The 144179-nt window shown below is 40.2% G+C and overlaps 1 protein-coding gene across 1 annotated transcript; it reads right to left on the reverse strand.

The window, feature by feature from the left end:
• Positions 1-9473: 9473 nt before the first annotated feature.
• LOC136862933 (zinc carboxypeptidase) lies at positions 9474-115487 on the reverse strand. The gene is made up of 10 exons (XM_067139222.2): positions 115418-115487; positions 107182-107342; positions 91196-91332; positions 64824-64899; positions 59893-60037; positions 27929-28089; positions 19149-19233; positions 17397-17599; positions 11383-11467; positions 9474-9809 (listed from the first exon to the last, which is right to left on the reverse strand). Exons 2-10 carry the CDS (start codon positions 107329-107331, stop codon positions 9604-9606), a joined length of 1248 nt encoding a protein of 415 aa, XP_066995323.2. The 5' UTR covers positions 107332-107342; positions 115418-115487; the 3' UTR covers positions 9474-9603.
• Positions 115488-144179: the final 28692 nt, after the last annotated feature.

The raw sequence follows: 144179 nt of genomic DNA on the forward strand, positions 1-144179 counted from the left end.
TGGTGAAAGTCTTAATAATTTAACTCACCAGTATAGTTCACTGATAGGGATTTAAATCTGGACATCGTGTACATCAAAGTAAAATTTAAACAAGTATCACTGATCTATGAATATCGTATGTGCCGTATGTCCCAGCTCTGTGTTATTCTACACTGTACCAAGATAAAAAATGCCATGATGCCAATCAGGTAAATAAACGTCTAGGATTACCGGAATACATTGATTCACCGAAGCGTTTTAGGTGTTACGCTATATCAGGTAATTAAAATAAGGGAGACCCATGAACTTTGGTCAGAATTTCAAAAATGGAATATGATTGCCGGCCAAGACCAGAATAAATCAGTAATGCAATTTTCAAATTTTCGTTATGCTAGTCTGTGGGTATGTACACGCATCACGAGAAATCGTTTGAAAGGGCATTAATCAAGGTCGGTGGGTATTTAAGTTCGAGGGGGGAGGCACTTCAATCTGGGCTATAAGTTATTGTATTCACGCCGGCTAAAATAGTAGCTTAGGGGAAGGTCTAAAGATAATTCACAAATTTCTCCCATAACGGTCCTATCGTTAAATGTCCATAATAAAATTTGCATCTGTGCCTTAAATGAGGACACGGTCACTACCTTCCTAGTATGTTTCCTTTACTTTCCCATCGTCACCATAAGATACATCTGTGTCGGTGCGACATAAAGCATATTGTACAAAAGATACAATTTCAATATAATACTCAGTGCAAATTTATCCCACTACGAATAATAACGGATATCCGGTATTTACGATTTTTATTTGTTTATTCCTGCATCTACCGTGTTAATGTTAATCGTACCGAAGAATGCTTTGTAACAAAGAGGGGAAGCCTGCAATAACACAGATCCCTCGCTTGCTAGTAATGAAAACGACAATATCAAAATACTAGGTAAAGCATGGGGCAAGTCTCATCCCTAACAAAGCACATTAACAGTCTCTGTTTACAAAGGAAGTTCACCAGCTATCCTAAGTAGAGGAGCTATAGGTCCCTAAAGTGAGCCAATCAGAGGCCGCGGAGCGGGTCACGTGATGGTGACGTCAGCAGGGCGGGAAATTTGAATTTTGGCAGGAGATTTTAATTTAGGCGCAGATTTTGAATTTGTAAACAAAGCCACGTGCTTTTCTTGACAGCCACGTGCTTTTTGACAGCTGTCAGCTGCCATCATTAAACAACAGAGCATCGTAAACCTCAGTGCTGCCATCTTCACGGCACTAAACCTCATAGTTGCCACCTTAGCTATGTGGTGGCGGGCAATTTGAAATCCCACGTGCTTTTTCGACATCTCTCAGCGGCCATCTTTAAACCAAGCCATGTGCTGTTGTTTGTAAACAAATCCACGTGCTATTTGACAATAAACTAGAACGCATCGCTAAACTCAGTGCTGCCATCTTTACGAAACTAAACCTCACGGCTACCACTTTATAATGAAGTTTTAATTATTATACTCGACCCATGAACTGTCTAGTATCTCCGTGTAATGCAATTACGAGATTTGGGTCCATCGAGTTTACTGAGAGTTATTAAAATGTCACCTCATCCTGTGTTTGCTTGGAGAACTCATCTGTGCCATTAGTTTCGTACTTGTCTGACTGGCGGACTGTACGCTGATACCATCTTGCGGTATCCTATGAAAGTAACTTGACTGTCAACTCTTCTGAGGAAACAATGCCTCGTGTTGTGTTTCGTTTGTCGATTTAAAGCAGGAAGCTTGTCACGTTCTGCTGCGAGTGAAGATAATTATCCTGGAAATAACATACGAAGAACTGTTGTGGGGCTTCGATCCAGGTTAAGTTAATAGCCAGCTTGGCGTGAGGCCTACCAAATTGGATTATTAATTTAAATAACCTCGCCGACAACTGTAAGTTGCTTTGGCTTATAATCTGTATTTCTTCGAGACCGTAGTAACCATTTTACTCAACTAGGAAATACTATGGAAGTGCAACGGGAACTCGTCTGGCTTCATGAATGTTAAAGGGTTACTATTTATTCAAATTTGAAAGGAACTGGACTTAGAAGTATTATGATGAAGTACAGATCATTTTATTATTGTGTAATGTATTGATGGTTGTGATGGGGCTTGTATGAAATTGTAAGGTGATAATTTTATTGAATATTTACTTCAAGTTAATTTCCAAGGATTTCTGTAGTACTTCTGGCCAACGTTTAGTAGCTCCGAACAGCTATATTAAAATATATGTAATGGGTGTAACTGTTGATCTGGTGGTTCAAGTGTATTTCTCCTTAATTAATAAAATAGTTTGAAAAGGTTCTGGTTATCCCTCGACCACCTAGACCGTGCGTAATATGCTAAAGTGAAGGCATCTTCTGATTACTACTGAAGTTGTTTTATGGCTGCCATTTTGTTGGTGTGTCACGTGAGTGGTTGCCATGGTAACTTAGAGTAAACGTTTGGTGGGCATATGCCCTGTTGATTTGACATTTGAATGTCGGGTTCGTTGTTGAAGATGACATTTGAAGTTCACCGTGTGTTATCACGATTATTTCTTCTGGTGTACAGACGTGTGGTTTGATTTGGCTCATTGTATTTTAATTTTCTTACCGTTCAAGTTGTTCTGGGATTTTGTTCTTATGAGATTATTCATTATTATTTCGCGGGTTTTACCTCTACATATTTCTTTGATTTTAACTACCTCTGCATGGGTATTTTATCTCCGTTTTCCATCTGTGTCGTTGTGTCATTTTAATTTTTTTGGTTACTCTGGTAGTCGTTGAGAATTACTTTGACTTTAATTGCCTAATCATCGTTTTTATAGGCAGTCATGGTTATACTAAAGAATTAATTTCATGATATATTTTTAAAAAAGGATCCTATTTTTCATAATTACTAACTATCTTCGAAACCTAACCCTAGGTTGGTTTTGTTCATACTATTTAATTGCAACTTTTGAATAATCAGTAATTTGATTACCCTGTTTAATTTCAATTTTCATTGTTGTCGGAATTTGAGGTAATTAATTTAATTGAAGAATTCTCTTATTGGAATAAGTCTTGTTATTTCAGTCATAATAATAATAATAATAATAATAATAATAATAATAATAATAATAATAATAATAATAATAATAATAATAATAATAATAATAGGTACAAATGTACCTCTTGTTCCGCTCGACCTCTTGTGTCCAGCCTTCTACACTATGCGACGACGTTACTTGGGATCATGAGTTGGTAAAATTTTCTGAAATTTTCTGTTATTGTTTTAATGTTTACTGATCCCTGGTCGTGCGAAGTGTTCTCACTGTCTTAAATCTTGCTTTCTGGTGAGAACCTTTGGCATGTGATGGCAGGCAATTTGAAATTTCACGGGCTTTTTTGACAGCTGACACCTGTCATCTTTAATCAAAAGAGGACCGTGTTGCCATCTTTACGGCACTAAACCTTACGGCTACTATCTTAGGCACGTAGTGGCGGGCAATTTGAAATTCCACGTGCTTTTCTGACAGCTGTCAGCGACCATCTTTAAACAACAGACGATCGCATACTGCAGTGGTGACAGGGGCTAAATCCACATGCCTGCAACCTGAGCCATGTAGTGTCGAGCAATTTGAAAAATTCCACGTGTTTTTGACAGCTGTCAGACGCTATCTTCAACTACATGCACATAGCCTACTTGAGTGCTGCTATCTTGACGGAAGTAAACTTTATACCACGGAATTTAAATTGATCTTAACGGGACTTAGCCACAACGCAAGCAAGCAAGCTGCCCTTCTCAACTTACTACGATAATAGTTATAAAGCAAGCTGCCCTTCTCAACATACTTACCGAGCTACCATTCTTAAAATACTATTATCATAGAGAACTTAGTTTTAAACCAAGATGCTGTTAGAGATGCCTGCCATGGGCGATTACACAAGATGGCGGCTATACATGAGCTGTTATGAGACGGCCTAAGGGGCGATATCGCAAGATGGAGGTTATACACAGGCTCTTATGGAGAAAGCTAGCTTAGAGGCTACTGCACAAGATGGCGAATATACACAGGCTCTTATAAAGAAAGCTAGCTTAGAGGCTACTGCACAAGATGGCGGCTATACATAGGCTGTTAAGGCCTCGTCCTCCTCCTCCTTCGCTTCCTCCTCTGTCAAGGCATAACGTTATATCTCTATCGAACAAGTTTAGACATGCATTACTATAACGACGCGAAGGAAGGAGTGAGCACGGGCTAGTATTCTGTTTACAACCTGCAGCGATGACGTCATCATAGTTATGCATATTCAGACTTGATCGTTTTCTTATGCTTATATAGATAGAATGAGTAGGTGTAAGGAGGTAAAGGAATGCAATAAGTACAATATTTTTGAATGCAATAAAATATTTATTTACAATGTACTACAACAGTTTGCGTTTTGCTGCTGACAAGATTGCTATGCTTCTTAACAAAGTTTTGCGAAGAGGTAGCATGCTTGCGAAATTGTAATGCCTCCTGCAATATTCAAATTAAACAAAACATTTAGAAATATATTATACGAAGTATGTTATGCTTTACAAAGCAGATAATGCAGTTTTAACCTTGTTGTTATTCATGTTGTTTATTCCTTTTCTGAAGCATCGTCATCAGGTACTAAAAAAGTTCATTCATACACTGTGTACAGTGTTCAATCCTCGGATTTGGTCCATCCCAATCATCATCACCATTTTCCCCTTGATGCTTGTAATGACGCTGACAGGTTCTGTATAAAGCTACATCTATTGAAGTCTTACTGTGTAGGGGAAGGATGTGCCAAAGACCATGTTCGTAAGGGGTGGCGTACGTAGGTAAAAATCCTGGCATTAAGTATTGAATAAGATGTTTTGGCATCTCATATAAGGTTCTATGTTAAGAGAACATCTCAATAGCCTCACTTAGTCGTAAGAGATAAATATGATGTTGGGTATGAGCATGCAAAGAGCATGCACATTCACAGTTTTGTTGTTGTACTCTTTCTGTTCCATAGCGTACGATGTCGAAACACACGCCAATGTTGATAATAATTTCCTGTGGCTATTTCTAGCCGATTGCAGCCCTTGTAAGGCAGACCCTCCGATGAGGGTGGGCGGCATCTGCAATGTGCAGGTAACTGCGTGTTATTGTGGTGGAGGATAGTGTTATGTGTGGTGTGTGAGTTGCAGGAATGTTGGGGACAGCACAAATACCCAGCCCCGGGGCATTAGAATTAACCAATTAAGGTTAAAATCCCCGACCCGGCCGGGAATCGAACCCGAGACCCTCTGAACCGAAGGCCAGTACGCTGACCATTCAGTCAACGAGTCGGACGCTAATGTTGATGATAAAGGGGTATCCTTATTTATAGTCTAGAAACAATATTCGTTAGCGAATGGCAAGTATCAACTGGAGATTCTTTTATAGATTCTTTATGATAAGAGCAGTCTATAACTACAATCGGTGCTTTATTTTTAAATTTTTGAGGCGAAAATACCAGACGATCTTTTTTATGATAATATGATGATTGTAATTTACAAAACATGTCATAGAGTATCCCAAATTTATTTTTCTCAAAGCTAATGCCTATGTTTTCGTAGGGATACGTAATTACGTTGAGATATAGTCTAATGTGTCTTAATTTACAGTGATCAAAAAGTGAGCTATCTTTTTCGTGACTGAATTTACGATTGGTTTGAAATCCAAAAATAATATACAAGGGCTTCTCAGTAAAATGTGATGTTTTAACAGCCCAGCCATGCTTGTTTGTAGGTGGTAACACAGGATATTCATGCAGCTCCCAAGTTCGAAAACGTATAGGTAATGGCGTATCATTTTCTACAATCTTTAACAATCGAAGTTTTCACGATAGAATAAGGTTACATGTGGAATCCTCCACAGTATACGATGAAGTGTAATTTTCGAGTCTACTGGTGTTTCTGCTGCTTTAAGAGAATTGTAATCACTTCGACAACGGATCAGAATAAGCTATTGTTTTGCGTTGATTATAATACGTGTAAAGTCTTCTGTTAAGCCAAAAATATGTTTCAATGATAACATACCTGTACAAGTTCCATCGTCATTAATCATCCAGTTGTCAGTAGCTTTTGGACACCATACTACCATCCGCAAAAGATTACTTTCTTCTTCACAAAAAGAAGGGTAGAGTCCCATTGCACTTGTAATACCAACATTCTTCGCTCTATCTATTTCAACATTATTTACTTCATATCGAGCTTCAAAAAAGAGAAAAGCTAGAGCATGGTTGTTTAGTTGTGATGTGCTTGGACCACTTCCATCTGACTTATCTAGTCGTCCTTCAATATAGAGGTAGCTTTCGTATGGTAAGGTGTATACATCTTGCTGATTAATAATAAAGTGAATTTCATCATTGCTATCTAATCCAAACGTAAACGGTTGATAAGAATGAAGCTCACTTCGAACTACACCTTCACCAGTTTCTACTGTATTCATAATGTCTAGCATTATTTCTTCCATTTTGTTCTTGTAGCTTATAACCTAATTCTTGGAGTAACTGCTTATGGTTATCTGTTAACTCGATGAGTCTTCGCAAACATGTAGTATGTCTTCGGAATGTACACCGTATTTTATAGATGTTTTTCATACCGGTTTGAGATGAAGTTTGTAAGCTACGTACGCGTGCCGATCTAAATGAATAAGCTGATTATGTTTATTTACAAGCCTAAGAGTAATGTTACTAATGTGTTTTACAGACACAGGATGGTAAAGAACAACTGCTGGTTTCTCACGAATAGTAAATCCACGTTCCCCTGTAACAATAAAGTCGTGCAGGACGTGCGAAGTTTGTAGATTACTATTCAAGTCTGTAATAATGTTACAAGTTATGTTCACATGATAAACATCGAAGAGTGTTATCGGTTGATCAGACTCGTAACGTACGTTCGGTAGGAGCTCCCATCCAAGCAATGGTCCAATCGTATCAGGTTGTGATTTGAAGTCAATCTTAAATGATGATTCAATAACACATTTATGTGTAATGTTGCTTAAAATAATTGAGAACTTGTAATTATGATTACTAAAACTCTCTTCTCCAAACTGATCAATTAACGTACTTCCAATACTTTCATGAATATCGTCTACTGAATAACTGCCTGAGGATAGCGTTAGCACGTACTCATCGTAATAGAACTTGTTTACACCACCACGCACATTATAGATTTTATTGTAGCTTTCTAACGATACTAGTCCAAGACTATGTAGATGATAGCCAAGTTCGTTCGGTGGATTAAAATAGACGGGTGTTTCAGGTCCTTCTCCACGTACAGCAAACGTTCTTTCACTATTAGTCATCACGTACACACTAATGCTCTTTCTCTACTGTCTGGGTTTGTTATAAGAACATAAGACACAATCGTCCCCACATGCCTGTATTCAATTTTTGCACACAGTTTTTATTGTAAACAATGTCTGCACTGCTTCCGAAATAACGTATGAGCTCAAAGGGAGGAGGTAAGTCTCCATAGCTATCGAATTACCATACTTTAGATTTAGGTTTTACATAAGGAACGTAATGAGTTCCAGATCCGCGACTGTTGTCTGAGTTAATACGGCACTTTCACGTTCACGTGGGCACGCTGGTAGTTGATCGCACATATACACACCTCGAAAATAAATAATTCCTAGTTGTTTAGCAAACGCAAAAACGTATTCATGCGTCAGAGCTCGATGTGGCAGTGCATTCAGTAGACCTTTTTTGCAGATATGTAGATGCCAAACCCTTTTTTGTATGGTGCTAGCTTCATGTGTACACCTTTGCCTCGTAATTCTATTGCCTCCATCGTCCTGTTATGACGTTCACTCGCTTTCAACTATTGTTTCGCTTCTTCTACAGCCTTAACAGTTCTTGCTACAGCACTAGCACCACCCAGCAATGACCCTAAAGCTGCTAGTCCAGCAAACAGCGCAGGAAGAAATTCTCCTCGTTTTGGTACAGGAATAATTCGTGAATGTTTACTAAACATTCCTCTGCACATTGGAGAAATTATCGCTCTTGCTGGGCGTAGTGCCTTAGTAATAGCTACAAGCGGATTTTATTCCCCTCGAATAGCTTTTGGTGCAGCCTTTGTAACATCTTTCCATCCGACAGTTTTCTTCTTCTTCATATCGTTTGGATATCATTGTTTCACCATTCTGTACACGACTATACTCGTCAAGAGCAAATCATAAACTAACCGTTACCTCTTGCTTCGTTTAATATATATATATATATTACTATTGCCTACTTTATTATTCAGTTATCATGAAGATTATAAAGCAGCAAGACACATTACCTGTTAGTGACATTGTGCTACACCTCTTACCTAGTTCTAGTACGAATAAAAAAACGTCGTGGAACGTTGTTTCCTTTTACTGTTCGATGTATCATATCAAGCCCATCAGGATGAGGGAAAACAAATTTTTTACTTACAATTATTACCTCTTTAAATGTTATACGCTTCGAGAATATTTGCGTTTTCGCAAAGTCACTCTATCAATCGCTATATACTATTCTACAAACTGTAATGCACGATCTGGCTGAATATGGAATAAAATATTTTGAATTTAATTCACACGAGCAAGTACCATCACCGGACGATATACTTCCTAATTCTCTTATGATCTTTGACGATGTCACAACAGAACAGCAAAACGTTATTCGTGCATTCTTTAGTATGGGACGACATAAGTATGTTGATTGCATCCTGAGCCAAACACCCACCCCAAACACACTCGAAAGTCCCACGTATGCAGTCCACAGAGGCACAATAAACAAAATAAACAAAAACCGCAATTGAGAAAAGCATGTAAGAAACAGGCCTTGAACAGGAGACCGGTCCCTTAAATTAAATCTACCAAGGACTAATGCTACTTGAGAACGAAAGCTGAGAAGTACTCGAATTCACAATTTATTCAAACAAACATCAAGGAAAGAAAAGAAGGAAGGGAAAATGTTTAACATGAAATTAACCAGGTCAAAGAAGAATAATAAAGGTTTTATACATACGTGCAATATCAAATGGACACAATTGTCGCCGACAATCAAGGCAAATGGGCGACTACATTCAGTAATTGATTATGCCAGGAGGTTCACACAGGTCGCGCTGTGACCAAACGCCAGCACGCTAACCATTTAGCCATGGAACCGGACAAGGAATATAACAATACAAGCCTATCACACGTAACAGCTCAGCAGAATACTGAAGATGAAATTGGTACATCGAATCACACATGAAGAGATACCAAACGTAAGAGGTGAAGAACTTGGTCAAGTCTGACCTAAAAATATACAGACTGATAGCTTACACGTTGGAGGTAGGGGCCTCTTTCGCTTAGTTTTAAAGGAAAATGCATATCAAAAGAGCGGTATAGAGGTAATAACATGAATTTGCGAACAAGAATATAGTTCAGGAAGTACATAATAGGTTGACGCACATGGCTATATGAAACCAGACTATGGAGTGATTAACAAATTAACAACAACAATAAATATTTAAAAAATGAATTATTATTAATAATAACACTGTTCATTTATACTGCCATTTCAAATCAACATCACATGAACTGGTGCCATTTAGAGTTAATATCAAATTGTAAGATACTATTTGTTATTAAATTTTAGCCAGTCATCTTCGTTTTCTCTAAATCCTGTACATCCTCTAAGATAGATATGACCGAGTCCAGTGTTTCTTGTCCAGTGGGAATAATTTGATCTGCTGGAAGGAGCATCCCGTACTCCCCAGTGTCACGTAGCTCCCAGACGAATGTATACGGTATTTTCAAGTTCTTTTTAACCCAATCAATACTACTCCCACTTGCAGGATCTGAAATCACAATAAAACATAAACCGTTTTTATCCACTAAAACAAAAGACGTCTGCAAACGGTGAAATAACACAATACAAAAATCTTTATGTAAAGGATGTTGAAACAAAAGGTTCTATCCCAAATCTTCTTCATTCCACCTCCGATCAATGATGGGCAGGAATAGAGTCTCAATATGCCATATTAACGTAGGCCTATCATAAAAATTAGGTCACTTACCATAAAATACAAATTTGATCGAGAATCCGTAAACAGGGTAAGTTCACTGGACTGGATACTTAAAATCTCATCCAAACCCAATTGCAACCATTAGGATTGAAGAAGGCAGTTTGGATATGCCTCTGGAAATACGCGTAGGACTCAGAAAATTCATCTTGATGGAGTCTGTCATACCTACTCGGAAAGTTCTGGTTAATACTGCCAGGCTGTGGAGCAAATATGTTGAGAAGCGGTGGGTCTACAGTCAAATTTCAATACAGTGTCTCCATCGTACATTTCTTCACCATCATTTCATCCTCATCACCACGCGCAGGTTGCCTACGGTTGTCAAGTCAAAAGACCTGCACCTGGCGAGCCGAACATGTCCTCGGACACTCCCGGCACTAAAAGCCATACGCCATTTTATTTCGTCTGTCAGTCATTAATCACTGCCCTAGAGGAGTGCGACTGGCTTCGCAGTCGGCACAATTCCTATCCTCGCTGCTAGATGGGGCTTCATTCATTCCATTCCTGATCAGGTCGAATAACTGGAAACAAGCTGAGGATTTTCAAATTTTTAATAATAATAATAATAATAATAATAATAATAATAATAATAATAATAATAATAATAATAATAATAATAATAACATTCATCGTGAAAGTGAACTAATGCTCAAGTGTGAGTGGTGTCATAATGTCAACAAATACCCCTCCCCTCCTGCACAATGCTTGAACCCCCGTCTATTGACACTTTAAAAGACTTTATATTTTTTTCCTTATGAACCCGCAGAATTCGCCTTCATTAATAGCAGGCTGCCCCACTCTATTGGTAAAGAAGAGAGATTTTCGATACGTCGAGAGTTTGGACTGAATCTGTACTTCTCTGAAGCAGATTACTTTAGGCAACGCAAATTATTTTTCTGTATGTATCTGAAGCACTCTCTACAATAGAACTTTGCTTCCTTTTACAATATTTGTTTCAAGAAAAGCAGGAGCCAGATGTTTATTTCACACTGAAACTGGAACTGTGGTATATACATTTATTCAGCGGCCAGTTCCCTCTTCTCTCTGGCCAGTATTTCAAACGCTTCACTCTGTCTACACCCTCACACAACGGCTTACATACCCCCACCCCACACGGAACCTGCTTGGTGCATCCATTAACGACGGTTCTCATTAGTTGCAGGACGATCTATACTAACCTAATGTATGGGATAGTTCTGGATCAACAAACGGACGAATGAGAGGATCAAACAGTTACACTTAACTCACAAATTACACCATTAATCACATACAGCCATGACGACATACATACTCCCAATTTGATACGTAACCTACGGTGCACTGTACATTAGTTAAGCCTGAAACTTACATATAATGTCGTGAATGGTGCCAAATTTATATTGTGTTCCATATCTTCTTGCGAGAGCTTGGATGGACTTGTTTCCGAGCTTTACCTGCAAAAATAAAAATCTGCATTTATTAACATTCATCATGACAGAAAAATTAAGGAACTTAATTCTGTAATACTGTGAATATCCCATAGGGGAAATGATTTGAAGAAAATCCACAAATTTATAGTTATAATTTTAAAAAAATATAGCCTGCTTTCAAACCTTAGTTATATGGTGTAGTATATCTGAAACATGAGTTAAAGAGAAATTCGTAAACAAATTCAAATAGGCCTATTTCATATATGCTACGAGATAATTTTTGAATATTTCTTCACTTGGACTGGCTTTACTCTCGGCTTATTGCAACACTACTCTACAATAAGAGAAAGGCCTCATCATTTTTATCGCGCTGAAATTCGTAATAAGTTTTGAAATAGGTAAGGTTACATTCTGAAGAAGATGAAAGGTGAATGAAAGAAATGAAGTAAGACGTTTGCTTCAAGTGACAATCGTGTTGGTATTCATGAAGCAGCGTATACACAGTAAAAACATGTATGAACTCTTCTTGCTGTATTTAGCTTCCAATAAACTTTCTAGATAATCAAACGAAGGACATATTTAATAAATAAAAATCATGCATATCAGACTTTAGTTAATGCATGGTATCACTTTGTATTCGCGTGTGTGAATGACTTCCTGTCTGTATGCTCAATATATTTCATCGTATCCCATGATTCCTCAATTCTGATGTTACTTTTATCATGAAATAATAACGTCCGTACTCCCGATTTCTGTACTGTCAATATCGCGATCGATTCTTTTAGTACTACCTGAACAACGACTGGACTTCTTGACTAATTTCAGTCAAACTTGGTGAATGTTTAGCACTACTCATGCGTATGTATTCTTGAAACACCTGTTTAAGGCAGTGCTGACAAATGCAAAAGGAAAATGATTAAAATTTTGCATTCCAGCTTTCGTACTGCCTAAGCAGAAATACCCATTTGAACGGAGCATCATACGATGGATGTACCGTTCAGGTACCTTCAAATATTTTAAGTTACTGTTATGACTATGCTGCCACCTGAAATTGGCCAGGAATATAATATATATTTTACAATTTGTTTCAAGTCGCACAGACACAGATAGGTCTTATGGCGACGATAGGATAGGAAAGGGATAGGAGTGGGAAGGAATCGGACGTGGCCTTAATAAGGGTACATCCCCAGGACTTACCTGGAATGAAAATGGGTAAATACGGAAAACCTCTTCAGGGCTGCAGACAGTGGAGTTCGAACCCGCTATCTCCCGAATGCTAGCTCAAAATTGCACAATCCTAACCTCACACCAACTTGCTCGGTGAAGGTTTTCTAGCAACTAATATTGTCTTTGATTAAGATCTAACATATCTTAGGCCATATTTGGCGTGGTTATAGTGCAGCACACGTAGATACACTTATTTTATTCATTTTTCGTTTGTTAACCGCTAATTATACAGATTTTCGTTTCATAAATAAATATGAATTACTTTCAAACTTTCGAAATCCTTCCAACTGTTGCCCACAACCATCCAGTCTCAATAACCACGGAATGAATCATCTGGTTTCATTTAAGTTTGGTACGCCAGTAGTACGATGATTAAACAGTTATTATTGCAGCTTCCGCTTACACCAGTGCTCTCAGCTTTCAAAGATAAAAGATTTACATTTCATATTGCAATTTCTGTAGAAATACAACGGCATTATCCATTTCAATGGAATGTTATACGATGAAACGAACGTTGAACTATTGATTATGTTGATTACAAAATACAATTCCGTAAGGTTCGCTTCTGATTTGTTAAAGAAACTGTGCAGGACAAACCCGGCGTCTTTTCAAATGTTTAGCATTTCTAATGGACGTTAACCCTCTACTGCATGAATTATTTTTCTTTTCCGTTTGGTGAAGAAAATGTCAAGCTTTAATGTTCAACATACGCTTAGTGTTTTGGATATACCAGCAATTCTTAACTGGGCCTAATAGCTTAACACTCGTATGTGATGTGGATTGCCATCTTGGAATATATATATATATACGATTTTTCACGATTTTACGCTAAGCTTTTAACATTCAAAGTCCGAACATTACTGCCTACTGACCATGGGTACGTATTGCAGGGCGCAAGTATACTTGCACGACCGTAGGTCGGTAATGTCTTTGAGGTTGAGCCAGAGGTACTCCTGAAGCCTGTGGTAATATGATGGGGAGGGCCCACGTAAAATAAACGGTGGTTGGTTCGCGTGGATGTTGACGGGGTGGAAGGAGTATCTTTGGCTGTAGGGCTGTTTTGTCTTATGTTATGTATATAAAAAAATAAAAAAAGGCATCACTGGGATATATGTTTAATTGACTGTACTACCTCTGTCTAGAATATTTATCCATTTACACAGATGAAAAGTTATTTGTTGCCTAATGGCAACAGTATGCAGTAGAGGGTTAAGGAAATATCAATACTTCTACTATTATCATGCTTATATACTACTAGAAATTTTTAAGTCACAGTCTTTATTTTGCGACTTAGATGGCTGCCGTTCTATATCCTCCGTGGAAGCTGCAATGTTGGATGATATCGAAACTATACTCTTATGTTACCCACCAGATTGGTTCTAAATCATTTGTTTTCCAACTAATTCTCATTGGTACAACATCAAAGTTCAAATACATGGTACTTCCATTAATTACAATTCTATTCCAGGTCAATATAATCAATTATCACCTAAAATGTTCGCCTTCCTCTGTAAGTAGGTTCAGAACTGGGTAGGAGTATACGTCGAACCTACAAGACTGAACCATGTTCAGTTATACTGCCTTATAAAAGAGGAATTATCCGATCAACAATTAAAGAGTGTCATTACTATATGAATGTAGACATATACTGACGCCTCGGGTAGTAATTGATATATTCGCCCTATATATTTCACCTTATACGTTTAATAATTTTATTAAGTTTACACATTTATAAAGCTTCCAAATTCCTCCCTATCCGATAAACGCAGTTCAATGCCCTTTATTCGGCCTCAGCTGGCAAACTTGGATTTTCTTGCAACCTCGATAAATTTAGGATTTAACCGTTAGCTTGAGTTCCACAAATGGCCTGTCCCTTCCCTTTTCTCCTCTGGTTAATACGTAGAGTGATATTGTCTCATAGTATTTCCCCTAAATGCGATACCGACTACCACACGATCAGTGAGCTTTAACGTGTCAGTGAATAACTACTGATCTGCATTTAGGGCAGTTGCCTGGGTAGCAGATTCCCTACCCCTGTTGCTTACTTAGTCTTTCCTTAAATAATTGCAAATAATTTGGAAATTAACTAAATATCTCACTTGGCATATTATTCCAGACCCTAACTTCTCTTCCTATAAACTAATATTTGCTCCAATTTGTCCTCCTGTCTTCCAAATTTATCTTTATACTTTGATCTTTCCTACTTTTAAAAACACCACTCAGAATTATTCGTCTACTAATATCACTCCACGCCATCTCTCCACTGACAGCTCGGAACATATCACTTAGTCGAGCAGCTCGTTTCCTTTCTTCCAAGCCTTCCCAGCACAAACTTGGCAACATTTTCGTAACGCTACTATTTTGTCGGAAAACAAGCAGAAAAATGAGCTGCATTTCTTTGGATTTTCACCAGTTTTCGAATCAAGTAATCAAGTAATTCCCATACATTGCAACCATACTCTAGATGGGATCTTAACAGAGACTTTATATGCCCTCTCCTTTACAGCCTTATTGAAATCCTACAGCCTGTTTTCCAGACATTGACCGGGTCAGGGATGTAATGAATGAATCATACATAGGCTATTAGTACGATGGGGTCGCCACTCTCAACGTGATTTATTAATGACTGATAGATGCTATGAAATGAGAATGGAGAGTGTTGCTGGAATGAAAGATGACAGGGAAAAACGGAGTACCCAGAGAAAAACCTGTCCCGCCTCCGCTTTGTCCAGCACAAATCTCACATGGAGTGACCGGGATTTGAACCACGGTATCCAGCGATGAGAGGCCGCTGCACTGCCGTCTGAGCCACGGAGGCATTTACAGCCTTACTACAATCCCTAAATACGCTCATAACCATGTGTAGAGATCTGTACCCTTTATTTACATTCCCGTTTATATGATTATCCCAATGAAGATCTTTTTTCTTATATTGACACCCAGGTACTTACAGTGATAACCCTAACGAACTTCCACCCCATCGGCGCAGTACTTAAACCTCAGAGGACTTGTCCTATTAGTGAAAATCACGACCTGTCTTTTAACCCCGTTTATTATCAAACCAGTGCCTACTGCCCATCTCACAACATTATCGATGTCCTGTCCGGCTCCATAGCTAAGTAGTTAGCGTGCTAGCCTTTGGTTACAGGGACCCCGGGTTCGATTCCCGGCAGGGTAAAGAATTTTAACCAAACTTGGTTTAATTTCTCCGGTACAGGGGCTGGGTGCATATGTGATCTTCATCATCATTTCATCCTCATCACGAAGCGCAGATCGCCTACGGGAGTCAAATCGAAAAACCTGAACCTGGCGAGCCAAACATGTCTTCGGACACTCCCGGCACTAAAAGCCATATGCCATTTCATTATCGATGTCCTTTTGCAGTTGTTCACAAACATGTAACTTATTTGCCACTCTGTACAGTATGACATCATTCTCAAATCGCCTTATATCTGTTTCCAGTTCTTTACTCATATAATATCTATATAAGAAAACATAAAAATCCAACAATACTGCCTTCATGAATTCTCATCTTAATGATTACAGGATGAGATAATGCTTCACTTACTCTAATTCTCTGAGTTATATTTTCAAGAAATATAGCCACCAATTCAGTCACTCTTTTGTGTAGTCTAATAGCACTAATTTTGCCGAGTAGTCTCCCACAATCTACCCAATCAAATACCTTAGATAGGTCAATCGCAATACAGTCCATTTGACCTCTCGAGTCTAAGATATCTGCTATATATTGCTGGAATCCTACAAGTTGAGATTCAGGGGAATAATATTCCCTTATTAACAAGACTCAGCGAGAAGAGGCTAACAGGGGATTCCAGAGCTTTGCGTTTGGCCATGTGGGCTAAAAAAGCTGAGTGCACGCAGTTCTCTCGGTCTTTCGTCTTCTGTCGAACCAGTTCTTAATTTCGCAAACATATCTTACATAATCAGAAATAATGCATTATCAATGCTTACATGTAACACATGTCAAACTGACTGGCCTGTAATTTTCGGCTTTTTGCTTATCACCAACCTTTCCTTTATACACAGGAGCTACACTACTTGTAAAGACACTGGATTCGGGCCATATGATTTGCTATCCAATGGTTCGGTAAAATTCTATATTAACAAGACTACGAGAAGAGGCTAATAGGGGATTCCAGAGCTTTGAGTGTGGCCATTGAGGGCTAAAAAAGCTGAGTGCACGCGGGGCTCTCAGTCTTTCGTCGGGAACCACCGTATCAGTTGCTAGAGGAATCCTCTGCCCGCCTGAGGAGAGGTTGATTATTATTATTATTATTATTATTATTATTATTATTATTATTATTATTATTATTATTATTATTATTATTATTATTATTACAAGACTTGATACTTAGAAGAAGCCAGTACAGAGTTTAATAGACTTCCTATTTGGCTACAACCATCTTCATCGTACACAGTTTTATATAGCATCAGTCAAATATTTGGAGGGAAGCTACAGGACCTCTTCTTCTTCCACACATAGTTTGATCTTCCTCAGCTACACGTTTCTCAACTGCTCTTGAAACCAGACAACCTTGCATAGTCATGAGTTCCTGTCCCTGTCACGACACTCTAAATGATTAGAAACGGAAAACAGTATCGAAATTTCCCTTATTGGAAATTTTATAAAATTTAATGTATAAATCTGTAGGAATAAGAATGTTCAGTATCTTAAGTACTAGTACATGGCAGATGTCTAACTTACCAAGGCGTCGTAATTGTCAGCAACTTCATGTGTTAAGCCGTAAGGAATCATGAGTAGCTGGCTGTAGCTATGGAAACACAGATACACCTGGAGCTTGCTTACAAGACTGGTGAGATATTCAGAGAGCGATCGAGTTTCCACTTCAGAAAATGCGCTGCTACCGGCGTAACTCTCACTGCATTGATCGCTGCTGGCACCTTCGTCTAAAATCAAGAGGACCTCACACTTAATTTGAAACATATTAGTACCAATTGAGAATCAACTACTCTATCTGGATTTTTTATTTTATTCTTTATTTTATTTTATTTATTCAGGATCAGCAACAGCATAACACCGAATTACAAAGATCCGAGCTAAGTACAATAGGTATGAATCTAAAATGAAAGATATATAAATATTTACAAAGGACACAAATATACACAATAAAAACTGTACAAGCATATATAATACATATTTACATAAACAACGATATTAAAGAAGAAAAATACATTTACAGTAAATACAGGAGCAGAACGGGAAAGAACAAGAAGGAATGTTAGAAATATCATGACACAAGGAAGGAAACTTTACGAAGATGTCTAAGTTCTTGTTGATAGATAATGTATTAAACATTGCTGGAATACGTACAGAAAGGGACCTTTGGGTAAGAGAAAGCCGGGAGTAAGGAATATAGAATAGGGTCTTCATTCTACTACTATGGGATGGGACGTGGAGGGGGAATAAGGAATCTAAATCTGGAGACCTAAACAGACCATTAGCTGCTTTGTATAGCAGCTTTAGGTCGGCTACTTTCCTCCGAGCAGAAAGAGTCTTGAGGTTCAGTTTCCCAAGCACAACCGTCAATACAACCGTCTACTTAAAATAACTTTTTCTAGCACAATATGATGCTTAAACCTTGCATTTGAAGGCTAAAGGCACCCAAATTCATCCGAAAGGTGCTCATTGAGATACAATATAGTGTTATATACTGATGAAGGAATTTGTGGATCTTTACTGTCCACAGAATCATACCCGCATATAGTTTGCCTTACATACAGGGAATAGCCATGTTCATACAAACATCAGCTAACTGGCCTTTACCGTAGACAACATAAAACTGGTCGAAATTTTAATCTATACTTCCAAGTATAGATCTGCGAGCTGTTCCAAAATACAAGCGTATTCTGTAAACAAAGAAACCCTTGTAACGCTTTTCGTCCAAAATTCACTGTTGAAACGCTTCCATTGAACTACCATATATTACAGTGTTTCTCATTTCTCCAAATCACACCTTCCTAGATGTGCTCTGTCCAGTGCCGTCACATTAGCTGGGGTTCAGTGTTTCAAAGGTGAAATGTTCACTTTGCAGCTCATCAACTGCAGCGGCCACTGCACTGTACTGCTGCATTGTAAGTCATTACATTACCTCCTGCCAAAACCAAGGTCCGCCCAAGGGCGGTTTATGGTCATTAAGGTTGTGAAAATGAACTGAACAACCAAAAATAATGACCTGAATCTCTTAGAATACCTTTGGATAAATTAGAATGCTGATTCATTCCAAAAACCCAACAACCAACATCAGGAACTCTTCTGGCTACTGATAAGCTTGCGCACCTGGTAAAATGTCTCCTCGTCAGTGTTAAAGCATGACTGATGTCCACTACTAGGAAGTTTTTCACAGGGACAATATTATTAAAGTTCGAGGAGGTCTGCACACACTTCTGATCAGATTATGAATAGTACTTTTCTACTAGGATCATATGAAATACTTACCCAACCAGTAGTAGTCCCAATTACGGTTTGGGTCGGTGCCTGTGCAGATCGTTCCAGGTCTTCGATTCTTGCGCCAGTTACGGTCCTGAAACAGCCCATTAACGAGCTGAATGTAACAGAGTTATCATTTTGAAATACTCTTCAGTTATTTTTATGAGGCTGTTTAGATCAGTGGCCCCCAACCTGGGGGCGATCGAACACAAGTAGGCGATTTGGGTTATCAGGGGGGCAATAAATAAGTGTGGGGCGATGAGTATTCAAAGAGGGAAAAATTAAAATAGTACTGTACAGTAAAAGTTGCCGCATAGGACTAGTCACTAGCTATTCTCAGCCGGCAGGGTCACTGCACTCACCCTTATCCACAGTCCCCACCTGTTGTTGCTCAGCGCCGCCGACTGGTGACTCAACTCCCTCCTCCTCCTGCCTTCACAACACACTTGCCATTGACCCACATTCGTCTTCAGTCTTAACTAGCCTTTGAGTGCCTCACCGTCAGTTTTTGTGCGTGTCTTTTCTGCCTTTGTGCGTTTGTTTTGAAGTGTAGAAATTCATGTGCAATGGATTCAAAAACGAAGACGTGTCGTCAATACCTAGCTGAGTATTTAAAATTGGTTTTATCGCTTTTCCACATTGTCTTTTGTGCTCTACAACATTTATGAGTAATGAAGCCATGAAGCCTTCGTGAATGAAATATCATTTATCAAGAGTACATGGTCATAAAGTGAGTAAAGAACTTAGTTATTTTCAACACCTCAAAGCTAAAGCTGATAAACGGGCTAATGTGAGTGAATTATTTAGAAAAACGAGCAACCGATCTTGACAAAGGTCTTCTCGCTTCTTACGAGATGTCTTTATTGATCGCTATATGTGATAAACCTCACACAATTGGCGAAACTCTTGTCTTACCGGCTACCAAAAAATTGTTGAAATCAAGCAAGGTGAGGGCCCTAGTAATAAGTCAATCGGTTTCTTTAAGCAACAATACTGTTTTCAGGCGAATTGACGAAATGGCCACCGACGTTGAATCCTAACTCACCAATTTGTTTAAAAAAAGTGAATTTGCTTTGAAGATTGATGAATCAACTATGACTAATAACAAAGCAATTTCATTAGCTTACGTGAGGTTCATCAATGAGCAAAAGGAAATTACCAAGGAAATGTTGTTTGCTAGGAACTTTGATCACTAATACGAAGGGATCGTCGATTTTAAAGTGGTGCAAGATTATTTTGTGGAAAAAGAGATTCCCTAACAAACTTGAGCGCTTGCGCATCAGACGGTGTTCCTGCCATGTCAGGTCATCATGCTGGGTTTCTAGCCCACCTTAAGAAAGAAGTGCCACAGATCATCACTATTCGCCGGGTTGAGCGGCTCAGACGGTTGAGGCACTGGCCTTCTGAACCCAGCTTGGCAGGTTTGATCCTGGCTCAGTCCGGTGGTATTTGAAGGTGCTCAAATACGTCAGCCTCGTGTCGGTAGATTTGCTGAAACGTAAAATAACTCCTGTGGGATTAAATTCCGGCACCTCGGCGTCTCCGAAAACAGTAAAATTAGTTAGTGGGACGTAAAGCAAATAACATTATTATCATCACTATTCGCTGTGTCAATCATCGTCATTGTTAGCTGCGAAAAAATTGAGTGGTATCCTGCATGAAACCCTACAACTAGTTATTACGGTGTGAACAATATAAAAGCTGATTCCCTCAATGACCGTCTGTTCCGACAACTTTGCCTTGAAAATTATGAGGAATTCGACAACTTGCTTTTACATACGGCCGTGAGGTGGCTTTCCGATGGAAACTGTTAGCGGCGTTTATTCTAATTATTTGATAGGGTTACTGAGTTTTCCGACACGTCTGATCCGCTTTTAAAGGGAGAATTTGAAGCAACGCAAGTTGGAACTTGCGTACCTTTCTGATACACTGACTGACAGAGCAAATGCAAAACAAGAAGGAGTGGTCAGAACTTTATGCCAATTGCAGGGTAGACTGACGTCACTGAGGTATGCTCATGATGTGAAATGCGCCGCTGTGCTGCGCACGTAGCGAACGATAAATGGGACACGGCGTTGGCGAATGGCCCACTTCGTACCGTGATTTCTCAGCCGACAGTCATTGTAGAACGTGTTGTCGTGTGCCACAGGACACGTGTGTAGCTAAGAATGCCAGGCCGCCGTCAACGGAGGCATTTCCAGCAGACAGACGACTTTACGAGGGGTATGGTGATCGGGCTGAGAAGGGCAGGTTGGTCGCTTCGTCAAATCGCAGCCGATACCCATAGGGATGTGTCCACGGTGCAGCGCCTGTGGCGAAGATGGTTGGCGCAGGGACATGTGGCACGTGCGAGGGGTCCAGGCGCAGCCCGAGTGACGTCAGCACGCGAGGATCGGCGCATCCGCCGCCAAGCGGTGGCAGCCCCGCACGCCACGTCAACCGCCATTCTTCAGCATGTGCAAGACACCCTGGCTGTTCCAATATCGACCAGAACAATTTCCCGTCGATTGGTTGAAGGAGGCCTGCACTCCCGGCGTCCGCTCAGAAGACTACCATTGACTCCACAGCATAGACGTGCACGCCTGGCATGGTGCCGGGCTAGAGCGACTTGGATGAGGGAATGGCGGAACGTCGTGTTCTCCGATGAGTCACGCTTCTGTTCTGTCAGTGATAGTCACCGCAGACGAGTGTGGCGTCGGCGTGGAGAAAGGTCAAATCCGGCAGTAACTGTGGAGCGCCCTACCGCTAGACAACGCGGCATCATGGTTTGGGGCGCTATTGCGTATGATTCCACGTCACCTCTAGTGCGTATTCAAGGCACGTTAAATGCCCACCGCTACGTGCAGCATGTGCTGCGGCCGGTGGCACTCCCGTACCTTCAGGGGCTGCCCAATGCTCTGTTTCAGCAGGATAATGCCCGCCCACACACACTGCTCGCATCTCCCAACAGGCTCTACGAGGTGTACAGATGCTTCCGTGGCCAGCGTACTCTCCGGATCTCTCACCAATCGAACACGTGTGAGATCTCATTGGACGCCGTTTGCAAACTCTGCCCCAGCCTCGTACGGACGACCAACTGTGGCAAGTGGTTGACAGAGAATGGAGAACCATCCCTCAGGACACCATCCGCACTCTTATTGACTCTGTACCTCGACGTGTTTCTGCGTGCATCGCCGCTCGCGGTGGTCCTACATCCTACTGAGTCGATTCCGTGCGCATTGTGTAACCTGCATATCGGTTTGAAATAAACATCAATTATTCGTCCGTGCCGTCTCTGTTTTTTCCCCAACTTTCATCCCTTTCGAACCACTCCTTCTTGGTGTTGCATTTGCTCTGTCAGTCAGTGTATTTTTGAAAAATGAACGAAGTCAGTATAAGGTTTCAAGGAAACAAGATAAACCTCATCAAGGCCAAAGGAATTATTTCATCATTTATCGCCAAATTTGATATTCACAAGGTACATATTGGCCGTAAAGAGCTGATTCAGTTTCCGACCCTTAAAAAGTGTTCAGTGTCAGATAACGAGACTCCTGAACTCCCTAAAGAAAAAAATCTTAATTTTTACTGATCACCTTGACCAGTTAAAATCTGACATGGAATCATGATTTGAAGACTTGACCAAGTTAAAAATTCCGGATTGGATCCTAGATCCATTCTCGTTTGAAGCTGTGGATAAGTTTGAAAACTTTTTGCAGACGGAGTTTCTAGATTAGTAGTATGACTGTGAGGCGAAAATCATTTTCAAGTAGAGCGGTTACGAGTTAGCCTGGATGAAGCTTATTGATACTTATGCACAACTGTGGGGAAAAAATGAACCACTTCTTAACTCGTTCCCGTCAACATATTTAGTTGAAAAAGGATTTAGTTTCGTTGTCCATCTCCTCACAAAACAAAGAAATAACTTGGAAATTTGCCTCAGAGGAGACTTGCGCCTGAACTCGATGAACAGAATGCCGGATATTCAAGCTTTAACTGAAATCCACCAAGCACAAGGCAGCCGTTGAAAAAGTAACATAAAACAATAACAAAGCTTTCAAACTTTAATTTAGTTTTTCAAATTGGAACTGTCAACTTTCTCAATTTTTCCAGATTCCAATTAAAAAATGAAAACATGCACTGCTGATTTTTAAATGTACGTCAATAATCTTAGTTAATTACTTCACTTCTTTGTTCTTAAAAAATCTGTAAAAATCTACATTTTAATTTTTTCTATTTTACTTAAGAGTGACCAGATAAAACTGCTTTAGTTGTTCTTACATATGTAATAAAATTGTGTAAAATAATAAAACTGCTTTATTATTTACACTTTACTTTAAATTAAAATTAGGCGTACAATGAAAACGAAAAGGGAGTGATAGGTGTTAGTCAACCTCCAGAAAGGGGAGGTAAGCCACACAAGTTTGGGAACCACTGGTTTAGATTATTTAGGAAGTATTTGCTAATTCCGTGTGTATAGCAGCGTATGTAATATCTGGGTACGAAATGAATTTCACAGGACTTCGTGGATATCACCGCAAAGACATTCGCCTAGAATGAGAAAATGGAATCGGTTGTGACTTTTCTTCAAGACATTCGAATGTGGCGTTTTCTATCCTCATAGTTCTCTTAAACTTAGAAGTCATACTTTTTTCAGACCTTTGACCCGGTTTCGTAACCTGTCTTTTTTCCTCCTCTTCCTTCTATTCTGTCTGACCATCATTCACAGTGTCACCTTCCCATCAGTAAAGAAAAACGTATACTGCCGTACAGGGGCTGTGGAAAAGTAAGGTCTGGTCACTAGATACAGGATCGGCACAGTAAGTTTGCTCTACGGTCGAGCTTCATGAGTTGAGAGTGAAAGTGTGTATATAAGGGAATCAGTCTGCATGGTTATTTACATTTGTGTCTTGACTGATGCTTTCACGGCCCGTATTAATAGAAATGATTTTTCATTAATATTCCTCCCGCCCCATTCCTCGACTCAGCAGTCTTTAATAGTCGAATAGTCTAATGGCCTTGTATTGTCTATTCTGCAACTCGCGAACGAGTAAACGTGAAATATCTGACTTGGAGCAAATATGGCCAAATCAATTCGTGCTCGAAATAGAATAGCATACGGTCAACCATCTGATGGTGAACTAGAAAATTATTTAATTAATAGAGCAACGGTCAAATTATTTCAAACTTCAAAGGTATCGGGAATGTTAGAAGAGTTGTGACGTACCCACTCGGCCCACAGATGTTTGACAAAATTATAACGTGGCGGGTCACTTTAATATTAATATAAATAAATAATATTTCATTGTTTCTCCATAAACAATATCCCATGGGCGCCAGCCTTCAAGCTTATGGCTTGAAAATAAAAGTTGGTAATTAATAATAATAATAAAAATACGTAATGAGACTCAAAAAACTCCCAAGGGTGGGGTGATGGACACAAATCATTAAGTACTCTAACTTGGAATTTAAGGATCATTAATAATAATTTCAGAACATACAAATTAAAACAGCTATTTATTAGGATGAAAAACGTGACGTAACGGCGTATTAACGAAATCTGAACTTATGGAAGCAAAAGAAAAATTGAATGTAATTAACTCTAAGAAAATGAACTGTTGCGCGAAGACTTGCAGTAACTTATGCCATAAGCTCACCATATGTAGACTCTGTTGTCTTGAAGCCGATGATTGATTGATCTCTCGTACCGGCTGCCTCATCTGTTGTTGGATTCCAGTCCTACTTATGCTTTTCCTGCCTTTAACACATCCTACTTTACTCCTTACATAAAGTCATAATTAGTCCTAATTTTAAGTGCAAAACCACCATGGGTTATGTTCATGGAGAGAATACACTTGTATTCTTCCGTATTACGGAACAGTAGTTTAGCTAAATTCATAATAGAGTTGTAAGCAACGTTTCTCTTCCGAGGATACGGAGTAAAGTCCTCGTGAAACGTGGAGAATCATTTCTAAACTTGTGTTATTTCTTTGTTCCTATGACTCAAAAGTTACTTCCTTTGGCCAAAATAAATTATAGTTTCCGTTCGACTGTTCCCTTATGAATATGAGTTCCATTACTCCCGATTTCTACATCGTGATTCCCTTATGAATTCACATACTGTATTTGAACACACACATGTAAGCGCATAACCACACACCACTCTGAATTTTGACCAATCCCTAATAGTGAAATACCAGGATACAGACTAGTTGAGTGTATTTTTAGTTGATACGGGAAATAACATTTCAATTGCAGGGAAGTGGGTGTAAAGTATTGTGTGGTGAATGTTAAGCGATTAAGTGAATGAAGATGGGTTTTGGATGTTGATAAAGGTTGTGTTTCAGTTTATACGACTAAATACATGGTTCTTTATAGATCTAGATCCTCTATACTTACCCTGGAAAATGTTATATTTCTGACTGGGTAGAGCCAAGTCCTTGTGTGTCATTGGTGATTTTCTGCATGGTAATTTCCATAAATTCTGTTTTCCGGATTTGTATTTTAAGGCGAAACTCCTAGCTTACTTCGATGATACTGTTCAATATCAATTGTAGGTCTTCTAAATTGTCAGCAAATATCACGGTGTCATCCGAAAAACGGATGGGTTCATTCGCTTCCTGTTGATCTTAATGCCGTTATCAAATTCATCAAGGGCGTTTATAAAATTAGTTTCGGGGTATAAGTTAAAAGGATAAGAGCAGAATATAACCTTGTCCCATGCCTTTTTTGTATCTAGATCTCTTCAGTAACGTTGTCACCAACTTGTGAGCTATCAGGTTCTAAAACAGCTTCATGATTATTTTAGTATTATTGCCGTCAAGCCCAATATGTTTCAGCTCATGTGTAAGGAAATCACGTTTAACACTCTCAAAATATTCATCACGTTCCGTGAAGCAAGCATAGATAATTCGTTTTTAGTCAAGATGTTTTTGAACTAAACCTAGTTAGACGCCACAGAGTCCCTAATAACAAACCCGTTTCTAAAATGAAACTGAGTATCACTGATGTTTCCTTCCATTTTTCTCAGTTATGGATTGTATGCGTTTATAATTTGATTTATTTGTCAAGTGCCGGGCTGAGTGGCTCAGACGGTTGAGGCGCTGGCATTCTGACCCTAACTTGGCAGGTTTGATCCTAACTCACTCTCCGGTCGTATTTCAAGGTGTTCAATTACGTCAACCTCGTGTCGGTACATTTACTGGCACGTAAAAGAACTCCTGAGGAACTAAACTCCAGCACCTTGGTGTCTCCGAAACCCGTAAAAGTAGTTAGTGTGACGTAAAGCCAATAACATTATTATTTACTTTGGTCAAGTTGATGAAGGTGGATCTCAAACTATAGATAGTCCAAAGAGATGCTTCCATTGTTGTAGATGTGACTGAACAGATTGAAATAAGTCATAACTATTGACAACAGACAGTTCAAGCAGTTCCACCTTTATGTGTTCTAGTCCGGTTGCCTTGCCAGAATTTACTTGGCATAAGGCTTTCTCCATCTCATTCGTCAAATTCTCTGAACCGTCCAGTTCCTCCTCGCCATCATCAGATTCTGAGCAATGCTCTCTGGAATGACTAGTAGCCCTTCCATGCTTCCACTTGCTTCTCCTTTTGCACAGCCAGGCCAACGGGCCAAGGTTCTCTAATGAGGTCTTACTACTGTATCCCTCTTCGTGGTCCTATCATGTATATTACTGGTGTTATATTTCAATGTAATATACTTTTACAATACAAAAATGAAAGTTTACTGTTTATTATGAAAGTAAATTGTTTGCTGAGTATACGATGATTCACGGATGAATTATGAAATTCGATGAAACGAATCGAAAAAATAATTAAACAAAATAAGTGTGCAAGGAGAGAGATGATAAAGTAAATTATGAAAAGAAAACCGACGACGCTGATAAAGATTTGACTGAAAGACGAGAGACTTTCTGGCGGGACTAGTGATCAGGTCATGTTGCCAGCAAGCCTTCGATAAAGAACGGTGCATAGATATAAGACATAAATTTCTAGCACATCTGATGAGGGGAACATTAACTAACCCTAGGGCTATACGACTTACCGTCAGAAAAAGAAGCACTCACGATCAATTGTTCATCTTAGGGCAAACGTAATAACAACATAACGTGATTGGAAATAATACACAGGACAAGATATAGAATACTTCCTCTGAATGGGTGGATTTTCATGTTAATCCAAGTACAATCTTTAAGTCACTCCAAAATAAACCGGGAAGCACTACAGACCTAATCCATCACTACTACCTGACCGCACTTCACTTCACAAAGCTGTTAGTTGTTAGCATATGCAGAACTGGGTTAGGTGAGATACTCGACATTGTACAGGGAGAGGGTGTGAAGTGCTCATCTGCTCGGGGGAGATATGAACTTGTCACTCATGTTGTTGTAAGTATGCGTAAATGCAAAGGAATCTTGACGCTGGAGAGGGTGGGTTCATTAGACAATTCATTACAAGGTAAAATCACCGTTTCTGTATGTGCTACATCTTTTGCACCGAGATACCTCAGCCCACTCCAAAGCATGGACGTGCATAGTTTGACTTGTGCCGTCGAAGGATTATCTAGAGGATGGAATAGCGCGCCGTTGTCCAGCTAAACCGCTAGTCACCCTCCATATACTCCCTCCAGTGAATTGTGTAGGAAGCAGAGTAACTCTTCGGTGATGATTAATTTTGGTAAATCACTGAAAATAATAAGCTTATCAATATCATTCAGCCCTCTAACTCTCACTTAGTTAACGAGCTTCACTGAAAGTGGAAAAGTTAACGTACAATGTGTATATTGGTGCTCACCTTGGTATGCGTGTACTCGTAGCCATCAGGATTTACACTTGGGAAGATGTACCAGTCGAAGTTCTCAGCGATGTTCCTGATGTGGGTGTCATTACTGGTGAGTAGTTCATTTAGTATGAAAGTGACGGTAGCAACATTGATCCATTCGTTAGCGTGTATACCTGTAAAATTTCAATAGATACAACGATAAAACTATGTAGATCATGCGCACTTGGTGTGTTGAAAGTGTACAAAAACTAAAACGCAAACAAAAACCTTTCACATTTTTAGAAAGAAGTGTTTATCAAATATTTACCAGGGTATTAATAACGACAAATACAGTTGTAATAAACCAACTTTGTGATTCTGTCATTTAGTAGTGACTGCACGAGAGCACGTGAAAGCAAACCATCGCCTAAGCAACTAGACGACCTCTTGCTCCACATTACCCTCCTGCCCTTCTGCCCAGAGTTCTCAGCCAGCTACGCTAAACGAACCTCCATGCATCTGTATGAACCATAGTTAGTTTAACTTTACTGTAGTGGGCATTTTGAGATAAAATCACTTGGTACTTTATTAGGGAAATATGCAAGACGGGCTACACCTCATATGGTTAGAATCATACTTCCTCTGGAATAAAACATTCGTTTTTTCTGAATCAATTACTGAAACACTGAGTCCTTATCAAATTTCTCCAACCAGACGTTCACATTTTGAGCTATCAGGTTGCCACTGTATAAACTCTTATTTTGATCTTACTCATGCACCTCTCTAGCGTATTGAACTCCACTTTATGTCTATTGTTGTTGCAGATAACTATGTGATATTACTGACACTCGCCGCAGGCTTCTCTCCTCCGAGCCTCATCCACTTTTGTCGTGTCCAGATCTGCCCTAATTGACGAGCTTGCCATCTTCAACTCCACTCCAACATATCCATAATATGTGCAGTGGCCTCATTAGTTTGAGATACCAGTAATTTGTACGCTAATTAGTATATCTCCATCAAGAACGTGGAGCGCAGCTAGTACACAATAAGGTACACCATGCAGTAGCAAATAAGCAAGTGGAGAGAAAATCCAACAGAGACTATTCAGTAGTAAATAAGCAAGCGGGTAGAATATCCATCAGAAGCTGTGTCAGTCGTTCAACTAACAAATAGCTAGATATAACTTTCAAGCAAATCAGTGAACTTTTCCTCGAGTATCTCCATGGTAACAGTTTAGAGCAATATGTGTATTTAGTGAAGAACTACACAGCCTGCATATTCCCTATGTATGAAATATTTTCTCAACCGGTCCACAAACTGAGACGCGCAATGTGGCAAAGAAATCACATTTGAACATGGCATGGCTCAAGCTTACCTTTAATAGGCTCCTCTCTTCCATTTATATATTTAACCTTCCTTTATCTCTTGATCTGCGACTTAGGGTTTCATCATTGAGTCGATAATTTTTATATCATTCATGGTCATACCTTTCCAATAGCTGATACCGTCATTCATTTAGTGAATGGAATTTTGCCTTTTTCTACTCCGATGCATGCCAAAATAGGCTATTAATCCCATACAGTTTTGCTCGTGAGATAACAATCAGTACACAAAGAAACCATTGTAGACAATCTTTTCGAGTTCTATTCCACATCCTGAAAAGAACGGATGATTGCTCTAAATCCACTACAGTCCAGACAATGCGTGTTGCTGTGACGGACAGACAACGAGTTCCTCAGTCTCCCAAAAGATAACCTAAATCAAATAGTGGTGGACATTTTTGAAGGTGTAAAGCACTGAGGTGTTGGTAATCGTTATTTTGTGGAGAGAGTCGGTAAGGTTATCAGCCAGACTACTGAAAAGGAAGCAAGAAATAGGCTGTACAGTTTACTTTACTAACCAAACATACAGTATTAGACTTTCACATCAATAATATAACTTGCGTACCTTGAAAAAAAATAATAATAATAATAATAATAATAATACCCTCTTATTCACAAAGCAAAGGGCACGATTCAATATTCTTGCCATGAGCAATAGTGAAATCTAGTTCTTCAGGTAGATAAACATGCTTTAGCACACATTGACAGTAATTTAGCCACTGTTAGCTTAGGTGATTTCAGTGGTTTCCGTTGCTTTAAGGGACAAGCGAAGTTATTTTGCATCACCTCTTAGGCATCAGTCGAAGTAAGATGAAATACGACCACTTGAATAGTGAAAGTTAGGATGTAAAAGATAATCACAGATGGTAACTTTGAATATTAAGTAATCCAGTCAACACTAACAACGCCGATATCTGAAGGGAATGTGAGTTGAACTAAGAAATATGATTATAGAAGGTAAAATATAACCATATGACATAAGAAAGCTTAGATTTTATTTACATTTGAGAGATTGTGAGATCCTGAGGATTTTAAGGGATGTGGAAAAGACGCTCTAATGCGTTTTAACGTACAGGAGAGAGAGAGAGAGAGAGAGAGAGAGAGAGAGAGAGAGTATTTTAAATAGAATCAGGATATTACATTAACTATGATATGTACTATAGGAACAAACATTTATAAACCCACAAGATGTAGTTCAGATGGTCAACTACTTATTATTGTATACTGTATCTGACCCAGGTTTCGACAGAGTACCAAGTATAAAATCCTGCTTCAGAAATATATCATCGGATGGAAATCTTATGGATGGAGAACTTCGAAAAATCTAACAGTGCATCGAAGTCCCATCCTCCCTATTTTCATTCACCTCAACGGCTACTCTCGACTGCATACGGGTCAATGGTCTGTTTGTTAAAATAAAGTGGGCGTGTAATCTATATACAGTATATTGAAAGTAGGGCGCTATAGTAAGAGGAATACGCTAATCTACTAAATGATAAGAATGGATTTTCTCAAATTCAAAAGCACAGTTTTAGTCACTGAGAGGCATAATTTGTTAAAATTTTACACACACGAGAAATGCCACATAATTGGCCGCGTAGCTATTTTTAAAATATAATACACTTGATTTGATTTGATTTGATTTGATTTGATTTGATTTGATTTGATTTGATTTGATTTGATTTGATTTGATTTGATTTGATTTGATTTGATTTGATTTGATTTGATTTGATTTGATTTGATTTGATTTGATTTGATTTGATTTGATTTGATTTGATTTGATTTGATTTGATTTGATTTGATTTGATTTGATTTGATTTGATTTGATTTGATTTGATTTGATTTGATTTGATTTGATTTGATTTGATTTGATTTGATTTGATTTGATTTGATTTGATTTGATTTGATTTGATTTGATTTGATTTGATTTGATTTGATTTGATTTGATTTGATTTGATTTGATTTGATTTGATTTGATTTGATTTGATTTGATTTGATTTGATTTGATTTGATTTGATTTGATTTGATTTGATTTGATTTGATTTGATTTGATTTGATTTGATTTGATTTGATTTGATTTGATTTGATTTGATTTGATTTGATTTGATTTGATTTGTTTATTTATCATCAACAGAGTTACTAATTCTCCAATTACAGATGATATAATACATTCAAATAGCAAAAATATTAACAGCACTTACTACTAAAGCAATATATAATATATACGTATTTACAAAACACATACGGAAGAAAATAAACCATGAAAACAGAAAAGTGTTTAACATTTGAAATGACCGAAGGAAGGAAGTATAACTTTCAGTAACCAAATGCACAGAACATGTTACAAGGAACAACACTGTCTATGAAGCGTCCATAAGGTGTCCATGAATTTCACTAGCTGACAAATGAAATATATCCACCATCCCGCTAATTTCATTCAGGGATCTTAGGGCCTGTATCAACCAAGAGTTCCTGTGTGATTCCGATCTGCACCTGGGTAAGTGAAAGGTGACAGCCTGTCGGGTGTTGCGGGAAGGAATATGAATTGGGAGTAACTAGAGTAAATTGCGACAGTCAAGGAAATTGCCGACATATTTGTGTATGAAACGTGCGTTGATATACCTGCGCCTAGTTCTAAGAGACGCAATACACATATTGGTACAAAACAAATTATAATCTATCGATGACAGATTGATACACAAACACTTTTTACTGATCAATTTTGAGAATGTGATCTGTACTCGCTCTAAGGCATTAACTAATTATTGCTGTGAGGGAATCCACACTAGAGACTATATCGTATAAGCTAGAAATACAGGCTTTTCAAAGGGACAACAGATTTAAAAATTTTGCAATTTCCTTTGAGGAAGCCTAACGTTTTAAATGCCTTGTTAATGATATTTAACACATGCTCATTGAAAGGTAGATCACTTTGATTACTAAAAATAACAGCAAGGTCGTTAACTTTATCAACACGCTTCACTTCTTGATCCTTTATATGATAATTGAATTCACTGCCTTGCGATTTTCTTGTGAACGATACTGCACTGCACTTTGAAATGTTTAGGTTTAAATGCCACTTTTTGCACCAATCACTAATATTATTTATATCAGACTGTAACAATTCACAGTCACTCATCATTTCAATTACTCTGTAGAGTTTAAGGTCATCAGTATAGAACAGGTAGTTGCTCGAATGGATTTGTGATGGCAGATCATTAACAAATAGAAGGAAACACAAAGGTCCCAGTAGTGAACCTTGTGAAACGCCAGACATAGGCTGATAGGTACGAGAAATGATACCCTCCTACTTTACTGAATATCTCCTGTCGCGAAGACAGCATTTAAACCATTGAAGCAATCTTCCATGAATGTCATATGCTGACAACTTAGTCAGAAGAGCATTATGCTGCACAGAGTCGAAAGCCTTGGAAAGTCCGTGTACACGGCATCAACCTGCTTGCAATTGTCCAGAGCGCTACATATGAAGTGGGAGTACACAGCAGGATTGCTGGTAGTTGAGTTTTTCTGGACAAAACCTTGCTGGTTAATGTTAATTAAACCACTGACTGCACTGTACAGGGCTTTGCGCACGACTCTTTCCGCTACTTTGGAAATAAGTGAAAGAAGAACTACTGGTCTGTAATTGACAAATAAAGATCTGTCACCTTTCTTAAAGACTGGAATAACATATCCTTTCTTCCATTCGGACGGGAAATTGCCCGTACGAAGAGACCACTTGATTATCGTGGCTAGTGGGGTTGCCAGCTCCTCAGCACACTCACATAACACAATTCCTGGAATGTAATCTGGACCACATGACATCTTCGTATCCATCGACTTCAAGATGTCGCAGACTTCCAATGCCGAAGTTACCACTGATGATAAGTTAATTTCCCCGAATTGTTCGGTGTGAGAATTACAGGGAACACTGGGTGGATGGAATTATTTGAAAGTGTCCGCAAAATTATCCAGAATTTCTTTCAGTGAGCTAATTTCCTTTACGTCATTAATCATCACAGAGGATAGTCGCCTATATTTTCATTTGTAATTAATAAATTTCCAAAATCTTCGCGGATGTCTGATAATATCTTCCTCAACAGACCCGACTCCGCTGCATTTGTTTGTATTCCTTTCTTAGCGTCGCGAATTCGACGTAATCTGAGGGAAGTGAAGACCTTCCAGCTCGCGTCCTTGCTCTTTCCTTTTCCCGCATTTTGTCTTTAAGTTCGGAGACATACCGAGAGGGAAGATGCCTAGTCTTCATTATGCGGTTTGAGGCGCGGGGCTGTGAGCTTGCATCCGGGAGATAGTAGGTTCGAATCCCACTATCGGCAGCCCTGAAGATGGTTTTCCGTGGTTTCCCATTTTCACACCAGGCAAATGCTGGGGCTGTACCTTAATTAAGGCCCCGGCCGCTTCCTTCCAACTCCTAGGCCTTTCCTATCCCATCGTCGCCATAAGACCTACCTGTGTCGGTGCGACGTAAAGCCACTAGCATTATGCGGGAAGGTACGGCTGTGCAAAAAGTCATAAAACAAGTCAACCGCGGCATCAAGGGCTGGACAGGATTCGAGCAAGTTCCACGGACAGCGGGATAAGATATTTCGTAGATGAAGAAAGTCTGCTTTTCTCCATACGAATATTGATTTTATAGTCTGTGGCAAACGAGGAACACGGGAAATATGAAGTCTGAGCTCAAGGGCAGAATGATCTGATTGTACTAACTGTTCTGTTGCTTCACACAGGGTATTATTAGTGACTTTTTCAGACACGAAAGCAAGGCCCAGAAAGTTATTTCCTCGTGTTGGAAAACCGCAGACTTGGCGCAGCTTAAATTCATGGGTTATCTCTAAAAGAAAACAGACTTCCTCGTTGACGTGCGTGAGGATAAGATTAATTGATCCCGAATCGTCTGAGGCCCAGGCTAATTGGCTTATATTGAAATCACCGCACACGGTAATAGTGTCATTTGTTTTGCTAGGCGATTGGTTTGAGCCAGGGTTCCTCGGAAGTCTGTGAGCCGTACTTTCACCTCGTCGGGGGGCAGGTAACAGCAGACTATGTATAGCGATCGGCCAGGGGAAGGGATGGCTTTCACAACAACACATTCCCAGTTTCCCACTAAGTCGGGTCGTTGCACTGCACCGTAAGCAGAGTTCACTGCTATTAAAACCCCATGTCCCTTGTTCTTACTAGTATTGTTATTTTGCCTATCTTGGCTGAAAATAACATAATAGTCGTGCAGTATTTCACTATTGTCGATTGAAGAGTTGAGCCATGACTCCCTTAAACACACGCAGTCGTAATGCATGTCACTCAGAGCGACGTTAAAGTCCACGAGTGATTTCTTAAGACTACAGACATTCTGTTAGTAGATGGTAAGGCTGGTATTTACCTCCGGTCCTGGGTTCAGCTGGACATCGCCGTCAACTGCTAGTTGTAGAATACTCAGGGTCATGATGGAGGTAGATGTATCACTGACCGAAGGCTTGTGCTTTACACGCTGACTCGACGCCATTCGCTGCTGCTTGCCGCTATTACAAAACACGTGGGCGCTTATTTTCAGCTTATTATTGGAGAATATATCTTCCCAACAAGTTATACCGCACTTAACATCGAAGTATACGCTAGTCGGTTCAATTTCATTCACGCGTAACAGCGATAAAAGCACTTGGACCACAAGAAACACGATTATTATCAGGAACACACAACACGCCTGTAACAGTCTACCATCTTTCCTTCATCGTACGGGTAATGAAGTTAAATGACTGTCAGTTCGTTGTCCACTCCTGTGCCTCATGCTGGCATTCTCAAACAAAAATCATTCAACACTGCATGTATACACTTCACTACATATTAGTAAGGATCTGTTCCTTCTACCTCGATATTGATATCATGTGAATATCCACTATATTATAACATAACAACACAAATCAAATGAAGACTGTGGCCTTCTCGTGAGAATATTTTTTTTACATCATCATGTTATTGAGAATATTCGACTCGTACATTCCCTTTCTTCTACCTAATTATCTAGACATGCAAATCACGTCGGCGCCTGTCCCTAATAGTGTCTACATTATCACATGAAATATTATTGCAATATCGAATGTACGTGCTTCTCCGGGGTAACAAGCCTATGACTAATACTTACAAGGCGGACAGTCCGACGTTGGTTAGGTTGTAATTCCACAGAAATCGAAACTTACAAAATACGCAAATAATAAACACATAATAAGGTGCAGCATTTTCCCTGTAAATAGACAATAAACATACTTTAATGCTCTTCAGAAATGTGTGACACCTTTCAGGTTTCCTGGTATCGATCCAAGCACTTATATATCAGTCGGGTATCGAACCACGCCATCCTGACTTCGAGGTGCTATCTGAAAATCCCTACTAAGGTCTTATTATTTATATATCGTAATTGGAGGAGTATCGGCTTAATGAAACACACAGCCTTGTGATGGCAAAACTAATTATCAGAAAGTAATTATTTCAATACAAAGTGAAATGGGCAACACTCTCTGCAGGTTACATTGTGGAGGCTACAAACATATCTCTAACGGGACAAATAGCTGAAGGTCTAGAATTCATTTTCCCTTATACTCCATTCTAAGGCCATAAATCAATTACTTCGAAGACAGCCGATATCAGCACAGCTGATCTGACACATACAATTTTATCCGGAACAAACGAGTAATTTTTAATTCAATTATCTAAACGAGTAATTCTTAATTCAATTATCGTGTGCTCTCCGGGAATATTGCCCTCCATGGGCACTCTTAATTTTTCATCATTTTATCTCAATATCGCAGCCAGTTTCAATATTGGTTATCTCATTATTATTATTATTCATTACTGTCTTGCACGTTCTCATATATCTTTTTGGCCCCCAATTTCACACATGTGTACATAATATCCACATTATTCAAACACACTGAGATTATCCAATCGACAGGATTTTAACATAAAACATATCACTCACTCGCGTATCTATCTAGGTCATTGGTTCACACCTCGAGTCAGCTTTCCTTTCTCCACTCGTCAGCATCCTTAAACTAAGGGGAAATGACTATATTTATGCATTAATGTTGTGAAGCACCTGAACAATTAATATTCTGAACTTGAGAGGACACTAACAGCTAATTTAAATTGTAAAATATTGTGAAGTCAGCCGAATTATCTAAATCCAGCCCATCTACAAATGCTTCACTAAACACACGTAACAAGCTGTAGGGCCTTATACACTAGCTCATGCAAATTCTCAGAAATAACTTTGTGATTGCCCAATAATCACATAGAAAACAAGAAAACTCACCTAATAAAAGAAAACTTTACCCCGTTGAAACTCGCATATTTCGTTACCTACCAGTTATATATGAAATCAGAATGCATGCTACTGAATTTTATCTACGAATTTAAATGCACACCTTAAAAAGAAAAATAAACTATTAAAAGAAAACTTTACCCCGTTGAAACTCGCATATTTCGTTACCTGCCCGTTATATATGAAATCAAAATGCATGGTACTGAATTGTATCTACAAACTTAAATGTACATCTTAATGCAACATGGATTGATTTTTACGTTAAGATATCGCGGGAATGTACTTATCACTTTGGTGTGTAACCTGCTAACATCTGGCGGCACCCATATGGATTTAGTTACCAATGACTGCCATCTCACTAATAGAAGGTCCTGGGATCATCTCGTTCCACGTTGACTTCATAATGTCCTGGAAATGCTACCTCCAGCCGATGAACGTTCCCCGTTGTTTTCACACAGGGATCCCGCTGGCACATAAGCGCGATCTCGATGCTGTAAATCCTGGTTTCGAGGAGCACTCACATACATGCGAACAGTATTAGAAGTTGGGTTACTTGAAGCAATGTATATATGACCTCAAATAATGCGGCACTGGTAGGTCTACTCATAAGCTTGAGATGGTCTACCACAAGTAGCGATTACTGTCCCTGAAGATCCCTACTCGAACCCCGTTCGTTATAGGTAAAGATATTCACTGATCTGTTTATTCCTAATTGAGCGTCACTCTTCACTGATGGTACACTTCCCTGGGCAATCTGCCAACGTTTACTTTATTACGTTAATTGCCTCTGATAACTGCACATGCGTTAATTATGGTGCAATAATCACAGGTTCTCTATACTCACTAACGCACTAAGTCAAGATTATTGCAGACAGCCCAACCCGCTCTTTAAATGAAATATATTAATTTAGCTTGAAATAATGTTACATGTCTGTACTCCCTCACTGAGTACTGATATTGGTATTTCAAACATCCGCACACACACACAACGGCTGTAAATTCACGCAAGGAAACTATAGCCGCACTATGAAAGAGACTGCGTATCGGACTAACATAGAGTAGGCCTCTGGCTGGAATAATACTGAGTATCGATGGTCCTTATAGGGTTCCTTTTATGGATGACTAGGGTGATACGCTATGGAGAGGGCACTAATCTCGCATTGAAACGATCGCTGTGCTAATAATCGTCTTTCAGAGTCGAATGGGTATTCAATTGATAGATCCTGACAACTTCCATTTACTGTTTTATTTACGTTTAAATCTCGTCATAGGTTTACTAGTAATTTCTAAAGAATTTTCTCACATTTTGGCGCACGAGGGAGGGGATATGGGGATTCCTCTTTATGCGTTGAGATAAGTACTAGAAACATCTGGCACCCATCTCTGCACGGCTATCTTTAGTGCGTCATTAAGAATGTACTCGATAAGTAATTCATCTCCTTATATTACAAATACCACAAATTATGCCGAGTTTACTGATTCCTTACTGGGCCGATGACCTAGATGCTAGGCCCCTCTAAAAACATCATCATCATTATTGATTCCATACTTATAATATCCTTGGGCATGTGACGAATTTTCTGTTTTATTATTTTATTATTACTTATCTCGCGGATTTTTTTTGGTGGGTATACAAGAAATAGACAGGGTAACTGTGGTTATATCCAGTACTTAAGTTAAAACCATGTAAGATTAACCACGCCTTCTGAGACACGCAGCAGTTGAACATAGCGTCTTCTCTCGTTCTCCCTTCCACGATAGAGAGCGCAATACCAAGGCCACGCTGTACTTACAGCTTATCCCTCCTTGTATACGTAACTAGAGCTCCTGCATCCGAACTCGTGAAGCGTCGTTCGTATCCCGGACCGAGCATAAAATGCTGTTGCGACCAACTACTTCCTAGATTGATGCGGAAAACGGCACATATGTCTTACTGGGCTTCATGACATGTGTATTAACGTGGTTATTAACTCTTTCAATACATTGTACCTGAAGTACAGAAACTTTATATCTTAATATACTCATGACAAAATTCATTCGTCCTATGTTTTATCTAGTATATATATTTCTTGGTAATACATTCGCAGTCTTCAGCAAAGTACCATTATTTGTTTCGAAGTTTGGCCTCTAGACACTTCCCTCCCCTTTATAGTAACTATTCTTTCAGTTCAAAACCAGCATCGAGAATTGTACTGGAGTTAACTGGGCTGTTTCGAACATCAGCCTGTGTCTATTATTGTAAGTAGGAAAATATAGAGGAGTCAACTTCACGAGAGAGGAGCAGTCATGTCTGTTCGTTAGGAATGTATATACCAGACTGATACTTAGAAGCTTACGACGTCAATATAAAGCCAACCTTAGCATATAATGTTACAGAATGCCTTATAACCTACAGAAGAGAGATGAGTATTCAAGTACCTGCACTTCGTGAACTTCACTTGCACATACCCCAAATTATTTATTGAGTATTGCTGCAAGAACAATCAAACCCGCTCTTATATTCAAATAACGATCTTGTTATAGAACAGTGCGGAATTTTGTCATCACAATGAATGCAAATTTTGAACAATTAATTTCGATAATACAAAGTGCTTCTCGGTGAATTATATCATAAACAAAGAAAACAGAAGCTACAAACAAAATTCATTTCGTTCCTTCAAATCACTCACCATTAACCACAATACACTTTTGGTAACGTGTATACAGCGGCTGAAAACTGGTTGTGAAGGCGTCCTTTGGAATCGATCAAAGGACTGATGTCACCCGTCTCTGAGTATCCTGTACGTCAACACCATATGTGCCTTTCAGGATTCCCTTGAGGCGCGAAAACAAAAATATGTCTGCAGGTCTCAGAACCCGTTAGTAAGGTACATATTCGAGAACAGTTACGCGCCGCTTAACCAAGAAGTTGCGCACATGGTTTACAGTGTGCAGCGGGCGTTGTAGAAGAGGAGACTCCACTTTCCAGTCTTGTACAACTACAGCGGAACACGTCGGATTTGTAGCAGCAACCACTTAAAATATTTTTATAGAATGCGGTGTTGACAATTTGATCCGGTGCGAATTACTGGCGGGTCACGCCATTGCTCTCGAAAACGGTGATCAACGGTGTCTTAATTCTGGACGTTTGGAGGCGACTCTTTTTTGGTTGTGGGGAATCCGGTAAACACCATGGTATTGTTTGTTGCTTGGTCCCCAGATCGAACTGGTAGCACCAGCTCTCATCGGCCGTGATGATGATTTTCAAAATAAGATGGTTCTCGGTCACACGCGTCAACGAAATCTCCAGCAATTTCCATCCGTGTTACCTTCAGCTCGTCAGTCAATGTGTGCAGTGCAATTGCAGAACAGATCTTCCCCTTACACAAATTGTTGCGCATGATGGTGTTCGCACTGTCCTTGTTGATCCCTAATTTCTCTGATATCCTCCGCTGAGACATTAACCGAGTTTGTGCCAGTCTCTGTCGCAATTGCTGGATGTTTTCTGCACTTATGCTTGTTGACGGTCGTTTCCGTACGTGGCGCTTCATCGAGATTTTCCTGTGAATCCTAGAACGTTTGAAGTTTGAACCAGTCGTAAACACACCTTCTGCTTACGGCTTCTGTTCCGTACACTTGTACAAACATCGCGCACAATACATTTCACTAGCCGCAGCAGATTAACCTAATTCAGCTCCCTATTTTTAACGCTAAGTGGCGCTTCTCGAGATGTCTTTCTATTCACATGCGCATGCACGCAGTGTTATAACACGTTGCCATTGCTCTATAGGTTAATTCACCATACTTTTTAGACACAACTGGTATAATACCGTAGCCTGAATGCTTATCATATCACTTTGCCAACATGCTTGTCAAATGAAGATATATAACTTGTTTTAATATTCAGTCTAAGATCCTTCATTTTACCTCACAGACATTTATTAACATTCGTGAGCAAGCAGCAAGTCACGACGAATGTTCACTTTGACACGCCACGTAATCAATATGTAGCCTTGATCTTAATGGCTCAATCCTTATACCTGTACAAATGTGTCCGTTGCTACGGCTAGCTCCCTTCGACTTGCACATTTTTTTCAGAAACGATTGCACCACGAATTAAACAATGCAATTTACTTGGCTTACTTGACTTCTTTCCTCTTTAATGCCTAGACGCAGCACACTGCCCCGTAGAAATTTCCCCAGCTTGTTCTATGTTCCGCCAATGCTTTCTCCTCTCTCCATGTCTTGCTGACTCCAGCTCAGTGCCTGTCTTGTGACAGCTTCTTGCAGTCTTCTCAGGGTGTGAACTATCCACCTCCATTCTCATCTCATTATCTGCTGCAATACGGAAGTTCTACTTGTAGCCTCCCAGACGTCTTTCTTTGAGACCGTATTTGGCCATCATACTCTCATAATGCACCTCAAGCAACGATTTATAAACTGGGCAAATGCTCCACTGGCTTTATTTATACGACTAACTACATATCTAAAAGTACCTCCATCCTAGCATACCATGCTCTTCAAATAGCAAAATTCCTCTACACTTCATATATATCCATCCCATCTGGGGTCAAGCCAGAATGGTTACTGTGGTTAATGTGCATTTTCTTGTCTATTTGTTATTTGTCTTTAATCCTACATCTTTATCTTCTGAATGAAAACGTACAACCTTTTTTCCAGCCAATGACCGGGTCAGGGATGGGATGAATGAAGCCTCGATCTTGCAGCGAAGATAGGAATTGTGCTGGCTGCCAAAGCCTGTCTCACGTCTCCGGGGCAATTATTAATGACTGACAGGTGAAATGTTAGTGGAGAGTGTTGCTGGAATGAATGATGACAGGGAAAACCGGAGTACCCGGAGAAAAACCTGTCCCGCCTCCGCTTTGTCCATCATAAATCTCACATGGACTGACCGGGATTTGAAACATGGAACCCATCGGTGAGTGGCCGACGCGCTGCCGTCTGAGCCACGGAGGCTCAATCTTTAGCTTCTATTTGTAAGTAATTAAGTAAGATTTCCATGTTCCGAAAACATTCTGAAAGAAAACAGAGACCATCGCATAATCCAGTCCTTCCAATCTGTTATTTAATCCCCACTGAATGCCCCGCTTTCTATTCGTTGCCTCTCTGGACGTACAGTCCATTGTCATGATAATCAAAAATCAAAATGTAACTCTCACTATATATTGCAGACATAAACTGACGCTCCGCGTACTGTGATCCATCTTCGGATGTCCGAAATATCGTCATTGTTCTTCAGAAGCTTTCGCTGATTATGTACTGGTATTTAAAGCACAGTAACTTCAAAATAGCAGCAGTACACTGCAAGAAAATGCATGGTTTGTAGGGACAGTGATCATTCCTCCATTCACACGGGTTGTCATTTGACTGGGATAAACGATTTGGTCCAGAGGAATAACTCGACGTTTTACGATATAGGGAATTCACCGTCATCCGGAAGAGAAAGCCAATACTGTAAAAAGAAAAAGAAAATAAATGGTAATACGGAAAACGTTTCACTGCCGGTCAATAACAGGAGTGTGCGTTATAGTTATGTGACCTTCCCATGGTGGGGAGGCTTGTGCGTCCCCGTGAAATAGCCGTTCCTCAGGTGCAACCGTATCTGATGGATATCTGTCGAGAAACCAGACTAACGAATGGTTCATCGAAAGGCGGAAGCAGACTTTCGAAACATTTGCAAGGGTGACAGTCTAGATGACTGACTGATGGCTTTGTAACTATACTTAACATGACTTAGACGTGTTGATACTGTTACATAACTGAAAACAAAGGGAAACTACAGCCGTAACTAACTGCCGTGGTCAAGCAGTTCTCTGTATGAATTGTGATTCCCTTTCCAAATTTCTCTTTGATTTCCTTTACTGCCTGTTCTATGTAAACGTTGAAAAGGAGGGAGAACAAACTGCAGCCTTGCCTCACTCCTTTCTGGATTGTTGCTCCTTTTTCAAAGCCCTCGATTCTTATCACTGCAGAATGATTTTTATACAGATTGTAGATAATTCTTCGTTCTCGGTATCTGATCCCAATCATCTTCAGAATCTTAAATAGCTTGATCCATACAGTATTATCGAATGCTTTTTCTAAATCTACGAATGCCATGTACGTGGGCTTGTCCTTCTTGATTCGATCCTCTAAGATCAGACGTAAAGTCAGGATTGCTTCACGTGTTCCTACATTTCTTCTGAAGCCAAATTGATCTTCTCCCAACTCAGCTTCAACTTGTTTTTCAATTCTTCTGTAAATAATACGTGTTAAAATTTTGCAGGCATGAGATACTAAACTAATGGTGCGGTCGTTTTCACACTTGTCAATGCCGGCTTACTTGGGAATAGGTATAACAATATTCTGCCAAAAGTCGGATGGGACTTCTTCTGTCTCATACATCTTGCACACTAAATGGAATGACCTTGCCATGCTGGTTTCTCCTAAGGCAGTCAGTAATTCAGAGGGAATGTCATCAATTTCAGATGCCTTGTTCCTATTTAGGTCAATCACAGCCCTGTCAAACTCTGGCCTCAAGATTGGGTCTCCCATTTCATCAGCATCAACAGCCTCTTCATGTTCCAGAACCAAATTATCTACACCTTTACCTCGATACAACTGTTGGATATGCTCCTTCCATCTTTCTGCTTTGTCTTCTTTCCCTAGAAGTGGCTTTCCATCTGAGCGCTTAATATTCTTACACCTAGATTTCTTTTCTCCAAAGGTTTCCTTGATTTTCCTGTACGCAGCATCTACCTTTCCCAGGACCATACAACCTTCGACATCCTTGCACTTCTCCTTCAGCCATTCTTCCTTAACTACCTTGCACTTTCTATCCACTTGATTCTTTAATCGACTGTATTCTTTTCTGCCCTCTTCATTTCTAGCATTCTTGTATTTTCGTCGGTCATCAATAAGGTCTAGTATCTCCTAAGTTATCCACTCATTCTTTGTTGATCTTTTCTTCCTTCCTAACATTTCTTCAGCAGCCCTACTGACTTCATTTTTCATGATTATCCACTATTACTCTACTGTGTTTCCTTCACCCTTTTCATTTAGTCCTTGTGCAACATGTTCCTTGAAACAATCCCTCACACTCTTTCCTTTCAACTTGTCTAGATCCCATCTTTTTGCATTCTTTCCTTTCTTCAATTTCTTCAACTTCAGATGGCATTTCATGACCAACAAGTTGTGGTCAGAGTCCACGTCTGCTCCTGGAAGGTTTTGCAATCCAACACCTGGTTTCTAAATCTCTGCCTAATCATAATTAAGTCTATTTGATACCTTCCAGGTCTCCAGGTCTCATCCATGTATACAGCCGTCGTTTGTGGTGTTTGAACCAAGTATTGGCAAGGACTAAATTATGATCAGTGCAGAATTCAACCAGCCGACTTCCTCTATCGTTCCTTTGTCCCAATCCAAATTCTCCTACTATGTTACCTTCTCTTCCTTGGCCTACCACTGCATTCCAGTCTCCCATCACAATTAGATTCTCGTCACCTTTTACATATTGTATTAAATCTTCTATCTCCTCATATATTCTTTCGATTTCTTCATCATCCGATGAACTAGTAGGCATATAGACCTGCACTATTGTGGTGGGCATTGGTTTGTTGTCTATCTCGACGACAATATTTCTTTCACTATGCTGGTCGTAGTAGCTTAACCGCTGCCCTATTTTCTTATTCATTATTATTTTTTTTGCTAGGGGCTTTACGTCGCACCGACGCAGATAGGTCTTATGGTGACGATGGGATAGGAAAGGCCTAGGAGTTGGAAGGAAGCGGCCGTGGCCTTAATTAAGGTACAGCCCCAGCATTTTCCTGGTGTGAAAATGGGAAACCACGGAAAACCATCGTCAGGGCTGCCGATAGTGGGATTCGAACCTACTATCTCCCGGATGCAAGCTCACAGCCACGCGCCTCTACGCGCACGGCCAACTCGCCCGGTTTATTCATTATTAAACTGACTCCTGCATTTCCTCTGTTTCATTTTGTGTTGATAATTCGGTAGTCGCCTGACCAAAGATCCTGTTCTTCCTGCCAACTTACTTCACCTTTACCAACTACATCTAACTTTAGTCTATCCATCTCCCTTTTCAGATTCTCTAACCTACCACAACGATTCAAACTTCTAATATTCCATGCTCCGACTCGCAGAATGTCAGTATCCATCTTCCTGATGATCGCCCCCTCTCGCGTAGTCCCCACCCGGAGATCCGAATGGGGGACTAGTTTACCTCCGGAATATATTACCCGGGAGGAAGCCATAATCAGTTCATCATTCATACAGAGAGAGCTGCATGTCCTCGGGAGTTAGTTACGGCTGTAGTTTCCCGTTGCTTTCAGCCGTGTAGCAGTATCAACACAGCTAAGCCATGTTGAGTATACAAGGTCGTACCAGTCAATCATCTAGATTGCCGCCCTTGCAACGACTGAAAGGCTGCTACCGCCCTTTCGATGAACCATTCCTTAGTCTGGTCTCTCAACAGATATCCATCCGATATGGTTACACCTGCGGCTTGGCTATCTGCTTCATTGGGACACGCAGCCACCCCACCGCGGCAAGGTCACATGGTTCGCAGAGGAGGGGTGCGAATTAAAGCAAGTTGTAAAAAAACAAAAATCGTACTACCTCATTCCCGACCATGTATCAAACATACAGGGCTGAGGGGTAGATATACAGTCTTCAACAAAATAACACAACAGAATGAAGCTTTTTTTTCTACATTTAGGATGTTACCTGGCATTTCTTTCATTTCACCAACTTTGTGATATCAGAGAAAATTGTTCGAGCAGAATGAATGCGCAACGCTGCTTCCAACGCTAGGTCATTGCTGATGAGACGTGGGATTTATCATCTATGTTTCAACTAGTAGTTGTTTTACGGTATGTACTGACGAATAGCAAACCTGCAGAAAGATTTTGGACGTTTAAAAATCCCCCTGGGGCATGACGCTGCATCAATGTCATTATGTGTCTTACCTATTTTAGGCGAAGTTATCGGGGAATATAAAAAGTAATGTGGTTTCTCAAAGCTATGATGGTGCCAGGGCAATGAGTGGAAGACACTTTGGTGTTCAGGCAATCGTAAGAGCGACATATCCTTATGCACATTTCGTCCATTGTTATGCGCACCAGTTAGATTTGATAACCTTCCAAGCCACAGGTAAAAACAAAGAAACCCAGAAAGAGGCTGCGTGGTTTGGGTCATGTTGCTATCAGAATGCATTCCGGAAATTGTGGGTTTGAGCCAAACTGTCGGTAGCTCTCAAGATGTTCTTCCGTGATTTCCCGTTTCCACACCGAGCAAGTTCAGGGGATGTACCTTAATTAAGGCCACGGTCGCTTCCATTACTTTCCTATCCAATCGTTGCAGTAAGACCTAACTATCTGTGCAAGTGCCACGTAAAGCAAATTGTACCGGGCGAGTTGGCCGTGCGGTTAAAGGTGCATGGCTGTGAGCTTGTAACCGGGAGATAGTGGACTCGAATCCCAATGTCGGCAGCCCTGGAGATGGTTTTCCGTCGTTTCCCATTTTCACACCAGGCACGGCCATGGCCGCTTCCTCCCAACTCCTAGGCCTTTCCTAGCCCATCGTCGCCATATTGCCTATCTGTGTCGGTGCGACATAAAGCCACTAGCAAAAAGAGCAAATTGTAAGAATAAAAGGAAAAGCCAGTCAGAATTCTCTTTGGAAATTTTTCAGTCCTCGGACCTAACGGAGTAACGGAGTCCCACTCTTTTGGAAGGCGAGGGACTCCTTAGAAACAACTTGATGAACGAAATGGAATTCGATTGGCAGCTATCAATATTAATGGGGCTTATGGAAGAAGGAATGTAGAACTGGCTGAGTCAGCAAAGAGGATGCAACTGGATGTACTAGGAGTAAGTGATATTCGTGTAAGGGGAGATAACAAGGAAGAGATAGGAGATTGTAAAGTGTACTTGACGGGTGTTAAAAAGGGAAGGGCACAGTATGGGGTAGGACTGTTTATCAAGAATACTATAACACGCAACATAGATTCTGGAAGGCACCTAAATGAGCGATTGATGTGAGTAGATTTGGCAGTTGGAGGAATAAGGACGAGAATTGTAACGGTGTATTCACCATGTGAGTGTGCAGATGAGGATGAAGTTGACAAGTTTTATGAAGCATTGAGTGACATCATAGTCAGGTTGACAGCAAGGATAGGATGGTGCTAATGGGCGATTTCAATGCGAGAGTTGGGAATAGAATTGAAGGATACGAAAGGGTGATTGGTAAATGTGGGGAAGATATGGAAGCTAATGGGAAGGAGACGCGTTTGTTGGAATACTGTTATAGTATGGGTTTAGAAGTTACGAATACATTCTTCAAGCATAAGGCTATTCACCGCTAAACATGAGAGGCTAGGGGTACCAGATCCATAAAAGACTATATCTTAACGGACTTCGAATTCAGGAAATCTGTTAGGAATGTACAGGTTTTTTGGGGATTTTCCGATGATACAGGCCAGTACCTGATCTGTAGTGAACTAAGAATCTGTAGGTTCAGGGTAGAGAACGTGAAATCTGTCTGCAAACGAATAAGGGTAGGAAATGTCCAGGACGGGGAAATTTGACAGAAATACATGGATATGATTAGTGAGAAATTTCGAACAGTTGACAGTAAGCAGATTCAGGATATAGGAAGAGAATGGGTGGCATACAGGGATGCTGTAGAAGATACAGCAAGGGATACCTAGGAACAACTGTGTGTAAAGACGGGAAAAAGCGAACATGTTTTAGTATGACGAAGTGAGAGCAGCTTGCAAACGTAAAAAGAAGGCTTATCAGAAATGGCTCCAAACAAGAGCCGATGCAGACAGGGAATTTTACTTAGATGAAAGAAACAGAGCGAAACAAATAGTTGTTGAATCCAAAAACAAGTCGTGGGAAGATTTGGTAATAACCTGGAAAGGCTAGATCAAGCAGCAGGGAAACCTTTCTGGACAGTAATAAAGAATCATAGGATGGGAGACGAATAGGAAACGAACAGTGTTTGAGTAATGCAGGTGAACTCATAATAGATCCCAAGGAATCACTGGACTGGTGGAGGGAATATTTTGAAAGTTTTATCAACGTTAAGGGAATTCTTCCCGGTGGTCTCCCGAACAACCAAGCTCATGGGGTGGAAGAAAATGATGTTGGTGAAATTACGCTTGAGGAAGTGGAACGGGTGGTAAATGAACCCCATTCTCATAAAGCAGCAGGAATAGATTAAATTAGACCTGAAATGGTGAAGTATAGTGTGAAGGCAGGGATGAAATGGCTTCATAGAGTAGTAAGATTAGCATGGAGTATTGGTAAGGTACCTTCTGATTGGACAAAAGCAGTAATTGCACCTGTCTATAAGCAAGGGAACAGGAAGGATTGCAACAATTGTCGATGTATCTCATTGATTAGTATACCAGGGGAAGTATTCACTGGCATCTTGGAAGAGAGTGGTTGAGAGGAAGTTGGATGAAAACCAGTGTGGTTTCAGATCACAGAGGGGATGTCAGGATCAGATTTTCAGTATGCGCCAGGTAACTGAAAATTTTTTTTTTTTTTGCTAGGGGCTTTACGTCGCACCGACACAGACAGGTCTTATGGCGACGATGGGATAGGAAAGGCCTAGGAGTTGGAAGGAAGCGGCCGTGGCCTTAATTAAGGTTCAGCCCCAGCATTTGCCTGGTGTGAAAATGGGAAACCACCGAAAACCATTTTCAGGGCTGCCGATAGTGGGATTCGAACCTACTATCTCCCGGATGCAAGCTCACAGCCGCGTACCTCTACACGCACGGCCAACTCGCCCGGTCTGAAAAATATTACGAGAGGAATAGACAGTTGTGTTTATGTTTCGTAGATCTGGAGAAAGCATATGACAGGGTACCGAGGGAAAAGATGTTCGCCATACTGGGGGAGTATGGAATTAAGGGTAGATTATTAAAATCAATCAAAGGCATTTATGTTGACAATTGGGCTTCAGTGAGAATTGATGGTAGAATGAGTTCTTGGTTCTGGGTACTTACAGGGGTTAGACAAGGCTGTAATCTTTCACCTTTGCTGTTCGTAGTTTACATGGATCATCTGCTGAAAGGTGTAAAGTGGCAGGGAGGGATTCAGTTAGGTGGAAATGTAGCAAGCAGTCTGGCCTATGCTGACGACTTGGTCTTAATGGCAGATTGTGCCGAAAGTCTGCAGTGTAATATCTTGGAACTTGAAAATAGGTGGAATGAGTATGGTATGAAAATTAGCTCTCGAAGACTAAATTGATGTCAGTAGGTAAGAAATTCAACAGAATTGAATGTCAGATTGGTTTATACAAAGCTGGAACAGGTAGAAAATTTTAAGTGTTTAGGTTGTATGTTCTCCCAGGATGGTAATATTGTGAGATTGAATCAAGGTGTAGTAATTCAGTGAGCTTGCAATTGCGATCAACAGTGTTCTGTAAGAAGGAAGTCAGCTCCCGGACAAAACTATCTTTACATCGGTCTGTTTTCAGGCCAACTTTGCTTTACAGGAGCGAAAGCTGGATGGACTCAGGATATCTTATTCATAAGTTGGAATTAACAGACATGAAAGCAGCGAGAATGATTTCTGGTACAAACAGGTGGGAACAATGGCAGGAGGATACTCGAAATTAGGAGATAAAGGCTAAGTTAGGAATGAACTCGATGGATGAAGCTGTACGCATAAACTGGCTTCGGTGGTCACGTGAGACGAATGGAGGAGGATAGGTTACCCAGGAGAATAATGGACTCTGCTATGGAGGGTAAGAGGAGTAGAGGGAGAACAAGACGACAATGGTTAGACCCAGTTTCTTATGATTTAAAGATATGAGGTAGAGGACACTATGAGGTCACAGCACCAGTTGCTAATAGAGGACTGTGGCGACGTTTAGTATGTTCACAGAGGCTTGCAAACTGAAAGCTGAAAGGCATAACGGTCTATATTGATAATGTATGTACTGTGTGTATTCACACGTTCTTCTTGATGATGTTGTTGGTAGGGTAATTCAGGAACTAGGCGTAACTTCAACTCAAGCATTGTTCTGACCGTGTAAGAAAACAAGCATGCGATTGTGAAATGCCTCGAAAGAATTAGGATTATAAGCCATCATTACTGTAGATTCAGTCCAGAACACTGTATGTTCATTTGTAAATGAAATCAGGAATATTAGGGACAATATTGACAATGTATCTGACGAAGTCGACACATTAGAGCATAGTGTCCTAACTCTTATCTATCGAGAAAAATTCTGTCGAAAGATTTCTGCGATATAATACTTAACCAGGCATCAGATAAGTTTCAGTTTACCAGTCATTTGGCATATTCTACTGCGGTGGACTATTATAACTTCTTCAGTTTCCATAAAAGTCTAGAAAATGTCTTAGACGAAACAGTTACAGTAAATTTTACCCGTTTATTGACATTAAGAAACTTAAAGCTGAACTGCAAAAACGATTTCAGGACTTTGAGTAATGTGAGTGATTTACTGGGATTCACCGTCGACAACAAGCTGTATGACTATCTCGACGAAGTAACTAAAATTCTGCAGCTGATTATCACAATTCCGATGTCAACAGCCGAAGCAGAAATGCTTGTCTACATTGAAGGGAACTAAGACATTTTTAAGAAGCACAATGGATTAAGATAGACTAAGCGCTCTTTCAATATTATCCACCGAAAATTATATGTTCAGTAACCTTGTGAACTTCATTGGTAAGCTGACAGATAGGTTTGTAGCCCAGAAACAAAGAAGATTTGACTTCACGTAGGAACATTCCACCCCAGCATCATTAGGTTGTTCATCTCACACACAAGATTAACTTAAGGTAAGATAGTCTCCTTCATGACTCTACTTCTTGTTTCCTCTTTATTAGAAATATTTTGTTGCCTTTGAATGAACCCCTACTCTCAAAACTCACGAGCCGCCACTGACCTGTGGGTCTAGACGAACCCATCTAAAATCTTTCTTGTTGAATTTATTTCTTTAAAAATTCCTTTTATGAAGGGGTACAAGATCTGGAAATCAGAAAAAATACCAATAGTATTAGACCCGCCCTACGTGTTCGGGTTAGCAAGTTTTACCACTGCCTGACACAAAAGAATGATAAAAGGAAGATATTTTAAATGGCTCGTAACCGATTCCTTGCGGAGGGATTACCAGATAATGACAACATATTATACTGTTGACAATTTTTAACATAATTGGATAAATTTATATGAAAAAGATTCAGGCATCTGATAAGACATTGAATAACCTCATTCACAACGCGAACACAGTGACCTCACGGATTACTTTGCTATGGACACACAACTCTAACACACAATGAATTTTATCAATATTTGTGAACTTCATATTAATCTGGGACCTTTAGCCTCGTTCAACTTTGGAAATTCTGTCGACTGAACAGACGCAGCGAACGTTTGAGCAAATATTTCACAATTATCATTACATCACATACAATTTTCACCTCGGCTCTGCATTTCATTTGAATTTAAAATCACATTCAAAATGTTCGTCTGTTCAGCGATCGGAAACTGAAGTAAGAAATATGACGATGCCTCATACTATGTGAATATTGCCTTTACTTGGCTCATAAACTAGTGGTCTTCCTGCTAACCAGCCTAACATTATGCAAAACAAATCATCGCGGGTCAGTTATCTACAGGATTCACAACGTTGTCTTTCTCCAACGACGAGACTTAAATCACACACTAATAAAACCTACTGTACATAAATCAAACAAGGAAAAGTCTTACAATAAAGACATGCAAAACTGAACCCACGATGCTCTGGAATAAAAACACTTGAAAACACACTAATTAGGCTATTTACTAATAAAGGAGGTTTCGCGTATTTGATTATTACATGATGTAGCTTCGGAATGACTACTCTGATTATTGGTTGATCTTATTACTCGTGCGGGAAGATGGCATGCACACGGTCACTGCTTTCAATATACTACATAGGCCGTCGGCCTCAGTGACTACAAGAATTATTTCACTGGGACGGCCATTGACCACGTCTCACAATTATTTATCATGGTCAGATGATTGAACGCAAAAAAAAACTCTTCCATTACTTTCCTTCACGCATGAAGGGAAATCTCCTTGCATATATCTACATTCTGGAGTCAAGCATCAAATGCCACGTTCAATTAGAACTGAATTCCTCTACTTAAAACGTAGGGAAAACTTGGCAAATGTGATATTATGATATACATAAAATATATTTTGTATATGTTCTTTCTTTCTTTCTTTCTTTCTTTCTTTCTTTCTTTCTTTCTTTCTTTCCCTCTTAATGCGCTTACCCTCCAGGGTTGGTATTCCCTCGGTCTCAGCGAGGGACCCCACACTGCCGCCGTAGGTGCATTTTCACAACTATATTTTCTTTTAGAGCTGCAAGAACTATTTTGACACCATTTTTAATAATACGAAATAAACTATGCCGCTCTTTTCAGTAAACAGAGGAACACGTTTTTATTGACTACATTTTTTGGAAATAAGTTGTTCAAGGTTCAGTGTTTTGTTTTGAGCTGAATGTATTCTCAGAATATGTTTAAGGTTCAGATCTCATAGTCAATTTCTGTTTTCGGACGTGCTTATTTTCATCGCTGACAAGAGCTGTTTATATAAGTACGTCGATCCAAGCATACTCAACATCTTTCCAGTGTGACATTGAAGACGTGGAAATTTTTTACGAGGGAAATAGAGATGGAAGTCTGATAACTTTGTAATGAATTTGCCTTTTAATTCCATATCACACAGCAGTTCTATCAGTTCTAATTGAAATTCTGAAGGCATGTCATCAACATTTGACGAAAATGGTATGACAGATAGTTTGATTTCGATATCGAGAGCTGCAAGATCCTGAAATCTTGTGTCAAACCGTTCATGAAGAAAGTCCGTAATATTGGCATATTCTTCATAATGCGATTCCTGCACCAAATGATAAACACTGGTTAATTTATGGAAATGCGTGATGTTCTTTACTCTTAGCTGACGTCCTTATAATTGCAGTTTCAATTTGAAAGCCATTATTTTATCAAAGAGCCGAGACACTATTTGATCTTTTCCCTGTAAAGACGTGTTCATTTCATTCAGAAAGACAGTGATAACGGCCGTGAAAGCCACAGCACATAGCCACTTATTATTTGACAGCTGGGGCATCGCTTTGTCTTTCATTTCGTTGAAGAGCACTATTTCTTCGCGAATTTCCCTCTGTTGAGCCACCGTACTTCATTGTAATACGATAACTCACTGCACCTGCTAATCACTATCAAGGTCATCAATCAATATCTTAAACTGGCGGTGATTGAGCCCAAAAAATCTTAAAAGTCACACCGACACAGATAGGTTTTATGGCGACGATTGTATAGGAAGGGCTAGGAGTGGGAAGGATGCTGCCGTGACCTTAATTAAGGTACAGCCCCAACATTTGCCTAGTGTGAAAATGCCCAATAGATCTAATAAAATCCACTGTTGTCACCGCAACACTCATAACGTTCGTTAGTATTTCACTTTTCGCACACAGATTCTCTTGATGTAGAATACAGTGAATAAAAACACAGCTGTCATTTAGATTAAGCATTTTCACTTTGTTATTAAGAAGTCCAACAAGCCCATTCTTTCTATCAACCATCGTGTGTGCTCCATCTGTAATAACGCTAATAAGCAATTCGCATGGGAGGCAGACACTCTCCTCACGCTCTTCAATAGAGGTGAGAATATATGCGCCTGTTGTACATTTCGTTGATAAAAGATCCAACAATTCTTCTGTAATCTGAAGATTCGCATCCACGCCGCGAATGAACACGGCTAGTTTTACAGTTTCAGATGCATCGATATCTTTATCTACGGTCAGTGATTAAAAAGTAAAATTTCTACTTAGTTGTACAAGTTGGTTTGTAAGTCCTCGCTAAGGTCTTGGAATTCGACGATTCACAGTCCATCTTGATAGGTTTACTGATTCATATGGCTATATCAGATTTTGTTCTAAATTCTCTCCCCTCCATTTTTTATTGCTAGGGGCTTTACGTCGCACAGACACAGATAGGTCTTATGGCAACGATGGGATAGGAAAGGCCTAGGAGTTGGAAGGAAGCGGCCGTGGCCTTAATTAAGGTACAGCACCAGCATTTGCCTGGTGTGAAAATGGGAAACCACGGAAAACCATTTTTAGGGCTGCCGATAGTGAGATTCGAACGTACTATCTCCCGCATGCAAGCTCACAGTCGCGCGCCTCTACGCGGACGGTTGGCTCATTGCTTATATTTACAATTGCATTGTCCTGAAAGTAGAGTGATGTAAACTTGACCTACCCTTGCTTCAAACAATTTTTATATATGGAAATTTTAGGTTTTAGTTTGTTTTTATAATCATATTTACAAACCATCTAGCAATGTGCTAATACTACGTTACAGAATGATATCGTTATAGTTAGTCCGTATTCAGTTTTGAATCATATTTAGGCTAATATGATTAGGCACAAGTTAATCACAAACTCTGAAATATGTGAATATAAAACCTACCTCTTGGTTGATTATTTCATCGTTCAGTCGCTTTATTAGTACTAGACGATCTTCATCTTTATATTGATCGTAATCCTTATTATGATACACGAAATAACTTCGTTTTAGATGGAATTTCTTCAATTGGTTCAAGTTTTTATGACGAATTAAACATTTAGCCAATACTTGAGCGTCCATAAATAAATATAATACTCTCCATTCATGTGGAAACTACAACGAAGTGGAGAGCCTCCGCTTTCAGACTTCCGCAGTAAGCTCCATAATGTTAACTGAGACTAACTACGAAAGCGACCTACAGCCGTACAATGCGGGACAGCGCAGTGGACTGTCATACCCCTGTACCATTGCAATCTGCCCTCTGGCCGTGTAGCAGCTCGCTTCCAGTTTCCCGGCATCTGAACATCGCTGGATTAAATAATGCTTTAGGAGAGATTCATTTCATAAGAAAATTTACAAAGATAAGTCATTCTTTTGTACTAGTGAAGTGGTTTTCCTCAATGAACCTTGTATTATGAAGCTTGAGAAGTGTAGGTGGAACATCAGTAATATAACGAATCCGTACCGAACTTTGCCAAGATAAAAAAACAATTAAACTTATAATTAATGATGATAAGAAGCTAACAAAGAAAGAACTGCTAAACTGCAAAGGGCTTACAAAATCACATGGAACAGATACAACAAAAGATGTATATCAAAAAATGCAAAATTACGACACTACAATACAGTCATCAAACCAGAGGCACTTTATGCATCTGAAACACTGATCATTGGCGGCAGGTCACAAATGAAAAGCATTGAGAAACAAGAGAGGAAAATTCTCAGAAAAATCCTAGGACCAAAGTTCGAAAATGGAATTTGGATGAAAAAGAAACCACACGAAATTTTTCAATTCACAGAAAAAATCACAGATACCATCAGAAAGAGACGACTAAAATTCTACGGACACCTACACAGAATGGATAACAACAGGCTGACAAAGAAAATTCTAAATCTAGCTCTAACCCTGAAAATCCGCAACAATTGGTTAGCAGAAATACATGAAGATCTACAAGAAATGGGTATCGAGGACGAAACCATTCAAGATAGAATGAAATTTAGAAGCTTAGTAAACAAACATAAATTTGCAGAGAAACCAACAAGAAAAAATACAGGCTGGACAGAAACACGCAGAAAGGAACACAGTGAAAAAATGAAGAGATATTGGGAAGAAAAGAAGAAGAAACATTGTGCAAAATAAGTTCAAACGCGCTCCACAGCTGGGCACAACGAATCAAAAAAAAAAAATTAATGATGATAAAATCTCACAATGATTAATTTGAATTAAGGAGAACAATTCAACAAATGCGATAAAAACTCATTAGCTTCTTACGTAGATCATCTATTTAATCATATTTAATAATAATCCTAGGCATCACGAATCCAGTAAACTCTATCATTATTATATTAGTAAAAAATGCCTCAGATTGCTTCTCAGTATTGAAGGGGTTAAATATTCCAAGATGTGTGTAATTTGAACACTGAAAAATATGATAATTTATGGTGAATATATTGATGATGATGATGATGATGATGATGATGATGATGATGCTTGTTGTATAAAGGGTCCTAACATCTAGGTCAATGGCCCCTAAGGGAAGTGTATTATTATTATTATTATTATTATTATTATTATTATTATTATTATTATTGACGCTGATAACGCACTGAGCTTGCCGTACCTTCAACGAATTCGTGATACGAATTGAAGGCTAGCTATTGATAAATTTCACTCTAGGTGTTTCCGACTCCCCTGTAACCAACCAATAGTTTCCAGGTTTTTAAATATACACTCATTGTGACACATTTTGAAAGTAATGTAACAAGTTTGGATGAAATTGATTCTATCGCTGAGAGACGGGTTAGGGTTGTGTAGAAAATAACTAATCATTCATTAGGTTATGTACAATTAGCATCACTGACAATATCGAAAAGAAAAAATGTGAATTTTCACCAATAATTCCTCAATCGTTCAAACTTTTGCTTAAAATGAAACGGTAATTTAATAGCTACATATACTGGATCCTGAAAATTGAATCCATACCAACGACGGTAAACGAACTCGTGTTCTCGTCCCGAGGTCGTGTTGTTCTTTAGAGGCACTCCCTCATCGAAGGAGAGTTACATGGACCATTTTAACCACACACCATCATCCTGCCATTCTTAAATATCTGGCAGTACCAGGAAATGAACAGAGGCAGACGGTCTTTAGTAGCATCGACATGAAGGAAGAAATATGCTTAGCCTTCTTTTTGATAAGAAAATATTACTGACCGGGCGAGTTAGCCGTGCGCGTAGAGGCGCGCGGCTGTGAGCTTGCATCCGGGAGATAGTAGGTTCGAATCCCACTATCGGCAGCCCTGAAAATGGTTTTCCGTGGTTTCCTATTTTCACACCAGGCAAATGCTGGGGCTGTACCTTAATTAAGGCCACGGCCGCTTCCTTCCAACTCCTAGGCCTTTCGTATCCCATCGTCGCCATAAGACCTATCTGTGTCGGTGCGACGTACAGCCCCTAGCAAAAAAAAATTACTGAAAAACTCCAGCTCTCTTTTATTTGCAATGAGTAACACTGACACGGACCACAATGACAGAATTAGCACACAAACACACACATGCAGTGATCAGAAAATTCTTCTATCATTCCTTTTTGGAAGGTAAACCTCTTCCGACGTGGTTATTTAGATGAGTAAGTTACATTGGCTCTAAACTCAATCCACCTATCGAAGCGAATACGCGGAACGTTTACTTTTCACTTTTGCAATTTGCTTTACGTCGCACCGACACAAGTATGTCTTACGGTGACAACTGGAGAAGAACGTGCTAGGAGCGGGAAGGAAGTGACCTTGGCCTTAATTAAGATTCAGCCCCAGCAGTTGCCTGGTGTGAAAATGGGAAACCAGGCAAAATCATAATCAGCCAAATATTTCCCGAATGCAAGCTGAGAGTTTCCTGACTCAAACCACGTTGCCACTCGCTCAGTGGAACACTTTCGCCCTAGTAACTATAATATTATATCTCACACAACAGTACAGTGAATTTTTATTTAAGCATATGAAGATGAGCGTATTGTGCTCAGTTCAGGATCGCCATTGAATTTCGATTTTCTCGCCAGGATGTAAATTAATTAAAACCACAGTCGGTGCATCCCTAGTCCTAGCGTTTTCCTACCCCATCGTCATAATGAAAAATAACCGTCGGAATTCGTGCCACGTTAAAAAACCAGCAATAAGAAGTCATTTAAGGACAATAATGAAGAGTAGAAGGAATCATATCCATGTCAAAAATTTCGAAAATGTGCCGATGACCTAGATGTTAGGCCCCTTTAAACAACAAATATCCTCATCAAACACAATTCGAAAATTATCATAACGAAAAATCCAACGTGAAAGAACGCGATAAAATTGTAAAGTCGAGGCAAGGACAGAACATACAAAATGTAATGACCAGTAAACAAAACTTACCGGATATTGCGAAAGGAAAAGTAGGTACTGTACCCTGGCGGATGTAATAATCGAAGTACACAGAGGCAGACATGGAATTCACGTTAAATTTATCGTATGCAGTGGGAAACCCTAAGAAGCCTAGGCGATTACAATGATGTCTTTAACTTATACATTATCATAACTACGATCTAAATGGATTAAGGAGTAGCTGAATTTATTTCTTATTGACCTTATTATCAAGTAGCATTCCCTCTGAAGGGTATTATATAGTGATCAGTGACGTAAGAGCGTATGCGCTTTTGTGACAGATCTACACGCAGCTTTTCTAATTATCACTACATTCATTAGGGCACTGATTTTATGACTGTCCGTTGCTCCTCATACTGATGTACTCATTTATTCATTTCATTGCCAAGGAGCTTATGTTCTCCTAAATAAACTGGGAGAAAATAAAGTCCCAACACCAAGAAGGAGTTGCGCTAGATAAACGAAATTCGATAGACGTGTTTGCACATCTGAAAGGTGACGCCTATTCAAATATGAGCGCTGCTCGGCAAGGAGTAGTGCTAGTAGCGCCAATATGACCTTGCAAAGCAAGCTTACTTTAAATACGCGCTGTGCTCTTCGTGAGAATTAGTCATCGTCCGGTTTTGACGTTGTGACGTAGGTGTGAGTCAAATATGCCTTTAAGGAGTCGAAGAAGGCAGTATCGCCCGCTTACGCTGTTTGATCTAGGCCGTGTGATACGGCTACGAGAAGGTGGATGTTATTTCCACTATATTCCAGAAAGACTTGGCAGGGATGTACCCACAGTGCATTGGTGTTGACAACAATGGTCACAGTAAGGCATTCTCTCAAGGAGACCGGGGTCTGGATACACACGGACCACTATGGAGAGAGAAGACCGCCGTATTCGCCGCATGGCTGTGGTGGATCGTACTGCATGTGCGGCAGCCATTAGACACAGCGAATTGCAAAAGAACGATTAATTGAGGGAAAGCACCAAGCCAGACGTCCTGTAGCGTTCATGCCTCTAACTCCGAATCACTGCCATATGCAACTGCAGTGGTGTCAAGCTAGAGCTCATTGGAGGGTCGAGTGGAAACCTGTTGTATTCTCGCATGAGAGCCGTTCTTGTCTTGGTACCAGTGATGGCAGTAGTTCGGTAAGAAGGAGGCCACGTAACCGCTTAGAATCAAGCTCTCTGTGGCGTCAACACACTGGGTCTACACCAGGAGTTATGGTCTGGGGAGCGATTTCCTTTGACAGCAGGAGCACCCTGGTCGTTATCCCAAGAACGTTCACAGCGGATTTGTTCATCAGACCAGTGACTGAACCGGTTGTGCTGACATTCATTCGCAGTATTCAAGGGGGTGTTTTCCAACATGATAACTCTCGTCCTCATACTGCTGCTGTCACCTAACGTGCTCCACAGTGTGTCAATAAGCTGCCTTGGCCTGCGATGTCACCAGACCTTTCGTCCATTGAGCACTTGGGACGATAAGTGAAGGGTATTGGGAAAGACAATGGTACCCTCAAATTTGAATATTTCAAACTCAGTAATACAATGTTAACCCTGATCTACGCTAGTTGATTTTGTGCTTCGTTCTATGAGCAGAAAAACCAGCTGTATTAAATAACTTAAATAATTCGATCATAAAATAATTAAGTAATTAAATAATTAGTAATTAAATTATGAATAATTAAATAACTTTAAATAACTTTTTTAATCTTTAAAAACTGAATGTATCCATTATAGCCAATGCGGGTACTATTATTTTTCCCCACACCCTTCAAATACACCGTCACGTAATACTAGCATTAACCGTTGCTGATTTGACTGACCAAGTTCACCACAAAACGACGTACGACACATATAAAACACATTGAATGCATGTCTGCATGATTGCATTCAAAATCGTGGTGACTACGGCGGTTATTAATGTAGCACCGTCCCACATACGTTTTTGACATACTTAGACCTGTGACCTGAAAACTTTAATCTATTAAATACGTTACATAGACAACTACTTAGCCTAAATTTCATTCCTCTAAACTAATGTCTTCTTGGTGTTGGGATTTCGTTTTCCACCACTGTTTGTGAACTGATCTAATACTTCAGATTCGATGGAACTGAGTTTTGTTTCACATTCTAAACTCGTCGAATTGTAACTTATCTCAAGGTTACTTAAGGTTTGTACTTAATATTGTTCTATGTAATTATAAAAGAATACATAACTAGTTTTATTTATTTTCTGAAATAAACTTTCCACTTACCAGATTCGATAAAAACTCCAGGATTACCAGCCTTATAAGACACTTTCACTCCTCGGATCTGTCTTCCTTCGAACGATGAGCCACCGATTATTGACGAGACAATAGATGGGTACTTCTCCACCAATGAATCAAGCCAAGCATTTACCTGCATAAGAAATAAACATCTCCTAACTTTGTCTGACAAACATTGGTAAGATGATTAGGTGTTTTAAGCACGGTTTTGAATATGATTCCTTAATTAGACGTCTTATATTTTGTACCTAAGTTTAAGAGCTCTAATTCAAGTACTCTGTTAGGGAAATCGGTGACTGAGATATTACAATTACACTGGGCAAAAGAATGTGCCCCAGAAGGTTTGACGTAACCCTTTAAAAATAGGAATAATGTTATTTGTTACTTCCAATCAATAATTTTGAATGGTTTAGTCCTGATAATTATTATGTATTTTTTAGTTAATTCTAATGAATGTTCAATATCGTTAGGTATACGCATAATGTAGCATCTTCCGTTACATCTTCTCCCGTACGCTGAACACTATAATGTGTACGGCGGGATGTCCAGGGAGCAGAAGTTGAGTTGTTCTTGTGCCTTGCCACTGTGACTTCAGTTTTAAAACTACATTTTTCTCATTTGTGTGAATGAATATAAATCATATTTTGAGATTTGATTTCAGAAATAAGGGTATCGTTCCTTTAAACAAAAGCCAACCTTGTTTCAGACTCCTATAGGCCTCTTCTTTATATGTAATATATCATGGAGTAGAGAGCTTATTGTCTGCTTTCAATTGGTTTTCCAGGCGATACTCATAAAAATACTTCTCCGGGTCATTTATTACTCTTAGACCCGTCGACGATGATTACCGTTCACTGCTGTATGAGCCATGCCTCGAGGCCTTTGGCCCTTTTTCTCTTTAAGCGATTTTTACTATTCTATTCAGGTGCGTACGACCTTAAGACGCGATGCGTGCGCCGCACGCTTTAAAATATGGGAGGGGATGCATCGTTTAAGGTAAAATAATCGAAACCGACTTTCAACCTATTAGGTCGTGTTACGTACATTTAGTACGTATTGAAGAGATGGTAAGTACAGAACAAAAATGGCCAACCAGACACCAGTGGGATCCGAACCCACAACCTCCCGATTTCGCGTCGGTTGCTCTACCAATTGAGCTATGATGGCCTACGCCAGCTTTGTTCTGTTGGAAAGAATCTGAGCTACAGGTCTGGTACTACTACCATCACACTGTAGAGTGCGTTTAAGTTGCCCGTTGAGGGCCAAGTCAATGAATATTGAATTCTCACGACCGCATTGTAATCGAAACCGACTTTCAACCTATTAAGTCGTGTTACGTACATTTAGTACGTGTTGAAGAGATGTTAAGTACAGAACAAAAATGGCCAACCAGACACCAGTGGGAACCGAACCCACAACCTCCCGACCCGACCTTACATTCTTCCTCTATTTTACGTCTTTCATTTTTTCATTTCAAGCTGCTTCAATATGAATACAAGCTTTCAAAATATGCACATGAATCGATCCATGAAACTCCATACCTAAGTTTAATCTCAGACCTGAAAATATCTCTGTAAAAACGTTATGTTCAGTGAGATTCAGGATATTTAATGCAAAAGATCTGGTGCATTTTTCTCACCGTCCGGCTCCTTAGCTAAATGGTTAGCATGCTGGCCTTTGGTCACAGGGGTCCCGGGTTCGATTTCCGGCAGGGTCGGGAATTTTAAGCGTGATTGGTTAATTTCGCTGGCACAGGGGCTGGGTGTATGTGTCGTCTTCGTCATCATTTCATCCTCATCACGACGCGCAGGTCGCCTACGGGAGTCACATCAAAAGACCTACACATGGCGAGCCGAACATGTCCTCGGACACTCCCGGCACTAAAAGCCATACACCATTTCATATCATCTTTCTCACAGTCATTTCTGTATCCAAACGCACGTTTTCACTTTCGCTCCTGGAGTAAAGGTTCTCTTGTTTTGGCAATAACGCAATGTGATTTTCCACGAGAACATTCATTTCATCAGGAGTCCTATTGATATAGCTGCCATGTCTGCCAAGCTTGTCATCAAGAGGCTTGAAGAACTTCACCTTTTATATTAATACTTGCAAATGTCTTGGCGTTATTGTGAATATATTGCACAGAGTTTTCTGGCAGACTCACATGCGATGCCCTTTACGGGTAAGTAATACTCTACAGTGCAATGTCTTCGAGAAGTAGCATCGCCTGTTTTTCTTTGTTTGATATCAATATCTTTGACAGATGGGTTAGCCAAGAACCTAGTCCGGTCAGCATAATTCAATGTATAAACATATTTAAATATCTTTTGCTTATCTTCCCATTTCAAGACGCAGACACGTTCCTGGAATGAAATAAGACTTAGGCAAAGGCTTATATTAGTACATTGTAAAATATTAAGTAGGCCTATATGGATGACGAAATGATGACTGATTCAAGACCAGGTAAACGACGAATGCTTACTTATAGCCTATACCTAATTCATTATTATAGACACAAGCTGCATTACTTTAAAAGAGCACTATTTCAGAATAGTATAAAACATACTATCATACATCTTCATAAATTATTTACAAGCATTTATAGGATATATGAATATATTATTAACTGTAGGTTATATTAGTTACAACGTTTCCACACTTACTTCTTTTAGAGGTAACTTTCCTGGCACTGGCTCCTTTCGGATCGAAATAGGTGGCAATACTGCACCTCCGTTGTATTTTCTCTTAATTCTCTTCTTGTCCTTCAAGTTTATATTCTTTCTTTTACCGTTGTTTAAACGAGATTTAACCCCTTGAAACATAACAAGAGGCGTACTGTCCTCCATATTTGTTTCACTTACAACGTTGTTGCACTCACTTCACATTTTAGGAATCACAAAATTCTGCCAACATACCTTTTTGCAAGGAACACACATTTGCAATAAGAATAGGCTGTCGGATATTTTTTTTTTGCTAGGGGCTTTACGTCGCACCGACACAGATAGGTCTTGTGGCGACGATGGGATAAGAAAGGCCTGGGAGTTGGAAGGAAGTGGCCGTGGCCTTAATTAAGGTACAGCCCCAGCATTTGCCTGGTGTGAAAATGGGAAACCACGGAAAACCATCTTCAGGGCTGCCGATAGTGGGATTCGAACCTACTGTCTCCCGGATGCAAGCTCACAGCCGCGAGCCTCTACGCGCACGGCCAACTCGCCCGGTGACTGTCGGATAAAACATTGTTCCACCCATATTAGACTTTTCAAAGAAATGTTGATTACAGCGTTGTAGATGGGAACCATTCAATTTATTTTAATCCTGCATGAATATTTGTTCCGTCCCAGAACGTCGATTAAACAACAGTATTTTATTTACTTAAATCTATGGTAGTCGTTGCTGACGTATTGTGTTACAGAGATTAAGATATATTTTGTCACCAAATTACCTTATCGGGTGAGATCAAGGTGCTTTCTTTCAGGAATTCAAAACTGTTAGCACCAATCTCTCTCTAATGTTCATACAGATCTGAATGAATGATATGAGTCAGTACGAGAATGTAAGTCCGCCTCTGTGGTGTAGTGGTTAGCGTGATTAGCTACCCCCGGAGGTCCGGGTTCGATTCCCGGCTCTGCCACGAAATTTGAAAAGTGGTACGAGGGCTGGAACGGGGTCCACTCAGCCTCGGGAGGTCAACTGAGTAGAGGTGGGTTCGATTCCCACCTCAGCCATCCTGGAAGTGGTTTTCCGTGGTTTCCCACTTCTCCTCCAGGCGAATGCCGGGATGGCACCTAACTTAAGGCCACGGCCGCTTCCTTGCCTATCCCTTCCAATCTTCCCATCCCTCCACAAGGCCCCTGTTCAGCATAGCAGGTGAGGCCGCCTGGGCGAGGTACTGGTCATACTCCCCAGTTGTATCCCCCGACCAAGAGTCTGAAGCTCCAGGACACTGCCCCTGAGGCGGTAGAGGTGGGATCCCTCGCTAAGTCCGAGGGAAAAACCGAACCTGGAGGGTAAACAGATGATGATGATGATGATGATGATGACGAGAATGTAAGCCAACGTCATCCTACCAGAGCAAGTTCACGGAAATAAGAAATCTAAACCACCTTATTATTTTCAAATATGTTTATAATTTTCGGAATTTAAAAAAGGAATAGCATGCACGTACAACTAACAGTCATAGAAGTTAGAACACGAGAAAGGTAACTAAAGGTATCTACAATCTTGAATGTATTCATTAGACCTACTACTGGTAGCAAAAGCAATAGCTGTAAGGTATAAAAGATTATATACTGCATTATCATTCCTTTATTTACAATTTTTTTGATTGGGCGGAGCTGTATCACAATTTATTTTAAATTAGCCTCTAAACTACAGTTTCACTTTATACTAATCAAATAACTCATGGTCTAAGTTACAATACCTCTTTCGCTCAATTCAAATATTGTGTTTAATAAAATAACATTCAGCCAATTTCGCCTAATTTAATAAACAAAGAGACAAAATGCTACTGAACCTGTTTTTTTTTATTTTTCTCTGCCTAATTCACTATCAACAAAATATGAGGTAATGTTTCAAAGCTTATATGCAGTGAAACCAACTGCATATGATGTACAGTATAGTTTTGGTGAAAGTTTTAACAGACTGATATATTCCGTTATGGTTAAATATTACAGTTATTTGAACACACAATGCAAACTCGAAGTAAATAATTTGTTATAATTATAGTTATAACCTGATTAATGGACATGGTATTGGGAAGTGGCACAAAGTCTTCTTCACAGTCTGACTTGTTTCACAAAGGATAAAACGTAGGAACATCACTTCTGTTATCCTGAGCAGTAAATGTATCAACCAAATCTTATTAGCTTCAGAAGTATTCTAAGTGTCCTTAATCCATGGCTAAATATTCAAAATCTCACCTTATCCAAGGGGTAGTAGTCTGTCCAGCCAAAATCATCTCTTGGAGTCCCGCTACGTCGTTCACTGTCCATTAGGCTGCAACATGATGAAAATAGTAGTATATTAGTTGGAGTATCTTCATGCATTTGTGAGGAACAGAATATTATATAACCTGTGTTATGATGGGGTCTAAGAGAGTGTAATTTTATAAGCTTACAAATTAGAGGCAGTTTACAATCTAAATATTTCCCTAAAAATTCAGGGATCAGAATTCCAACTTTGTACCTACAAAATTGTCCCCTCCCTATTCTCTGTCATGGACGTGGTGTATTCTCTGCGCTACATAGGTGGGTAGAACCTAAGAAACAATAGAGTTCCATGGAAATCACCAAGTCTACGATATGAGAAAAAATCTTATGAAAGTAACAAAAGCTTCAAAAGGGTGGGGTGGGGGGAATTAATTCAGTTAAACGTTTGAAAACAGACATGCAAATGCTAGAGGAATTGGTAGTTTTCAACTTCAGAGATAAACAGTTACAGTATCTAAAATCGGCCAATAGTATGAACATTCGAATCGGTGATAGAAATTTACCTTCTTTTCATGGAAGAATGAAAGAAAGAAACCAGCCAAACCCGATTAATGAGCATCCTATTGGGAAGCGATACAAAGTCTTCGCAACAGTTTGTCTCGTTTCACAAGGGATAAAACAAAGGTTCATCACTTCTATTATTCTGTGCATAAATGTATCAATCAAACCTGATTAGCTTCAAATGTATTCGAAGTGTCCTTAATCCATGGCTTAATATTCCCTAACACGACATAGCAAAAGAGTCCTGCATATGTTTCAACAATTCTTCAGATACGGCAGTCTGAAATCACTCAATACCATTTCTTCCAAATGGTTTATCATCTCCTTGTTGACTGATTAATGCAGGTAATTCCACAAATAAAGTTAAAAAGCTGAAATTGCCCAGTCGTGCTAAGCAGAACACAGGCCGAACTCGTCCAGTCCATATTTCTTCAAACTACGCATAACTCCGCTTCTTGGTGTTGAACTTTATGTCGCTGCAATCACTTTACTTGGCGTTTATCAAGAGGAATATCGATCAAAATTACAGGAAGTTCATCTTGGGCATACGGTACATTCCACCTGCCATGTAAGAATGTTCAGTCTACTTATTCTAACACTGAATTTACTGATACTTGATGACTGCGTTCATGTGTTACATGCGAGTAGTGGTGTGACGCCGGTTCTGATCCACTTTGGGGTGGGGGTGGGGTAGGGGGTGGGCGGGGGGCGTGGTCTGTGCTCTGATTGGTTGGGGGTGGGGGTGGGGGAGTGGCCTGTGCTCTGATTGGTGGGTGGGTGGGGGGCGGGGCTTTGCTCTGATTGGTGGGTGGGGGCGGGGCTTTGCTCTGATTGGTGGGGTTGGGTAGTGCTGGGGGGGAGGGTGGGTGTGTTGGTCTGTCTCTGTGGGGGAGGTGAGCGTGCGTGCGCGCGCGCGCGTGCAGGGTGGTGGGGGCGGGGTGTGGCCTCCACCCCCTTGGCGGAGGGGGGGGTTACGTTTCCCCCTTTGTGCAGCTGTGTGTGGCAGGTGCGCGCTCCCCTCCCGCTGAGTCAGCCTCGTTCCCCTCCCCTCGCTCCCCCAGCTGAGTCAGCCTCGTTCCCCCCGCTTCCTTTGTTCTTTTGTGCAGCTGTGTGTGGCAGGTGCGCTCTCCCACTGAGTTGGTTTGCACGTGCGCTCTCCCGCTGAGCCAGCCTCCTTTGTCTCCTATTTTTAAACATGCATGCACGTGCGCCCTCCCGCTGAGTTGGTTTGCACGTGCGCTCTCCTGCTGCGATGAGTTTAGTATATATATAGCCAACATTCGTTTGTGGAAACGTATTCGCTGGTTCTGCGACCTTGCTTGTGTACATCAGTGATCTATTACATATATCCTTGATTGCTGCTCGCGCTGTTCGGGATTGACCAGACATTTGATTCACACCTAATCTTTTGGTAAGTTTTTTCTCTCTGTTTCTTTGTAACGCAATGTAGTAAGTTATAACTTGATGGAATAGAGAGGATAATATTAGGATTTCTTCTTTTTTTGGTTTCAGAGTGTGATTTAACTGTTTGTCATCAAGTAATGGACTTGTTGAAGAAACTTTCTACTTTATCCAAATCAAGAGGAAGCGAGTATAGACCGCTAGATCAATTAGCGGTCAATGAAGTTTACAATGTACTCTCGTACCGAGCTGTTAAAACTCGGTACGGGAGGCGAATTGTTGCAGATATTTTAGAAAAATCTGGTGACGAAGAGGTGGCAACATCAGTATTTTTACCAGCTCAGTACCAAGAACTAACCGATAACGACGTGGAGGAATTAAATCAAAGGGGATTGAAGCTTATATATAAAGGCAAAATAAATTCACGTAACGAGGTAGATTTTGTTAAATAGAAACTTTAAAATGTTTGCTTTAATATTCTAACATTGTTCATGTGTGTATAGGGGGAAGGGTAGTCTGCTGAGGAGGAGAAGGCGCTAGAATCTTCCCTACCTATGTTTTATCTACCATAGTTTTTTAGCTGTGTTTATATGTGTGCCTAAGCTGTTTTTTGTTTATATGTGTGTCTAAAATATGAAATATAAGCATATAAGTGTAAGACAGAGAGAAGGAATCGAACAGTTAGTTATAGTTTCTTCATGTCTTGAGGGTTGTAAGGCAGAAGAAGAAGAAGACTGTTGGTTAAACAATATTACACCCTTAACGTTTACTGTATACACATCAGATTCTTCGAAAGAATACTATCAAGAGCACAGGAAAAATGTTGATGAGTGTGTGTTACGTGTGATATTACAGACTCCAAGGTTGGATAAAAATGCTCATTTTTTAATAATTTCTGGTTATAACTACAAAACTCTAAGGTTTGAATCGAATGTGATAGTGTTTACTGATATGTACAGTAAGATATATCAACAGCATTTGTTATGCAGTCTTCAAGATGAGTGTGATTCCGAACTAATTCACTGTTCTTGTGACGTTATACATTCCCCGTATTCGTGGATTCAAAAACAGTTATTGAACTACAATACGGATGTACATACTGTGTACAGCAACTGTCATTACTGTCTATTTAAAGTAAAGAAATTATGTCAAATGTATTAATGTTTATTGATATGTACAGTAAGGTATATCATTAGCATTTGTTATGAAGTCTTGAGAACAAGTGTGATTTGAAACTAATTCCTTGTTCTAGTAGCATTATACATTCCTTCCACAATGGTGGATTCATGCGGAAGTACATAACTGTTATTGCTGTTTTTTTTATTAAAAATAGAGAAATTAGGTAAACAATGATGGAACCAAAACGTTTGAGGTTGTCAGAAGAACTTTCCTTTTCTTTGGATAATGTAACAAACAATCATAAATTTGAAGAATTTTTAAGTGACACATACACCTCCGTAGAGAGTATGTTAGAACAATGTGGTTTGGACAGAGGGTTGAATGTGTCTGTAGACGTTATTCCATCAACTCATCTTTCAATCTATGAACCCACGTTAATTGAAAATACAAATGAATTGAATACATATTGGGTAAATCTAGTTGACAGTCTAAAGAATTGTATACAAAACAATTGTTTAAGCAAAGTAACTGTAAGAGTAGAAAAATGTTGTATGGCTTGGACATTACTAGAAACTAGTTACAGGACGCGTATGTTTACAGGGTCAATTAGAAATAGTTGTGAGTTGAAGGATCCTAAATTGTTTTTGGAAAGGTGTTACATATGGTTTAAAAAGTATGTGCAAAAAGCGTTAGAAAGTAGTGCGCTTAAAGTAAACACATCATTGATATCTGAACACATATTGCCTAGTTCGGATCAGACAACTAAACTTCACACCAACACCAAAAATCATATTATTACTATTGCAACAGATTTACGAGACTGGTATGAAGAAAATGTTGTGCAAGAGACCTTAACCAAATTGAGTCGCTATCCAGAGAGAGATTCTGGGTGGGCTCTTAAGTCGCTGTTAGAACTGCGAATAAACATAAATTCATATGTAGGATTTCATGCGGGTCACCATTTGAAATTACCTAAAGCCATACGGGATAAGAAAGCTGTTGTTAATGTACAATGCAACGATGATGACTGTTTTGCATGGTCAATTGTAGCTGCTCTTAACCCAGCAAGAACGCATACCGAGCGTCGATCATCATATCCACACTATAGAAGTGTTTTAAACTTAGAAGGAATTTCATTTCCTATGGAAATGCAAAAGTTGTCTAAATTTGAAAACCAAAACGATATATCAGTGAATGTGTATGGAGTAATGTATGAAAATGGAAAGTGGATGTATGCAGGACAAGATAGCAATCAACCGTTTACAATTGTACCTATTTACATTACAAAGAAATTAGAGGGTTCTGCAAGGAAGCATGTAAACCTATTGCTGCTCCAAACGGAACAAGATAACGTTGTATACCATTTTTCGTGGATCAAATCTCTATCTCGGTTGGTGTCTTCAACAGTTAACAAACATAATCATAAGATCTATGTGTGTGAACGCTGTTTATCATACTTTGGTACACAACCCAGACTAGATAACCACATGGTTACATGCAGTCAATTTAATCCTGTAAAGTTGGAAATGCCGAAAGAGCATGAAAAAATAATCAAGTTCATTCATTATAAACATAAAGAAATAGTTCCTTTTACTATTTATGCTGACATCGAATGCGTTTTGAACCCGATTGACACGGCTATGCCAAACAATGAAACTTCCTATACAGCTCCCTTGAATTATCACAGAGCGCACAGTATCGCTTACTATTTGCATTGTTCTTACAATGAAACATACAGTAGATTTAATTTATATCGCGGAGACGATTGTTGCGAATGGTTTGTTAGAGAATTATCTAGTATTGTTCAAGATATAGCACATTATTATGCTCAAGTAGTTCCGATAGAGGAACTTAATAGAGATCAGGAAGAAGAATATTTAGGAGCAACTACTTGTCATATTTGCGAAAAAGAGTTTGTCGCAACAGATGTTAAAGTTAAAGATCATGACCACTTAACTGGAAAATTTCGTGGTGCTAGTCACCAGTGTTGTAATCTACAGTACACCTTACCGAATTACATACCAGTCTTTTTTCATAATTTGAGTGGATACGATAGTCATTTTATTATCAAACAATTGTGTGAGAAGATTGTAGAGGTAGAGGAGAATGATGATAATGCGAGTGAGGTATTTAATCCAGGAAGGGTAACATTAATACCTACTAATACAGAACGCTATAAGTCGTTTACTAAAGTTGTTCCTGTTGTTGATAGTAAAGCTTTCAGGTCGCTGCAATTACGATTTCTTGATTCATTCAACTTCTTAGGCAGTTCATTAGAGAAATGTGCTTTGTACATGAACAATGATGCTAAACATATCATGCGGAAATATTTTCCAGATGCTGTTCATTTCGAATTGATGTGTCAAAAAGGTGTTTTTCCTTACGAATATGTAAAGGAAATAAGCGTATTAGATGAAAGACGTTTACCACCAAAAGATATGTTTGGTGGTTTGCTTACTGGTAGTTCTATTTCTGAGATAGAATATGAACGAGCACAACGTGTATGGAAAACTTTTAATTGTGTTACTTTGGGTGACTATTCAGATTTGTATTTGAAAACTGATGTGCTACTTTTAGCAGATATTTTTGAAAACTTTAGAAAGGTGTGCAGAGAGACTTATGGGTTGGATCCTGCTCATTATTTTACTGCTCCTGGTTTAGCTTGGAGTTCGCTTCTAAAGACAACAAAAGTTCACATAGAACTCATCACCGATGTGGATATGATGCAATTTGTAGAAAGAGGTATTCGAGGAGGAGTAGTATATTGTGCTCATAGGTATGTTGAAGCTAACAATAAATACATGAGCGATTACAACCCAGAAATACCCGACTCTTATTTACTGTACTTGGATGTAAATAACCTATATGGGTGGGCTATGATGCAGTATCTCCCAGTAGGCAATTTTTCTTGGGTAGAAAATGTAGATGAATTTGATGTGCTAAATGTAGATGATGAATCTGAAATAGGTTATATTTTAGAAGTGGATTTATTATATCCTAGAGAAATACATGATTGGCATAACGATTTTCCACTTTGTCCTGAAATGAGGAAATCTCCTGCACAAAAGGCTCTTCCTAAACTTATGACAACACTACATAATAAACATCGGTATGTGTTGCATTATCGAAACTTGAAACAATGTTTAAAGTATGGTTTGCAATGTTTAAAAATTTACAGAATACTACAATTTAATCAAGCTCCTTGGATGAAACCTTACATTGAATTGAATACAGAAAAACGTAAGCAAAGCACAAACGATCTTGATAAAAACTTTTTCAAGTTAATGAATAATTCCGTTTTTGGTCGCACACTAATGAATATGAGAAAGTTTAGGGATGTTAAATTGACAACACGTTGGGATGGACCTTTTGGTGCTGGGCGTTTAATAGCGCAACCTACCTTTAAGAAACGAGTCATTTTTGATGAATCGTGTGCAGCTATTGAAATGGAAAGGGTGATAGTCAAGAGCGATAAACCAATGTTTGTAGGAATGACGATATTAGACTTATCTAAAACAAAGGTAGTTGATTTTCATTATGCGTACATGAAGCAAAAGTATCCAAAGGAGGGAGACCTTACATTAGTGTATACTGATACAGATAGCCTTATTTATCATATAAAAACTAAGGATGTTTACGCAGATATAAAGGAAGATATTGCTGAATGGTTTGATACAGGAGACTATTCAGAGGATAATCCTTACAGAATTCCTAGAATGAATAGACGTGAAATAGGCTACATGAAGGATGAATTGTCAGGTGTGTTGTTTTGTAAATTTATTGGACTTAGAGCAAAAATGTATGCTATAAAAACAGAAAAGAAAACTGTAACAAAAGCCAAAGGTGTAAAATCTACAGCGAATTTGACAATAGATGATTATGAGGAGTGTTTCAGAGAAAATAAGCATATGATGAAAAATCAGTATTCTATACAATCAAATCTTCATCATGTGTTTACTGTGTGTCAAAACAAAGTAGTTTTAACACCAGATGATGATAAACGATACATACAATCAGATGGTATTTCAACTTTAGCGTGGGGTCATTACCGCATTGATGGTGATAGTAAAGAAGTATAAGAAGTATGATGTTTCATGTACTAATTAAAATGTATGTACAGGAACTAATAAATTATTTGTGTACCTATTTGATTGTTATTAAAGTATAAATGAAGTGATTATATATGTAATTAAATGTAAAAGAGCTAGTTTGTAAAAATAAAAATAATAAATTTATATATATTGCTTGTTTTTATTTTAACAATAAGGAAGGTGGTGAAATAAATAATACACAAAAGAGGTTATATGATATTTATTTAATCAAGACACATATACAAAAAATGTGTATATAAACATAATTACACCATCTTTTTTATTATTTATTCCTTTGGACAGCAAGGACTATTATAATACATCTCCTTCACCTTTTTTTGTTTACACATACGACAGTCCTTCTTCATACTGGGAGTACCATCTATTTGAGTAGTAGCGTTTGGATCGTTGTTGAAGTAATGTTCATAACAATATTCATATTCAGGATGTTTTTCCTTGAATTCATCTGGCAGTATGTTCCAAAGAAAAGGAAGTTGATGATCAGCAAGCGAAATCAGAATCTCATCAGGCATATAACACCAGTCCAGAGTGTTGAATGATTTAAGTCCACTATGACGATATTTGTTTATAGAAGCACTCACCATACGCATAACATTACTCTCTTTAGAGAGCCAATCATGCATGTGTTTATTATGCCATAACGCACATTTCTGTTTTTCTTCTTGATGTAGTTCACACGGAAAGTATTCATCATCACTGGTTTCTTCTGCTGTCAAGGCTGCTTTCGAACATCCGTACATTGACAAATCAGCAACAGGTTTAGAAAAAACAGTTTTAAACTCTTCACCCAATCCGTTCACCACAACGAAACATTTGTTTTGTAAGTCTTTTAAAATTTTTTTTAACTTATCTTGTTTGTCGAATTTAATTAAAGCTGCACAACTAAAGTCAGCATCCTTGGTGTATTCACAGAAAGCACATTCAACTCGCCCATTATCCAAAGGTTTCAGATCGATGAGAACTAGTGGAGACTGTTCCATGATGAAAGAGAAGTACACGCACATGGAGTGAAGGTTTCCTCTTAGCCCACATCTCTTTTATAGTAACTCCATCAATAAACACTTTATAGATGGCGACACGAGCGCGGTGAAGGAAGCATTGATTTATGACGACACCACGCTATTGTTCAGTCATACCTATTTTTAAGTTCTAGTATAGTATGTTCCATAATAACAGAGAAGTATGCAAGCATGGTGAGTGTTTCTTCTCAAGTCTACATCTGTTTTATAGTAACTTCTCCGCTAAGTGGTTTATAAGCCACAATTCGGTCATGAAGAAGAAGTGCGTAAAGAGATGTATTCGCAGGAATGTCGGTGTTGGTTTCAAATTCTACACGAATGTCGACTGGAGATGAGCGAATAGAGTCATTTTGGTGAGAACAATCGATAATAATCAAAGGCGCCAATGTTTTAAACTCTAGTCTACCAAGCATAGGTCCAACGATTTCATTTTCCTCTAATGAGTAATAAGCAGCTTGAAATTTTGTATACATATCATACAGTTCGGAAAAGTCTCCAGAACTTATTTTAACACGTATGTCTTCATTTGGATAATATTCCTCATTGAGAAAGACTTTTAGTTTAGAAATATTACAATGATCAAACACACAAGCGTTAGTGTTTTTTCTTTCTGTCAGTTTGAAATCCAAAGATAATAAAACGTGGTTTTTCTAGTTGTGAAGATGCTTTTATTGTCCAATTCATTCGTTTGGTTGCAGGCAGAGAAGGAAGTTCATACAATTCCCACGATCGAAATGCGATTTGCAAGTTCTCATTTCTTTCTACAATGTTAAGCATGCGTGCTTGTTCTTGGTGGGAGAGAGAGAGTGAAGGCACCTTCCTGTAAATATCCTCAATAATTATATTAGAGTTATCATTATCTTCTGTAGATTTGAGGGTGCAATTATCGTTGCTACTTCTAATTAATACTAGTTCGTGGGAGCAACCTGTGATACACTTTTGATAATCTTCAGCAAAACCTAAAATATTAGAAAGAGGTATAACGATGTGAAAGTAACCTGTTGTAGGGTCAGCTAGGGCATAACCTGGACTGACAGGGAACCAACCAGTATTTTGGAGATTGGTTGTAGATTTCGTTGATGCAAAAGTCTTCATAGTACTTGCTATTCCCAAATTCCTTGTTCGAACGATTTCTGTACCATTAAGTTCATATCGACATTCGCTGAAGAGAAAAACACCGAAATTGCTATCTAGGGTAGAAGTAGTGGATATAGCTCCTGCTCCGTTTGTAACTTTACCTATAACGTGAAGAGAACTTTTTGAAGGCAACAGATGGTATTCTTGCTTGCGTGCTGGGATTCGTATTTCATCATTGTAGCCGAATGTTGTACCTGCGTAAGGGCGATAGGTTCGCTCCTTAACAGCAGTAATAGAACGATTGAAAACAGGTTTTTCTTCTATGTTTAGCGTACGAAACATGGTGGAGGTGTTGTTTACCATACAAAAGTTTAGCTCACTATGAGTAAAACACGGAGTGTGTTTTACCTTTATAAGGGCTGATAGCACTTAAACTTAAAACTTTCGTTTGTAACTGTTGTACATATTGGGTGTACGTGTATCCGTTTATAAAAACTTTATGATTCCGCCTGTAACTGTACTTATAACGTGAGGATTACAAGAAATAGAATCCTTGCTTGCGTAATAGGGGATTCGTATTTCATCATTGTATCCTGCAGTACCCGAAGTAGAATGATTGAAAAACGGTTTTTCTTCTTTTGGCGCTTGAGACATGGTGAATAGGTTGTTTACTCTATAAAGGCTTAGCTGGCTGTAGGTGAGAACGAGGTGTGTCTGTTTAGTTTTATATCTTTATAAGGGTAAAGAACTTTGTATCCTAAAGATTCCAGATATCGTTTGTTGCTTAATGTCAATGGTTTTAGATAGATGTGGTTCGAAGCTTTACGTTCTCCACTACCACTTCTATCGCTTGTATTTCTGTAGACGATTCCCATGTGTTCATTCGATAGGTCGTATGTGAAGCGTAACCGAAAGGTTTTCGTCAAGCAAATCAACCTTCTTTTCAGTTTGATCTTTGAGAGTCACAGTGATGTTGTTTACACTTTGTAAGGCAATAGGATAATAAATGATAGGTAAGGGTTGCTCAACTATTTTATACCCTGGAGCAACGTTAGGATAAAAATCGTAAATGGAACGTGTACGTTTTCCGTTTAAAAATGCACCGCTTGCAATATTGCACTCTACACGGATAACGTTAATGTTCGAAATGCAGATAGGGGAAGGTGAGATATTAGTTGTGTTTGGTTTCAAAATAGTTCGCCCGAAACCAAGAATAGGTGCCAAAGAATCGTCAACGGTGAAATCGATTGTATACTTGCTGTAAAGTTTTGATTTTAAAGTATGTTTGTCAAAGCTTAAAGTAAAATTACTGTTGGGTCTGTTTGTACCATTCTTTTCGTATTCATGTGTTTGATCAGGAGTATCTCCTATTCGTGCAAACTTTCTATTTAAAACATCTATAAGATCCTGAATTTCATACATTCCTGGTGGTATCTTTATATCATGATTGATATCTTTATGTTTACCTACATACCTAATTCTCAGAAGATTATTATTTTTAGTTATGTTAGGAATCGTTTATGAGGTATACAAACTCTTCATGCCTACTTCGTACGAATAGTCATCTAAAACAAGCGCTGGAGATAGTTCCATGCTCAATTCCGACCCATTTCCAGTCAACGTGTACACCGACTCCTTTCTACTCTTCATGATGAATGATGTGTTGTCAACACTTATCAGCAGTATTTATAGTTAGTAGAAACTGTAGACATAAATGTCCACAAATAACGCTATCAAAAGATTGGTAACGTTCGTAGTTATATAGAATACGGTTACAACCACGCAAATAGCGTGATACTTCACAAGGTGGTCTCAAATCACCAAAACTGTCAAAATAGTGTGCATGCTTCCCTCTTTTATATATTGCTACCCAGTGTGAACCTGAAAGGGAAGAGGGTTCTAGATTTACAATACAACTCTCGTTTTTGTGTGCGTACTTAGGCAACGTGTCTCTCATGTAAACACCACGAAAATAAGGAATTCCTAACTGTAAGGCATACTGATGTAATTCAATGTTAGAGAGCGGTTTGTATGGTAGTTTCAGAGGTATAGACCCAATCCTTTTTTGTAAGGAGCTAAATAGAGGCCTTTTCCGCCCCGTAAAGCTACTGCTTCCATGACATGGTTGTGACGTTGCATCTCGGACAGTTGCTCTCTTGCTTTTTTGGCTTTGTTTATAGCGTTCACTACACCTGCCGCTCCTCCCGCTAGGCTTCCTAAGGCTGATAGGCCTGCGAATAGTGGAATAAGTGGAATAATCCCCCCCAACTTTTTTTGTGGTAATGGGATAACTCTTCTTCTTTTTCCTACACTGTTGTTGTTCTTGTTGTTGTTTCCTACAGCTTTGCGTGCAGCTCTGAGTGCTGCGGAAGCTGCCTGCTTGATGCCGACACCTGGTCCTAGACGTGCGAGCGCAGAGCGAGCTTTCTGAATAGCTAACAATAAATGGTTTTTTCTTTTTTGTCTTCTTTGTTTTCCAGCTCCTAGCTTTACCTTGCCTTTCATAATTCCAGCTACGGCTAACGCCGCAAGCCTTTCCCGTACGCTTCCGTCCCGTGACTTGACTCGAGCCCAAGCCTTAGAAGCTAATACTCGATCGGCTTCACGTCGATGATTTGCATCAGTTTCTTGGTACGCAATATCGTGCTCTTTGCACGCTTTATCTAGAGGATTGATGCCTGGATCACCACGTTTCAATCGTTTTTCGAGTCGGGTGCCTGGTCCACAATACTGGTAACCTGGAATGTGTGCTTCAAATGGGAGGTGGTCAATACCTTTGTTTATAATTTTATTCAATAACCCACGTCCACAACAAGTCTTCTTCTTCTTCTTATTTTTCTTCGTCTTCTTTGTTGTACTAGTAACGTTGTTGTTACTCGTTCGAGTGACAAACATCGTGTGAAAGCTTTCACCTCAAGGTAAGCATATATATATAAGCATGCAGGTGATGCGTATCATTCAGTCCGCTATGGTTAAAACGGTAAAACAAACCATCTCTCTACCTGTTCGTGTAATAGAAGACGGTGATGGAGGAGGAGAACAAAATGCTGTGCGACGCCACAGTGTTCTCCTTCCAAACTCTTTGCGTTGTATCATATGTGGTCCATCGAATTGTGGAAAAACTAATCTTATGATTAATCTGTTGGAACACCCAAATGGTTTGCGTTTCGCCAACGTCTACGTCTATTCGAAATCGTTACAGCAAAGTAAATATGCTCGCTTAGAAAAGGTGCTGGCTTCCATTCCAAGTATCTCCTATTACAGCTATTCTGAAAACGAAGATGTTATACGTCCTGAAGAAACAAAACCTCACTCTGTGATTATTTTCGATGATGTAGCGTGCGATAAACAAAGTATTATGAAAACATATTTTAGTATGGCTAGACATTTTGGTGTTGATGTGTTTTATCTATGTCAAACTTACACCTGTCTACCCAAACATTTACTTCGAGATAACGCAAATTTTATTATATTATTTAGACAAGATGTTGGAAACCTAAAGCATGTGTACGATGATCATGTTAATACGGATATGAGCTTCGATGAGTTTAAGGAACTCTGCGCTCAGTGTTGGAATGAAAATCGATATAGTTTCCTTGTTATCGATAAAGATAGTGAATTACATAACGGACGGTATCGTAATGGATTCGATAAGTATTTCGATACACGGAAGGTATAAATACTGCGAATATAATATGGATCATGTTCATTTGATCTACTGAGTAGTGAGTGTAAACATCATGGAGGTATGTGGAAATGTTAAGGTTGCTGTATCTTACCCAGTACTGGAAGATGATATACCAACTAAGGCTTATGTGGATGGTATTTTGTTTGAAGCTGTAGCCAATAATTTATACCGCACTGAAGATGGAGATTATTCATTAAATAATAAGCGACTACGTTGTGTAGCCGACCCTCTACTTGAAAATGATGCATGTAATAAAAAATTTGTTGTAGATTCTCTTAACGAATTCAAGAAAACAATTGTTAACAATTCTGGAGTGGGAAGTTTGGAATTAGGATCCACTACAGTTACCGGAATAGTAAATCAAAACGCAGCTTCTAATGCAGTGACCTTGGAACATCTTCATAATTATACACATTCTAAAGAGTATTTAGACGAATCAGTTGTAAAAGAACTTAATGAATTGAAACGTAAGATTGACACTTACGCTGATATTTTTGATATTGAAACAGAGAGTGATATAGATGTTAAGAAAAGAAGACTAACCGGTTTAGAAGATCCGAGAAAACCTCTTGATGCGGTAAATAAACAATATTTGGAACTGTATGCATCTAGTCAGGAAGATGTTAATGCTGTTGTAGAAAGCATAAACCAAGCTGTAAACGAACTCAAATCAAACTTAAATAAGCAAAATAACATTATAGAAGTAAACACTGATAACCTCAATATACACAATAAACGCATATCTAAAGCTTCTAATCCAATTGATTCTCAAGATGTTGTTACGTTGCATCATCTTGAGAATTATGCATATAACAAACAATACACAGACTGTGTGATAGCCAACCATCAAAATGATATTAATGAACTTAAACAGAACGTTGCTCACTTTGATATAAAAGAAGAAACCATTAACATAAAAGGTAAACGTCTATCTGATGTTTCAGACCCTGAAAATGATCAAGATGCTATTACTCTACACCACTTAAAAAATTATGCATACAACAAACAGCATACCGATAGCATAGAGGCTAACTATAAGCAAGACATCACTGATCTCACTCATATAACTGATGTAGTAACCAATGATATCAATAAACTTAACAATAACGTTACCAATCATGTTGCTCACTTTGATATAAAAGAAGATACTATCAATATAAAAGGCAAACGTCTATCCGGGGTTTCAAACCCCAAAGAAGCTCAAGATGTGGTGACTTTGCAGCATCTAGAAAGTTATGCATGCAGCAAACAACATACTGATAACATAGAAATTGCCTATAAGCAAGATATTGCTGATCTTAAAACCCGTATATCAGATGTGGTGGTCAAAGATATCAATGAACTCAAAAATAACGTTTGCAATCATGTTGCTCAGTTTGATATAAACGAAGAAACCATTAACATAAAAGACAAACGACTATCTGGGGTATCAAACCCTAAAGAAGCTCAAGATGTTGTCACTTTGCAGCACCTAGAAGATTATGTGTACAACAAACAGCACACCGATAATATAGAAACTAATTATAAGCAAGACATCGCTAATCTTCAAACTCACATAACTGATGTAGTAGTCAATAATCTTGATGAACTTAAAAATAACGTTACCAATCACGTTGAGCACTTTGATATAAACGAAGATACTATCAACATAAAAGGCAAACGTTTATCTGATGTTTCAAACCCCAAAGAAGCTCAAGATGTCGTCACTTTACAGCATCTAGAAAATTATGCATGCGGCAAACAAGATATTGATAAAATAAAGGTCTACCATAAGCAAGACATAGCTAATCTTAAAAATTTCATAACTGATGTAGTAATCTATGATATCAACGAACTTAAAAATAACGTTAGCAATCACTTTGCTCATTTTCATATTAACGAAGAGACTATTGATATAAATGACAAACGACTATCTGGTGTTTCAAACCCCAAAGAAGCTCAAGATGTTGTCACTCTGCACCACCTGGAAGATTATGCGTACAACAAACAGCACAGCGATAACATAGAGGTTACCTATAAGCAAGACATCGCTACACTCAAAGCTAGCATGACTGAAACGCTTAATTTGTTAAACGAAAAGAACATAGAATGGATCCAAAAATCCATCGTTGAAACAAAAGATAATATATTAAACATTGTAAATGAACGCGTTCTATCTATAGTACAGGCTTTAAAAAATAAGCTGCTTGTTCATTTCCTTCTACAAATAACAAGCATACCATCAATGTACGATAGTCCCTTTTATCGTCTCAATAATGGGCATCTTACATACACGTTACCACACTCGGGAACACTTGAAGTATTGTCTATTGTTCCTGCAGCTAACAAGATTCAGTGTAAACATAATGAAAATGTTATAACAATCGGAGAAGGAACTATAATTACTGTTCACGCAAAAGACAAACTGCAATTTAAATTGGTTGGAGACGATGGTAAGCATTCAACGACTACTTTACCTTTACATATTGTGTTTGACTACACAACAAACCTGGATTTCTCTATGATAGAATAAAAAGCGTTGAAAAACCTATTACAATACCATTATGGGTTTGTCTGCTCATAGATACAGAACAAAAGCTAAAGATCTACAGAACTTCTTTGAAAAAACACTCGTTTGAAAAACAGGAGCCCTTCCAAGAACTCCCGTTTGAAAAACAGCACCCGTTCGACAAACACCCGTTTGAAAAACAGCACCCGTTCGACGAACACCCGTTCGAAAAACAGCACCCGTTCAGCGAACACCCGTTTGAAAAGCAGCATCCGTTCGAGAAACCAAGTACAATCTGACATAAAGAAAGACATATATGACAATCAATATCTTGCGCAAGCTATTAAAAATGTAAAATATAAATATGATGCGCTTAAATCAGGAGAGCTTTTACAAGAAAATCAACTTGAAAAAACATTTAGTCCTATATCCAAACCCTTAAAATCTCTACTGGCTACCGTCTCAGAAAAATCTAATTCATTCAACTCTCCTACAGCACCTCCTATCAAACAAGAAGAAACAGAAGAAGCAGAAGAAACAAAAGAAAACGAAGAAAGAACTCTTCTAGAACAACCCAATGCAGAAGTTCCATTCATTTTTAAAGCACAGAAGCCAATAATAGGGAATATTGCTTCTTCTTACTTGGATTTATTTACACAACCACACAGTGTACGCAAAGTATTAGATCGAGTTTATGGGGTACGAAAAGAAGACGCTAGATGGTTTCTTGGTGATTCAGAAATACGTTTCCACGGTAACGACATAGTCATAAATAACAAAAGCTATAAAGGCACGCGAGGTCTTTATGAATTAATTTTTAAATCCTTCCCCAATAATAGTATATACACAAAGAGAGATCTTTCAAATTATGTAAAAATATTAGAATCTACAAACGCGCACAGAGTTCAGCATCGATCGGATAAACAGTTAATGTCTAATCGAGGGTATAAATATACAAACATTATTAAACCACTCTTCTCTACAGAAAGTTCGCCATGTAGAAAAAGAAAGCGAACAGGCATGGGTTTGAAGTGGAAATATAATCACCAACAACCTATTGTTGACTATGTACACTGGGATGATCCTAATGAGCTTGTACAACGTCTACAGCTGTTAATGGCTTCTAAATATGCAGGTCATACTGCACACGAAAACGAAATTTTATCTATTATTGAAGAACTTCGAGAAGCTCGAATTATTGCATAAATAACCAGTCTTCGTTTTACACCACATCAGAATGAGTGTTGACATCAGAGCTAATATTGCTAGAGAGTTACACCGCCCCGCTCGCAGATGTTACATGCGGCGGAGGGTTATTACTAAAGGATTAGATGATCTACACCAAATGGATTTAGTAGAAATGATACCCTATTCTCGAGAAAATAATGGTTTTAAGTATATGCTAACCATTATAGATGTTTATTCTAAATATGCTTGGGCACAACCTTTAAAAAGTAAGAGTGGAAAAGAAGTTGCTGCAGTGCTGCGTAAGATATACAATAAGAGCAAACGATTTCCTAAACATATTCAAACAGAGGAAAAGAGTTCTACAATGCTGAGTTCAAACGATGGACCACATCACACAACATTAATCATTACTCAACGTACAGCAATATGAAAGCTTGTGTTGTAGAACGTTTCAACCGAACACTTCGTGAACGTATGTGGAGAATGTTTACTAAACAAGGAACTCATTCATGGATACATAGGTTACAAAAGCTTATCCATGATTATAATCACACCTATCACCGTACTATTAAAATGAAACCTTGTGATGTAAAAGACAATCGACTGCTTGCAACAGTGTATAACGCAATTAAAACAGTAGATACTAGAAAGAGAAAATTTCAAGTAGGTGATATTGTTCGCATCAGCAAGCAAAAACATCAATTTGAAAAAGGGTATACACCTAACTGGACTACTGAGCTCTTCACTATTTATAAGGTGCAACCTACTAACCCTGTGACATACCTCTTAAAAGACTGTCAACAACATCTAATAGCTGGTGCTTTCTACACAGAAGAATTGCAAAAGACTAAACATCCAGACATCTACCTAGTAGAACGCATACTTCGAAGGAAAGGAAATAAAGTGCTTGTAAAATGGTTAGGGTATGATGATTCTCATAATTCTTGGATTAAAAAAACTAATGTATTGTAAGGAATAGATTGTAATAAAGAAAATAAAATATGTTGTGCTTTTTTTTTGTTTCCCTTTTCCTTCCTTCTGCTCTTAGTAATAATGAAAGGATACAGATAAAGGTTTAAGAAATAAAAAAAGATATAAAAATAATTATATATTTAAAAAACTAGTGCACAAAATACAATACAAAACAATATTTAAAAAATATTTATGCATTTACAATTTTTACAAGTATAAAATTCTCCGTTGTTACTTCTTTCCAAATTGGGTGCTTTGCAACACCCTTGCTCCTCAAGCCCCCTTTGAGCAACTGAATCAAAACTGAAAAATTTTTCATCTCTTTGATGAATGTCTTTTCATCATCATCATCATCATCATCATCACTATCTTCTTCATCATATAGGTCTTCTTCTTCTTCCTCTTCCTCCTCCTTAAAGAGGAAAAGATTTTTTTTCTGCCGTTCCTCTTCTTCCTCTTCTTTTCTTATTAGTACCACCACTTCCTCAATCCATTTTACAATGGAACTATTGTGCAGCTCCTCCTCCTCCTCCTCCTGCTGTAAACTGCAGTCCATCTCCTCCTCTTCCTTCTCCTGATGCTGCTGCTGCTGCTGAAGTTGAACTCTACTACGAAGTGGTAGTGTGGTCTGCAACTCCTGCTGTCGCAGGCTGTCGTTACAGCTCAAGTCCAACAGCATCTCCGCCTCCTGGTAATGTTGCTGCCGCTGCTGAAGGCAACCACAGCTCAAGCCCAGTAGTGTTTGGACTTGAGGAAAGCACTGCATCTGTGGTGGTGTAGGCAGCATCTCCTTCTCCTCCTCCCACTGCTGTTGTTGATGCTGCTGCTGCTGCTGAGGTTGAACTCTACTACGAAATGGTGGTGTGGTCTGCAACTCCTGCTGTCGCGGGCTACCGTTACAGCTCAAGTCCAACGACATCTCCTCCTCCTGGTAATGTTGCTGTCGCTGCTGAAGGCTACCACAGCTCAAGTCCACCAGTGTTTGGACTTGAGGAAAGCTCTGCATCGGTGGTGGTGTAGGCAACATCTCCTTCTTCTCCTCCTGCTGGTGATGCTGTTGCTGCTGCTGCTGCTGCTGCTGAAGGCTAAACCTCAAGTCCATAGGTTTATAGCATCGTGGCAACGTCTGCTTCACTCGTACCATTTTTCTGTTGAAAAGTATTCCCTTCAATAACTGAGACGAATCTCTGATACAGTCTACAAAACCCTCCAGCATATATACTCAATCTCTTACCCCTACTCTTAGGCACTACACGCTTATTTACTAGCAGGGGAGCGCACGTGATGAAACTGTAGGTGGTTAGGCTAGGGGGGAGAGCGCTCCCCCTGAAAGCGTACGTGCAAGCCAACAACGCTCCTAATTTTATAACACCCACTTTTTTCTTAAGCACTCCTGCTGCACCCGCATGCATTTAAAAATAAGAGATAACGATGTTGACTCAGCAGGAGAGCACACGTGCACACATTTTCTTTAAAAATAACAAAGAGAAAAATGCTGACACGGCAAGAGGGTGCACCTGCGAAGGGAACAATGCTGACTCAGCGGGAGAGCGCACCTGCATGCATGTTTAAAATAAGAGATAAGGGAGGCTGACTTAGCGGGAGAGCGCACCTGCCACACACAAAAGAACAGAGGAAGGGGGGAAACGAGCCTGACACAGCGGGCGAGCGAGGGGGGAACGATGCTGGCTCAGCGGGAGGGGAGCACATCTGCACGCCATGCTGACTCAGCGGGAAGAGAGCGCACCTGCCACACACAGCTGCACAAAAGAACAAAGGAAGCGGGGGGAACGAGGCTGGCTCAGCTGGGGGAGCGAGGGGAGGGGAACGAGGCTGACTCAGCGGGAGGGGAGCGCGCACCTGCCACGCACAGCTGCACAAAGGGGGAAACGTAACCCCCCCTCCGCCAAGGGGGTGGAGGCCACACCCCGCCCCCACCACCCTGCACGCGCGCGCGCGCACGCACGCTCACCTCCCCCACAGAGACAGACCAACACACCCACCCTCCCCCCCAGCACTACCCAACCCCACCAATCAGAGCAAAGCCCCGCCCCCACCCACCAATCAGAGCAAAGCCCCGCCCCCACCCACCCACCAATCAGATCACAGGCCACGCCCCCACCCCACCCCCCAACCAATCAGAGCACAGACCACGCCCCCGCCCACCCCCACCCCACCCCCCACCCCAAAGTGGATCAGAACCGGCGTCACACCACTACTCATGCGGATTCCCACAGGTCCATAGCTGTTGAACTCAACATCAACAGTAAACAGCGGTTTGTTCTTTAATTAAATCTACGAAGAAGTCCATGGCATTCCTATTCCCGTGTAGTATCTATTGACGGAACTCTACACGACTAGAATGACCAGCAGGCATCCTGTACGGAGAACGTCGACAGAATAAAATCCTTGAATTTAATGGTTGATTCCGACCTGCCTGATCACCGCATATACAGTATACCTAGGTACCGAGTCGTGGATTCTATGAAAATAACCGAGCGAGCGAATGCGCGGCTTGCGTCACGTAGCGGTCAGCTTGCGCTCGGAAGATGGTACGTTCGAACCGCACAGTCAGCAGCCCTGAAGATGGTTTTTTTTTAATTTTCACACCAATCAATTGCTGGGGATGTACCTTAATTAAGGCAATAGCCATTTCCTCCCCACTGCTAGCCGTTTCCTATCCCATCGTCACCATAAGGCTTATCTGTGTCGGTAGGACGTAAAGGAAATTATTTAAAAATGTGAGAATAGTCGGAACGTTCTCTCTTCTGAACGCGGGGTTTTCCGAATCGTGTTTGGATTCATTCCATCAACGTGGTTATTTCAACGTACACCGTCTATGCTCTACATTTTCAAGTCATTGAAAGAAATTTGCCTCTGTGAGGACGTCCAGGACAAGCGGCTCGTAACCCTTTATTAGGATCAATTGACAATGGTAAGTTGTGAATTGTTTACTCCAAGAATTAAGTGCTCATCTGAACATGTTCCTTTTCGTCTCTATTAAATCAGGATAGGTTTCACAGTTCACCTAAACAGCTCATCAGTCCAATATTATGATAATAATGTTCTCCTGGGATGTACAAAATGTCGCAGGCACTATGACAGAAATTTAGAAAGGAATTCTGAATTGATAGCTGGAAATGGAAATTTTGTTTTTCCGGAGGAAATATGCAACTTCGAGGCTACACCAAATACAGTAGAGACAATACGCGACACTCAGCGAGATATCGCGGGGCAGGTATTAAAGCTCTCTCTAGCGGGTAGACCTGAGAACTACTGATTCTGTCATAAGAGCACGTGTATTTGTGTGTGAAGTTTTTGGTGTTATTTATGCGTCTTCATTGAGTTGACATAATTAAATAGTAGCGTGTGTCATTCCTTGATATCTCCTCTCAACATGAGGGGAAAGGTATGTGCTGTGTTTGGCTGCTGTAACTATGAAGTAGAGAAGAATGCGCGGTCTTTCTTTCGCTACCCTCGTGACAAGAAAATGTAAGTAATCTTGTGTTTACATATATATTCTTCCAGTGACAAAGAGATTTTCATAGTACTTCATAATCTTCTGACCTACTCGACCCATATTTTAACCGGCTTAAAATATAATACGCATATTTTATTGTATAGTGCAGCAGTTAACCTTCAATACCGAGGTGTTGTTGTAGGTGTGATCTGTGGGTTTTGAAATGTCACAGAAGTGATTTGGATAACGTGTACAAGAAAGAAGGGACGTTACGCTTATATAAGAATTACAAGATCTGTTCAGATCATTTCCAGGCCAGTGACTTTAAAAATCCTCTACTATACAGCCAAGGGTATGTTACATTTTTACTCTAATTGTACGTAAATATTCCTCAAAGCATCACTATCGACAACATTTTCATATTTATCTTTCTTTTATCCCTCTTCTCAGATTAAAGCCGGGATTTTATATATTTTCTTTCTGTTAGTAGGCTTCATGTTAAGAGAAAAATTGTCCAGCTTTTAAATGTTAATTCATTGCATCATGTGTGTAAGGAATGTGCCGATATTTTTATAGACAAGTGTCTTAATGTGATGATACAATGTTTTTAAACGAGAAAAAAGACAAATCTACCCGTAAAAGTTCAGGCAGGAATGCTAAAGCAAAAAAAGTAATGCATAAATGAAAGATCAACCCATTTCACAGCAGCCCATTTCACATCTTGTTTATATGTCTAATTTCAGTCTTTAAATAATAATCTTTTAAATAATTCTTCATTCATTTATCCAGAATTGCTTTAGCAAATTCGAAGTTAATATTCAATAATACTTTCTTTCTAGATGAAATTTATCTATCGATTTTCGTATATGCATTTCCATTGGTATTTGAATTTTGCGTGATTTTTCAGGTCAAGTCACTAGGAGCGCCACCGTCGAATTGTCTCCCATTTTAACAAGGCTAAATCCGTAAGTGTCGCGTATTTTCTCTACTGTATTCGGCTACACATTCAAGGATAGATGCCCTTGGGCCAAATGTGGATAGAATGGGACTTCCTAGCTAATTATTTAGTGACATCAGTGGTGAAAGTAATAGAAGGTAAGTAGAATCATCGCTACAAAACACCAATGTGGATGAAATTTCTTTCGCTGCAGGAAAGAGAGTTGTTGTAGGAATTTTTAAAGAGCCTTCATCAGCATTTTTACATAGAACAATAGAATTAATAAATTGACGGAATTGAGATCTTCATCAAATTCTCTCCAGTATAGATATGAAGAGACACTAGCACTCTTACTCAATGCCAGTTTGACTGTACATCAGATAAACTTGTTCAGTCTCAGTCCAAAATTTAAACTGCATTATCCACCTTATTACAAAATTCAAAACTCAAAATTATTGTGTTACACGTCGACAGAAGCAATTACAGTACAAAGAATTTTGCTTTGCATCCACAGAAGAAAATCTCGTCTGTTCACGAGCAAGACTTCTCTAATAATGAAGGACTGAATTTAAGAACGCTTTACCGTTTGTGTATTGTAAGTGGTACGCTTGTTCGTCACTAGATGCGCTAGCCTTCCGAGTGGGAGGTGAATTCATCTTAGCTTCAATGAAGATGATTTTAGTTCCATTGTATGTGCGTGGCGGAATAAACAGCAAGGTCATCAGACTAATCAGGGACGAACGTGGTAGAAGAAATAAAGTAAAATGAAAAGATATCTGCGAACGTAAAGTATTTCATCTTGTTTTCTGACACGGGAGAAACCCAAAAGCTTATGATCATGTCTACTTTCTTCCAGACTCACACATATTACAGTTACAGGTAAATAGACACTCTTCACCATAAGCAAGTGGGACGTATTAACACTTTGCTCCTGGCCTATTAATAAGGTCAACTACAACATCTTAAGCAACGTTATCCGTTTAAATAAATTATCGGAAATACATTAGCTTATAGGCCTATATGAGGAGAGTATCCAACATTTTTTCGAGAACTCACTAGTTACGTGTATTTGTTACCTATATTGATTGAATGAATGAATGAAAACCTACAACCTGTTTTCCAGTCTTTGACCGGGTCAGGGATGTAATGAATGGAACATATATAGGCTATTAGTACAATGGAGTCGCCACTTCCAAAGCGATCTATAAATGACTGATAAATCCTGTGAAATGATAATGGGGAGTGTTGCTGAAATGAAATATGACAGGGAAAACTGGAGTACTCGGAAAAAAACCTATCCCGCCTCCGCTTTGTCCAGCACAAATCTCACATGGAGTGACCGCGATTTGAACCACGGTATCCAGCGATGAGAGGCCGACGCGCTACTGTCTGAGCCACGGAGGCTCTTCTTACTTCAATTATGGCATCCAATCAATTACGCCGTCATGACAAAGTTTGTGGCTATGTAATTTTAATTCCATATTAGCTCATTTCTGAAAAGTAATGATCAACGTTGCAAAATAATATTATCTCCCTGTAATGAATACTTGAAAAGTATCATATATAAAATATGCATATGAATACATAATTCATTTCTATCATTTTCTCTATCAGAAATCCGTTCAACAGTGTGTGAACTTTTAATATTATTATTATACTTATTATTATTATTACTTATTTTCCGAAACTTCTTGCTACAATGTGTGGATGGCCGATGGAAAAAGAGCAAGCCGCACATTAACAGAAGTGTTCCCATCTCCGTTCATTAAATGTAAGTTATTGTACACAGCAAAATCTGCGTATGTTACATATCGTCAATGTGCCTCGAAATACCATCATGTGACAATGTTGACGGAAAAGTATTGGCCCGCAGCACATACATGACTTAGGACGAATATTCATTGATATAGTTCATGCAGTACTGAACCGTAGATGACAGAACCATTCCCGTCAAAGTTCTAAGCTGAAATATGTATATCACATAGCGTTTTTTCTTGGCGCAACGAAGATTTATACAACTTTACATCTCAGCAATGCTCTATACGAAAATATACACTTAACTCCTGTAAATGATCCCACTGACACATAGCTTATACATAAATGGGCTAATAACTCGCTCACTCACTCACTCATAACACACAAACACACAGAGTTACTTCTCATATACCCTCTCAATTTACACGATTAGAACCTTCACTTTCCGGCAAAATTATTGTAGATGGAGTTCTTTATAGCACGAGGAAGGTTATTCCAGAGTCGAGCAGAGCGATTGTAAACCCCGGATTGGTATGCTGTTGTTGTTGGGGAAATAGAAAGATACATTCTGCTGTTTGGACTGAGCGATATGATAGTTGGAGGCGGTGAAAGGGGGTGGAGAGTTTAACTCCGCCAGCCAGAGACATTTTTGAAGAAGTATTAGGTCTAATTGGTTGCACATGACGTTAATAGATGTAAATGGTTTAGTTTTAACTTTATTACCTTGTCTGTAAATGAGCCACTCTGCTCGATGTTGGAATGCGCTTCAACTTCATTATGTTTCCCTCACTGGTGAGGTGCTGGTCAGAAAGGCGGTGTAGTAGAGCGGGTCGTATCTAACACCGCTCATAATGCACAAGTTCTAGACCTTTGAAGAATACAACGGACGAATCGTAGTGTAATGAAGGTTTTGCACCTACGTGTACATTCCACGTCAAATTTCTGCAAATGTGTATTCTCAGCATTCTCAGTAAATTGTACACAAGAAGAATTTTTTCACACAGTGAAATACTATGTGTAGAAAGCCGTTCGTCCCTACTTATCTGATACTTTTACATTTGTTCACATTCAGTCAGTTTATTCACATCACACCATACTGCCACACAATCCAGATCTGCCTGAAGTGATTAAACGTCTTATCATTTCTTATCACTGTGTAAATTATGGACTCGTCTGAATACTGGACGTCACACAGCCTGGAAAATCGAGAGTGAAAGCCATATACAAAGGCCCAATCACCGACCCGTGTGATAATCTCAAGTTTACCAGTGTGTTGGATGACCTAGCCCCGACGAAAACGACACGCTGCGTTCGACCACCCAGGAAGGACTTCACCACGTCATCAGTATTTTCTACTATCAATAATCCTTTCAACAATGTGAAAACTTCCAGTATTATAGTCAGTGTAAAAGTACGTACATTTTTTCAGAGAGTGGAAAGTTTGTATAATATGCAATTGAAGTCCTTCCCTGAATACGGATGTAACCAACAAATCAGTAATTTTTGAGGAGAGAGGAACATTATTTTTGGGGTTTATTTCATGGTATACACTAATTGAACTAACTGCATATGCAAGTGTACAGATGTGTTCATCTATTAAAAACAATATGTTATTGTCCTAATTTAAGGTTTTAAAAATAATGTAGTAACGAAGTTATAGAATGAAAAATAATCTGCAAGTATGCTATACGTTTGCATATAACAGAAGAGAAATCCTGTACATGCACTTGGAACAAAAACGATAGCAAATAATATTAGTATAATAATGTCAAGAAAATATATTAGAACATACATGTTATTTGGTCCATTGCCTTTATTTAAATGATATATTATACCTGATGATGAACTAATACAATCACTACCCAACATCTTCACCGATGTTCCATCCCTACACCACGGAGGACAAAGTTCAGCTGGCAGTAAACCAACTTGAAATCCAAATGAAAGAGATAGGATGAAACCACAACACAGAGGCATTTTCCACTGAAATATAATTTTTCAAAACTTTGTTGGTTACATCGATATTCCAGGGTGGTCTTCAAAAATTGCCTATGGTGATCAGTGTTTGTGAGAATGAATACGCGTATAGTAAATGTACAAATACTCACTTCTCAGTAACAATCAAGTAGTGCATATTATATGCGCACTTTTTAGTGATAGATTTACACCCTAGTGCTGAAGCGGTCGACTTTGGTTATCTTCGAGATTCGTACTGGCAACCTTTGAAACACAAACTAAGAATCGCTTATCATCGCATTGCGCCATCTGGCGTACACTTTAAGTACTCGTGCTGTTGTTGTTTACACAGCAAAGCCAAACTATAGAATTCATGCTAGGAACACGTTTCGCAACGGGAAATGTTATATAGTATTAAATATTGTGTGTGTGACACAGTTGTTTGCTTAAAATAATAAAGGTTTATAAAATTCATATCGATCGATCATATTATCGATTCAATTCAGATTTCATTTCCATTCAGTTGGCAGTATTAACGGTACCCTTCTTACTTCTCCAACGAGTACAAAAATCTATCACTAAAAAGTGCGCGGATAATAGTAATAACATGTTTCAGGTTCGTCATCGTACCTTTGTACATTTCTTATGATGAGATTGTAATTTACTTGTAGACTCTCCATAATCTCCTCAAATTCAGGCAGCTTATGTGGAGGCACCATAATGTCGATGGGATTATTCACATGACGTACATTGTTCCAGAAATTAAACTGAAAACAAAAGAAACAAATATGTATTAACAGCTAGCTCTAAATATAATTTAAGGACAATCGTCGACGACGTTATGAAACAAGCTTGAGAAGTAAATGTAATGTGTCCATCAATAACAGTACTGTGTAAGTCTTCTTTCCTTACATGAGGCAGGCGATTCTATTACTTACGTGTTCAGACTAAGCCTACTTAAGTGTGCAGTTAGTTCAAATAACATCAAAAAAGAACATGTTTGAAATCACCTTATCAAAGTGAAGCACTGCCCCTGGAAGAGTACTGAGCTCAGATAACAGGGGCGGAGAGAAGAGCCTCACAGTTCTAAAATGTCTGCACTTTGCAAGGGACGTCCTGGTATGTTACTTTATTTGTAGTTCTGTTTTTCAAATTTATCCTCAAATTTAACAAAGTTAAAACCGTACGTGGTTTGAGCGGCTAACATTAGTGCAATAATTTCTATATAGAGATGAAATGTATGTATTAGCAAATACTACTGTTTATGTACAACTGGCTGGTACTTAGCAAATATTACTGTTTTTGTATATCTGACTGGTACTTAGCAAATACTACTGTTATGTATATCTGGCTGATACCGGTACTTAGCAAATACTACTTTTTATGTATATCTGACTGGTACACAGCAAATACTAGTGTTTATGTATATCTGGCTGGTACTTAGCAAATACTACTGTTTATGTATATCTGACTGGTACACAGCAGATACTACGGTTTAGGTATATCTGACTGGCACTTTACGAAAGTTTCCTGTAAGGAGGAAATAAGCTGAAAGGTGATCTTCGTCAGTTACCAATCAGAGAGCTCTTCAAAAGAATCTGTTAGCTGTTTCTGCAATAATCACCCCGTACTTTAAATTACTTTTCAGCCATTCCATGTTAAACAGATTTCTGTCGACCAGGAATCAATCTGCAAACTTTGTGAATCATGTCAGCACCACATAATTAGTTTGAAAATTTGACTCTTCTAAAACTGCTTAACATCCCTTTCCTGTGCTTCAGAAAGAATATCCAGAAGAGAACTCCTGCCGACTATTACTCTAAAATAACATCGTTTTATATTTTTAAATAGCGAGCGGAGTGCTCACGTATTAACGTGCCATGGGAATGGGGCCAAAGCTCGGCATTTGGGAGAGCCATGGTTTCGAATTCACCGTCGGCTGTCCTGAGAATGTTTTTCTGTAGTTCCCTTTTTCACTTCTAGGCAAATGCCGGGACAGTTGCTATCCACAGGCCACAGACGATTCCTTCCACCTCCTTACCCAATTTAATTTAACATCATTCATTTCATCTTTATTAGCTCCTCAACTAGGGTTTGCGGCAGAAGGAGCCTCCGGCCGTAAAATCATGCCATAATCTGAACACCATGCGAATGGGTACAAGGAACGATGCCACTGGACAGTGGTCAACTAGAAACTTGTCACTTGGGAGTGGCGACTCGGGATGTACCACTAGGGAATCCCACTGGTGACTTTGAACTGCAGTCAATGACTGAAGAACTGGACACGGGTCATTATTAATATCACATAACACGTAAATACTGAAGTGTACAATATATTTTAAACTATTTAGCGTACTGTATATATTTGAAGACTATTTAGATGATTAGTATTGTTTCTATCAGCAAAACAATGCGGCTTGCTCTGAAACAAGATCTAAACTTGAGCGGTTTGTGAGCAGTAAGTTTTCTGTTAATAACTGGCCAGCCACAAACCGTATTTCAAATTCCGTACAACATCCTTCAGATAAATTAGAACATCCACTTCACTGTACGCTTCGAGATATGGTAGAATATCTCTCCCGTAGCGTTAGAGCTGATATACTGGAAATAAGGTGGCCTAGCGCATATCAGTGCCCTCAATTGGGAAATATTTCATAGAAAAAGTCTGATAACAGTTTCGAGTATGTGTCCAGGCATACGTTTTCAGACAGAGCATCTTCCCCCTGATCAGATTCCTGCACCGCGAGTCATGTCCCCATTACGTTTTATCTAGGTTTTGGTCAATGTACATACATGTATTAGAAATGATTATGAACGCGGTGAGAAGTTATGCAAAGTGACTCGTTGTGTCGTTCTCTTACCTGAAGGTCCAGAGTTCAAGTCCCTTACCATTCGACTCCTTTATTCTGGACTGAGGGGTTGAACGGGCTTTACTCAGCCAGGTTAGATCAAGTGAGGAGCTGCCTAATGTGAGACTCTGCAGGCTATTTTTCTTGACAGTAGTTGTCTTGACACGAAGGCTGGATATCACACAGGGATTTTTCGTTCTTTTGTAAAAAAAAAAAAGAATCGGTCAGCATTCACCTTTCATATGTACGGACAATATGTGTGTATACATTTTCCCCCGAGGTAGCCAGTGGATCCCAGGTGTGTTCGATCCACGGCGTAAAACTAACGCCGAGATAAACTATACCTTGGCTCTAAGTGACGAGGAACATATATAAAATAATGGAAAAATAAAGGGCATCTTATATTATAAATAATGGATAGACTACAAGATTAATGAAGTTTTATTAACCTAAAACATGTATTAAAACGATTAGATCAAATCAAAACGACACACAAATTGACATTTAATATCTTAGCTTTGCACAGTGTTCATATTGAAGCAAGATTTATGCTCCGGCACACGAATTTTATCATAAATAGGGCTTGTATTAGTAACAAAAACTTCATTACAGCTGAACATTGTTTACTATATTTTAGAACTTAGAATGAATATTCCATCTTCCATATCTGCGTATAAAACCGCAGTGGAATCCGCAGCACATACATTATGAAGAGCGAGAATGCCTTGACAATATTCATACAATATTGCACCTTAGATGACAGAACCTTACCAGCCAAAGTTCTAAGCAAAAAATATTTCACATAGGAGGTTTTGTCCCGGCAGCGACGATATTTTCCTTTTCAATTTACTTGTGTGACATTTATGATTTTGTGCTTTGCTTGTGTTTGAACCCGCAAGTTAGCTGTGTGATATGTTAGTTTATATAAGAGGTGATGTGATCACATAATGTTCAGCGACCTACTCCGTTAATGTAAATATTAATTAAATTAGGTATTTCCTAGGTGAAAGCTCAAGCACAGATCAGGATTTCAACATGTTGCGTCATGGTATGATATTGAAAATTTTCTTATCCAAATTTAAGTGAAAATAAAACCAAACCAAACCAAACCCCATGGCACTACAGCCTTTGAAGGGCCTTGGCCTACCAAGCGACCGCTGCTCAGCCCGAAGGCCTGCAGATTACGAGGTGTCGTGTGGTCAGCACGACGAATCCTCTCGGCCGTTATTCTTGGTTTTCTAGACCGGGGCCGCCATCTCACCGTCAGATAGCTCCTGAATTCTAATCACGTAGGCTGAGTGGACCTCGAACCAGCCCTCAGGTCCAGGTAAAAATCCCTAAACTGGCCGGGAATCGAACCGGGGGCCTCCGGGTAAGAGGCAGGCACGCTACCCCTACACCACGGGGCCGGCTTAAGTGAAAATAGCAATACAATTTGCTTTACGTCGCACTGATAGGTTTTATGGCGACGATGGGAGAAGAAATGGATAGGAGTGGAAAGAAAGCGATCATGGTCTTAAAGAAGGTACTGCCCCAGCATTTGCTGGTGTGGAAATGGGAAACTACGGAAAACCATCTTCAGGGCTTCCGATATTGGGGTTACAGCTGCGCGCTCCTAACTGAACGGCCAACTCGCCCGGTAGTGAAATTTACGATCATGTGGCCAGCCATCAAAGTCCTCAAAACGCTTGTGAAATTTGATTGAAACTCAAATGTGGTGCCTTAGTGTAATAAATTTGTGTTTTATCATTTTATAGCAATCACGTTTTTTTCCTTGTAGCTGTTGTTTCACCACGACGTCGGGTTTTCCCTTGTCCGAAAAGATGCCCCACTTATTATGATCCTGCCAGTAAATTTAAGTTAATTTAAGAATCGGGCACGCCTGGGTTCAGAGTCTCATGTCACATCTGGTCCACCTTATAACGTGACAATAACGGGGACAATATATTATTATTATTATTATTATTATTATTATTATTATTATTATTATTATTGTTATTATTATTATTATTATTATTATTATTATTATCAACAAATACACTGAAATTGGGAGATATCCTAGTGGCAATGCTTACTTATAGTAGTATGACAACAAAATAAAATAAAAACATAAATTACATAAAAACAACAACTCCAGAAGTCGTCAGTGAAAATGTTACAGCAGAGCTGAATAAAAGTGTCTGGAATATACGTACTATAAGTGGGGGATTCGAACGCCACCTACCCTCAGGCACTCGGCAGAGTCCTCCACCTCATTGACCTCCGGCAATGTCATGTTTGAAAACAAAGCTACGTGCTTTTTTTACAGCGGCCATCTTTAATCAACAAAGCATTGTGCTGCCCACTTTACGGCATTAAACCTCACCGTGGTGGCGGTAATTTAAAATCCACGTGCTTCTTGACAGTTGCCATCCACTATCCTTCATCGCCAACCTCAATGCTGCCCTTTCTACGGTACTAAACCTCATCGTGGTAGCGGGTAATTTGAAAGCCACGTGCTCTTTTGACAGCTGCTATCTTTAATCAACAGAACATCGTTCAATTTTTTTTACATGATCTGGTCTTGCTATGGTACAGATTATAACGTGCCGTGATAGCAACAACGGTTCAATTAATTAAATTTGGGGCTTAAATGTAAAATGTTAAATATCCCGAAAACGGTGCATTGTAGAACAAAACGGACAATAATTTTCTGCCGTACACTTAGATACGCTATGTCTGGAACATGATAGCATAAGCAAAAGTTGGTCTTTTTTTTTTGCTAGTTCCTTTACGTTGCACCGACACAGATAGGTCTTATGGCGACGATGGGACAGGGAAGGGGTAGGAGTGGGAAGGAAGAGGCCGTGGCCTTAATTAAGGTACAGCCCCACCATTTGCCTGGTGTTTAAATGAGAAACAACGGACACCATTTTCAGGGCTGCCGACAGTTGGGTAAAAATTGGTCTAATGATGAGATCAACGGTTCGGTTCCTACTTAGACCCTTTGATATTTCGTCTGCTTTAGCCTGTTATGTTGTGTCTGGAGCAACTTTGTATAACATGATCTGTTCTTGCAAAGGCATAGGGAGAAATGAGTCAAGGGCTACTATGCAAGATAACTGCTATACTCTATTTGTACAAACCTTAACTAGAGGGCTGCCTCAAGGGCTCACAATTTTTTACTTATGACCTATTAGTTTGATCGGCCTGAAATTCAAGAAAGAGGCAAGGTATACTATGCATGATGGCTAATATACTGTGTTCGTTTAGACTTAACTAGTGGGCTGCCTCAGGGATTTACAACTTGTAACTTAAGACCTATTAGATTTATCAGCTTAACATTCGAGATCTGAGGTGAGGGCTGCTATGCAAGATAGCTGCTATACTATATTTATATAGACCTAACTAAGGAGCTGCCTCAGGGGCTCACTACTTGTAACATATGACCTATTTGTTGATCAGCTTGACATTCGAGAACTGAGGCAATGGCTGCTATGCAAAATAGATGCTGAACTCTATTCACATAGACCTACCTAGAGGGCTGCCTCAGGAGCTCACAACGTGTAACTTATGGCCTATTTATTTTGCTAGGCTAACTTTCGGGAACTGAGGCAAGGGCTGTTACGCAAGATGGCTTCTATACTGTATTCTCATGGACCGAACTCTAGAGAGAGCTACCTCAGGGGTTTTCAACTTGTAACTTATGACCTATTTGTTTTATTACCTAACTTTTGGAAACTGAGGCAGGGGCTATTAGGCAAGATAGCTGCTGTCAGTTTCTGAGGTTAGCTCTATCCCTCCTCTTACAGACAGATGCTTTCCTCAATTAAACGTTACATTACAAAAAATATACTTACGTTATCCTCGTCACGTAAGTTTTCCGATTGAGGAGAATGTGGTAGGAGGAGGAGACGGTAAGGAGAAGGTAATATATTTTTCAGCATGCAAAAGTATTGTAGGATAAGCAAATGCTGTATCCGACAATACAAAACAGGTTCAATCTAGTTACAGAATGCAATTGTAAAAATATAGAATTGACATGCTGTATGTCTTTATCCGGCAAGACGAAACATGTTGACTATTAAACTGAAAACTTTTATCGCTACTGTGCTTCGTCAAGACAAGTTACAATTAGCACATAGTAGAATTGACTGTAGAACAAGAAGAAACATGTTGGCTATAAGTGTTCAGAACAGAAAACTTATAACGCAATATATTACAAGATTAATCTCTCTGATGATACAATAGCATTCTTATGCAATCAGCGCACACACATAGAATTGCAAATATTGTATATCTCCATCCGACATACTTCTTCTTAATCACTGCAGATAAAATTATTTTTACTACTTTGCAGGGGATATCTTTGTCCTAAGGAGATACATTTTGTGGGATTGGAACATATGCAAATAAAAAATCTGTATAGATTTCGAACTCTGATTTAGTTACAATACAAGAAGCACAGATTCAAACCCTGTTCCCTTACCGCAAACACGGAAAGAGAAATTAAATAGAAAGCCTAGTGCTATATAAGAAATACATTACTTACATTTAAGCCCCTAGCAGTCGAACAAGTTATCACATAAACATATAACATGAAATTTCGGTTCGGAAACATATTGTTTCAGTCTGTTGGCATGGGTTACAAGCATGTAGCTCATGTGGAAAGTGCAATTAAACAGAAGGTTATTGCTATAAGAAACACACTGCTTCCTTTTAAATCCCTAGCAGTTGAACATGTTATCGCATAAACATGTATATGAAATATCGGTTCGAAAACATATTGTTTCAATCTGTTGGGATGGGTTACAAGCATGTAGCTTGTGCAGGAGAGGGCTACTATACAAGATGATTGTAAAATACTGAAACGAAAAAATAATCGTGCTACGCACATGATAGGGAATGGAACCAAGGGGTCACGTTTTAACAGAAAGGCAAAAGGATGAAAGGACTCTTCCTCCTCCTCCTCCTGACACCTTCATCCCCCTCCTCTTCCTCCTCCTCCTCCTCCTCCTAGGGCTAAAAGGCTAATGAGCTAAGGGGCTAATGGGCTAAAGGGCTAATGGGCTAAAGGGCTAAAGGGCTCCTCCTCCTCTACTACCTCACCACACCCTCCTCCTCCTAGAAGAAGTTAGTCGAAGTCGGTACATTTTTAACAGCAGCAACACACTCATCGTTTGTTATCAGGAAGAACGCTTCTACTTTGTTAGGTGTAGCAAACTAACCTCTATTGGTAAATGGTTTTGTGTTCAGAACCGAAGAAATTTATGCTACACATAACAGGGAATGAACTCAGGGGTCACGTCTTATCAGAATTAACTAATAAAGAATAAAATCCCCGCTCTATTAGTGGTTCAATGAGCTGCATTTTTTTCTGTCAGAAATCAGTACCTGCTTCCAGTTTTTAGTTTTTGGAACACCGCACTTCTGATTTTGGCGTTTCATGCTTATTAATTTGAACTCTAGGGACTTTTAATTACCTACCGTAATATCGACTTCACTTAGAGATTAAAACTTTGTGTTCAGAACCAAAAAAGTCATGCTACACAAAATATTGAAAGGGAATAGAACAGATCTGCATTGATCACACACACAGAACATTCAAAGTAAATGTTTGCATGCAGCAAGCTGGCTGGCTGGCGACCGGAAATAAGCATTAAATTACTAATGACACAGCAGCGTGCGTCGACTGCAAGTCGTGGCTTACAGAGGAATATTGTACCGAGTTAAGATTACGTGGAAATTTTTAAATTGCCCGCTACTACGTGCCTATTATGGCAACAGTGAGGTTTAACCCCGTGAAAATACCAGCAGTGAGGTTCGCGATGTTCGTTTGTTTAAAATTCCGCGCCACGACGTGCACAAGGAGGCGGCAAAGAGGTTTAGCGCGGTGAAGATGGCAGCAGTGAGGTTAGCGATGCCCATTGTCCTTAAAAGTGAGGTTAGAGTCCGTCAAGATGACAGCTGTCAAAATCGCGTGTGGCTTTGTTTACAAACAAGAGCACGTGGTCGTGACGTCACGGTCACGAGATATGCCACGTCAACACCCGAAGTTTAAAATCCACGTCTACGTTGTTAGAACTCGTCAAAAGGACGTAGATTTTAAATTTCTCGTCTACTTCGTAAAGGGCAGCATCAAGAATAACCATGTTTAAAAATCTTATGAACATAGCAGCAGTAAGTATAGCAGCGTTTAAAAGCGTGTACACATCACCTACCTATTTTCTATGCATTAACCATCACACTAAACGTCTTCCGTTATAACGTGCAACAATCGCATGCGTATGTGCTGCTATCTTAGCACCTACGTGCACGAACTAAAAGTACAAAGAATAGATATGTTTAAAAATATTTTGAACATGGCAGCAGTAAGAGTAGCAATGTTTAAAAGCGTGTTCACATCACCTATCGATAATGCATACATCGAATATCGTACTAAACTTCTTCCGCAAGAGTGTACAACGATCGCATGTGTATGCGCTGCTATCTTAGTATGACCTATGTGCAAACTTAAAGCACGAAAAATAGCTACGTTTAACAATCCTGTGAACATAGCAGCAGTAAGAATAGCATGTATAAAAGCGTGTACGCATCACCTATCGATATTGCATGCATCGACTATCATACTAAACTTCTTCCGCCAGAGGGCACAACAATCGCAATTGTGTGCTGCTATCTTAGCATAACCTATGTGCACTAACGTAACGACGTAGGCGCGAAATTTAAAATCTATGTGTCTTTGAAGAGTTCTAACCACGCAGACGTGGATTTAAAACTTCGGGTGCTGACGTGACATACCATGTGACCATGACGTCACGACCACGTGCTCTTGTTTGTAAACAAAGCCACACGCGATTTTGACAGCTGTCATCTTGACGGACTCTAACCTCACTTTTAAGGACAATGGGCATCGCTAACCTCACTGCTGCCATCTTCACCGCGCTAAACCTCTTTGTTACCACCTTATACACGTCGTGGGGCGGAATTTTAAACAACAGAACACCGCAAACCTCACTGCTGCCATCTTAACGGGGTTAAACTTCACTGTTGCCACAATAGGCACGTAGTAGAGGGCAATTTAAAAATTTCCACGTAATCTTAACTCGGTACAATATTCCTCTGTAAGCCACGACTTGCAGTCGACGCACGCTGCTGTGTCATTAGTAATTTAATGCTTATTTCCGGTCGCGAGCCAGCCAGCTTGCTGCATGCAAACATTTACTTTGAATGTTCTGTGTGTGTGATCAATGCAGATCTGTTCTACTCCCATTCAATATTTTGTGTAGCATGACTTTTTTGGTTCTGAACACAAAGTTTAATCTCTAAGTGAAGTCAATATTACGGTAGGTAATTAAAAGACTCTAGAGTTCAAATTAATAAGCATGAAATGTTAAAATCAGAAGTGCGGAGTTCCAAACACTAAAAACTGCAAGCAGATACTGGTTTCTGATAGAAAAAACGCAACTCATTGCACCACTAATAGAGCGGGGATTTTATTTTTTATTACGTAATTCTGATAAGACGGGACCCCTGAGTTCGTTCTCTGTTATGTGTAGCATAAATTTCTTCGGTTCTGAACACAAAACCATTTACCAATAGAGATTAGTTTGCTACACCTAACAAAGTAGAAGCGTTCTTGCTGATAACAATCGATGAGGGTGTTGCTGCTGTAAAATATGTACCGACTTCAACGAACTCCTTCTGGGAGGAGGAGGGTGTGGTGAGGTAGTAGAGGAGGAGGAGACCTTTTGCCCCTTAACCCATTAGCCCTTTAGCCCATTAGCCTTTTAGCCCTAGGAGGAGGAGGAGGAGGAAGAGGGGGATTACGCGGTCAGGAGGGGGAGGAGGAGGAAGAGTCATTTCATCCTTTTGCCTTTCTGTTAAGACGTGACCCCTTAATTCCATTCCCTATCATTCGTGTAGCACGATTATTTTTTCGGTTCAGCAAATTACAATCTTCTTGCATAGTAGCCCTCTCCAGCATAAGAGCTTGTAACCCATGCCAACAGGTTGAAATAATGTGTTTCCGAACTGAAATTTCAAGTTACATGTTAATCCGATAATTTGTTCGACTGCTAGGGGCTTAAATGTAACCAATGTATTTCTTATAGCACTAGGCGTTCTGTTTAATTTTATTTTCCGCGTGAGCTACATGCTTGTAACCAATGCCAACAGATTGAAACAATATGTTTCCGAACCGAAATTTCATGTTACATGTTTATGCGATAACTTATTCGACTGCTATGGGCTTAAATATAAGCAATGCATTTCTTATAGCACTAGGCGTTCTGTTTAATTTCCCTTTCCGTGTTTGCGATAGGAGAACAGTGTTTGAATCTATGCTTCTTGTATTGTAACTAAATCAGAGTTCGAAATCTATACAATTCTTTTATGTAGCATATGTTTGAATCCAACAAAATGTATCTCCTTAGGACAAAGATATCCCCTGCAAAGTAGTAAAAATAATTTTATCTGCAGTGATTAAGAAGAAGTATGTCGGATGGAGATATACAACATTTGCAATTCTATGTGTGTGCGCTGATTGCTTAAGAATGTTATTGTATCATCAGAGAGATTAATCTTGTAATATATTGCGTTATAAGTTTTCTGTTCTGAACACTGATAGCCAACATGTTTCTTCTTGTTCTACAGTCAATTCTAGTATGTGCTAATTGTAACTTGTCTTGACGAAGCACAGTAGCGATAAAAGTTTTCAGTTTAATAGTCAACATGTTTCGTCTTGTCGGATAAAGACATACAGCATGTCAATTCTATATTTTTACAATTGCATTCTGTAACTAGATTGAACCTGTTTTGTATTGTCGGATACAGCATTTGCTTATCCTACAATACTTTTGCATGCTGAAAAATATATTACCTTCTCCTTACCGTCTCCTCCTCCTACCGCTTTCTCCTCAATCGGAAAAATGCGACGAGGATAACGTAAGTATATTTTTTGTAATGTAACGTTTAATTGAGGAAAGAATCTGTCTGTAAGAGGAGGGATAGAGCTAACCTCAGAAACTGACAGCAGCTATCTTGCCTAATAGCCCCTGCCTCAGTTTCCAAAAGTTAGGTAATAAAACAAATAGGTCATAAGTTACAAGTTGAAAACCCCTGAGGTAGCTCTCTCTAGAGTTCGGTCCATGAGAATACAGTATAGAAGCCATCTTGCGTAACAGCCCTTGCCTCAGTTCCCGAAAGTTAGGCTAGTAAAATAAATAGGCCATAAGTTACAAGTTGTGAGCTCCTGAGGCAGCCCTCTAGGTAGGTCTATATGAATAGAGTACAGCATCTATTTTGCATAGCAGCCATTGCCTCAGTTCTCGAATGTCAAGCTGATCAACAAATAGGTCAAAAGTTACAAGTAGTGAGCCCCTGAGGCAGCTCCCTAGTCAGGTCTATATAAATATAGTATAGCAGCTATCTTGCATAGCAGCCCTCACCTCAGATCTCGAATGTTAAGCTGATAAATCTAATAGGTCATAAGTTACAAGTTGTAAGTCCCTGAGGCAGCCCACTAGTTAAGTCTAAACGAATACAGTATATTAGCCATCATGCATAGTAGCCCTTGCCTCATTCTCGAATTTCAGGCCGAACAAACTAATAGGTCAAGTAACAAGTTGTGAGCCCTTGAGGCAGCCCTCTAGTTAAGGTTTGTACAAATAGAGTGTAGCAGTTATCTTGCATAGTAGCCCTTGCCTCATTTCTCCCTATGCCTTTGCAAGAACAGATCAAGTTATAAAAAGTTGCTCCAGACACAACATAACAGGCTAAAGCAGACGAAATATCAAAGGGTCTAAGTAGGAACCGAACCGTTGATCTCATCATTAGGCCAATTTTTTCTTATGCTATCGTGTTCCATACATAGCGTATCGAAGTGTACGACAGAAAAAGTTTGTCCGTTTTGCTCTACAATGCACCGTTTTCGAGATATTTAACCTTTTACATTTAAGCCCCAAATTCGATCAATCTAACCGTTGTTTCTATCACGTCACGTTATAATGTATACCATAGCAGGAACAGATCAAGTTAAAAAATTGATCGAAGACACAACATAACTGACTAAAGCAGACCAATTGCCAAAGGGCCTAAGTAGGAATCGAGCCGTTCGTGTCATCATTAGACTACTTTTTCTTATGCCATCATGTTCCTAACAAGGCGCACGTACGTATTAGGCAGAAACATTTTGTAGTTTTGCTCTACGACGCGCCGTTGTCGAGATATTTAACATTTTACATTTAAGCCCCAAATTTAATAAATCAAACCGTTGTTTCTAGCACAGCACGTTATAATCTATAGCATAGCAGGAACAGATGAAGTTACGAAAAACTGCTTCAAACACAACATAACAGGCTAAAATAGACCAAATGCCAAAGGGCCTAAGTAGGAACCGTACCGTTCATCTCATCATTAGACTACTTTTTCTTATGCTATCATGTTTCCCGACAGAGCGTAGCCACGTAATAGGCAGATAATTTTTGTCCGTTTTGCTGTACGACGCACCGTTTTCGAGATATTTAACATTTTGCATATAAGCCCCAAATTTAATGAATCAAACCGTTGTTTCTTGCTCGCCACGTTATAATCTATACCATAGCAAGACCAGATCATGTTACAAAAAATTGCACGATGCTCTGTTAATTAAAGATAGCAGTTGTCAAAAAAGCACGTGGCTTTCAAATTACCCGCTACCACGATGAGGTTTAGTACCGTAAAGAGGGCAGCACTGAGGTGAGCGATTCATGATGGCGGATGACAGCTGTCAAAAAGCACGTGGATTTTAAATCATCCGCCATTGCGATGAGGTTTAGTGCCGTAAAGAGGGCAGCACAATGCTTTGTTGTTTAAAGATGGCTGCTGTCAAAAAAGCACTTGGCTGTCAGCTTGACAGCTGTCAAAATAGCACGTGGCTGTCAAGAAAGCACGTGGCTTTGTTTTCAAACATGACCTTGCTAGAGGTCAATCAGGTGGAGGCCTCTCCCGAGCGCCAGAGGGGCAGGTGGCGCTCGAACCCCCCACTTATACTACTGATGTATATATTGAATTTCTATTTTATGACTTCTTGCTCTACCTAAGGGTCTCCTTAGCAATTTAAGTTACGCAGCAGTTCGTGTTTTCGCTACTCCATGTCATGAAAACTTTGTACAATTGGTAAGAAAATTATTGAAAGCCGCAACTACGTTTTTCTGGAAATACAGTTTTAATATCAACAGTCAATAATTAACCCTTTTCGCCATGAGATAATTTTTTCTGAATTCTTCTGTGCAATGCGTGTGTATGCCCATTGCTTGGCATGCAGAATCGGGAAAATATATTTTAAAACTTACAAAATTGATACTTTTAACAAAACTTAATTAGCACGTTTGTGCTGGTTAGGTTTTATTTTAATACTACTTAACCTGGTTAGCCTAATTAGCTGTTACATCATACTTACAAAGTTGACAGTCAAAATACGAGCAATAACATTACGCACAAGTATAGAAATGATTAAAAAGCAAAACTTACATGAAAAGTATGCAGCAGTAGTGACGATTAACCCCCACATCCCCTACCCCACAAACACAAATAAATTTCCAATATTTTTCAACCGTTTACCTTATGTGGAAGAGTCTAAAACACATTTTATCCTTTGAAATACACAATATTAAATCACATTTAAGGCAGCGGATTCTGGTTCTATTTTTACGAGCTTCGTACTGTCAAGAGTGTGGTGAAGGTGTCATCAACATGGGGCCAGTGGCCGTACCCGTCATATCTCTTTTCGTAGAGAGGCTTAGGAGATGGTGTGTAGACCTTCGTCTTCTTTCTTGCAGGTTGGTCTTTAATTTCTTCATCCTCATCTTCTATTATCTTTCTGTCTGGAGTTTCTACCAATGCTTGCCCTACTGCCATTCGAAAATTGAGAAGATCGAGAATCTTACTTTAGGGAACTTTGTTTCCTCGACAATCCTCCCGGCACTGTAGCCAACTATTAACAATGCTCATATCAAGGAAGTAGAAAACCATTTTCAAGGTCCATGGTTTAGTCCTGAAGCATGTTCGGTAGCATTCTAATTGTTGATTGCAATTATCTACTCTCCCCATGTGATCATTGCAATTCTTAATCAAAAAAGGGCAGTCGACTTCAATATATTTGTGTTAATTTTTGGACCACCTTCTTACCTTGGTTAGGGGTTCAATCCAGGCACAAGTAGAAGCAACAACAACTCTTTGAAGGTCTTTCGATTCCAAAACTACAATGGCATTGTCAGTACGCAATAACAGAGGAGCAAAAATAGGAAGTACATTAGAGTGAGATACATAAAACATGGCAAACAAAATGACATACGAGTGGTGTAACAAGCAATCGCAAAGGAATTAACTTAGAATATTCCATTAAATATAGTGTAACATAATTACGGCGCCGTCCCTTAGAATTTCAGCCAAATTTACAAAATATGCCATTAAAGTAGTGTACGACAGTAATACCTTTAAGGTAACCACACATAAATTCACACACAACTTAAATATTTCTAGTGCCACAATACCACGACATAGAGTAGATTGAGTTCAACAATGACTTCTTAGTAGCGTAACATTAAATTCATTTCGTCCATTACTCGAAGGAAATGGTGCGGTATCCTGATTTTCACTATTACGAGTAAACATAATGCGGAAGGAATAATGAATGCGGAATTTCTACTGTTTATAATTATACCCAGTGGTATTACGATGCCTTGTATTGGTTTGCTGCCGGTCTTGCAACACACCCTTCCTATTTCTACTTGAGTGAAGCTATGCACTGAATCACCTTACTTGCCCTGGTTCATTCCCGAATCTCAATGTTCGCTATTTTACCTCAGTGCGAAATCACAAGCAAGACATTTTGATTGCTGGCTGCATGATTCGTAGTCTGTTGGCGTAATGTCGAGTCAGCATGACTCTTTCGAGACAATAAGTTGTGACCAGAAGGATAGATACATCATATACCTTCCTCTTGAGTTTGATCAGATCACTCTGACATTAAGGATGAACCCAAACTTTCTGTGAGCTCTCACCTAGACTTACTGTTTCATTCTTTTCTCTTTCATGATCCTCCATCCAAGGCTTGATCACGTACACGTACTTGGCGGTCTGTTGCGAAGTTTACCCTTCAATGATTGCAAGGAGTCATCTCGGCTCATTACCTTGTTCTTAAAAGGTATTCTCCCGAGTTGTATTTTGTAATATCATAAACAATCTCTTTTCAGCTTTGATTCAGTTAACTCATAACTGTTAGGCTCTTGAGAATGCCGTTTCCCTTAGTGCGCCGCAATGCCCAGTAAAACTATTAACATTTTGAAAACGTCTGAACTCAAAGTTAGTTTCGGCATACTGAAGAACCTAACAGTTATAAAATTTCTGAGATGTTTCACTGATTCCCTATAACATCTCCTGGGTCACTTATTATTATGATGATATCACATGCGAAACACATATGGTTGCAGAAGCTTCCATTCCATTCCCTTCACTTCCCTTCCAACGGCAGCTATTAGAACAAGTCTTCCAATGTGAGAGAGAGAAGAAACATAGTGATAGGGGGGTCTGCTTGCAAGACACCTCTGCTGAGTGTTAACATTCAAGTAATCCAATTTTTATCGACTTTTACGTACGGAGACCAGCATTCTGAAAAAAATATCTTCATGAGGTTTATAAAAACAGCAGGTAATTTCCGCCTCAGGTTTCACTAATTCACTAATATTGCAAATAAATCAAACTATATTGAAGTACTGAATTCCGGGCTCTTTGCAGCCGAAAACTTACCCCACTTGCAGAGTTCTGCAATTTGTACAGGAAGCGTACTTGTTCCTCTGTGTTGGGCACCACGCGGAACACCTGGTAGTTATCGTACCGCACTTTTTCAGAGTAGACCGCAGCGCCCAGTAAAACCACTAATAGTAGCCGATACAACATTCTGAAAACGTCTGAAAATGAAAAACACGAAACACTTCAAAATTTTTGCCGTATACTAAAGAACCAGCAACAGTATCAAAAATATTTCCTATGTACCCTCTAATTATTCCCATATCACAACAGCAAAAATATGTAAGCATTTATTGCCTAGGTCAGATGACGCCCAACTCAGTTCTGTACATGCTGAATGAGCAAAATATCTCATGTACATGCTTGTCAGGGTAATTCATATCTACCAACGAGAATATGTTAAACTGTGTTAGTGGTAAAGTAATGTGAATGGACATTCTCCTGTTGAAACAGCATATCTCTCCGTTTCTATATGGATGGCTGTCGACAGATTGAAAAGTGTTCTCAATACTCCAATTATGTTGTCTTTAAAGGCTACAACGGTCAATTATCTGCGAACTGTCGTTTATGGCCATTCCGTGTACCTCCTCATGTACATTCAATCCCTTCTTTCTCAGTTCTTCGGCAATGAAGGGTCTGATCTGATGGTGCCGTGTGTTCCTTAGGAGCTCCCCGAGTCTGCAGAATCTCAGAACATGACCTGGAGTTTCTTGATCTCCGTGGCAATGCCGTCAAAGGTTGCTGTCCAGAGATCTGCCTGGCACCGAGCGCATCGCAGAAATATTGGCAGTCATCTCTATAGCTTCTCTCCACTCGTTACAATACAGACCGGTATAATCTCGCAACCTAGAGTTTTCTGCTGCGTGCTCTTTGTAAACGTGTACCCCGAGTCCTTTTTGCTGTAGTGAGCACCTGGAGGTGAATTCACGTTCTCGTAGCTCTTGACGGATCTTCTTAGTATCGTACAGGGCGTTCTTGGCGGTTATTTTCCGAGTATCAGCGTTTGTTAATTTGAGAAGTTCTATACATTCCCGACTTTCCGCGTGAGTATCCCTCGAAGCAACAGCGAGTGGATTTTTAGTCTTAAGCAAGATGTTGCAGGCATTAATGCATTGTAGATAGACTTCCGAGGAGGTTTTAAAAGTGCGAGTTTTTTGTATTTCTTATCGGTGTACAGCGTGCCATCTGGAGTATCCGTCGGCAACTCCAATATCTACTTTGTTGCACTTTTAATCATTTTATTGCTATCGGATAAAAATTTCTCTGCGATTGTCTTGAAACTGCATGTCACGAAAGGATATATAAGGGTGAGACAAATTGAAGAATTCAGGACTATGATCTTTTGGTCTCCCTTACTGTTTCACGGATAATTATGAATTTTTCAGAGTTTCCTCCCATAGTGTTGTACTACAATCTGTACCTCATTCAGATCAATGGGATTGAAATTAGATTTTTATATAACATATTTATTTACAAAAATATTAATATTTTCTGGTGCTCGGAATAAAAACCCAGCCAAAATCCGAATTACAGTCTATGTTAATTATTGAGGTTCATTTTGTAGCTGGAGGTTTGATACACACTTTAAAAAGGAAAAGTACGAAAATTCTTATAAACTCGGAATTTATAAGGGAAACAGTGATATATTGTTAAAAATGCGGGAAATTTTGAACATTTTATTTTAAAATATTAAAATTATTAAAATTCTGACAATATTGAAGTTGCTTCCGGTTGCCAGGAAGCATGCCAACATTGGGATATGTGCAGGAATTATCAACAACAATTGTAGCATATTTAACAATCGAATGAATATTAACCTTCTTTTTTCCTTTGTTAAGCTGGGTCTCCCCGCTTAAGCAGTCTCGACGATGTTAGAATTTGGAGCTTATTGTGAAGATCTTTCATTACGACAGTCTCGTCGAACACTAGTGTATCCCGGAAGGTAGTTCCAAGGTAACGAATTTGTTCGCCGTCTCCAATTAAGACAGTTCTAAATATTCCTCCAAGGATAGCAACCCTTGCTTCAACTCGCCTCGGAATACACATATCCCAGTACACACCTGAGGATTGATATCATGTCCCACTTCTTCAAATCTCCTGCAGGCTAGCCGCGTAAGATCTAAAGCTGCTTCTTTGTTGTTCCCGACGTTGACGGTGTCGTCAGCAAAGCTCATTAAGGTTATAGGTGGTAGTTCGGGTGACATAGATACCCCGTAATGCCGCGAGAGACTATATTCGCTTAGCTCGTCTAAGATATTACCTACGGCTAGGTGATAATGGAGATCCCTGCATCACGCCTCTCTTTATGGGTACTGTTCTACACTTCTGCGTTTCGAGTTGAGTGACGTTCCCGGTCTGTAGGTTGGAGATTACTTCCCCGAGTTTTGAAGGTATTCCTTCAGACTGCAGGGTTTTCAGAAGGTGGCTGTGACCGATATTGTCAAATGCCTTTCGATTGTCCAAAAATATTACCGTGATATTTTCTTTACTCTGTTTAGCAGATTTTAACAATGCGCCGAGAATGGAAGTATTTATAACGGTGCCTGGAGTTGAACAGAATAACCGCTCGTGTTCATTTTAGTGGATGTACTCACGTAGGCAACTGTCGAATACTCTTTCTATTACTCTCCTAATGACTGAACAGCTAGTGATGGATCGCAAGTTCGACACTACCTTCGGGTCACCTTTCTTATATAACAAAATTGTACGTGCATCCCGCAGACATTCGGGAATTTCGCCAGTTTTTAGCTTTGTGGTTGCAAATTTTGCGATAATAGCCTGTACGTCATCATCTTTAAAGACGCTCATCAAAACGCGGTCTGGGCCAGGTGCAGTGTCTACTGTGATATTATGGACGGCAACAGTAATTTCCTTCTTCTACACGGTGGGCACGAACGTTTCATTAATTTCCGCACCCTCCGCTTCAATGATTTTAGAAGGGTAAGTTTTCCTTACGTGTAAATTTTCATGGGAAAAGGTATCGGAAAAGAAACTATAGATGTTTCCAAGATCAGTTTTACATACCTCGGACTTGTTTTCTAACACCTGCCTCACTGCCTTCTGTTTCTGATTGTAGAACTGGTATTGAGTCCTTTCATAGTTATATTTGTTTCGCATTTTTCGCGGGCACGTTTATCTGCAAGCTGTGGATTTGACGAGTGCCCATGGTGTTTTTCGCTAAGAGCTAAACGACGTTTCTTCCTAGCCTCATAAAATTTGCTTGCTGGGTCTTTGGGACCAGGCAGGTGGTTAAGAGACTTGAACATGAATGATGCAAAATCTTGAAACAATTTATTATAGTCATGATCGTCGCTGACTTGTCCAAATTTTAATTTCCAAATACGAATTTCTTGTTTGTACTTAAGAGATGAATTATCTGATATACCGCCGTTGTCGCTAGGACTGAGATTTTCCCTAGTGACTGAACTGGATATATCTGTTTGACATAGCTTAGACGTGTGATTTTGAAACAATCTTTCGCGATGTCGATCAGGATAGGAGTGACTAATATTGATGGATACGCCCCTTTCAGCGCGAAAAAACTGGCTGCAGTATTGGCATTTGACTTCCGGAGGCTCTTGTGATTTAAAAAACATTTAGCGTTCCCGATTGTCTGGGTATCTTCGCGTTCGTTAGGTGTTAATTTCGAATGTTGTTCGGTTGTATAAGACACGATGTCTTGATGTCACGCTGTGGTCAGGATGTGCACACCTTCAGAACTTCACAAAAAGAATACTTAATTTTGGAAGTCTGTCCTGTGTTCATTGATCTGTTCCTCTCGTAAGTATGCTACCTTGATATATGCATCGTCCTTAAACTTAAGAAAAAGTTAATTAATTGGATTTAAAACAGGTGCTACGTGATCTTCGAACATTTATTTATATAGTAAAATCAAGTGTCCCATTTTCTCAATTTTCATTCCTGAAATTGTATCACCATGGGGAGTACATATTTTTGAGATCGGAGAATTCACTTCTCCTTTAGCAGGTTAGCAATCCCTACTTGCTAACACGGCGGGACCACGCCGTTGGTCTGCCACTGCTAAGCAGAGTCTTGGAGGGGCGTGCCAATCCAACTGATGAGCACAAATGGCACGTCTGGGCGAAACTCTGCAATCACACACGGAATAAACACCCAAAATCTGGTTCTATTCCCAGAAGAGCTTTGTCTGTAGTCGAAATTTTAGAAAAACTAGTATTTGTGTGTCGGTCATGTCAAGAATAAGAAGAAAATGCAATTTTCAGAATTTCGGCATATCTGTATGTAGTGTATTTCTTTATTTATTTATTTATTTATGTATTTATTTATTTATTTACACACAACCCAAGGAAAACGCTGGACAGAATTTGATGAAAATGGGAATTAAATGTCAGGGGGGTAGGCATTACAATCTAGAATATAAATAATTGTATTCTCGTTGGGTGAAACAGTAGTTTAAAGGAAGATATAAAAAGTAATTGTTAAATATATCCATTAATATTGGCTTCATCAATAAATGCTACTTAACAAATGCTGTAGACAAAAACATTTTCGATCTTATGCGCAATACAAATTGATCCTACGTCGAATAATAATGGAAACATTTCCTACGTCCTACAGTTCTGAAAGTTAATCATGGCAAAGAATCCTTTATAACAAACAGAGGATGTATAATATATTCTGATCTTCTATGCCTCGTGCATTTTTATCGTAGTAAAAAGGTTACTGCTCGCGATGCTTGAATGTATTGTCTGTCCCAAACCGAGGCGATAGCGTCTGTATGATGCGCGATCTAGGAGAGTTACCTCGCTGAGTGTAGCAGTCTTATGCGTATGCAACTTGACGGTCACGGAGAAGATAGTTCAGTGGTGTACTGCTGTAAATTGCAAATAATATAGGCCTATTACAGGGCTCTGATGACATTATCAAACCTGCATCATTGGTTATATAACTACGAGTAATTGGCAGTGTTATCCAAGACATTCACAATATTCATGTGTTTGCAATACGTAGCTATTTTAGCTCCAAAAATGAACGGGTTACGAAAATAAATGGGAAAGTTAGGGCTTGAATTCCGGGCGAAGTAAGAATATACATATCAGTTAACTCGGACGTAAACAGCGACGGTGGGGTTCATTAACCTTTTGAGCATCAATTATTTTGCCTTACCTGGCCTGCCAGCACTTGAAATTACGTTGAAATCAGGAGTGCTGATAATGCTTTTGAGAAAACTAAACAAATCTACATAATCTCATTAACATAAGGATGTTACACATGAATACCACTGAGATCGATATTTAAACAGGTACTACCGAGCTCGATAGCTGCAGTCGCTTAAGTGCGGCCAGTATCCAGTAATCGGGAGATAGTGGGTTCGAGCCCCACTGTCGGCAGCCCTGAAGATGGTTTTCCGTGGTTTCCCATTTTCACACCAGGCAAATGCCGGGGCTGTACCTTAATTAAGGCCACGGCCGCTTCCTTCCACTTCCTAGACCTTTCCTATCCCATCGTCGCCATAAGACATATCTGTGTCGGTGCGACGTTAAGCAAAATAGCAAAATAATAATAATAATAATAATAATAATAATAATAATAAACAGGTACTTGAAGAGGTGTAACTGTATTTATATCATACATTTTCCTATTTGTAGTGTTTGCTTTGCCAAGTCCATAAATGAGTCACAAGGCAAAACGCTCACCACTGCTGGGGAAGAACTTGGAAATTTCGGATGTTCCTTGCACGGCCAATTGTACGTTGCTTGCTCTTGAATAAAGTCATCTAACTCCCTTCTTATGCATGCGCCAGGCGATCAAACCTAAATCATTGTTTATACTGAGGCTCTGAAATAGATTTGTATGCCTTCAACCCACAGAACGAATATATTTAAATTTTTTTAATGCTATTGGTTTGGAGCGTCGACCTATAGAGATCTTTTGCCCCTGCATATTTAAGTTACTCAGAAGCATTCGCAACTTTATCACATCATCTGCACTGCTCTCAATTTTAGGTTAATAGTTTATTTGTTAAGAAGCTTGTCCTTTTACATATTTTCACTCCACCCTCGAATCAGATTCCAATTCTCCATTTACCTCAAACACATGGACCTGTCGAACACAGCCGGTACCCACTTCTGTGCATCTACCTCAAATGTAACTTCCGAATTAGAGAAAAATCTAATCTCACATCACTTCTGTCAAATTGCGACAATTTATTTCACCAGTTTCCCTCAGCCGTGTCTTCCATGTAACCTATTTAAACAAACGTTCGTTTCTTTTGTATCCGCACTTCAACGTTATGGATGATTGTGCATCTAGTTTTCTCAGTATTAGAAGCCATTATATTTACTACTACTACTACGAAACGTTTTCATTCCTCCCTTGAAGGGGGAGGCGGGCCTCTTAGACGGTTACGCCGTCTCTCAGGCCGGGAGAGTTGTTACGGTGAAGGAGATGTGCGGAGAAGGTGAGGGGGTAGGCGGTCGTGGCCTATACTACGAACTGTCCCGGCATTCGCCTTAGTGCAGGAGAATGGAAAACCACGGAAAACCATTCTCAGGACAGCCGACGGGCGAGGCCAGGCGAGAAGTGCAGCACTGTGCCCCAGGCCCGTCTCCCGAACGCAGAGGCGTAGAGCCACGGTAGAGCCGTGACCACCTCTCTTCTGCTCGTTAGGCCGGTCAGAGTACAGAGCTTATGGAACAACAACCCACTCTGCATCTACCGACCCATTATATTTTCCCAATTTCCAGTTACATAATTCCAGTGATTGCGTTTCTTATTCCTCTACTCATACTTGGTGACCTAATTTTGATGTCACTCCGAAGGTCAGAAATTCATACTATATACTGAGTCCCTCTGTCTGTATTTAGTTGTTTGTTCATTAAGAGCATGGGCATCTGAAATGTACGAGGGGCGTACTATATTGTTTTACTCTTTATTTTTTGCGCACCTCCGGGTATGGTTCACATTTCACTTTTGAAGGTGGTGACGTGTAACTAGTGTCTTGTTCCACCGTTTGGTAGCAGCACACGCACAGGGACCAACGAATGCACTCGTCGTAGCCATTTCATAACACCACTGTCAGCGTAGGAGCAGACAAGATAGAAAGCAACCATCAGGGACAGCACTATACGATTTCGTTCCTATGGAAAGAACATGCGCCGTCACGGAAAACAGTTTACAACTGGGTGGAAGGTTGGAAAACAGGGTGCAAATCAGTGGACAAAGGAACCAATTCTGGAAGGAATGTGACAGTGTCAACACCAGCCAACATTGCCCGGGTCGAACAGGCCATCCAAGGAAATAAATGCATCACATTTACGGAAATGGAGGCAGCCGGGGGAATTAGCCGAAACACTCTGCAGCGGATCGTGCACGGCCACTTTCAGTTGGGGAAGGTGTCATCCACGGTGCCTAGACCCTTGTCTGCAGATGAAAAGCAGAGGCGTGTGGACGTGTGCAGAGAACTTTTGCAACGTCATGATCAAGATCCAGCCGACTTCACGGCTAGGCTTGTGACTGGTGATGAGACATGGCTCCATTGCCGTGAGCCACAAACGAAACAACAATCGATGCAATGGAAGTACAGGGGCAGTCCATCGCCAAAGAAATTTCGAGCATGAAGAAACTTCTGAGTGGTTGCCGTTTTGCGGATTTTGCAGAACTAGACACAGCTGTCAAGGCATGGATACGCAGCATTCCGAAAGAATGGTCTCAGGAAGGCCTGTAGTGAGTGACATATCGATAGCAAAAGTGCATACGGTTATAAGGACACATTGAAATTTTACTCGCCCTATCATTTCAAGATCCCCAAGGAGTTGTTCAGTCACTGAATTGTAATTTCTAGTGTCCAAGTACTCAACCATTTGAAGATATACTCAGTTCTCTCTCCTACCAAGCAAGTAGCCGTGTGGTTAGGGTCGCGCAGCTGTGAGATGCATTCGGGAGATAGTGGGTTCGAACCCCACTGTCGGCAGCCCTGAACATGGTTTTCCGTGGTTTCCCATTTTCAAACCATGAAAATGCTTGGGCTGTGCCTTAATGATGGCCACGGCTGCTACCTTCCCAGTCTCCCACCCATCCGTCGCCAAAAACCTGCGATGTGTTAGTGCGACGTTAAACAAATAGCAAAACAAAAGTTCTCTACTGACGAAGGACGTTCTATCGACCAAAGCTAGTCACTGGTATCCGTATCCTTCCATGTCACGCATATGTTAGAAACAAGAAAGTTGCTGGAGCATGTAACGTATCTACTCACCTGTCGATGTAACTAGTAGCTGCAAACCAAGCAGTTAGGTCTCATTTATGAAGAGAAAATCGGTTCATTATCTCATCCACTTATGTGTGTTCCCATTAGAGAAGTTCGAGAGATCTAATCTTATCAACATCACATCCACGTGTGTTGCATATTACGCAAATGAAACTGATTGTTTTAAATTAACTTCTGTACCACTACAAAAGTCAAGAGAACATAGTAGATAAAATCCTACTTCTATTATGATGAGAAAGAATGACATTCCCTCCAGACTTTTAATTATATCAATCATTACATAACACAATATAAGATAAAACCTTTATTTACAGCCTTATTAATGTGATTATCCCAATAAGTATCTTTCCTCAAATTAACATTTAAGTAATTACAGAGACCCTCGTCAGGTACTTTCACCCCATCAACACAGTAATTAAAATTGACAGGATTTTTCCTTCTTGATAAAGCTTACAACCTGACTTTACATACCATTTACCACAATGCCATTGTCCGCTAATAATCTCACAACATTGTCGAGGTCTTTACGCAGTCGCTCAAAATCCTGTAACTTATTTACTACTCTATACAGTATAACATAATCTGTAGGAATTTCCTTTTCTTTCTCATAACATTAACATTGTTTCGAAATGGTGTTCTCCAAAATCAATATCCAGTCTCAAGTTCTTCATTCATTAAACACAGTGGCGGATAAAGGAAAAGGTGCAGGATTTACAACAGAGTTTCTAAATTGTTCACATCCATCTCGTGTGCCACTGCACAAACTGATCTTTAAAATGAGCTCTCCTTTTACCGTTCGGTATTACGTAATTCAAACATCAGCAAAGTAATGCAATGGCCATGTGAGTTGGCTAAGTTTCTGGCCCATATATCTATAAGCTTGCATTCGAAAAATGTTTAGTTCGATCACCACCACCGGCAGCCCCAAAGACAGTTTTCCGTGATTTCCCAATTTTATACCTTAATTTAGGCCATGGTTGTTTCCTTTCCAAATTGTAAGCGTTGGTGCTACACTAAACCGCTAGCAAAAATACTAATGCAATGGGATGCGACTTCAAATTAAAAATGTGAATATTTCAATGAGGCTATTCTTTTAACCAGCAATGAAACTGAGAAAATGGAGGAACACCGAGAATGCTGATAATTCCATCGGATTTTACCCTTAATTTCGAACGAAGCCTATTCACACAAAATCTGGCTTTGCGTTACAGTAAGTTAGACAACTTCAAGTAAGCTTTTCACTGTTTACGTCAGAATGAGATATCCTCATGTTAATGTCAGAAGGATTGCATCCAATTTCGTTCACAGCAAAATCTTGCAAGACCTCAGCTAAAAATTATTGTTACCGTTGATTCTGAATTCCTCCTTTCGGAATCAAGCCGGGTATACATTTATACAACTCTGCCAGGGTTTCTGCGTTGCTGCTTTGCCGCTTTAACCTTTGGAACAGATCAGTTTATACAACAGACACGTTATATGAGACTTAGTATTGGTTATCGACTTTTTTCTTTCAATGTGCTATATATCAAAGTGCCCAGCTTTAGATACTGAAATGCCCGAAAATTCAAACTTTCGTTGAGTTTAATCTTTACCTACAGCTCACCAAATGTGAGGACTTCATCACCTTAACTATCCAGTTGAAAATATACAATGACAAGTGATGAGAATATTTACCTTCAATGTAGAACTTTGAAAAGGTCGTCCGACTCGTTGGCTGAATAGTCAGCGTACTGTCCTTCGGTTCAGAGAGTCCCGGGTTCGATTTCCGGCCGGGTCGGGGATTTTAATCGCTTCTGATTAATTCTTCTGGCATCGGGACTGGGTGTCTGTGTATGTCCCAACACTCCCCTCTTCATATTCCCACAACTCACTACACTACCAACCACCACAGAAACACGCAATAGTGATTACATCCTTCACATAGGGTTGGCGACAGGAAGGACATTCGGCCGTAAAACAGGGCCAAATCCACATGTGCGGCACAGTTCTCACCAACGACCACACAGATGTGGGAAAAAACGGTAGCAGTTACCCGTGGCTTTCCTCAGTACTGTATTAAGACATTATCTGAAAAATCAATAAAGTATAAAAACTCACCGAAAAATGAGTTTCATTTATCCCAGTAAATCTTTCGTGGTATTGCCTTTTGGGGCTAAGATGACCATGCGACATAGAACTATACATGTGAGAAATAGTCTTCTCTCAAGTCGGAAAAAACGTGTTTCTTTATTTTTAAAGGAGATTCCAAATACCAATTTCCACGTCTGTGACATCTTCAGTTTTTGAGATATATGTATCCCCATAAAAAGAACTCAACACCTTCAACTGTCCTTCCCCTCAACCCCATCCCACCTAAGTGGATTTTCCGAAAACTAAAAAATACATGTTTCTTTACTTTTTAAAGGAGATTCGAAATACAAATTTTCTCGTCTGTAGTATGTTACTTATTTGACATATACTGATATAGATTTCAATTTTCATTTAACAAAAAAAGGCACGCAAGACGCAGATCAAGTTATTGGGATTTTTACACATAAATTGCTAATGTACTTGGAAACTCGTCTTGGCAGGTTCCATGATCGTTCAAATTTGGAAGTTCAACCGACGTAAGTGTCGAAAGCCCTGTGAGTCGTGGTTTAGAATCCTATGAAAGAGGCGAGTTGTGTTATGCTAGTAATTGCGAATCAGCTTGTGAATCACTAACAAACAAGGGACCAAAGAGCTGTTGACTATGCTCGGCTCAGTTGTATGGATATATCATTGGTCGAAGAGACTGATAACGGTTGCTTTCCTGGGATTCGCGTTCTTCCAAAACTATTTCTTGATTCTTGTGTCTAAGTCTGAGTTCAGAAAGTGGAGGAAAATTTCAGCATTTTAAGTTACGGCAACAGACTTTCAAAAATTATTCGGTTATCAATATCGTCCTTCGCACTTACTCTTTGAAGTGAAGTAGCGCAATTTTCTTTCAGTTTCTAGTATCTTCTCACGTTTCTCGGCGTTGGTATATTTCGCGGTACGATTTTCCTTCCTCGCTAGTTCATTGACACCTGAATTCGACTCCGACTTTAGAGGTGGGAATTGAAGTTCTTATAGTGACACGTTCAGTTCACTTGAAATCAATGCAATTGATAGGGAATCCGCCAGCTGGACGACAACCCTAAATGCAGATGATTGATGATTGGCAATTGACTTCGCAAGAGCATCAGACGTTTCACGCATTCCTCCGGTGCGGGCTAGATTTTATTTCCACTGGCTGGGGTATTCACACCCATCACCTCACTATTTAATTCACTATTATCCGTTTACAGTCCAGGGTCGGTTTTCCCCTCAGATTCAACGAGGGATCCCACATCTACAGCACCAAGGGCCGTTCTGGTGCGTAAACCACTTGGTAGGGGATAAAACTAGGAAGGAGGATCTGTACCTTGCCCAGGCGGCCTCGCCTGCTATGCTGAACAGGCGCCTTGTGAGGGGATGGGAAGTTTGGAAGGGATAGAGTAGGAAGCGGCCGTGGTCTTAGGTACCATCCCGGCATTTGCTTGGAGAAGAAGTGGGAAACCACTGAACAACACTTCGAGGATGGCTCAGGTGGGAATCGAACACACCTCTACTCAGTTCACCTCCCGAGGCTGAGTGGACCCCGTTCCAGCCCTCGTACCACTTTTCACACTTCGCGGCAGAGCCGGGAATCAAACCCGGGCCTCCGGGGTGGCAGCGAATCTCACTAACCACTAAACCACAGAGGCGGACATTATTATTATTATAAAATTTATATCACTACGGCCCAAGGGCCCCTATACTATACTACACTCCGTTCCAGTCCTCTTACTGAAAATTAAAACCTACAACCTGTTTTCCAGTCTTTGACCGGATCAGGGATGCAATGAATGAACCACATATAGGCTATTAGTACAATGGGGTCACCACTCCCTGAGTGATTTATGAATAACGGATAAATGCTATGAAATGATAATGGAGAGTGTTGCTGGAATGAAAGATGACAGGGAAAACCGGAGTACCCGGAGAAAAACCTGTCCCGCCTCCGCTTTGTCCGGCACAAATCTCACATGGAGTGACCGGGATTTGAACCACGGTATCCAGCAGTGAGAGGCCAACGCGCTGCCGTCTGAGCCACGGAGGCTCAGTCCTTGTACTGCATTTCATATTTCGTGATAGAGCCAGGAACCGAACCTGGCTTTCCACGGTTGGCAGCTAATGACAGTAACCACTACACCACAGGGGCGTACTTAGAGATATTATTTTATTATTATTATTATTATTATTATTATTATTATTATTATTATTATTATTATTATTATTATTATTATTATTATTTTCTTTCTTAATCTGCTTACCCTCCAGGGTTGGCTTTTCCCTCGGACTCAGCGAGGGATCCCACCTCTACCGCCTCAAGGGCAGTATCCTGGAGCTTCAGACTCTGTGTCCGGGTATACAACTGAGGAGGATGACCGGTACCTCACCCAGGTGGCCTCACCTGCTATGCTGAACAGGGGGTGTGGATGGGAAGATTGGAAGGGATAAACAAGGAAGAGGGAAGTAAGCGACCGTGGCCTTAAGTTAGGTACCACCTCGGCATTTGCCTGGAGGAGAAGTTGGAAACCACGGAAAAACACTTCCAGGATGGCTGAGGTGGGAATCGAACCCACCTCTACTCAGTTGACCTCCCGAGGCTGAGTGGACCCCGTTCCAGCCCTCGTACCACTTTTCAAACTTCATGGCAGAGCCGGAAATCAAACCCGGGCCTCCGGGGTGGCAGCAAATCTCACTAACCACTAAACCACAGAGGCGGACATTATTATTATTATTAAATTTATATCGCTACGGCCCAAGGGCCATCTTATAGTAACGAGTGTGTTGGCCGTGCTCGTTCAGCGTCGCGCAGCTGTGACCTTGTATTCAGGAGATTTTGGGTTCAAACCACATCGTCGGTAGCCTTGTAGATGATTTTCTGTGGTTTCCCTTTTTCACACTAGGAAAATGCTGGGACTTTTACTTAATTAACCCACCATCGGTATCGTTGTCCGCACTTACGCGAGAGGTAGCGTGTATAGGGGCTCCCTAACATCGGCTTGGTATATGATTTTAGTTCTCATACGAGCTCTTCTCGGAAGTTTGAATAAATTATACTAGTATTTGGTTATTTAGTGTATATACTTACATATTTGTATATATCCACAATTGTTTATTACCTAAATACTTGCTACTACAATTTCGACTCGTACACTGTTTTCGTTCTTTTAGAAGGTAATTATAATTTTGTTTTAACAGACTGGTTTTATGTTAACTATTTATATAAATTTACATAACTATTAATAAATGTTATGAAAAGTAACAAAAATCCTTGGCATTACAAATACATATTACAGTACAAAGCAAATGTTAACATGATTTGTAAACCTCATTATTTTGTATCATTGTCCTGTTCACTCATTTCTTTCAACTTCTTGCGAAAAACATTCACTGCATACTACTTTTGTTAGACCAGTGTGCTCTTTGCACGCATCACAGCGAGCTGACGTAAATCGTTTTTTTCGAACTGGGAGTAGGCACACCGTGGTTTCCGCCCGGGAACGTCTGAAAATATATACAGTAAACACCATAGCTTTTTTTGGTAATGATTATAAACAAGTTTTACAAAGTGTTCAATTAGATACTCGTAAAAATGTAGAAGTGAGAACTGTTAGTAATACTTACCTGGGGCTGCTGGTATCGCATTTCTGACGGGAAGTTCTTGTCCAAAGATATGTTTTATGGAATTTCTGCGACCAGTTGACAGAACATCGACTAAAGCACGTCTCAACAGATGTGGCTTTACGATTTCCAGGGCAAGATTCTTCAATCCAGCTCAAAATAAGAGATTCACTAGGCCTATTAGCCATTATAATTTCACTGTGAAACTGTTTACTAAAACATTACACCAGCACGGAATGCGCAAAAACGGTGACGCCAAAGGTATCGAGGCTAGAATGTGCCTAACACTGCCTGTGACGCGACCGGTATCGTAGCGAGGCGCGGACTAACACTCCAGACAGAACGCACTTCTCCCCATCCTCCGCGTGACACGTGTGCGTGAATTATCGCGTAACGAAGGAAAACATGTGACTCATAAACTCATTTGAGAATACCTGGAGTTTGAAAAGTTTGAGTCTTAAACCAAAAAACTTTTCTTAATAAGGAATGTTTTTGTTAGGGGCTACCTAACAACGATACCGATGGCGGGTTAAGGCCACGGCTGCTATACCATTCTTGCGTCACCAGATACATTCGATGTGTTAGTGCGACGTTAAATCACTAGCAAAGCAGAATCTTATGGTAGTGAATTTGTTGGACGAGATCGCACCGAAAAGAATAAATTTGTCGATTCTCAAATAAAATATATGTAGTATAATTCGTGGTACTAAGCAAGAAAAACATGAAAATATCTCACCGGGCGAGTTGCCCGTGCAGTTAGGATCGTGCAGCTGTGAGCTTGCATCCGGGAGATAGTGGGTTCGAATCCCACTGTCGGCAGCCCTGATGATGGTTTTCCATGGTTTCCCATTTTCACACCAGCAAATGCTGGGGCTGTACCTTAATTAGGGCCACGGCCGATTCCTTCCCATTCCTACGCCCTTCCTATCCCATCGTCGCCATAAAACCTATGTGTGTCGGTGCGACGTAAAACAAATAGCAGGAAATATCTCGGCAATGATCTGGTGATTTGATTAATTCGATCGAAGTATTACATTCCACAGAATAAACCAGAAGAGCTGCCGAGACATTGATCAGCTATGCAATAGATTTTGCGATGAGCAAGTTACCATAAATGTAGTCGCGAGTGCCTTCACCGCCTTTGCCCCACTCTCTGGGTATTTTTAGTGACCAGTCAGAGGTATGCTATGAGCGCAGTGCCATCCCCCGTCTACCAACCCCACTGTCGTCACTAGTCGCAAGCCGCTCCGTCAGCGCGAGAAGAACCCACAGCATTCGATGGACTTCTACTCTCGCGAAGTATCTGGCAGGGCTGCTCTCCCTATTTAAGGCAGACCGAACAGATGGTTCAGTATTGGGCTCCCTTCCGCTAGTGAGCCAGCTGGCGAGACATTGCTGTGAAGTGTATGTCTTCTGTAGAATATTGGATCAGCATGCTACAGTGTCGACGGAGAGCTTTCTGTGAACTGATGGCGAAAGTGGAACAGTGTAGCTGAACGACGCGGGACTGTGAACAGAAATCGCTGTGAGTGAGAATGTAAGAACGTGACTGCGCCTGCGCAAACTGTGAACAGTGTGACCCCTATCGTTATGCAGTGAATTTAATCGTGTGAACTGCTCTAGGCTCCAAGTGACGGTAGCAAAAGTGTGTGCGTGTGCGTGTGCGTGTGTGTGTGCGTGCGTGTGTGTGTGTGTGTGTGTGTGTGTGTGTGTGTGTGTGTGTGTGTGTGTGTGTGTGTGTGTGTGTGTGTGTGTGTGTGTGTGTGTGTGTTTTGTACCTAGACTGAATAACAGTGACAGAGCGCTAACTAGTGTGATTGTGTGCCTGTATAATTGTATAGCCATTAGTGTTAGTTAATAAATCATAGAGTAAACACCTACAGTCGTATACTTATTTACCTGCTTCCCGCAAACACGTTACAACTGGTGTCAGAAGTGTGATCGTCTGGTAGCGTACCTCGTAATAGGTAGAAATTGATACTGAGTAGAAAAATGCATACCGAACAGTTCCACGCTCTCCTCAACAAATTCAGTGAACTTATAGCCAATTAGGGCTAACGCCTCAGTGAACTAAAATGTAGTCAAAACAACTCGTAAGTAAACTCACATCTAATCATGACCAGCTAATTAAGGAACCCAAAAACGAAATTCCAGGTGCTGAAGGAGGCGCTACTCATTCTGACGCTGGGATAATAATGCCTACGAGTATGGACCTTCGTCGCTGAAATCAGAGATGAAGTCCTCTTGGGACTAGTCGAAACAGGGATGCACGAGATGCCTGTTTTCGTGGAACGATCTGTGCTGTGATTCGGTAGGTAAGAGATAATGCACCGACGCCCAGGATCGCAACCTACAGTAGGAATAGTAACGCTTCCCAGCAAAGAGTTAATAACTGCCAGCAGCGAGGTGATGATGACGGCATGGCTAGAGGGACCCACAAAAGGAGACAGAGTGCTCGACCGAACCAACGACCACAGAACGATCACTTTTCATAGCCAGGTCGCTCGTCCAGTTACGAAGCTGCCTGCTGGTATGAATAATGAATTCGACGTCGCGGGATACGAACTGATCTTGGGACGTACGATAAAATCACGTGCGTAGTGCCAGTGGACGACGAAAGGGCACAGGTGCCTGGAAGCTGATGAAGGTTAAGACAAGCTCCAGAACATTAATTTCGACTCCTGGATGCACCTGAAATTGGAACTGGTCAGAGAGAAAATGAACTGCTAGAGGTGACTACGGAAGTACGGACAGGATGTATCATCGCATCAACACTGGCGACGCTAACACAAATTGGCAACTACCCCACAGCAGACCCCTGGCGATGGAGGTGGAAATCGACCGGATGCTGGACGACATGAACAGCAGTCATTTAGAAGTTGAAGAGTCCGTGGTCATCTACAATGCCCCTGGTGAAGAAGAAGAATGGTGACCGTTTCGTATCTATTTCCGCAAATTGAATTTCGTTGCGAAGGACTGATTCCCTTTACCCCGGATAGATAGATGACACACTGGACATGTTTGGATCCCAGTGGTTTTCTATATTTGACCTCAAGTCACGGTAGTGGCAAGTGGCGCTCCATACAGAAGACAAGGAGTAAACGGCGTTCACTACCACCCAAGGGATGAAACAGTTCGCCGTAATGCCCCTCGGCATCTGAGAGTCACCAACGACCTTCTACCGACTGATGGAGTCTGTACTAAGCAGACTAACTCACGACGCCCCCCTCGTGTAGCTAAACGACATCATCATAGCGGACTGCACATTCAGAAAACACATCGAAAACCTCGGAGAGTGTTCAAGACACTTCGAGGGGCTCACCAGAAGCTCAGTCCTGGAAAATGCAATCTGTTCCAGAAGGAGGTACGCTCCCTGATGCTTCTTCGTTAGGGATTGTGTAGACCTTCGGCCAGTCGGTGAAGTAGTCTATGACTAAGAGTAGGTAAAGTTTCTCGATGTTGGAATGGGGGAATGGCCCAGGGACATCGATGGCGAACCTCTCCAAAAATACTCCGATGTTGTACTGCGCCATCAGGCTCCTACTCATAGTACATGGGCTGAGGCTCGCGATCAGGATAGGGACTTCGAATCGAGGCTGATTGAAAGGTTCTGAAGCGTCTGGGATCCCGAAAAATCGTACGACTCCTCTCCACCTTCAGTTGGACGACTTTGTTTAGCGTTTCGTGAAGACCGTCGAGGTTCACCTCAGGAAAGTGGTCTCGGTGCACCAGAGGGACTTGGAAGAGAGGGTCCCATTTTCCTTGGTGGCCTATTGAGCATCAACCCACGAGACGACGTGCATGATGCCTGCCAACGTAGTTTATGGGAAGGAGCTACGCTTGTCATATGACCTGGTGTTTGGATCGGCACCAGATCAGGAATGGCCGGCGACAGACTGCGTTTGGGAGTTGGTGGACCGACTGAACGACATCCTCGATTATGCTCCACAAATCCAGCGAAAGGATGAAAGCCTGCTACGATATGCTGGCGAACACTTAGTGCTTCCATGAAGGCAGCCGGATTTGGCTGTACGGAAATAATGTCACCGAAGCTTCAGTCACATGGGTGTACCCACACATCATCACCAATAGGATCAACGACGTCGTCTAGAGTATCCGGCGCCCTCCAGTGGGAAGGGGCTAGGCTATGCCCCTTATCGTGGAGCAGCTCGGGACGAACAACCTTAAGAAGAGGTGTGACGTTGTCCACCATTTAATGTGCGACTTTGGGAGAAGCAAATTAGCCTAGTTTGAGTCGCGAGAGCCGTCACCGAGTGGGCCTGGCCCTCTCACCACTACTAGTTCACGAGAGGCAAGCTATGCGCGGAAGGTCAGTCCCCGCTACCCCTAGTGCAGTCACTAGTCGCAGGTCACCCAGACAGTGCGAAAGGAATCCAGAACATTCGACTTCCGGAGATTTCAAGGGCCTTCTACTCTCACGAAGTATCTAGAATGGCCGGCCTCTGTATTTAACGCAGGCGGAACGAGCGTAATACTGTTCAGTTTTTGGCTCAGTTCTGCTAGTGAGCCAGCAGGTGAGACATTGCTGTAAAGTGTGTGTACTGCCGTGGCATATTGGTTCAGTGTGCTATAGTGTCGACGGATGTCTCTCTGTGAACTGACGGCGAAGGCGGAACAGCGCATCTGAGTGACGAGGGACCATGAACAAAGATTTTTGTGAGTGTGGATGTAGGACTGTGATTGCGAGCGCACAATCTGTGAACAGTCCGACCACTATCGTTGTACAGTGAATATAATCGTGAACTGTCCTAGTCTCCAAGTGACACTTGCAGAAGTGTGTATGTGTGTATGTAGTGAACTAGATTGAATAACTAGTGTGCTACAGTGTCGACAGATGTCCCTCTGTGAACTGACGGCGAAGTGTGTGTGTATGTAGTGAACTATATTGAATAACTAGTGTGGCTGAACAATAAGAATACAGAGAGAGCGCATTAACTTGTGTGATTCTATGCCTGTGTAATTGTATAGACATTAGTGTTGGTTAACATATCATAGAGTAAACGCTACCAGTCGTGCATTTATTTACCTGCTACCCACCTACACGTCAAAATATGATTAGTCTTATAGTAACCGCTTAAGAAAAACTACCACTGAACTTGGAATGGCCACTTGATTCGCTTGATATAAATTAATCGGAATTCTTGTAGACGAAATGGACCCCAGATTGCTCGAATTGAAATTTCCGTGACAAGTTTGCAGGAGATAGTTGAACCAATGCAAAAACAAATCTCACAATTATCAAACAAAGAATAAATGGATAATAGTTTCGACCTGAATAACGAGAGATATATCTTTCGGTCATTTTCAAGAAAACTTTATTTTGCTGTTTATGTCCGGCTCCTTGACTGAATGTTCAGTGTAATCGCCTTCGGTTCAGAGGGGTTCGATTCATGGCCGGGCAGGAGATATTTACGTAAATAGATATTTCCCTCTGGTTCGGGAAGTAAGTGTGTGCACTGTCGCCAACATTCCTGCAACTCACACACCACACACAACACTAACCTTTACTACAAAAACACCCTGTTGCCATACACGTCATATGCCGACCACCCTCGCTGGAGGCTCTGCCTCACAAAGGCTGCACCAGACTAGCCGAACATATCGTCGGACACTCCTGGCACTAAAAATCAAGCCATGCGATGAATAAGAAATACCTGCTTATTCTTGTGTAATGAGAATATTCTGTATACTGTATTATTAAATATTATAAGATTCATACTCTTTATTCCCTGACATTCTTTAAATAATATAAAGCTTCAAGTTGCTAGGAAATATTTTACCTTTAATACACAGTACGTAAAAAACATTGTGCATTCTGTTATGATTCCACTGATTTCCCTTAGGCAAGATTATTAACTGGCCAGCATATCTCAGTCAAGTGGATATCTGATGGCATGGATTCTCTTAGTTTCCATTTTGATTACGGACAAATGCTGGGTTCATGGAAATTTTCAACGCAATTTACTTCCCAATCATAACCTTAATTGACAACAAATACACTTTAAAGTTAAAAACTTCATTATTGTTCCGTATTGAACATTTACTGAATTGCTACGTTATGATACAATGTTAATTTTTTGCCTGTATTCAATGTGCTAGTTGTTTTAAGATCTTCGCAAATTGGCTGATGATGACACTTAAAATGTGTTGAAACCGGTCCCATTAAACAGGTTGTAACTACTTTTTACCATCTTATTACGGAGTATTGAAAGGTGGATCCTAACCTATAATATTGTACATCTTAACAAATACACTATACAGAATATATTCCTCAGTAGGTCTAAATGAGTTACCAGACTGGATGTATACACATGCTGATCATTACGATGTCTCCACTCGCTCACAACTCAGCCAAAGAGAATTACATGTTCTTCCAACAGAATATCACCCGGCCACACTGTTCTCTTGGAGGAGTAGGTCACCTCCCCCTACCTACTTCAGTCGCAAGCATGTTGTACTCTACTGTTTATGCAATAAATAACCTCTGACCGTACATACGACAACAGCTTTGCGTTACGGTATTAAATACATGTGGCTGAACAAAGGACAAATTGAAATTGAAATCAAATGTCACATCAAAGTAATAACAAAAGGAAGTTTCTTTAGTACATGGTAATGAGCACTCCTATGTGTGCAATATTATACTTTCTACCAGGCTCCACGATGAAATATACTTTCGTCCGCAAAATGTATTTCAGTGAAAGAATATATGTACCGTATCTATTAGATAGTTAATAATAAAAATAATTTTATGGGTTTTACTGACTACATTGACGTTTTTCGGAAAAGCCGATTTGACAGTTTTGTCCCGTGGGAGTTCTTTTACGTACCATATTTCAAAACCTCCAAATAGGAGTGGACTGACCCACGATCAAACCCGCCAACTTAACCTTAGAAGGAAAAACCTCCTACCGTTTGAGCTATTCATCCCGGCAGTTAGTAAGTTAGTTAGTTAGTTAGTTAGTTAGTTAGTTAGTTAGTTAGTTAGTTAGTTAGTTAGTTAGTTAGTTAGTTAGTTAGTTAGTTAGTTAGTTAGTTAAGCTGAGATGTGCTGTCTGAGTGATCTTGTACATTGACTTCCAACCCTAGGGTCCCGGGTTCATATTCTGGCAACTTCGGGTGAGATTTCCAGCTCGAACGTTGCATGTGGGTATTAAAGGCATTCTGCCTTAAATTCTTAGCGAACCACAAACTGAGCCTAGGTGCTTCTACCGACATAATACAAGCATGGGAATATAACACTGGAGAAAACTATTACTTAGCAAGCAAGCAAACAAACGAGGTTCTGCATTTCTCATTCTTGGAAAATGTATGACCCTTTTCCCTTTTAAGGATTTGGTTACTACCTTCTTAATTGTAAAGAAAATTATTTTATAGTTTCATCTACCAGTGCCAGCATCTCTGCAACACAGGTTGTCAGACTAAATCCAGTCACATAGTTAGTACATGGACTGATGAGTGCAATGTCTCCACTCCAATACGAGATAACACAATATTTATCTCTCTCTAACTCAATATTCTCCGGTGGAGATGATTTCCTTTTATTGGTTTAGAAGCAGCCTGGAATGCATGCGACGTAAACTATATACATCAGGAAGGGAATAGATACAATGATAACAAAAGCAAAGTGTCAGCTCTGAATCTCCTTGTTACTCTCCGGCTGAAACATAACACAAGCATGAAACAAAAACCTTCACTTTTCAAGCATACACCCAATCCTTTTGATATGAACATTCGATGTGAAACAATGATGGAAGAAATGAACAGGCCGATTAAAAATGTCTGTTATTAAACTGGGTTGGCGTAACTACCACTTAATATCATCACTTATAAAACTGTATTCATGATATACGCCTACGCTGAATAGTTCAAAGGGTTTGATCCCGTCTCTGCCCGATGGTATTTGAAAATGCTCAAACACGCCAGCCCCGTGTCTGTAGATTTACTGCCGCTTAAGAGAACTCATGTGGAAGAAAATTCTGGCAATTTGGCGTCTTCAAAAACCGTTAAGTTATTTAATAGAACGTAAAATCAGTAACACTGTTATAACTATTACGAAATGCTCATTAATCCAATGAACTGAGTGGCTCAGGTGGCTAAAAGCTGTCAACAAATTCTATCCTTGCCGAGGGTTATGTAGATGCCATCTAGGGGCATTTAATGGCATTTGAATATAGTAGGTATAACAAGCTGAAATTTCATCCTAAAAATTATTCATTTTCTAAGTTTAATCTATTGATCTTACTTCCTCAGCTGTAAATATTATATCACATTTCAACTATTTTGAAAAATTATTACACATGTGTCCCCGTAAATCTAGTTTTTGTGATATACAACCTAACAACACGAAGTTTCTGCTCGGTGTTTAGAGATACTACTTGTAGATTTTCGGAACATGGAATTATACATAGGGTCGTAACATTCCGAAATGAATACATACCTAGAATTAGTTATTACGTTTACGACTATTTTCTCTTGTAAATGCGAGAGGTTGTTATTATAACCCATATTCAGTTCAGAACATCGGACATATAATACGCTAAAAGTTTCAAAATATTGTTCACAAATTTCGGCATCATTAGATTCATGTTCAGTGAATGAGTTTATCACATCATTAACAGGAATTGTCAAAATTGATCATTTAACCATTTCTAGAGAACTTGAAGTCAATTGCATTTCAAGCTGGAATATTTCCATCACTTGGGAAGGGTGAGGGGAAATCTATGAAATTAATGAATGGTTTTAGATAGTCATTATCAGTACAGCACAGCATTCACCGGCCAGTGACCAGTTTTGTAATACCAAGCGATTCAAAACTAGCCAACGAGATAAATGTTACACCAGCGTGAAACCGTCACCTGTTTCCGTGTCTTGCTGATAACTGGTGTCCGTGATCACATGGATTCAGCTACAATTCAAAACTCTACTGTGGACCCGAAACAGCCACCGGGCGTCATCGAATCAATCAGCGTCCAATTAGCGACGTCACGGTACAGAAAGTGGTGTCATGTTCAGTGCTGCTGTTTTAACAGTATTATTGTAGTAGACCTCCTGCCACATTCCTACTACCATGGCCAATTATTCCTAGACACCACTGTCATGATCATTATAACTCGAAGTCAACCAATATATTGCCCACGAGGAGAGATAGTGATCCCTGTACAAATGTGACTTGCTTACGGTCTACACTACTTCACAAAAAGAATCCTTCGTTTTCCTAGAAACCAACCTCGTGCAAAGTAGGCCTACACTGTTGTTCTTGAATCATCAGTACATAGACTGGTTTGATGCAGCTCTCCATGACACCCTATCATGTGCCAAACTTTTCATTTCTACGCAACCACTACAAACTACATCTGCTCTAATATGCTTGCCACATTCAAACCTTGCTCTACCCTAGCGTTCTTACCAACTAAACTTCCCTCAAAAACCAACTGAACAAGTCCTGGTTGTCCTAAGATGTGTCCTGTCATTCTATCTCTTTTCCTCAACAAATTTCGTCAAATCATTCTCCTCTCACCAATTAAATTCAGTATTTCTCATTCGTGATTCGATATATTCATCTCACCTTCAGCATTCTTCTGTAATGCCACAAATCTTCTATTCTCTTCCTTTCTGAGCTAGTTATCGTCATGTTTCACTTCCATACAATGCCACGCTTCAGACGGTGGCAGGGGGAAAGATTGGAAGGGATAGACTAGGAAGAGGGAAGGACGCGGTAGTGGCCTTATGTTAGGTACCATCCCGGTATTTGCCTGGAGGTAAAGTGGGAAATCACGGAACATCATTTCGAAGATGGCTGACGTGGGAATCGAACCCCCCTCTACTCAGTTGACCTCCCGAGGCTGAGTGGACCCCATTCCAGCCCTCGTAACACTTTTCAAATTTCGTGACAAAAACGGGAATTGAACCGTGACCTCCGGGGGTGGCAGATAATCATAATAACCACTACACCACAGAGGCGGACAGTTATTTTTCTACCCAAATAAAATTATTAATCTACTTCCTTTAAGACTTCATTTCCTAACCTAATATTTTCTGCATCACCAGACTGTTCGACTGCGATCCATTACTTTTGTTTAACCAAGGGAGTTGCCCGTGTGGTTAGGGGTGGGCAGCTGTGAGTTTGCAACCGGAAGATAGTGGGTTCGAACACGATTGTCGGAAGCCCTGAAGATGGTTTTCCGTGTTTTCCATTTTCACAGGTGGAAAATGCTGGGGCTGTATCTTAATTCAGGCTACGTCCGATTCTTTCTCACTCCTAGGCCTTTCCTGTCCCATCGTCGCCATAAGACCTATCTGCGTCGGTGCGACATATAACAAATTGTAAAAAAATGATAAACATTTCGTTTTGGACTCATTTATATTCATATTGAACTCCTTCCCCAAGACTCTGTGCATATCATTCAGCAATTTCTGCAGATATCCTGAGTTTCAGATAAAATAACAATATCATCGCCAAATCTCAGGATTTTGATCGTCTCATTTGATTGTGATTCCCTTCCAAATTCCTCTCTGATTTCCTTCACCGCCTATTCTATACAGACATTTACAAGTAGGGTGGACTAACTGCAGCCTTGTAAGTCTTGCCTCACCCCTTTCTAGATTGCTGCTCGTTTTTCAAAGCCCCCGATTCGCTTTTCTCGTAATCTGATCCCGATAATCGTCAGAATGTGAAACAGCTAGGTCCAATCAAAATTATCGGATGCCTTTTCTGGATCTACGAACACCATGCACATGGACTTGTCCTTCTTAATTCGGTCCTCTGAGATCAGATGTAAAGTCAGGATTGCATCACGTTTTCCTATTATTTTCTTTCTTTCTTTCTTAATCCATATACCCTCAAAAGATTTTTCTCTCGGACTCAGCGAGGGATCCCACCTCTGCCGCCTCAAGGGCAGTGTCCTGGAGCGTGAGACTTTCGATCGGGGTATACAACTGTAGTGGAAGACCAGTACCTCACCCAGGTGGCCTCACCTTTTGTGCTGAACGGGAGCCTCGTGAGGGAATGGGAAAATCGGAAAGGATAGACAAGGAATAAGGAAGGAAGCGGCCGTTGGCTTAATTCAGGTACCATCCTGGCATTTGCCTGGAGGAGAAGTTGGAAGTCACGAAAATCACTTCGAGAATGGCTGAAGTGGAAATCGAACCCCGCTCTACTCAGTTGACCTACCGAGGCTGAGTGGACCCCGTTCCAGCCTTCGTATAACATTTCAAATTTCGTGGCAGAGCTGAGAATCGAACTCAGGCCTCCGGGAAAGGCAGCTAATCACACTAACCACTACATCACACAGGCGAACTGCTACATTTCTTCTGAAGCCTCCGACCTCGGTATCTGCAGGTAACGTGGACCAGTAAGCGGGGAGGCAATAAATAAGGTCCTATTAAGCTATCATAGACAATGCCCGTCCGTAGTATAATATATAGCATAGTAATTGTTCAAAGTGACGACCGTCAGTCTCAATGCATGCATGGCAACGGCGCATGAAGTTCTGACGCACTCTCTCAAAGATCCCTGGTGTCTGTCGTACCAGGAGACAGGCAGCTCTCTAGCAAGCATGTCCTCACCCGTTTCTACGGGGTTTCATACACCAACGACTCGACGTAACCCCAGATGAAAAAGTCCAGAGATGTAAGATTCGGCGATCGCGCTGGCCATGTGACACGACCTCCACTTCCAATCCAATGATGAGGGTTCGTGTTGATCAGGTTCTCGCAGGCGTTAACATCGAAGAGTGGTCTGGTGCACCGTCGTGTTGAAACCACATTCTTTCGCGGACAACAAGGGCTACAGTCTCCAGGAACTGTGACAGTACATCACGCAGGAACACCAGGTAACGTGGACCAGTCAAACGGGGAAGCAGTAAAGAAGGTCCTATTAGACGATCTTGGACAATGCCCGCCGATACGTTGACACAGAATCATTGCTTGTGGCCACCGATATGGGTGGCGTGGAGTTTGTCCTCACTCCAGACATGGCTGTTGAGGCTGTTGAAAACACAATCACGGATGAGTGAGGGCTCATCCATGAATAATACAAACTGTACAAATTTCGGCACTACAGAATTGCGGTGGATAATCTATTGACAGAAGTGAACGCGGGGCACAAAATCCGTTAGTCCCAGTGCTTGCACGCGTTCTTTATGACAGGGGTGTAATACCTATTCCGTCAGTACTCTCCACACTGTAACCTTCGAAGTGTGCGTTTCACGGGCAATTTATTGCTGGATGGTCGGCCAACCCATCCAACACCACATCCTCAAAGTCTGGTGTTCGGATATGTCCGTGGCGGGAACCTTTGCCGGCTCTCTGTGGCGTGAACGACCCCGTCTCTCCACCCGGGATCTTTGCGACAGTGTGGCAGAACTGCTTGCGCCGTTCCAGTACATGCCTTGAGACTAGCGGTCATCACTTTGAACACTTACTATGAGCTATGTTGGTATGCGGTGTACGCTGTCTATGTCCACAACACAATAAATTTGCAGTTCCGACCATTGTACAATCAATCAATCAATACTGATCTGCATTTAGGGCAGTCGCCCAGGTGGCAGATTCCCTATCTGTTGCTTTCCTAGCCCTTTCCTAAATGATTTCAAAGAAATTGGAAATTTATTGAACGTCTCCCTTGGCAAGTTATTCCAATCCCTAACTCCCCTTCCTATAAATGAATATTTGCCCCAGTTTGTCCTCTTAAATTCCAACCCTAACTCAATATCATCGGTTATCGACCCACCCACACCTGTTTCAATTTGACTCAAAATATTTGAGACACTCTGTATACTTGGAGAGTTACATTACAATCAAAAGAAGCGTTGGTCGAATGGTCACATTATTTGTGTGCGAGCCTCAACACAGCTACATTTTTGTACAAAGTAAATTAATATTTAAGGAAACGTGAAAAATTCAAATTAAATATTAATCAAAGTGCAAGATGCTTTATTTTCTACGTGAAATTAATATAGGCCGAAATCTTCTCACAGTAACTGCTGGATATCTCTCCATTTTAATCAAGTTCACTGCAGTTTGCCTAATATTTCTTTCTTTCTTTCTTTCTTTCTTTCTTTCTTTCTTTCTTTCTTTCTTTCTTTCTTTCTTCCTCCTTAATCTGTTATCCTCCAAGGTTGATTTCTCCCTCGGACTCAGCGAGGGATCCCATCTCTACGCCTCAAGAGCAGTGTCCTGGAGCGTGAGACAACTCGGGAGGAGGACAAGAACCTCGTCTTGGCGGCCTCCCCTGGTATGATGATCAGGGGGGCCTTGTGAGGGGATGGGAAGATTGGAAGGGATAGACAAGGAAGATGGGAGGAAGCGGCCGTGGCCTTAAGTTAGCTACCAACCCGGAAATTGCTTGGAGGAGAAGTGGGAAATCACGGAAAACCACTTCGAGGATGGCTGAGGTGGGAATCGAACCCCCCTCTACTTAGTTTACTTCCCGAGGCTGATTGGACACCGTTTCAGCACTTATACCACTTTTCACATTTCTTGGAAGAGCCGCGAATCGAACCCGGGCCTCCGGCGGTAGCTACCGATCACACAAACCAATACACCACAGAGGCGAACACTTAATTTACTACCCAAGCAAAATTATGAATCTACTTCCTTTAAGACTTAATTTGCTAATTTAATATTACCTGCCTCACCTGACTTAGTTCGACAGCATTCCATTACTTTTAGACATGATATAGGCTTTTTGGCTTATGCCGTTCAAGAAAATAATGTGAAATACTTTACGTTTCGCAGAGAACTTTGCTCTGCGTCATCAGAAGAAAATCTCGACAGTTCACGAGAAAGGCTTCTCAAGGAATGAGATTTGAATTTAGGCGTTATAATAGAAGTGGAAGTGGTACGTTTTTTCGTCACCAGACTGCTCACGTGACGCGATACAGTGCTAGCGTTCGAAGCGGAAGCTGACGGAACCATCAGATTCAGTCTGAGAGGGAGTCACGTAACAACAGTTCACACATATGAAAGTATGACATAGATACAAGACTGGAATGAAACATCTAGCGATGAGAAACGTACGAATTTGGAAAACACCGAAACGAAATAACAATAGTGAAGGGACAGGGGAAGGGAACTACCTACGTAAATCCTTATTGACTGGCAACCACGTATTACTTAATGGATACCCAGTGTCCCTTTTGAGATTGTTAGGATTTCTACGTATTTCCACAGCTTCCCGTATAATCCTCGACCTGTAGTGTCTAGTGTGGGTAATAGCTTGAGCAACTTGGAACACGATATCATCATGATCCGACGATAGAGCGTGCTCAGCTATTGTTGATTTGTCTGGCTGGTTGAGACGAATATTCCGTTCATGTTCCTTGGTACGAGTACCAATGGACCGGCATGTTTGGCCAATGTATGCCTTGCCGCAAGTACAGGGAATTTCGTGTGCCACAGGATGTAAAAGTGGGGACAATTTCTCCTTCGTTTTACCCAGACTGTGAGCCATTTTAGTGACGGTGCCAAACACGGTTTTTATATTGTGTTTTTGAAGGAATTGGCACTTCGATCTGTGATGTTGTGAGTGTAAGACAGGTAGGCAGTTCCCTACACTTCTTTCTTCTGTGAGCTTTGCTTGGTCGTTTCTCTGGGATGCAGGGCTCTGTGAAAATGCAAATCGCTGTAACCATTACCCTCGAACGTAACTTTGAGTGAGTCCATTTCCACCTGGATATGTGATGGCTCAAAAATTTGTCTCGCCTTCTTGGTGAGTGTCGTGAGAATGCCTTGTATTTGTGCTGGATGGTGGTGAGAATCTGCATGAAGATAGCGATTTTTGTGGGTAGGCATACGATAGACGGTATATCCTAAGGAGCCGTCCGATTTCTTTCTTACTAGACCATCCAAGAAAGGAAGGCATCCGTCCGACTCCATCTCCATAGTGAATTTATTAGCGGGTGATAAACAGCGTACATCCCTGACTACCAAAGAGACGTACTGTACACAACTTAGCTCATAGCACGTGTGACATATGACGACCGCATGCATCGCACCAGCGCATTAACCTGTGCCGCACTACATCCTGCCGCACCGTACATTAAATACCTGTCAGCCATATCTCGTGACGAGTAATGTGAATATTAATTTACTTTGTACAAAAATGTAGCTACGACGAGGCTCGCACACAAGTAATGTGACCACTCGACAAACGCTTCTTTTGATTGTAATGTAACCGTCTATCGTAAGCCTACCCACACAAATCGCTATCTTCATGCAAATTCTCAGCAACATCCAGCACAAAAAAGGCATTCTTACGACACTCACCAAGAGGGCGAGACGAATTTGTGAGCCATCAAATATCCAGGTAGAGATGGACAAACTCAAAGTCGCGTTATAGGGTAATGGTTACAGCTAGTTGCTTTACGTCACATCGACACAGATAGGTCCTATGGCACGATGGGATGGGAAAGGGTTATGACTGGGAAGGAAGCGGCCATGGTCTTAATTAAGGTACAGCCCGAGCATTTGCCTGGTATGAATATGGGAAACCACGGAAATCCATCTTCAGGGCTGCCGACAGTGGGGTTTGAAGCCACTATCTTCCGGATGCAAGCTCACAGCTGCGCACCCCTAGCCGCACGGCAAGGGTTACGATTTGCAGATTCACAGAGCCCTGCATCCCAGAGAAACGACCAAGCAAACCTCACAGAAGGAAGAAGTGAAGGGATCTGCCTACCTGCCTTACATTCACAACATCACAGATCGAATTGCCAAAATCCTTCGCAAACACAATACAAAAATCATGTTTGGCACTGTCACTAAAACTGCTCACGGTCTAGGTAAAACCAAGGGCAAATTGTCCCCACGTTTACATCCTGGAGTATAAGAAATTATGTGTACCTGCGGCAAGGCATACATTGGCCAAACATGCCGGTCCATTGTTACTCGTATCAAGGACCATGATCGAAATATTCGTCTCAACCAGCCAGACAAATCAGCAACAGCTGAGCACGCTCTATCGCCGGGTCATGATGTCGTGTTCCAAGATGCTGGAGCTCTTATCTACACTCGACACTACAGGTCCAGGATTATACGGGAAGCTGTGCAAATACGCAGAAAACCTAACAATTTCAACAGGGAAAACTGGCCATCAATTAAGTAATACGTGGTTGCCAGCCATTAAGGATTTACGTAGTTAGATCCCCTTCCCTGTCCCTTCAATAATGTTATTTCGTTTCGACGTTTCTCATCGCCAGATGTTTCATTCCAGTCTTGTATCTATGTCATACTTTCATGTGTGTGTACTCCTGTTGTTATGTGACTTCCTCTCAGACTGAATCTGATGGTTCCGTCAGCTTCCGCTTCGAACGCTAGCACCGTATCGCGTTCAGTGAGCCACTTCTCTTATAATGTCTAAATTCAAACCTCATTCCTTGACAAGCATTTTCCGTGAACAGTCGATATTTTCTTCTGATGACACAGAGCAAAGTTCTCTGCGAAACGTAAAGAATTTCACCTTATTTTTCTGACAGTCATAAGCCCCGAAGCCTATAACATGTCTATAAGTACGGGCCGTGAAAGCATAAATGGCTCCATTACTTTTGTTTTGGACTCATTTATTTTCATTTCGTACTCCTCCCCAAGACCCTGTCCATACCATCCAGCAATTTCCCCAGATATTCTGCAGTCCCAGATAAAATAACGATATCATAGCCAAATCTGACGGTTTTATTTCCTCTCGTTGGATTGTGATTCCCTTTCCAAATTCCTCTTTGATTTCATTTAATGCCAGCTCTACATAAACATTGAAAATGAGGGTGGAAAAACTGCAGCCTTGTCTCACTCCTTTCTCGATTGCTGCTCCTTTTTCGAAGGCCACGATTCATATCATTGCAGAATGATTTTTGTACCGATTATACATAATTCGTTCTCGATACCTGATCTCGATCACCTTCAGACTCTGAAATAGCTAGGTTCAATCACCATTATCGAATGCCTTTTCTAGGTCTACGAACGCCATGTACATGGTCTTGTCCATAATTCGGTCGTTTATGATCAGACGTAACTTCAGGATTGCTTCACGTGTTACTGCATTTCTTCTGAAGCCTAATTGCTCTTCTCCCACCTCACAAGGGGAGGCCAGACCATGCGTCCAACCGATTTCAAAGAGCTTCAATGTACCTGTTGGGGGACACTCAACAGTAACTCGTGTATATGGGTTTAGGTCAATACGCTTTCGTTTTCGAAAAAAATGAGGTCATATATCATGACGCAGGATCCGCTTCGGACCAAGTGGAGGTGGTACAATACTAAATGGCGAACATATTTTCAGGTCCGCAACCTAATAATTTCCGAAAAATTGATGAATCCCCGACTATAATGCAACGCATATATACTCGTAGAGTTACATTACAGTCGATCGGAGTGTAGGTCCAATGGTTACGGTACTTGTGTGCGAGCTTCGGCGATGAGAGTTCGAGTCTTCTGTATTTTGCTTCTATACCTTTAGTACGAAATAAATTCATATTTAAAGGAACGTGAAGATAAATACGGGAATAACAATATTATGCAAATAGCAGTACGCTTTATTTTCTACCTGAAATTATTGAAAGCGTAAACGTTCTCACAGTTCTTCTTTCTTTCTTTCTTTCTTTCTTTCTTTCTTTCCTTCTTTCTTTCTTTCCTATTCCGTTTACGGTCCAGGGTTTGTTTTTCCCTCGGAATTACCTAAGGACCCCATCTCTACCGCCTCAATGGTAGTGTCCTGGAGGGTGAGACATTTGGTCGGGGATGTAAAACTGTGGAGTAGGACCAGTACCTCACCCAGGCGGCCTCACCTGCTATACTGAACAGGGGCTTGTGGGGGAATGGGAAGATAGGAAGGGATAGACATGCAAGAGGGAAGGAAGCGGCCGAGGTCTTAAGTTAGGAACCATCCCGGCATTTGCTGGAGGAGAATTCGGAAACTACGGAAAACCACTTCGGGGATGGCTGAGGTGGGACAACGCTCCATCCCTCGTACCACTTTTCGAATTTCGTGTAACAGCCGGAAATCGAACGCGGGACTCCGGGTGTGGCAGCAAATCACACAAACCACTACACCACAGTTACTGCTTGATATCTCTCTATATATGAAGCTCAGGTAAAAAATTAAGTTCAATGCAGTTTGCATAATTCCTTATTGGCATTTTTTATCATCACGTTGCCTCAAATATTAACTTATTTTGTACAAAAATATATCTGCGACGCGACTCTTCCTCACGTCGTCGAGGTTTTGCACACACGTGCGGCAACCACTCGACTACCGGTTCGGTTGACTGCGATGTAAGTCTCCAAGTACTGTATATGTCTTGAATTGGAATCGGAAATTCATAATTTTTCGTAAACACTTAGGTTGCGGACTTGACATGTTTAAGTGAAATATATTCGCAGACTATTATTCTATCGCCTCCACTTGTTCCGAAGCGAATCCTTTCTAAAACGAAAGCGTATTGACTTAAACCATTGTACACGAGTCACTGTCCAGTGTCCACCAACAGGTACATTGTAGCTCGTTGAAATCTGTTGGATGCAGGGTCTGACCTCTCCCTGTCAGTTTCAACTTTTCTTTCTATTCTTCTGTAAAAAATTAAATAGTGTTAAATTTGTGCAGGCGTGAGATATTTAACTAATGGTACGTTAGTTTTCGCACTTGTCAGCACCGGCTTTCTTGGAAATAGGTATAACAACACTCAGCCTAAAATCGGATGGCTCTTCCCCTGTACCATACATCTTACACACTAAATGGAATAACCTCGCCATGCTGGTTTCTGCTAAAGCTGTCAGTAATCAATCAATCAATAAATCAATACTGATCTGCATTTAGGGCAGCCGCCCAGGTGGCAGATTCCCTATCTGTTGTATTCCTAGCCTTTTCTTAAATGATTTCAATGACATTGGAAATTTATTGAACATCTCCCTTGGTAATTTATTCCCATCCCTAACTCCCCTTCCTATAAATGAATATTTGCCCCAATTTGTCCTCTTGTATTCCAACTTTATCTTCATATTGTGATCTCTCCTGCTTTTAAAGACGCCACTCAAACTTATTCGTCTACTAATGTCATTCCACGCCATTTCTCCGCTGACAGCTCGGAACATACCACTTAGTCGAGCAGCTCGTCTCCTTTCTCCCAGTTCTTCCCAGCCCAAACTTTGCAACATTTTTGTAACGCTACTCTTTGTCGGAAATCACCCAGAACAAATCGAGCTGCTTTTCTTTGGATTTTTACCAGTTCTTGAATCAAGTGATCCTGGTGAGGGGCCCATACACTGGAACCATACTCTACTTGGCGTCTTACCAGAGACTTATAAGCCCTCTCCCTTACATCTTTGCTACAACCCCTAAACACGCTCATAATCATGTGCAGAGATCTGTATCGTTTACTTACAATCACATTTATGTGATTACCCCAATGAAGATCTTTCTTTATATTAACACCCAGATACTTACAATGATCCCTAAAAGGAACTTTCACCCCATCAACGCAGTAATTAAAACTCAGAGGACTTTTCCTATTTGTGAAACTCACAACCTGACTTTTAACCCCGTTTATCACCATACTATTGCATACTGTCCATGTCACAACATTATCGAGGTCATTTTGCAGTTGCTCACAATTTTGTAACTTATTTATTACTCTATAGAGAATAACATCATCCGCAGAAAGCCTTACCTCTGATTCCACTTCTTTACTCAAATCAGTTATATATATAAGAAAACATAAAGGTCCGATAACACTGCCCTGAGGAACTCCCCTCTCAACTATTACAGGGTCCGACAAAACTTCACATACTCTAACTCTCTGAGATCTATTTTCTAGAAATATAGCAACCCATTCAGTCACCCTTTTGTCTAGTCCAATCGAACTCATTTTTGCCAGTAGTCTCCCATAATCCACCCTATCAAATGCTTTAGACAGGTCAATCGCGATACAGTCCATTTGACCTCCAGAATCCAAAATATCTGCTATATCTTGCTGGAATCCCATAAGTTGAGCTTCAGTGGAATAACCTTTCCTAAAACCGAATTCCTTCTATCGAACCAGTTGTTAATTTCTCAAACATGTCTAATGTAATCAGAAAGAATGCCTTCCCAAAGCTTACAAGCAAAGCATGTCAAACTTACTGGCCTGTAAATTGCAGCTTTATGTCTATCACCCCTTCCTTAATACACAGGGGCTACTATAGCAACTCTCCATTCATTTGGTATAGCTCCTTCAACCAAACAATAATGAAATAAGTACTTCAGAGATGGTACTATATCCCAACCCATTGTCTTTAGTATATCCCCAGAAATCTTATCAATTCCAGCCGCTTTTCTAGTTTTCAACTTTTGTATCATATTGTCAATATCATTGTTATCATGTGTAAATTTTATTACGTCTTTAGCATTAGTCACCTCTTCTACATGGACATTTTCCTTGTAACCTACAATCTTTACATACTGCTGACTGAATACTTCTGCCTTTTGATGATTCTCACATACACACTCTCCTTGTTCATTAATTATTCCTGGAATGTCCTTCTTTGAACCTGTTTCTGACTTGAAGTACCTATATATACCCTTCCATTTTCACTAAAATTTGTATGACAACCAATAATGCTTGCCATTATGTTATCCTTAGCTGCCTTCTTTGCTAGGTTCAATTTCCTAGTAAGTTCCTTCAATTTCTCCTTAATTCCACAGACATTTCTAACTCCATTTCTTTCCAATCTGCACCTCCTTCTTAGTCTCTTTATTTCTCTATTATAATAAGGTGGGCCCTTATCATTCCTTACCACCTTTAAAGGTACAAACCTGTTTTCACATTCCTCAACAATTTCTTTAAACCCATCCCAAAATCTGTTTACATTCTTATTTACCGTTTTCCACCGATCATAATTACTTTTTTTAAACTGCCTCATGCCTGCTTTATCAGCCATGTGGTACTGCCTAATAGTCCTACTTTTAAAACCTTCCTTTCTATCACATTTATTTTTAACTACGACAAAAAAAGCTTCGTGATTACTAATTCCATCTATTACTTCCGTTTATCCGTAGAGCTCATCTGGCATTATCAGTACCACGTCCAGGATATTTTTCCCTCTAGTTGGTTCCGTCACTTTCTGAATCAGCTGTTCCTCCCATATTAGCTTATTTGCCATTTGTTGGTCATGATTTCTGCCATTTGCATTTCCTTCCCAATTGACATTTGGTAAATTAAGGTCTCCCGCTACAATCACATTCCTTTCCATGTCGTTTCCCACATAGCTGATTATCTTATCAAATAATTCTGAATCGGTGTCAGCGCTACCCTTTCCCGGTCTGTACACCTCAAAGACATAAAGTTGCCTATTATCTTTAGAAATGAGCCTTACACCTAGAATTTCATGTTTCTCAGCTATAACTTTTTCATAGCTTACAAATTCTTCTTTCACCAGAATGAATACTCCCCCTCCTACCATTCCTATCCTATCTCTACGATACACACTTCAGTTCCGTGAGAAAATTTCTGCATCCATTATATCATTTCTCAGCCATGATTAAACTCCTGTTACAATATCTTGTAAATGTATGTCTATTAAATTACATACTTATATTCCTTTCTCTACAATACTTCTACAGTTCAACACTAACATTTTTATGTCATCCCTCCTTGACTTCTAGATCTCTGTACCCTCATCACCGCTCCCTAGACAACCCCGTTTCCCTGAATGTACCTCCCTATTACCCTTCTAAACAAATTTCCTAACTTTTACGCACCACTGCGGTTTAAGTGAAGGCCATCTGAGCGCAGATCCCTATCTCCTACCCACCCATTAGGGTCCGGAAATTTCACTCCCAGTTTCCCACATACCCACTTCATAGTCTCATTTAAATCCCCAATCACCCTCCAGTCAGTATCCCTTCTACACAGTATTTCACTGATAACAATCTCCACTTTCTTAAAATTCACCCCTGCTGCATTTACCAGATCCCACACATCTCCAAATATGTTGGTACTTATATTAGCTTGCCTTACATTGTTGGTACCAACGTGAAACACTCCCACCTTCTCCTTCCCCTCCTCCTTCTTTTCTACTTTTCTCAGCATCTGTCTCAACCTAATTCTTGTATAACACTCTACCCTGGCTCCCTTTCCTCCACACACTTTCCCCCACGTGTCTAACGATGGAATCCCCCATGTCCCGAGTCTCAACCCTACCCACCTCCTTTGATCCCCTCCCCTCCTGGTCAGCCCTATCTTTCCCGATAGCTGCAGAAGCTACTTCCTCCTTCCTTTTCTCCCTCCCATGACCCTGTTCCATCTGTCTTTTCCTATCCTCTACTCTACATTTCCCTTTCCTACCTTTTCCCTTCCTCCTACTTCCACAGATCTCAGCAACAGTTCCCTGTTCCTCATCTTCCCTCTGTTGCTCTACCTGGAGTGGCTCGCACCGATTTCTCACAGACACCTGTCCTGAATTCTGATCCTGAATAGAGCTCTTAGCCTGTAATCTCCTTCCCCTTAGAACGTTAGATCACCTGTCTTCTACAGTTCCCCCTTTCCTTCCCATCCCTCTTTTACACCTGCTGTAACCTGTACATTGTTTGAGGGAGGCCTGCCTTCATTCCTGTCTTCTGTGAGAATCCTAATTATCTTCCTCAAACTCTCCAACTCCTCCCTCATACCCCTCAATTCCTCGCCACACCCACAGTTCCTAAACTTGCACTCTTTAGTCATTCTTTACGGACAAAATGAAAAAAAGGAATAGTAAAATAACTTGGTTTCTGCAAAAAAATTAACGAAAAGAATTATGGTGTAGGATAGTACTCAAATATCACACGACAGTTAGGTAATTAATATACTAATACACTATAATACTACTTTAGACGTATTCTATTTTTATCTTATAACACCCTAACAGATAAAAACTACTGTTAATTACTGAATATCGAAAGGAATACACAAAAATACACAATTCTATACTGCAGTTAAGCCTCTCCTAATTACAACAGCAGAATTTTAGTAAGAGAGTTTCTAGAGATACCTCTACTATCCTACACAAA

Source organism: Anabrus simplex, chromosome 2 (assembly GCF_040414725.1).
Source record: "Anabrus simplex isolate iqAnaSimp1 chromosome 2, ASM4041472v1, whole genome shotgun sequence".
NCBI lineage: Eukaryota > Metazoa > Arthropoda > Insecta > Orthoptera > Tettigoniidae > Anabrus > Anabrus simplex.

Bases quoted from the DNA above. Each gene is read 5' to 3' on its own strand.
- LOC136862933 (XM_067139222.2), bottom strand. From the start codon at position 107,331: ATGTTGTATCGGCTACTATTAGTGGTTTTACTGGGCGCTGCGGTCTAC. The intron at 17,600-19,148 runs GTAAGTATTTCA...TCTTGATTTTAG, and splicing joins TTGGGACTACTACTGGTTGG to ACGAAGGTGCCAGCAGCGAT. The intron at 9,810-11,382 runs GTAAGTTTCAGG...TTGTGATTTCAG, and splicing joins CACCATTCACGACATTATAT to ATCCTGCAAGTGGGAGTAGT.